General features: G+C 38.2%; 2 protein-coding genes and 1 pseudogene across 6 annotated transcripts in view; 1 reads left to right on the top strand and 2 right to left on the bottom strand.

The window, feature by feature from the left end:
- Positions 1 to 52,259, bottom strand: part of TRPM7 (transient receptor potential cation channel subfamily M member 7) — a 116,526-nt gene extending 64,267 nt beyond the window's left edge. For 2 of the 4 annotated variants that reach the window (XM_011226462.3, XM_034660987.1), the window contains exons 1-11: positions 51,974 to 52,257; positions 28,982 to 29,061; positions 21,218 to 21,256; positions 14,339 to 14,537; positions 11,392 to 11,605; positions 9,060 to 9,184; positions 8,006 to 8,177; positions 6,258 to 6,432; positions 4,906 to 5,029; positions 3,413 to 3,485; positions 1,267 to 1,367 (exon numbers count right to left, since the gene is read on the bottom strand). In XM_011226462.3, coding sequence (XP_011224764.1) covers positions 1,267 to 1,367; positions 3,413 to 3,485; positions 4,906 to 5,029; positions 6,258 to 6,432; positions 8,006 to 8,177; positions 9,060 to 9,184; positions 11,392 to 11,605; positions 14,339 to 14,537; positions 21,218 to 21,256; positions 28,982 to 29,061; positions 51,974 to 51,976 — 1,305 coding nt within the window. In that variant the 5' untranslated portion in view covers positions 51,977 to 52,257. Of the gene's footprint in view, positions 1 to 1,266; positions 1,368 to 3,412; positions 3,486 to 4,905; positions 5,030 to 6,257; positions 6,433 to 8,005; positions 8,178 to 9,059; positions 9,185 to 11,391; positions 11,606 to 14,338; positions 14,538 to 21,217; positions 21,257 to 28,981; positions 29,062 to 51,973 lie in introns of all 4 variants that reach the window. The other 2 variants (XM_034660988.1, XM_019800940.2) reach the window with 2 other exon arrangements.
- LOC100484865 lies at positions 17,231 to 17,788 on the top strand (annotated as a pseudogene).
- Positions 52,260 to 67,120: 14,861 nt separating the features above from the next.
- SPPL2A (signal peptide peptidase like 2A) lies at positions 67,121 to 119,653 on the bottom strand. 2 transcript variants are annotated; one of them, XM_034660985.1, is made up of 16 exons: positions 114,857 to 114,935; positions 104,090 to 104,205; positions 103,586 to 103,768; positions 102,821 to 102,910; positions 102,211 to 102,344; positions 96,440 to 96,591; positions 93,285 to 93,381; positions 92,749 to 92,850; positions 91,727 to 91,808; positions 91,119 to 91,193; positions 87,475 to 87,531; positions 87,228 to 87,281; positions 86,675 to 86,777; positions 84,729 to 84,806; positions 83,199 to 83,359; positions 67,121 to 69,693 (listed from the first exon to the last, which is right to left on the bottom strand). In XM_034660985.1, exons 1-16 carry the CDS (start codon positions 114,924 to 114,926, stop codon positions 69,619 to 69,621), a joined length of 1,629 nt encoding a protein of 542 aa, XP_034516876.1. In that variant the 5' UTR covers positions 114,927 to 114,935; the 3' UTR covers positions 67,121 to 69,618. The 2 variants fall into 2 exon arrangements, with proteins under 2 accessions (XP_034516876.1, XP_034516877.1); XM_034660986.1 differs by lacking the exons at positions 87,228 to 87,281; positions 114,857 to 114,935 and adding an exon at positions 119,309 to 119,653 and having other exon boundaries at positions 104,090 to 104,209.
- Positions 119,654 to 144,179: the final 24,526 nt, after the last annotated feature.

Genomic DNA, 144,179 nt, shown 5'->3' with positions numbered 1-144,179 from the left:
AGGCTTCTCTGCTGAGAGCCTGCTTCTTCCTCTCCCTCTCCCCCTGCTTGTGTTCCCTCTCTCGCTGGCTGTCTCTATCTCTGTCGAATAAATAAATAAAATCTTTAAAAAAAAAAAAAAGAATCATGAAAAAAAAAACCCCAAAAAAACAAAAAACAAAAAAGAGGATGCAAAATCAGAAATAAAACAGGAGATGTTACAACTAATAACACAGAAATACAAATGATTATAAGAGACTACTATGAACAATTATACATTACAACATCGGGACAACCGGGGGCCTTGGGTGACTCAGTTGATTAAGTGTCTGCCTTTGGCTCAGGTCATGATCCTGGGGTTCTGCGATTGAGCCCCATGTCGGGTTCCCTGCTCAGTGGGCAGTCTGCTTCTCTCTCTCCCTCTACACCTCCCCACTGTTCCTCCTCTCTCTCTCTCTCAAATAAATGCATAAAATCTTTAAAAAAAACAAAAGACAACCTACAGGCTCCCTACTCTGAGGGGAGCCTGCTTTTCCCTCTCCTTCCGCCACTCCTACTGCTTGTGCTCTCTCTTTCTCTCTCAAATAAATAAATAAAAGCTTTGAAAAAAAAGGACAACTTAGAAGAAATGCCTAAATTCCTGGGAAAATACTACCTACCAAGACTGAATCGTGATGAAATGGAAAATGTGAACAGACCAATTACTAGTAAGGTGATTGAATCAATAATCAAAAACCTACCGACAAACAGAAGAACAGGACCAGACAGCTCACTAGTGAATACTACCAAACATTCAAAGAAGAATTAATACTAAATCCTTCTTAATCTCTCCCAAAAAGGAGAGAAAATTCTTCCAAACTTATTTAATGACCCTAGCATTATCCTGATACCAAAATTAGAAAATAACAGGCCAATATCCCTGATTGGAAGGAGGAGGAAATTCTTCCAAACTTATTTAATGACCCTAGCATTATCCTGATACCAAAATTAGAAAATAACAGGCCAATATCCCTGATAAACACAGATGTATAGTTACTATTTCTAAGACTTCTTTCAGTTCTTGGATTTTTAGTGATCAATACTCTATAAAAAATAAGGTTTTACCATGAACAAAACAGAACTAATTTATTAAATCCTAAATGGATCTGGATGTTGTAGAAATGTTTAGCTAAACTAATTTTGCATTTTAGGCAGACATAAAATGTCAAGTTAGATCACAGTTCCAGCAAATACTTCGATTTTACACAGTCTAATTTAATTACATAGTGTATATAGACTATTTACATACCAGCCACTGCTGTCCATAAACAAACACATGATTTTTGGCAATGTCAACTCTATCCCAAGCCAACGTAAGGATGAGCTGGTCAAATGCAGATGCATTAGTGCCTAATTGAATAAAGAAAACAGTCGATAAGTTCAATTAATTTATCTCCATTAAAATGTGAACACTTATGAATTCTCCCCATTCCCTTTTAATTAACTTACATAGCTCGTTTCAGTCACTGTTCAGAGGCAGCCTGCCTCAGAGACATAAGGTTACCCCCAGGGTTGAGGGCTTTTATTTTCCAACTACAGAAAACACACAGCCTCATTCATTGCAAACAACTCAGAATACAGAATAAGAATAAAACAAAGATGATCTTTTTCTATCACAGAGATAGTACCATGTTAAGATTATGAAAAACATCCTTACAGGTGCTCTTCTGCATATATAAATTCATACAAATACTTTTGTCAATGCAAAAGCATATGATATTATACAAAGTATTCAGTAGCCTACTTCATGTACCTTAACATCATACCTTAGTTTCGTAGAATAGTACAAAGAGATTACCTTATATACATATTAATAATACCTTTTAAAGGTGAACTAAAGTTGATTCAAAACACACTCTAGTGGACATTCAGGTTATTTTGAATTTTTTGGTGAGTATACTTTTATGCACATGCTTGATTATTTAAATAGGATGATTCTGTAGAAGCCAAAATGCTGGGTAAAGAACATATACTTTAAAATTTTTGATATACTGCCAAAATATGTTCCAGAAAGGTGATACCATCCATCAATGGTATAAGAATACCCAGTAGGGGAGTAAAATGCTTCTGTATTAACATTTACTTTCCTTTAATTATAATATTGACCATCTTTCTACATTTTTCCCAAGAATTTGTATTATTCCGCTAACATCTTTTACATAAATTCTGACTCATTTTTCCATGAGGTATTGATCATCTTACTATTCATTTATAACAACTCTGTGGTCCCTCCAGATTCCTATTCCTTAATGTCTTCATCTATAAAATGAAGAAATAATAGGAAATCTGCCTCTTCGGGTGGTTGTGAGATTAAATGATAAACAGTATAAAACACTAAATCACAGTGGCTAGCACAAAGAAAGTATATGGCAAATATTAGGTGTTTTCTTTTTACTTTTTAAATGTACGCAATCCCATTTATTGATATTTCCCTTTATAGTTTCTGGATTTTCTATTACTTATGATGTCTTACTCCCAAGATCTAAATATATTTTATTATAGTATTTTAAAAATATCTGATCTATTAGCACTTTTTTATGGTCTAATACTTGGGAAATTCTTGTGAATGACAACAACATGGTGTCCTCTTGCTCTGCTCCTGCCACTTCACTGCAAACTTGGACTTTCAAGTATCCACCCAGATGGGACACAGCTTCAGCTTCTAACTTTTAGAAAGATTTTTCACTGTAATTCTGTTTATTGCTGGATGTCTTTGGCAAGATGAGAGGACAACACAGTTCAATGCGATGTGCGTTAACACTTTAATCCTCAAAGATACCACTAGCTTTCTTTCCAAACTTCCTTTCAGAATGAAAACATCATATTTAAGAACGTTTTAATTTCTATCAACCAAGACCTCATTACCTTTAAACACTTGCTTTCAGCCAATTATAGTGTGAAACATTCTTAATACTGTAATTAACTGGGTCTGGTGCCAAAAACCTTGCAGAAATAAATAAATAAATAAATAAATAAATAAATAAATAAATAAATTTATTTATTAAAGATTTTATTTATTTATTTGACAGAGACAGCCAGCGAGAGAAGGAACACAAGCAGGGGGAGTGGGAGAGGAAGAAGCAGGCTCCTAGCGGAGGAGCCTGATGTGGGGCTCAATCCCAGAGCACCGGGATCATGCCCTGAGCCGAAGGCAGACGCTTAACGCCTGCACCACCCAGGCACCCCCCTTGCAGAAATTTAAAAAAAAATTTTAATTTCTACAAGACAAAAACAAAAGCCCATCAACTGTCACAGAAAGCTAACACTGTGTCTTCCACAAAGAACAATTATTGAAAAATTCAGTTCCCAAACACTTAGCTAGATTAAAAAGTCCTATCTTATATAAACAGGCTATAAGTAAAATTATTACAAATAAAAAAAACTTTAAATCTTACCTTTAAGCAGTGCAGTAAGTATTGCTACATCTATATCTTGATGCTCATCTGATCCAATGTGGAAAACCGTGATCTATTTAAAGATCAATTCATAATATTATGCCTTTATATTTTCAAAGCTAAGGAATAAGGTATATAAAACAAGAAGCAATTTCAAACTACATGGGAGATAAAGTTTTTTGGGATTTCTGGTCAGAAATTACTTCATTTAAAACAAAAATCCCCACAAAATTAAAAAACCTTCTATCAGTTACCAAATAAAAATGGCAAGTATACTCAAAATATTTAGTTTCATATTATATTCATTTTTTGACCTACCTTAGGTACGTTACTAGAGTAATCAACTCATGGCCTAAGACTACAGATTACAAGTCTGAGTAAATCCTGATGTTCTTTCTACAGAGTGAACATTTAAGGTTTATATATATATGTATACATATATATATACACACACACATATATATGTATACATATATATGTATATAGGTGTGTATATATATGTGTGTGTGTGTGTATATATATATGCATGGGTTCTTGAATGAAAAATGTTTTCTTCAATCCTTTTACTGGAAATTTCTTTAAATTATTTGAAGTGAAATGCCACTTGAGAGGTTTCTATTTAATAACATTTTTCATAAAATAAAAGATCATAACCCCATACACATTTTGCAATTTTATTGTGTACAAAAAGGAAATGCATGAAAAACAGCAGATCAAATCATGTTATCGTCTACCTATCATAGTTGTTAAAAAATTTTAAGCCCATGTTTAGATACCTGCAACACTGATCTTCAATTTAATCTGAGCATTTAATCAGAGTGAAATAAATTTTTTTCCAAATATATTCTATTTTTTTTCCTTTCAGTAAGCTCTACACCCAATGTGGGGCTCGAACTTACAACCCTGAGATCAAGAGTTGCACTGCTCTACTGACTAAGCCAGGCAGGTGCCTCTTCAAATATATTTTAGAGAAGCCATAAACTACTCTTTACAGTTCTTCCTTGATTCTAGATATAATCTGTTGAGGCCTAGTTACTAAACTTTTCCTAAAACAGAAGTGCAAATATATGTCTCAATACCATATAAAAACTATAATCCTTCTCTGATATCACTCTGCTTGACCAAACAACAAATGACATCTTTACATGGTTAAAAATACTTTAAAATTTCAAATCCAAAATAAAAACAAAAGTATTCCAGGGTGCTTGAGTGGCTCATTTAGTTGGTTAAGTGTCTGACTCTTGGTTTTGGCTCAGGTCATGATCTCGCAGTTGCAGGACTGAGCCCCAGGATGGAGCCCCACGTGGGGCTCCATGCTCACTGCAGATTTTGCTACAGATTCTTTCTCTTTCTCCCTCTCCTTCTGCCCCACCCCACATACACTCTCTTTCTTCCTAAAATAAATAAAATCTTTAAAAAAAAAAAAGTATTTCACAAATTTAAAATGTGTTTTGAATGAAATAAAAAGGCTTATTCTGTATAAATCTACTTACAAGCTCCTTTCTTTTCATGCACTCCATCAGTGTTTGAAATAAATGAACTGCTTCGCTCTGGCCAAAGTTAAATGTTTTTTTGATGGTTGAAATAATATCAGGCTCTGCTGCATCAGGAAGACTGCTGGGGTGAGAGGAAACATAACTTAATTCACTGATTTCAATTTCTATTATTTGTAGACTCTAACATGAAGTTTAGGTGAATCTATGTAAGACCTTTAGAGATAATGTGTTAATATTAAACACTTGACCCTGAGTGAGATATTGTCCTTTATGAGACTCCCAAAAATAAGTCATATGGGGGGGGAAATAAATGGAGTTATTTTCTCTATGAATTATTTTAAATTATTTTACAAGGCAGGGGCGCCTGGGTGGTGCAGTCGTTAAGCGTCTGCCTTCGGCTCAGGGCGTGATCCCGGCGTTCTGGGATCGAGCCCCACATCAGGCTCCCCCGCTGGGAGCCTGCTTCTTCCTCTCCCACTCCCCCTGCTTGTGTTCCCTCTCTCGCTGGCTGTCTCTCTCTGTCAAATAAATAAAATCTTAAAAAAAAAAAAAAAAAGCCTAGAGTCTAAAAAACTCTTTAAAAAAAAAAAATTTTAGAAGGCATGTATGTGTTGCAACAGCACTACTCACATTTTATAAGATACTCTATAAAGATAACTTTAAGATATTATGGTGTATTATGCAATACTTTGCCAAGGTGTCTTACACATGAGCACATTCACATTTTTCTCTTTTCCTCAATAGGTAATGTAATTATATGGCTCAAAAATATGATGATATAAAACATTATTAAACATAGAAATGAAAATTATCGTGAAAGTCTCTTTCCCACTATCTTCTATCCGCCGGGTTCCATCTCAACTGCTTTCCTTTTTCCATGTATATACTTTGGTAATTTTCCCAAATCTGGTACACAGATACCAACCTTTCTTAGCTACGAACTATTCTGTTATGTAGATATACCATAATTTATTTAGCCCTCTTGATACACATTCTATTTGGTCCAATCTTTTGTAACACTGTAATGAATAACTTTATGTTTTTATGTATTTTACATGTATAAAAAAGTACATCTGTATAAACAATTCCTAGAAATGGAACTAATAGGTCCAAAGAAATATGCCTCTGTATGTTTGACAGATCTTGCAAAATTGTCCTCTATGTAGACTGTTATACTTTAATTCATTCTAATAACATATCACACAAGCTATTTCCTCAAACCATAACAAGATTATTATATTAAACTTAAAAATTTTCATGTTCATAAAATACTGAAATGAATCTAATACTCTAAAAACCACAAGCCTCTTTACAAAGTTACTGAAATCTTTTTGTAATCACACACTTACCCTCCCTCTTCCGTTTGCTTATGAATATATGCTAGTAGATCTGCAGCTCTGCCTGTTCCTTCACAAACGACGACTGGAACAGGAGGACTTTCTTGAAGATATTCTAAAACCGTGAGGATAACATTTGGCCCGCCCTCAAATATAAGTGCCACCACAGGGACGCCTTGTCCAATTCCTTAAAAAAGTGAAAGATTATAAGATATTAGGCAAAATACAGTAATTTAATCTTATTTTTTACTTAATCAAAGCACAAAATAAAAATAAAAAGCCAAAATATAATTTCTTATAAGACTGCTGACTTCATTTCAAGCATTCAACATGATACCAATCTAGCCTATCTAGCCTGAGTGAATTAAATACTGAATGAAATACTTTTTCATTAACTTAAAGTGTGTTCTAAACGACAAAGTTAGAAAATACATGATTAGGAATGCACTAGAATTTATTCACTGACAAGTAAAAATTATTTTTATACTTCATTAACTGAACTCTTGACAAGAAATTTATAACACCAATTCTTTTTTTAGTTTGTTTTTTCAAGATTTTTTTTAAGTAATCCCTTCACTCAAGGTGGGGTCTAACCCCCAAGATCAAGAGTTACATGCTCCACCAAATAAGCCAGCCAGGCACCCTCAGTTTGTTTTTCAATACTGTATAAGTTGAACTTCTAATGTATATTTGTTTTTATTCACTTTTAAAATGTATATTCTGATTTCAAATGCACCGAGACATTAATATAGACGTTAATGACAGGGCGCCTGGGTGGCTCAGTTGGTTAAGTGTCTGCCTTCAGCTCAGGTCATGATCCCAGGGTCCTGGGATCGAATCCCACATCGGTCTCCCTGCTCAGCAGGGAGCCTGCTTCTCCCTCTCCTGCTCTCCCTGCTTATGCTCTCTCTGTGTCAAATAAATAAATAAAATCTTCCAAAAAAACAAAAACAAAAACAAAAAAAAAGAAGAAGTTAATGACAGAGCCAGGATTACATCAATGGAACTGATCAATAAAATCCAGGACCTCTACAAGAGTAATAGAAAAGATTTAGTGAAGAACACCAATTTTTGTTTTTATAATTACCTGCAATGCAGTGAGAGAATCCAAAATACAAGTTAACTGTAGGATTCTAAAATGCTCCTGAATTTCAGGAAAGGATATGACTCCGTCATATCTGAATGCACTGTTCTATAATTTTGTATTTCTATTTCACTTTGTCACAGAGCCCACCTTCTTGGCGTCCTCGGATAATAAAATTTCTTCTTTTTGAAAGAAAAATCTACATGTTGAATCATAAAGTATGACCATGTTTGGAAAGGAAGACAAGTGTCAAGAATACTAACTTTTAAGACTTATCTACGAAAGAGTGATACCTATTCATATTATAAACTTTAAATAAGATGATTTTTACATTGCAATAAGGTATTCTTCCTCTTCAATCCTGAATTTCAAGTCATGTATTAGAATATATCACACATTAAGAATATTTCTGAATTCCTTGGGCTGCAATAGGATTACAATAGCAACAGAGCCTCCAACGAACCTCTGTGGCTTTGGCATCAATATCTGAGTACCCTATTTGGCCTCAGACTTCTTTTCCTAAGTCTACTTTGCCCAAAGTCAGTCATTTTTGTTCTTTCCTATGTTGTCTTACTACAAAAGGAAATGAGCACTTTAAAGAACCTTTTTAGAATGTTGCTGGCCATTAATATACCTAGAATAATTTCAACAATAACAAATTTATAAATTCCCTTACTAGCATGAATTCTTTGCTGATTAATAGTTTTTTCAAGTTCTCTTCTCAATCTCACTTCTGCCCCATACTTTCCAACAGTGCCATCATCCACCAATATGAAATGGGAATGTAGATTATTCAGAACATTCAATTTGCTCAGAGGGTTCAACAAGGTTTGATAAGGAGCAACCACCTAAACAACAGCAAACATAAGAGTTAGTGGGTAGGATTAAATATAATATAAAAAAATTAACTTTGAAATAATCTGTAAAGGCAAATAGGAGGTAAAATTCTATTTACAATATAGTAACAAATAGAAAATGTCAAAAAATATGTCAAAAAGCACAAGCTTTTAAGCCAGCTAATGATTAATCAATAATGGGTCAGACCATACAATTGTATTTCAAATCTTATTGCAGAATATGTATTATTTTATTATCACATGCAAAGGAAACAAAATAAACGAGTATATAGTATGTAGAAACTGTCAGATTATTAGTAAATACAGTGCAATACACAAAAGACACTGAATAAGAACAATTTAATATCAATTATATTTTTCTATTTTTCTAGCACACAATCTTTAAAATTGATATAAGAAATTTAATCACACTTGAAAGCGATCATTATGATTCAGTAATTCCTTTGCAGTACTCTTAATATTTATAACTAATTCACATGTCCTTAACCTACTCAAATAAAACACTAACATTTGATTACTACTCTTAGTGACAGTAAAATTAATTCTTAATATCACGTAGTCATTAAAAATTTAATTACAAAGACTGGCATGATTTAGAAAAATTGTGAAATAATTATAGAGAAAGGCCGAAACCAAAACGTACTAATACTATAATGACAAGTACTTATATCTATGAATGCATTTTTGGAAGGATCATAAGAAAACTTCAGGTAAAAAGGAAAAAAAAGAAAGAAAACCTCAGGAAAATACTTTTTAAACATAACTTTGAAAAGTATGGTATGATCATGAATAGTTTAAGGTGACTCGTGCTATTCTTGCTCTAATTTTGTTTATACAAGTTCAAATATAAGAAATTTTTTAAATCATTCTTACATCTCTCCCAACAAGATCATTTCTGTTTTCAATCACTCCCCAGGGTGCTATTCCAATAGTGCAAATCTTTCGAGATGATCTGGAAGCGTGTTCTTTGAGGGCATCACCAACATGTTTTGCCACACCTGTTCATATAAAATTTAATTTACTTTATGTGAAAGTAGTTATTACTTTCAGAATAATCCTGTACTCAATCTATAACATTATAATTGTTGATATTTTTCTTTACACAAAGAAGATAAAAAGCAACAAGGTCCAAAAGACAAACTTACAAAAGAAAACACAAGGACCAAAAACAACAAAACAAAAAAACCCCACAATGTCAAATCACTACAACTGCCTGAAACACACGTAAAAGTAACTTTTACCATGTTGTTAGGCCTAGTCCTCTCTTAGATTCCTCATGTAAGTAACTGTAGTTTTTTGTTATTGCTCTACACATCATCTAAAAAAAAATGAAGAGTATGGCTCAGGACCATAAGCAAAACACACACACACAACAAGCAACTACAAAAGTTGTCCAACTGAATCAAAAATTAGGAGAAAAGTAGAAAAGACAATTCAAAAGAGCATATGACTCCTCATTACCACTTATGGGTTGAACTGTATCCTTCCCAAAATTCATATGTTGAAATCCTAATCACAGAACCTCAGAGTGTGACTGTATTTGGAGATGGGTCCTTTAAAGAGGTTATACATTTAAAAATGAGGCCACTAGGGTGGGACCTAATCAATCTGCCTGGTGTCCTTTTAAGAAGATGAAATTCTGGACACAAAAAGAGACACCAGGAATACAGATGCATGGCAAAGAGGACACATGAGAAGGTAGCTATCTACAAGCCATGGAGAGAGGCCTCAGAAGGAACCAAACCTGCTAACATCTTGATCTTGGACCTCCAAAACTGTGAGAAAATAAATTAATTTTGTTTAAGCCACCCAGTCTGTGCTATGTTGTTATGGCAGCCCTAGAAAACCACCATAACACTCAATTTGGTTTTTATAATGCATGAGATCTCATTCCTCACCTGGATTATGGAAATAGCATCTTCAATGGTCTTCCAATTGTTGCCTTGCCTGTTCACAGTCTACTTTCAAAACATCATCCAAGTGATCTTTGCTCTTGTCAACTCTCTGCTTAAAATCTTCCCTTCTTACTCAGAGTAAACGTGAAAGTGCTTTTAACAGCCTATGTAGCTTTATATAATGATGTGCCTATTGCCCCTGCTATTCACCACCCTACCCCACCCCACCCCATCCCCTACCACAACCTCATAACTTCTCGACCTCACCACCTAGCACTCCTTGTTCACCGTACTTAGCTACACTGGACCCTTCTTAACATTCTTCGAATACACTAGCAATTTTTTCTAAGTGCTCTGCCTCACATTATCCTTATGGTGCTCCCTCATTTCCTTCAATCTCTACTCAAATGTCACCTTATTAATGAAGCCCCCCCTACCATCCCTCGCCATCCTTTCTCTGTATTTCATGTGTCCCCATAGCACTTATCTAACATGATAACATATGTTATCCACTAGAACATATTCCTCCACTAGAATATAAGTTCCATGAAGGTAAACATTTTCTTTGTTTTGTGGAATGACATATCTTCAGCAGCCAGAAGAATGCCTGACATACAATGAGATTCAAAAACCAGTTGTTCATAATGAATTAGATGTCTGCAAGCTAATTTAAGTAATAATTATATTTTACTTTGGATATTAAAGTTAATCTGCTTTTATCTAACCTGTATATGTCATAGAGAAGATTTGGAATGAAAAATTATAGTATGTTAAAAACTAATTTTGAAAGCTACTTCTTACCACTGCCTAGGCAATGGATTGCCATTCTTATATCAATTTGCCAGAAGTCAGAAAGTGACAGGAATAACATGTGGTTCTATAGTAGGGATCAACAACCTTTTCTGGTGAAGGTCAAATAGTAAATATTTTAGGGTCTGCAAGGTAAACAGTCTCTTTAACAACATTCACTTCTACTGTTGCAGCACAAATATAACTATATATAATACAAAAATAAATGAGTGTGGCTGTGTCCAGTAAACCTTCATTTACAAAAACAAGGAATGGGTTGTATCTGGTGCATGGGACCACAGTTTGTCAACACCTGCTCTAAAGTGTATTATTTTTTTAAGAGTAAATGAAAACCAAATACTTTCAGTTACCATTTATACTTAGGAACATATAGTTTATATAGATTATTTAACAGAAAAACTGAATATACTGATATTTGATGTTATCATTTCAAATATTTAATTGATACTGTGAAACATTTACAAACACACTAAATAAAACTGGTATAATCATCACATTACCTGTGTTTACTCCTCCAGTTAAAATCCAGGCTCCGGTTGTAACTGCAGCTTTAATAAGACCCTTTCCAAGCAGCTGCTTGATTCGTGGGTGAAGTTCAAATTTCTGCATGCCCCCATGCACAGAGATAACAAGTTTGGGTAATTCCATTTGCCATTCTTTAAGCAGAAGTTGCAGAATGACTTCAGGTTTGGTGTCATATGATAGTCTCACATACTAAAAGAGATTTTTAAAGGATAAAATAACTGAATATGTCATAATGCAACATTATACATTAGAAAAATGTGATTTAGATCAGATTATTATAAAATAGATTTATTAGGTTACTTTTAATATACTTAACACCCCTAGGAATAAGCAATAATAAACGATTTTAAAGTTGGAAAGTCATTCTGTAAGAGCCACAGAAGCAGTGGTACTCTAATTTGTAACCTTTAAAATATAAATATGTTCTTCTTCCTATTTATATAAACTCAATTACCATTCATCCAATTTACATATTTATCCACAGTTATTTACTGACTTGTTTAACTATGAATATGCAGTAGTGGGAACTGCTAAAGGCTAGCTATGGTGATGAGAAAAGGAAAAAAGAAGAATGGGGTGCCTGGGTAGCTCAATCAGTTAAGGTCTGCCTTAGGCTCAGGTCATGATCCTGGAGTCCCAGGACTGAGCCCCAAGTTGATCTCCCTGTTCAGTGGGGAGTCTGCTTGTACCTCTCCCTCTGCCCCTTCCCGCTTATGTTTTTTCTCTCTCTCACTCGTTCTCTCTCCCAGATAAATAAATCAAGAAAGAAAGAAAGAAAGAAAGAAAGAAAGAAAGAAAGAAAGAAAAGAAAAGAAAAGAAAGAGGAATGAAAAAAATGGAAGCTTCTACAACTCTTGCTATTAGGAAAGACAAATATTATCTGTTTGAAGTTTTGTGAATGATCTGGTCTATTTATAATAGAATTCTGATTATAGAGTAAAATAACAAAGATTTTTTACTCAATATTTCAAGGTGTTCAGATGGATTTACAAGTTTAATTTTTTAAAAATTCTATAGAAAATAAGCTATGGGGCGCCTGGGTGGCACAGCGGTTAAGCGTCTGCCTTCGGCTCAGGGCGTGATCCAGGCGTTATGGGATCGAGACCCACATCAGGCTCCTCCGCTATGAACCTGCTTCTTCCTCTCCCACTCCCCCTGCTTGTGTTCCCTCTCTCACTGGCTGTCTCTATCTCTGTCAAATAAATAAATAAGGTCTTTAAAAAAAAAAAGAAAAGAAAATAAGCTAGCCCATCTGTGAAATAACTTCCTCTGGTTTACCAGATTAAAAATTTATCTTTATCTTAAGTGACATCACAAAACTTACGTGTTATGACTACTCTAATTAATTTTCTTTGTCTGATGTACCTAGATGATTTAGCTCACAAGAAATCTGAAATATTCATATATTAGAAGAAAAACATTTTTATAATCGTTTCTAACAAAGGTTCTTTGCAAAACAATATACTGTCCACTGCTTTACAACCAGAGATCAAATACCAATGAAAAATATTCTAGAATATCAGAACCCAAAACACCAGAATTCTACAAAACTGAGAAGACCCCAGAGTCCCTTAGGAATGTTTGTAGTGAGGCGCGCCTGGGTAGCTCAGTCAATTAAACATCTGCCTTAGGCTCACTTTGTGATCTCAGGATCCTGGGATCCAGCCCTGTGTCAGGCTCCCCGCTCACTGAGCGAGGAATCTGCTTCTTCCCCTGACCCCACTCCCCCACTAGTGCTCGCTCTCTTTCTCACTCCAATACATTAAATTTAAAAAAAGAATGTTTGTAATGAGATTTGTTCTATACTAAGTCTTCCTACATTAGTTTTGTCTAACTCATTATTATATTTGGCATAAAGTCATGTTTGGAAAACAGCTTAAAGTTAAAAAAAGATTATATAAGGAATAAATGAGGAGTTCCACTTCGGACAATGGTAGACTAGACTGTTTTGAACTAACTCTGCCCCTAGGAATAGAAAAACTAGAAAATAAATAACATGTATGAAGGCATCAGAGAGCTAAGACAATGAAAAACTGTGGGATCAGGATCCAAAAGAAAAGGAAAACTTGGAGCGATGTGCCCACCTTTACCACTGCTTTTCCCATCAAGGCAGGGAGGCAGGCAGGACAAAGAACAACGTAAAGGGTAAAATGTTGACAAATATAAATGAAAAATCATGTTTGGGGGGTTTAAAATTAGGCCAACAAAAGCGCATTAAGTCATGAAAGAATTAAATGCAGTTACAAGTATTCTAACAGTTCTTGCACTTCCAAAAAGTTGTGAAAGGACTAATTTATAATAAGTTTAAATGTGTTTTGTAGTGTTTATTATAAGATGAATCTACAGGAAAAACAATCTATAAAAAACATGCTGTTAAGGAAGGAAATAATAAAAAATACTTAATCCAAAGCAAACAAGAAAGAAAAGGGAACAAAGAAAAAGTAAGACAGTAAAATAAGCTTAAAAATTATGTGTTGCTGATAAAGAAACCTCTTAGGGGCGCCTGGGTGGCTCAGTAGGTTAAGCATCTGCATTTGGCTCAGGTCATGATCCCAGGACCCCTGAGACTGAGACCCATGTTGGGCTACCTGCTCAGCAGGGAGTCTGCTTCTGCTTCTCCCTCTCCCCCTCCCCTGCTCGTGCTCTCTCTCTCACTCTCCCACAAATAAATAAAATCTTACAAAAACAAAAAAGAAAATGACAAGATTAAAGACATTTCATAATGATAAAACGTTCAATTCACCAACCAACATGTAACACTTCTATATGTATATGCACCTATACAAAGAACTTTAAAATACATAAATGACTGAGACTAATTTTCTGATCTACTGGTATATAAATCTTCTGACAATAAATGTATTATATATTATTTAGATAACAAGATAAATGAAGTTAAAAAAAATCAAGTATGTGACATACCTTAGCTCTGTAGGAATGAGAACCCCCTTGAAAATTTATGACTCCATAAGCATCCGTTGGGCTCTGTTCTGTATGCTTTTCCACAGACCACTCTTCTAATGTCTGATTAAAATGGTCACCCAATTTCACATCTGAGTATTTCATGGCAAGACTTGCAGTAAAACAAGCATGTTGCTTGACCAAGCGACCACAAAAACACCTAAAGGAAAGAAATGAAATTTTAAAAAGACTTTTCAAAAAATTAGTCAATGAAAAACTGAATTAAAATGAAGCAATGAAAAGTATAAAAATTATTTAACTTTTTAATTTTATAATACCAATAAATTAATACTTGTAATATAGTATAAGTACATTTTTTTGACAATATATTCCTCTAAATTTAGTGTTGGGTTATCTACAAAATGTAGTATAGTCATATAACAGAATAGCATTCAGCATGAGAATATCTAATATTAGAATATTAAACACAGTATGACCTCAAAATTATCGTGCTTCACGAAAGAATCCAATGCCAAACAGTACATATTTTTATGATTTCGTGTATACAAAATTCAAGAAAATGCAAACTAATCTATACAGTCATGACAATGGTGGCTCAGGGTCAAGCACAGAAAGAGCAATTGTATTCTACCTAGGAGCACTACAGGACACTACTATGTAGGAAGCAGGTACCCAGTGGAGCCAGGCAGTCTCACTAATTTAATAAAAAAATCATAGGGGCGCCTGGGTTGGTTAAGTTGGTTGCGCAACTGACTCCTGATTTCGGGTCGGGTCATGATCTTGGGGTCCTGGCATTGATCCCCGGTGTCAGCTCCGTGCTCAGCAGGGAGTCTGCTTGTAGATTCTCTCCCTCACCCTGCTCATGTGAGTGCATGCTCTCTAAAATAAATAAATAATTTTTTTAAAAAAATCACATCACAGGTTGTAGAAGCCAAAGGAGCTAGAGTCTGTAGAGCAAAAAACAAAAAGAGGAAGGAGCTACATGAGAGAGTTCCCGATATATGCAGAAGGATATTCTTAAACATGAGTAAGAACAAACTACCCAAGGCAAACCTAAGAACTACTAGACACAGTTACTAGACCAAATAATTCCTGAAGTTCATAAAGGGCAGGGAACAGTTTGTGTTGCTACCAGCCAGAGTAAGAGATCTCAATACAAAAGACCTCTAAAAGGGTGCTCAGAATAGCAATGCCTAATCAGAAGGGCTAAATTAGACCTAGACCATGATGTGCCATGATGAACTGTAAAAGCAAGACTTGAAAGGATCAAATTAATCCAAAGTAACTTAATTGCATGCTAAAACAAGCCCAAAATTCCCTAAAAGAATGATAAAATCCAGCACCCTAAAACATAACCTCTCTCTCTCAAATAAATAAATATAATCTTATAAAAGAAATAGAATCCATCCAAAATGAAACACTGAGAAAAAGACTGGAGGAAAACAAAAGGAATAAACATTAGCAACCTGTGGAACAGTATCAAAGTAGCTCAACACACACACAATTCAAGTCCCAGAAATAAGGTAATGGGAATCAAAATTTGAAAACATAGGGCAGGGACACCAGGGTGGCTCAGTCAGTTAAGCATCTGCCTTCAGTTCAGGTCAAGCTCCCAGGGCCCTGGGATCAAGTTCCGTATCAGGTTCCTTGCTCAGTGGAGAGCCGGCTTCTCCTCTGCCTCTGCCTACCTCTCCCCCTACTTGTGGGGGCTCTCTCTCTCCAACAAGTAAATAAAATCTTTATAATTAAAAAAAAGGAAGAAAACAGGGCAAAAATCTGAAAACTATTTGAGCAATGGATCTGAACAGTTCAACAAGAACTGAGCAAAACAAGCTTAAAGAAATCACTCTAGGGCACTGCTAAAAGCCAATGATAGGGAAAATCTTCAAAGCAGCGTTATCACATTATGTGTAGAAGAATAAAGGTAAGAATGACAGTGGACACCTTGTAAAAAATCATGCAATCCAACAGTCACTGGCACATCATCTTAGTGTCTGTTTTTTTTTTTAAGTTTTATTTATTTAAGTAATCTCTATATCCAACATGGGGCTTGAACTCACAACCCCAAGATTAAGAGTTACAAGCTCTTCCAACTGAGCCAGTCAGGCACCCCAATATTTTGGTATAGCATCTTTAAAGTACTAAAGGGGGGGGGAACCCTATCAAATTAGAATCCTATAAGACTCAAACAAAACTACCAGCCAACCAAAGTGATTAAACAGACACTGAGCACTCAACAATAGAATAAAAACTCTTTTTGAGTGCACAGAAATATTTGCCAAGATTAAACATATTCTAGGCCATAAAATAAGTCTCAATAAACTAGCATAAGGATGGAAATCAAAGTATGTTCTCAGGCCACAGTGAACTAAACTAGAAACCAATAAAAGAAAATATGGGGGAGGAGGGGTTGGTTCCTGGGTGGTTCAGTTGGTTAAGCATCTGACTCTTGATTTCGGCTCAGGTCACGATCTCACCGGTCCTGAGATCAAGCCCCGCGTGGGGCTCTGAGCAGGGTGTGAAACTGACTTAAGATTCTCTCTTTCTCCCTCTGCCCCTCCTGCCCCCCCCAACACACGTGTGTGCACTCTCTCTCTCTAAAAGAAAGGAAAAGAAAAGAAAATACTGGGAAATTCTTCAAGCATTTGGAAATTAAATGACACATATTTTTATTAACTCATGGATCAAAGAAAGTCACATAAGAACTTAGAAAATATGTGGAACAAAATGAAAATAAAAATAAACATAATATAAAAACATATGGGATGCAACTACACAGTGTTTAGTATAAAAGCATATTCACATAAATACAATATAAAAATATATAGCATAAAAATCTGTAGTATATAGTTTAAATTAGAAAAGAAGATCTGCTACGTGAGGCAGGTGAAGATGGCGGCGGCCCAGGCATGGGTCCTGGGAGTCCAATGCCTAAAAAGGGCAGCCCGAACCATGGTGCCCTTGGGTACAGTGACAGCTTAGCACATTACCAAGGACACGTTCCTGGAGTCCTATCCCAAGAGCCCAGAAGAATGGGCCACCACCGCCAAGAAATATAGCATGTGGGTAGAAGACTAACAACTGTACCGGGATGATGGCACGTGGTACGACGACTACCTGAAGCTCTCTACTGCTCAGGGCAGAGAGGGATCCATGGTATAACTGGGACCACCCAGACCTGAGGTTGAACTGGGGGTACCAATGCCCTGGGACCTTGACATGTATATCAGGAACTGTGTGGATACATCCCCCATGCCCGTTTCCGAGAATCTCATGTGTAAGTACCTCTTTGGCTTTGTGGCCTTCATGCTGTTCAAGTTTTTGGTTGGGAAGACTTACCCAACCTACCAATCTGTGGGGCTAAAGCAGAATCCTTATAATAATCTGTACCTGGAACAAGGCAGAGATCCCACCGAAGAGCCTGAACCAGTGGTTCATTATGAGATCTGAGGTGGATTCACCAGCTTTGTGCCCCTTAAGTGACTCCCTCATTTCTACAGATTTAACCTTAATGAAATCCCTAATAAAACTTAGTGCCGTCGGGGCGCCTGGGTGGCACAGCGGTTAAGCGTCTGCCTTCACGCTCAGGGCGTGATCCCAGCATTCTGGGATGGAGCCCCACATCAGGCTCCTCTGCTGTGAGCCTGCTTTCCTCTCCCACTACCCCTGCTTGTGTTCCCTCTCTTGCTGGCTGTCTCTATCTCTATCGAATAAATAAATAAAATCTTAAAAAAAAAAAAAGAAACACATATCTTTAAAAAAAAAACAAAAAACAAAAAACAAAAAACAAAAAACAAAAAACTTAGTGCCGTCATGGAAAAAACAACAAAATTTACAAGCAACAGTAATCTTAACTTCCACCTTAAAAACTTTTTAAAAAGGCCAAATTAAACCTGAAGTGAGCAGATGGAAAGAAATAATAAAAAGCACACAATAAAACATAAAAAGAAAAGAAAAACAATGTAGAAAAATCAATGAAACTAAAAGCTTGGTCACTGAAAAGACCAACAAAATTCAATATCTATTCACTATAAACATTTTCGGCAAACTAGGAAAAGAGGGAACTTCCTCAACACAGATATCATCATACTTACTTACTGTTGGCTACGAGCACTACTCACTACATTCTGAGTCATGTGAGTCTTTCTAGCTTATCACCAAACCTAGGGGTCATCTTGGGGACACTTGACAAAAGCAGACAAAATATATGAGATAACTGTTTTTAAGCACTGAACAAAAAGAATTATGGGACTTCCATCCTTGAAATGAAGGAAAATATATGAAGTGAAGCCCATAACTGTACCAACTACACTGGGGTAATTTCTTAACCATTCTGCATTGAGATAATGTTCCGGTAGAAAATGGCAGTGTCAATGAGCTGAGCAAGGAGGCAGCAAACAGAATTCCAGACTGCTGAAACAGCTGAAATTTGTAGCAGAGTACCAGAGGAGAGCTATAGAGAGAGGGAAACAAGACACCTGTGTGAGGATTCACCAGGGTTCTTGGCCACACACTGAGCCGTATCTGTGTCAGTCAAGACTTTGACACCTACCAGAAATCAGCTGCTGCGAGTCTGAGACCTGAATCATAAAGGGCTGGGAGACACTGCAGTCTTAGTTCAGAGTGAAAAGACATCACTAGGTATCCTGGGCATTCAGTGGAGACCCTAAAAAGGTTATACCTTAGGAGTACAGTCCACATTCTAAGACTAAATTCAAAATAAAAATAGAGCTACCCTAACAAAGAATGAAATCAAGCCCTATGGAACAAAAGAATCTGTCAATAATTTCGTCACCTGTCAGAACAAAATTTAAACCCTTTAAAAGAAGGTGAAATAGTCCAGAACTCCTAAAGTGGATCATGCAAACTCGCAACATTCAATAAAAAATTACTAGACATATGAAAAAGCAAAAAAAGTGACTCATAATCAAGAAAAATAGATAAATTTAATAATAGAAACAGACCCTAAATGACACAGATGTTGGAATTAGTAAACAAAAATTTTAATGCAGATATAAGTATGTTCAAGGACTTATAGAAATAGATGGTGATAACAATGATACAGATAAGGCATCTTAGCAGTGACCTGGAAACTATAATAAAGGATCAAATGAAAATTTTAGAACTAAATAATACAATGCATGAAAAGTTCACTGGATGGGCAAAACAGCATACTGGCAATTGCAAAAATAAGGATTAATGGGGAAAAAATAAAATGTATTACAAAGCTACAGTAATCAAAGAAAAAAATAAAGATTAGTAAACCTTAAGAAATATCAATACAAATGTTCTACTTTAATCAATGGAATAAAATTTTAATTAAAAAAAAAAAACAGGGCTGGGGCGCCTAGGTGGTAGCACAAACAGTAAGCATCCAGCTCTTGGTTTCAGCTCAGGTCATGATCCCAAGGTCCTAGGATCCAGACCCGTGTTGGGCTCCCTGCTCAGCAGTGAGTCTGCTTGTCCTTCTCCCTCTGCTCCCCCTACCCCCTATTCGAGGTTGTCCAGTCAGTCTCTCTCTCTCTGTGTCTCTCAAATAAATAACATCTTTTAAAAAATCATGCAATCTAACAAATGTATAACCGGAGTTTCAGAGGGAAGAAAGAGAGAGAATGGGGCAGAAAAATATTTTAAGAAACAATGTCTAAAACTTCCCAATTTGGTGAAAAATATGAACTTGCAGATATTTATGCACAGTATATACAAAGAGAACCATTCTTATGCACATTGTACACCTGCTGCTGAAAACCAAGGATAGAGGAAGAAAGTCTTTGAAGCAGTCTGAGGGAAAAAAGATCATTACACACAGAACAACTACACTAGTGACAACTGACTTCTCAAAAAACAAGAGCCAGAAGACAATATAATGGAATCTTCAAAGTGCCGGAATGAGAAAACTATCAACTCAGAATTCTGTATCTAGGGAAAATATCCTTCAAAAATGAGAGTAAAATAAACATGAAAAATGAAAACATATTTTCAGATAAACCAATCTGAGAAAATTCATCTCTATCGTATCTGCAGTATACCAAACACTAAAGGAAGATCTTCAGTTTGAATGGAAAAATACCACCTGGAACTCTGCATCTAAAGGAAGGAATGAATAGGACTGGAAATGGTAAAACAACTCAGTATATCTAAAACGAACCCATTCTGTGCACTTTTCTTCCTAGCCTACCTACCAGAGACCTTCTAGTCTTACTCTTATATCCCCCTTCATTAGATCTTAATCAACAACATCACCATATACTTAGTTACCTAGGCAAGAAGCTTAGGATTCACCAAATCCTACTGAACTTATTAATCCCTTCAAATATATCTACTTCTCTTCACCATCACAGCCACTATCTTAATTCAGGCTCTCATTTTTTCCAGAATTATTCCAAAACTTTCCAAGCTATTTTTTTCTCCCAATCTAATCTCCTCAAAATGCCAACTGCTTTTACCAAAGAAGAAAAACTAAGCATTTTACCCCCTACATATCCTTTTAACATGAAATCAAAACTATGTGACATAGTACACAAACAGCTTAAATGATCTAGTCCCTACTTATTTCTCCAGATCAAATCTCTCCCATATCGATATTACATTTTACATTCTGCAGTTTCCTGACAGAACCATAATCTCTTTAACTGTTAGGCCTTCCCACATCCTGTTTCTCTGCCTAAATCCCTTTTGCTCAATCTTTACCTAATTCACATTCAACTGTAGAAATCTGGTCAAGTAGCTTCACTGGATTTTCTAGTAGCCTCGCCCAATCCTTCACCTCCCAACTCTGAGTAAACTAACCCTCAAACGTAATAACCTGTGAGCTATGCTTCTAACAGATTAGTTTTATTTTTCAAAATTTGTGCAATAGAGTTTTATTATTAAACTTACCTGACAAGTTGCTGACAAATTTGACATCCTGGAAGGCATCTATAAAACAAGGTAAATTTATTACTTAACATTAAAAAAAAATTTTAATTTAAACCACATAAAATTCATAAAATAGTACAAAACAAAGGAAAACAATATGCTTAGTCTAATTGTTCAGTAGATATTATAGGTCATTTATACCTTGATTTATACACTCAAATAACTATTTTTTTAACTCACATAGTTTCCACATTTTTTATTGAAGTTGACATACAATGTTACATTAGTTTCAGGTACACAATATAGTGTGTAATAATTTTATACATTACTCATTATTCACCAAGATAAGAGTAGTCACCACCTGCCACCATATATTACTATAGTATTATTAACTATATTCCTGAATATAGTATTACTAACTATATTCCTGAATAACTATATTCGTTGAGTGTCTGCCTTCGGCTCGGGTCATAATCCCAGGGTTCTGGGATCAAGCCCCGCATCGGGCTCCCTGCTCGGCGGGAAACCTGCTTCTTCCTCTCCCACTCCCTGTGCTGGTGTTCCCTCTCTCACTGTGTCTCTCTCTGTCCAATGGATAAATAAAATCTTAAAAAAAAAAAACAAAAAACTATACTCCTTATGCTGTACTTTTATCTCCAGTAACATTTATAACTGGAAGTTTGTACCTCTTACTTCCCCCCCTTCATCTATTTTACCCATTCCCTCATCCACCTAATATTTAAAATAGTTTCCATTTTTTTAAGTACAACTAGTTGTGACAAAATCCAGAAACCAAAGAGAAAAGTGACAGATTTAACTACACAAAAATACAACATTTCTACATGGTAAAAAATATGCCACTCATAAAGTCTAAAAACAAACAGGAAAAAATAATTGCAGTCAACAGTTTAGTTTCCCTAATATACATAGTTTCATCAAAACTACATAAAAAAGGAAAACATACAGATAGTTCACAAGTAAAAACACACATATGAAAAGGCATTTTATCAGAAAAAAACTTTTTAATCCTTTAAGACAGTATCTTGAGGAGAATAGAGATATGTAGTCTTATATGCTGGTGGGAGTATAAACTGATATAATCTCAATGGAAGGCAACTTGGTAATACTCATCCCAATGAAAAAAGGTAGACTCCCTCTCAAACTCCAATTCCAATACTAAAACTATAGGCAAAAAAATACTTGTAGCGCATGTATAAAGCAATTAATGTACAAAGTTATTCATTCACTACAGCATTTTTTTTTCCTAATAACAAAAAGAAAAACAGAAAAGCTAAAATGTTCATCAGTAAGGAACTACTAAGGGGGGCCTGGGTGGCTCAGTCGGTTAAGTGTCTATCTTTGGCTCCGGTCATGGTACCAGGGCCCGCCCTGGGATCAAGCCCCAAGCCACAAGCCCCAAGCCCTGTGTCAGACTACCTGCTCAGTGGGGAGCCTGCTTCTCCCTCTGCTGCTCCCCCTGTTTGTGCTCTGTCTCCCTCTCTTTCAAATAATTTTTTTTAAAAAATAAGGAAATACTAAAACAAATTATGATCCAGATATATAATTAAAAAGGATGCAACAACTAAAACCGTAGTTATTGCCAAGATAATAAACACTATGGGTTAAACAGTATGTACTTAAAAGAAGAGAGAGAGGAGTAAATACACATCTGCTAGGACATGCAAAGACTGTATCTAGCTATTTCTGGAAGGTATTCCAAGGAATAGGTAACACTGGTTTTCTTTAGGAAGGGGGATTTATAGTTAAGGCACAGTGGCAGAAAGGAGACTTTCACTTATAAATTATGATATCTTGTAAATCCATGTATTAACCTATTCATAAAAAACTAATTTTCAAGTTCAACTAGCATAAGGGCACCTGGCTGGCTCAGTTGGAAGAGCGTGCAACAGTTGATCTCAGCATTGTGAGTTCAAACCCCATGCTGGATGTAAAGATTACTTAAAAATAATATCTTACAGAAAAATTTTTTAACTAGCATAGAAAGAAATGACGAGCTATCAGTGTTTGAAAATTATGTCTCGTGGATGGCTATAGCCAAAGATACTTAGTAACAGAATGAGATTTCTTTAACGCCTAAAGTTAAATTTCTACTGCAAAATGAAATTAACAAAAGTAAAGGAAATAATTCAATAACACAATCTATTTTTTTAATAAAGCAAAACCAAAATTTTCTCCCAATGAAAGAACAGTGTCTTACTTTAGAACTGGCACACTGAACTAAGGAGATCTAAATTCTAATCCCACCTTTATGAATTATTAGCCATGTGACCTGGGAAATGTTGCTTCAGCTCTCTGGTTAAGAAATGTAATGTTATTGGGACCAAGCCCCATTTCGGACTCTGCACTCAGCGGGGAGCCTCCTTGAGGATTCTCTCCCCTCTACCTCTCACTCCATGTGTGGGCACTCTCTAATAAATAAATCAATCTTTTTTTTTAAGATTTTATTTATTTGAGAGAGAGAGAAAGAGCGAGAACACATGCAAAAAAAGAGGGAGCAGCAGAGGCAGACAGAGAAGCAGGCTCTCTACTGAGTAGGGAGTCCAATGCAGGGTTCAATCCCAGGACGCTGGGATCTTGACCTGAGCCGAAGGCAGATGTTTAACCGACTGAGCCACCCACATACCCCAATAAATAAATCTTAAAAAAAAAAAAAAAAGTAATGTTACATTGTAACAAAACATCTTTAATGATTAATAAGAAATTCAAAAATTCACAGAATAATGACTGGAAGAGATATTAAGGTTTATCTGTTTTAATTATCTAAATGACATTTACCAAATTTACCAAAAAATGAAGGAATGTTAAAAAACATAAAAAATATTTTCTCAATAATCAAGTAAATGCAAATTTAAGACATATACTATTTCCTACTTATCACTTTTCCTTGCAGATGAAGAAAAATGTTACTCTAGTCAATATTCAGTATAGCAGGCATTCTTGCCACTACTGGTAATAACATATATTGCTTTAATTCTTTTGGAAAGCTTTTTGGCATTACATACACTAAGAGGGGAAAAATAACATTTTGTAAAAGAGCACATACAATATTTTACACACAGGCTGAATGTAACAACCTTTTAAAACAAAACCTATTGAGAAAATACTAAAATTAAATGCTCCAAAATGTTATTAATAATGACTGCCTTGGGGCACCTGGGTGGCTCGGTCAGGTCGGTTAAGGATCTGACTCTTGATTTCACCTCAGGTCACGATCTCAGGGTCAGGGCATAGAGCCCCGCGTTGGGCTCCGTGCTGGGTGGGGAGCCTGCTTAAGATTCTCACTCTTAATCATAGGAAACAAACAGAGGGTTGCTGGAGGAGTGGGGGTGGGGGATGTGGCAACTGGGTGATGGACATTAAGGAAGGCATGTGATATAATGAGTACTGGGTATTATATAAGACTGAGGAATCACTGAACTCTACCTCTGACATTAATAATACACTATATGTTAACTGAATTTAAATAAAAAAGAAAAAGAAAAAAATAAATAAAATAATCTTTAAAAAGAAATGAAGAACTGATACAAAATGGACAGGCCTTAAAAACACTGTACTGAGTAAAAGAAACCAGACACAAAAGGCCACATATTTATGAGTCCATGTATATGAAATGTCCAGAACAGGCAAATCCATAAAGACAGAAAGTAGATTTGTGGTTGTCAGGGACTGGGGGGAGAGAAGAATGAGAATGACTGCTAACAGGTACTGAGTTCCCTTTAGGAATGATAAAAATGTTCTGGAATTAGATAGTGGTGATGTTTGCACAACCTCTTGAATATACTAAAAACCAACAAAATGTACATTTCAAATGGTCAATTTTATGCTATATGAATTATATCTCCATTTTTAAAAAGAAAAAAGATTCTCTCCCTCTGCCCCTCCCCTTTCTCACTCCCCCTTCTAAAATAAATATATCAGTTTATAAAAAATTACTAATTTTGCTATTTTTTGTATAGTTGACATAATGTTATATTTGTTCCAGATGTACAACATAGTGATCAACAATGCTGTATATCCTGAAATGCATACCACAATAAGTAGTGTTACCATTTGTCACCATACAACATTATTACAATATTATTGACTATATTCCCTCTGCTATACTTTTCATCTCTGTGACTTACTCATTTTATTCACCTACTTCATACATCTCCCTAGCCCCTCCCTCATACCTACACCCGTCTTTTCTGGCAACTACCACTTTGTTCTCTGTATCTATGAGTCTGTTTTTGCTTGTTTGTTCTGTTTTTTAGAGTCCACATATGAGTAAAATGATATGGTACTTGTCTTTCTCTGACTTACTTTGCTTTGCATAATAACCTCTAGGTCCATCCATGTTGTTGCAAATACCAAGATTTCATTCTTTTTTATGACTAATATTCTATTGTGTGTGTGTGTATGTATGTATGTATGTACACACACACACACACGCTGTACTTTATCTATTGCTGAACACTTAACATTGCTTACATATCTTGGCTATTGTAAATAATCCTGCAATAAATATAGGAATGCATATATCATGGTGTCTGGGTGGTGCAGTCAGTTAAGCATCTGACTCTTGGTTTCAGCTCAGGTCGTGATCTCAGGGGTGTTGAGATCGAACCCCAGGGCTCCATGCTCAGCACGAAGTCCGCTTGAGACTCTCTCTCCCTCCCTTTGCCCCCCCCCCGCTCTCTCTCTCTCTAAAATAAATAAATCTTAAAAAAAAAAAAAAAAAGGAATGCATGTATCTTTTCCAATTAGTGTTTTTGAATTCTTTGGGTAGATACTCAATACTGAATTCCTGGATCATATGGTATTTCTATTTTTTAATTTTTTTGCGGAAACACCATACTGTTTTCCAGGGTCACTGCACCAACTTACATTCCCACTAATAGTGCAGGAGGGTTCCCTTTTCTCCACACCATTGCCACCACTTGTTATTTCTTGTCTTTTTGACGTTAGCCGTTCTGACTGGTATGAGATGATGATACTTCACTGAAGTTCTGCTTTGCATTTCCCTGATGATTAGTGAGGTTGAGCATCTTTACTTGTATCTGTTGGCCATCTGTAGGTCTTCTCTGCAAAAAAGCCTATTTGGGTCTTCTGCCCAGTTTTTCTGGGTGGTGAGCTATATAAATCCTTCATACATTTTGGATATTAATCTCTTACCAGATATACCATTTGCAAATATCTTCTCAACTCAGTAAGTTGCCCTTTTGTTTTATTAATAGTTTCCTTTGTCGTGGAAAAGCTTTTTATTTTGGTATAATCCTAATAGTTTATTTTTGCTTTTGTTTCCCTTGCCTGAGGAGGCATATCCATAAAAATGTTGCTAAGGCCAATGTCCAAGAGATTGCTGTCTGTTTTTTTCTAGAAGTTTAATGATTTCAGGTCTCACACCTAAGTCTTTAATCCATTTTGAGGTGTTGGGCTTTTTGTGGGGTTTTTTTGCGTGTATTTTTGTATATGGTGTAAGAAAGCAGTCCAATTTCATTCTTTTCCATGTAGCTGTCCATTTTTCCCAACAACAGTCTTTTCCCCCACTGCATATTCTTGCTATCTCTGTCACATATTAATTGACCATGTAAGTCTGGGTTTATTTCTGGGCTTTCTATACCTTTCTATTAATCTGTGTCTACTCTGTGCCAGTATCATACTATATTGATTACTACAGCTTCATAGTGTACCTTGAAATCTGGCATTGTCAAGAAATGGGTGGAAGACAAGAACAGACATTTCTCCAAAGAAAACACACAAATGGCCAAGAGACACATGAAAAAATGCTCAATATCACTCAGCATCAGAGAAATACAAATCGAAACCACAATGAGATACCACCTTATACCAGTCAGAACGGCTAACATTAACAAGTCAGGAAACAACAAATGTTGGCAAGGATGAGGAGAAAGAGGAACCCTCTTACACTGTACACTGTTGGTGGGAATGCAAGATGGTACAGCCGCTCTGGAGAACAGTATGGAGGTTCCTCAAAAAGTTGAAAATAGAGCTACCCTATGATTCAGCAATTGCACTACTAGGGATTTACCCCAAAGATACAAATGTAGTGACCCAAAGGGACACCTGCACCCCAGTGTTTACAGCAGCAATGTCCACAATAGCCAAACTATGGAAAGAGCCCAGATGTCCATCAAAAGATGAATGGATAAAGAAGATGTGGTTTGTTTGTTTGTTTATTTATTTATTTAGAATGGACTACTACTACTCAGCCATCAAAAACTGAAATCTTGCCATTTGCAACAACGTGGATAGAACTAGAGCATACTACACTAAGCGAAATGAGTCAATCAGAGAAAGACAATCATATGATCTCACTCATATGTGGAATTTAAGAAACAAAACAGAGAATCATAGGGGAAGAGAAGAAAAACAAAACCAAGATGAAATCAGAGAGGGAGACAAACCATAAGAGACCTTTAATCATAGGAAACAAACTGAGGGTTGCTGGAGGGGAGAAGGGTGGGGGATGGGGTAACTGTGTGATGGACATTAAGGAGGGCATGTGATATACTGGGTATTATATAAGACTGATGGATCACTGATCTCTACTTTTGAAACCAATAGATTATATGTTAATTAACTGAATTTAAATTTTTAAAAAACTGAAAAAAAAAAAAGAAATACTGGATTGTGATAACCTCCAGCTTTATTCCTCTTTCTCAAGACTCGTTTGGCTATACAGGGTCTTTTGTGGTTTCATTCAAATTTAAGGATTATTTGTTCTAGTTCTGAATTTGGCTATGTTTTTGTGAGAGTCATATATCAAATGGAAGTAAAAGTTGCAGATAAGTTAACTGGAAAGAGAACAAGGTTTGACAGGAAATGAGAAAGGTAAGAAGATTCAAAAATTTTGTAAATGCCTTTCTCAACTAATTTTTCCTAAGTACCTATGAAAAGAGGTTCTCTGTATTCTAGGAAATAACTTTTTTGATTTGCCCTTTTAAGCTTTTATCTATTTTTAGGCCCCAGGGGAAAAAAATTATGAAAAGGGTTACTTCAATAAATACCTCAAGAGGTATTTTTCTTGAATTTTAACTAGTGGCTTTTAAATTTTTCTATTATCAAAGCCATGTGAAAGATCAAAAAGTCAATTAGAGATGTCTACAATCTCTGATGATAGGTTTTCTAGCAGATGCTGAGCTGTATCTATATTTTGACAAACAAATACAAGAAATACTAGATTTGTATTGGTTTCTTTAGCATGAAGCATAGTGTTGGATACTCAATAGATGTTCAATAAATAAACACACATTTTTAAGTTCTCATTATCAGTGAATCAGTTAAAAGAGCCTTAACTGCTTTATCTTTGTAATATACTAGTATGATCTGGGGGAGTTTAGGGATGGGCGAATACTCTAAAAAAGAGGTTTTATGCTGTAAACATCATTAAGAACTCTAGAATACTGATATTGTGCTAATGATATCTCCTCTCAATCTTTTTTTTTTTTTGAAAGATTTTACTTTTTTATTTGAGAGAGAGCAGGCAAGTAGGGAGAGGGAAAAGCAGGCTCCCCATTGAGCTAGGAGCCCGACACGGGTCTCGATCCCAGGACCCTGGAATCATGACCTGAGCTGAAGGCAGATGCCAACCAACTGAGCCACCCAGGTACCCTCTCCTCTCAATCTTAAATGAATAATTAACAGTAAGCACTAAAGTTAACAGTAACTATAAATACTTCAATAATTTTGGTTTTTAATAAGCAAACAGCAATATAATTTACATCTAAATTCCTAGAACCCAAAAAACAAAGGTATGCTTACCTGTGAGGGTCTTTGGAACTTGGTATAATATATACACACTCCCTCTTGGTCAAAGTGCTTTCTATCCAGGATTTCTGGGACTGAAACAAAAAGTTATATAAAAGATGGTTTATAAATTAACCCACAGATAGTACAATGAAATAATTTAACGGTAAGTACATAAAAAGAAAGAGTTCTATACTATTTAACTTTTTTCCAATTCACTAAATATTTACCAAGAGTATAAAGACTTACTAAAGATAACACACTTAAAATATAACAATCATTCTATTCAAGTCCACTGTGATTAAGATTACTAAATCAATAAGCTGTGAAGATACTCTTGCTTCACATAATGAGAGGAGGAAAATCAAGTTTGAGATTTCCAATATGGGACAAAACATCGAGAGGGGCTGGTATGATCCTGGGAAGTGGATCATTTAAAAACCAATTGAAAGTGATTGTCAGATTTAACTAAAAAAATAAAACCTAGCTATATTTAATTTCTAAGTTAAATACATAAAACATAAGGGCATGGATGGTTAATGGTATAAAGACAGAAAAAGATACCAAGCAAATCCTAATCAAAACAAAAATAATGCCAGGAAAAATAGACACTAAACATCAATAGGGATAGGGTAGGTTATTACATGATTACAAGTGACTGATTTACCAGATTGTGGTAACAATCTTAAATATGTATAACCAAATAGTCTCAAAATACATAATGCAAAAAATTAATAGAATAAGACAAATCTAGGGTCACAGTGGAAGATTAATACATTTCCCTCAATTACTGTAAATCTTAAATAATTTTTAAAATTTAAAAGTTGTTTTTAAATTAATTTTTTATACCACTATTTAAGTTTCTGCGTAGATCCTTAGACTCTTAGACTCTGGATCCTCATTCTGCTACTGGTGACTGATTAAAAAGGAAGAGGCATTATGTACTGGGACAGATGAAACTCTTATAAATTATAAGAGAGTAGATTAAAAACTGTAGAATCCATCCTCTATATAATTTAGAAGCATCATCAGGACAGTCCAAAAAGGAAGAGCCTATGTTCTAAAAGGAAACCTCTGAGAAAAGAGACATTCTAGACAATATTATGATTGATGAAGTTTTTAGGTTCCTCTCAAATCCTTCAGGTACCCTAATAATAAACCTTAGTCTATTCCCTCAATGCTAATTCTGGTAAATTCTGCCGAAATTCTCTCTTCGTTTCAAAATGTCCATTTCCTTAAAAGAAGGAGGAGGGGGAGGAGGAGGAAGAAGTAGTAGTTGTTATTCATTTCCTAGGTCAATGGTTCTTTTTTTTTTTTTTTAAGATTTTATTTATTTGTCAGAGAGAGAGAGAGTGAGAGAGCACGCACAAGCAAGGGGAGGGGCAGGCAAAGAGAGAAGCAAACTCCCTGCCGAGCAAGGAGCCTGATATGGGACTCTATCCCAGAACCCTGAGATCATGACCTGAGACGAAGGCAACCGCTTAACGACTGAGCCACCTAAATGGTTGCTTAAATAGACTCACTTAGGTGGGAACAAATTACATCACGATCCCCTAGTTATAAAAATCACAGGATGACCTCTAGAACATAGTGCGCGGAATCAGCAAAATATCCTACATTCTAAAGTTCACTCAGCATAATCCCTCCACCATCTTATTCTAACTAAAATCTGGTATTCCTTTGAAAAATCTGCTTTCCCTAGCCCAAAAGGGGGGTGGGGGGACGGGGGCAGGAATCTCTCTAGTTTCACTATACCAGAAATTCATGTTTGCTTCTAGAATACACCTGGCAAACCCAAACCTGATTCAACTTAATTGCCCAACTACTCCATAACTGCTTACTTACTGTTAATGTAACTAGACAAAACAGAACAATGCTCTCTAGTTTCACTTTAAAACCCTAACCACAAACCTCAAATGCTCCTTAATGATGCCCAACAATCACACGATATATCCCTAGTCCATGATTTCACACTACTTCCTTCTCTCCTCAAACCTCCAAACCCCTTCCCCATTCTCTCTCTCCACAGATGACCTCACTTCCCATTTAACTGAGCAAATTTAAGCAACAAGAAGAAAACTTATACAAGCTTCTTTTTTTAAATGTTTTTTTATTATATTATGTTAGTCACCATACAGTACATCCCCAGTTTCTGATGTAAGGTTCAATGATTCATTAGTTGCGTATAACACCCAGTGCACCATGCAATACGAGCCCTTCTTACTACCCATCACCAGTCTATCCCATGCCCCCACCCCCCTCCCCTCTGAAGCCCTCAGTTTGCAAGCTTCTATCATATATATCCACCAATAAGTATCTATACCCACATATTCTGCCTTCTTTCCTGTGACTATATGTACTTCTTTTTAAGTCCAACCAGTCCTCTTGTGCCATCAATCTCATACACCTCACTAAAGGACATTCATTCTCCACCAATTCCTTCTTAATTTTTTCTGTTCTTTATTAACTCATTCCCATGAACATGCAACATGCTATTATTCTCATTTTAAAAAACAAAACACAACAAACCTTTGCTTGACTCCACCTTCCCCTCAAGCTAACACTCAGTGTTTCTGCCTCCACCTACAATACAGATCACTGAAAAAAGTTTTTCCCTTTTCTTCTCCTGCCACACTTTCTAAAACTCACTCCAGTCAGGCTTTCAAGCCAACCACCCTCTTTGAATTAAGTTTCAACAAGGTATGCCTAGGTGGTTCAGTCGGTTAAGCATCTGCCTTCAGCTCAGGTCATGATCTCAGGGTCCTGGGTCTGAGTCCCACATTCGGCTCCCTGCTCAGTGGCGACCCTGCTTCTCTGTCTCCCCCTGCTTGTGCGCGTGCGCTCTCTCTCTCTCTCTCTCTCTCAAATAAGTAAATAAAACCTTTAAAAAAAAGAAAAGCTTCAATGAGATCACCAATGACTTTCTCTAAATCAAAAGATCACTTTTCAGGACTCATCTTCATTGATGTATCCAGCAGCATTTAACAAAGTTGCCACTCTCACCTTTTTTAAACATCTTCATCAGTTTGGTCTTCTCATCACTGGTCACTCCTTTTATCTCCCTTGCTGATTCCTCCCCTCTTCTCCCCAGTCTTTTTTTGTTTTGCTTTCTTTAAAGATTTTATTTATTTATTTGACAGAGCACATGAGGATAGCAGGGGGAGCACAGAGGGAAAGGGAGAAGCAGGCTCCCCACTAAGCAGGGTGCCCAATGAGGAGCTCAATCACAGAACCCCACGATCATGACCTGAGCCAAAGGCAGACACTTAACCAACTGAGCCACCCAGGCACCCCTCTTCTCCCCAATCTTTGGACTTCTTTTTTCCAATTATATTCATTCAGAATTTGGACTTTTTTCCCCCAATTATATTCACTCTTTCAGTGCTCACACCCAGTTTATCACAATACATTGGATGACTCCCAAATTTAGATTTCCACGCTAGATCTCTCCCTAAACTCCATGCTCATATATACAGCTTCATTTTGACGTGCAACAGGCATCTTAAACTTAAAGATGGCCTGAACTGAACTCACCTTTCATCCACTCATTTCTTATACGGTCTTCCCCATCTCAGTAAATGCCAACTCTATTCTTCCAGTTCTGTTTTTTTTTTAAAGCAAAAATCTTAGTGACATTCTTGATTTCCTCTTTATCTACTTCATATATAGTCCCATCAGCAAAACTTGTCAGCTTGCCTTCAAAACACATCCAGAATCCAGCTGCTTCTCACACCTCCAGGGCTACTATTCTAGTCCAAGCCATCATCACCTCTTGCCTGGCTTACCAGAATCGACTCATGTCACCCTTGCCACCTTATAGTCTATTCGTCAAAAGAGATAAAGTAATATTTTTTCTTTGAATGAATATAAGAGTTTATTCGGTACGTATTTGGGTATACAACAATTTGGAACACAGATTTTTAACAATTATTAATGCACAAAATCTTTCATGTCATGCAACTCTATGCCAAGATTCCAACTTTCTTCCATGCAACAGATATGAAGATCTAAATGGGAACCTAGTTAAGTCTTAAACATAAAGTAATATTTTAAAAAATATCTGGGGTGCCTGGGTGGTGCAGTTGGTTAAGCACCCAACTCTTGGTTTTAGCTCAGGTCCTGATCTCAGGGTTGTGAGATGGAGCCCCACGTCACACTCTGCGCTAAGAATCACTTTCGGGCGCCTGGGTGCCTCGGTTGGTTAAGCGACTGCCTTCGGCTCAGGTCATGATCCTGGAGTCCTAGGATCTCCTGGAGTCCTAGGATCGAGTCCCACAATGGGCTCCCTGTTCAGCGGGGAGTCTGCTTCTCCCTCTGACCCTCCCCCCCATGTAAAAAAAAAAAATCTTAAAAAAAAAAAAAAAAAAAAGACCTCACTTTCTCCCTCTTCCTCTGCCCCTCCCCCACTCTCTCTCTAAAATAAATAAAATCTTTAAAAATATGTCCTTATGTCCCTTCTCTACTCAAGACTCTCCAATGCCTTCACATTTTACTCAAGAGTTTTTATAAAAGCCAAAGTCCTTACAATAACCTTTAACGTCCTAGTGCTCTGCATCTCTGCATTCTGCCTCATCACTTCGATTCTATCACCTCCTTCAAGTCTTTGAGCAAATATCACCTTCTTAGTGAAGCTTACACTATTTAAAAATGCAATTTCCACCACAACCCCTCACTTCCTTATGAAACTACAGAGTAATAGAACCACCATCCCCAGGATCACATTTAGAGCACTGTCCTGAGAACCAAAAGATCTGGCCATGTCAGTTAAACTGCTAGTATATTACTATCCTAGACCCTTATCCTACTCCACAACCATATACTGATGCTAAGACAGAGCACCTGTAACTGAAAAGACAAGGCATTTCATATGACTTCTGTTTATAACTTGAAAAAAATATATAATTTGGTAGTGCTGCCCTGAGATGCGACGATGTGAGGCTGAACTTCTACTAAGACCAACTAAACCTACTGCTTGAAACTCATGAAATTTTCATTATGCTATTATTAAAAAATACAGGATTCAGGAGTAGTACTGAAATTATACTGTGCTTTGTTATTTAAAGGTTGCCATCTCAAATTAGAAATGGTTTGTAAAAACAAGGCATGTTAGTGATTGTACTTACTGCTATATGCTTACTACTTGTTCACTTATTAATGTAATTCAGATACAGATAATATAGGAAAAGTATGGTCATTAAAAAGTTAAACTTACATATCACCCAGCAATTCCACTCCAAAGTATCTTCCCAAGAAAAGTGAAAACATGTTCACACAGATTGTATCTGAATGTTCATAGAAGAAATATTCGTAACAGCCAACAAAATCAAACAGGCACATAATGGTATACCACTTATAACAAAAGGGGGACAAGCTAAGGATAACACGCAACATTGCTACACCTCAAAAACATTAAGTAAAAAAAGTCAGGCACATAAGATTACATAACTGCATTTACACGAAATTTCTAGAAAAGTCAAAAACCACAGAAACAATAAATTTAGTGAATGGCTGAGGCTGAAAGTAAAAACAGTGATAAACTGCAAACAAATAAATACAAGAGAACTTTGTGAAAGGACAGAAGTGTTCTAAAACTGTATTGTGGTGGTTACAAAACTACATAAATGTACTAAAAACCATCAAGGGACGCCTGCGTGGCTCAGTTGTTTAAGTGTCAGGGCATGATCCCAGGGTTCTTGGATCCAGCCCCCCCACCTCCATGGGCTCCCTGCTCAGAGGGAACTCTGCTTCTCCCTCTCCCTCTGCTCCTCTCCCCCACCCTTCCCTGCCACCCTGCTCATGCTCTCTCTCAACTAAATAAATAAAATATTTAAAAAAAACAAAACGCCATCAAACTTGTATGCTTACCAAGGGCAAATTTTAGAATATGTGCATTACACCACAAAAAAAGCTGCTTAAAAGGCGGGGGGGGGGGGTTGTTAAAAAACATGTAAAACAGAACAAAGAGGTCAAATGTATGTTTAATTAGAGTTCCAGATGGAGAAAAGGGAAAGAATGGGCAAAGGGAATGTTTAAAGAGGTGATAAGAATTTCCCAGAATTGATGACAAACACCAATCTGCAGATTCTGAGAACCCAACATGAAGATAAAGAAAAAAACCTTAAAATACAGTTAATTTAGAATAAGTCAGAGGTAGAATATTCCAGAAGTGATCTTCTATTACAGTTACAAGTTCATAAAACGCCTTGAGGCAAATGTTTTCAAAGGCAAATTCCCTGAAGATAGTGGTTGTTTTACTGCGTTCTGTTTTGAGTAATTTCTACACCCAACATGGGGACCCAACTTACCATCCCCAGATCAAGAGTCACAATCACATGCTTTTCTGACTGAGCGGAAGCCAGGCACCCCAGATAATGGTTGTTTATCATTTGCTTTGTATAACAAATGAAGATCAAAGGAGTACAAACGAGGGGGGGGGGTCTTCCTAGGCTCAAACAGAGATAAAGACTCCACCCACCCAAAGAAGACTCCCATAATACCACAGGCTACACTTGGCATGGTCTCTTAAAAAACAGACTGAGATCAGACTGCCAACAAGGCAGCATCAACTATTCCGCATTGGTGGGAGTCCCTAGATGAACCATGCAGCGGACAGCTTAAGTGCAAGATGGTAAGATACACAATGAGTAGGTACAGGATCTGCCTTTGCCTCATAAACCTCATCTCTTTGTAACAACCTCATAGATTCCAAGGTCCCCCACAAGGGAAATGCCCAGTTTCAGGAGTCACTGCACAAAGGGAAACCTAAGACTCCCCTATTACTATAGTTTCCCAATCCACATATAATTTACCCAGATGTCACATAAAAGATGCTGCCTAAAAACACAGTTGACATTGCATCTTTTGTAAACCCTTTGCCCAAAGTACAAATAACAAGAGATAACTTTAAGTAGTAGATAAAGTGTGTTTGTCGGGCACTGTTCTAAATGTTTTATATGCATTAACTCATCCTATCCTCACAGTAATCCTACGAATTGCGTACTATTAGTATCCCCACATTATAGATGCAGAGACTAGTTAGACATAGACGTTAGGGAATTGTCCAAAGTCACACAGCTAATAGTTTGCCTTGACTCCAAAGCTTCTACTGACTTTTTAAGAGAAATTTAAGGCAAGTATTTCAAGACCACTTGATGATATGCTTTAAATAAGCCACTGAGTAGAAATACATTAATAACTTTAAAAAGGCAATTCCTATGTGATCATTCTACATATAATTTTCTGAACATGGAAAAAACAAAACAAAAGCAGAAGGGTTAACATACTTCTAAAAGGTATTGTTTTTTGTTTTTGTTTTTCAAAGTCCCAACATAAGCATTCTTCCTCACTTCTCTGCAGCCATGTAGTTAAGAGTTGAGGCTTTTGAGTCAGAGTGTCAGGTTCAAATCCCTGCTCTGCTGTTTACGTTCTTTGTGACCCCAGGCAAGTTACAAAATTCTCTGATCTTCAGATCCCTTATCTGTTCTTCCTTTCTTTACCTCTTCTCACTGGGCTGGCAGTCAGCTGCATAGCCAAGTTCCACTTTCAGCTTCAGGTCCAGCTGGCTTAAGGGAGCTCCAAGTTATGTCTCATTTTCTTTCTGGGACCAGTGGGTAGTGAAGGCATGTCCTCCTCATGGTGTCTTTCAGTTCTGTCTCTCCCTAAAAGGTACTGTTAATTACTAACTACTGCTAACTAGTATTAGCTTTTCCCCTATTCTGCTCCTTAGCTGCAGCCGCCTGAAGCAACTCTAGCTATAGTTGTTCAAACAGGGCTGGGGTATGGATGGAGGTATTAGATCAACAGATTTCAAAATGACTGCTCTACAGCAATGAACTAATAGCCCAGTTAAGTCTAAATGCTGGTTTGCAAAATTCTGGATATGTACTCATTGAAATACTCCTAAAAATGAATCACAAGTATATATACCTTTCACAGCTTATGCCTTTTTACTAAAAGTAAATAAAAATATTTTCACAGACATTTAATTTAGGAGTTAGTTATACACAGAAAAAATGAATCCCAAGTAGCATTTAACATAAAAATAATCAGAGCTCTTGTTAGGAAGATTCATCTGAAAGGGAGACAAGTAAAAGTAAACCAGAGCTACCAGTATTTGGGGGATGGGGCAATAGGCTCCCAGACTAGTAAAGGAACGGATACAAGAGATAATTTACAAATCCTTTAGTTCAGCATGATGTCTTTGAAAAAAAAACCAAACAGAATGATTACTAATATAGTCCTCGTTTCTTATCCTTTCTTCAAATTTACCTCTATCATTATTTTTCAACAACATGCACAATTTACCTGATCCCAAATGAACACCTCTCCCGTTAAAGTGATGCTTCCTTCAATTTCCTACTAGAGAAGTATGGCTATACTCTAAATAGGGGATCAGCAAATAGTGATGGTAAACGTTTTAGGTTTTTTTACCCTCTCTGTCACATATTCTTTATTTTGTTTTTTAACTCTTAAAAAAATGTAAGAATCATTCTTAACTCAAAGTCATAAAAAATAGGCCTTGGCCACATTTGGCCCACATGGCATGGTATAGAACCCATGCTCTGAATCCCACAAAAGCATGAATCTTTCATGCTCCTACTCAGTCAATTCAACCCAACAAGCATGTGCCAAGCCCTCTGATTTTTCTACATGGTTTCTTCAACACTAATGTACCTCTACCCACTTCTACCATCCCAGAAGATCCTTGTAGTAAGAGTTGCTTTTCCATGATGGGAGAAAAAAGGGTAGGGCTAAAGAATTTTAGATGTTCATTAACAAAGCTATTTTTCCTGCAGGAATTTCAATAGAAAAAGCATGTAGGGGTGCCTGGGTGGCTCAGTCAGTTAAGGGTTCTACTCTTGATTCTGGCTCAGGTCTGATCTCAGGGTCATGAGACTGAGCCCTGCATCAGGCTCTGCACTGTCCCTCCCCCTCGCCCGCAAAAGCATTTAAGTAAATTTTATATATATATATGTATATATATACATATATATATATAACCATAAAACCTAAACACCAGTGAGCAAAAAGTCTAGTACTCTGAGTACATATACCTAGCTTTTTTCCAGAAACAATGATCTTTTCCAAATACCATCGACCTAAGATACTTCAGGTATTCATTTTTTGAGTATTTTGGTAAAATAGATACTCAAAACAGGAATGCTGTTGGGATTTCAGACCTAGTACAAATCTTGCTCACAAATTAGTTTCATTTTACCATTCTTGTTCTAAACAAACAGCCAGTACTACCCCTTCACAACCTCGAATCTTCCATAGTAGTTTTTTTTTTTTAAAGATTTTATTTATTTATTTGACAGAGATAGAGACAGCCAGCGAGAGAGGGAACACAAGCAGGGGGAGGGGGAGAGGAAGAAGCAGGCTCATAGCAGAGGAGCCTGATGTGGGGCTCGAACCCATAACGCCGGGATCACGCCCTGAGCCGAAGGCAGACGCTCAACCGCTGTGCCACCCAGGCGCCCCTCCATAGTAGTTTCTAATTGGCAAATCCATCCAAAACTTTAGTGAAACGGTGTGCTAAGTCACTTAAATTGTATCACTCTTGATGCTCACAAATTTTTACCAAATTTTGTGCCTGCATTAGCATGTTTCAAGACTATCTCTTACAGCTTACTCTACCTTATTCACCAATTTTGTTTACTTCAAGGGCTTACTGCCTTTCATTTTGTTTGTGTAGCCGTCAAACGTAAATATATTCCTCCCACACACAGCATTCTTGTTGTTCATGGCCGTCATTTATTACATTAGGGACTGGCTTCACACACCTGATAGTCACATACCCCAGGTGAGAGTTATAAATCCTTTCCAATGATAGGTTTCTGCACTTTTTTTAAATTCTGAGTTTCTGCTCTGCCATCAGATACCCAGTGAAATGTGCCCTGGATTCTAAACACATATATAAATTCCTAATTTTATACTTCTCCTTCTTTTGCTCAGCTGCATTACTGAATTTTACCAATAGGTGGCACCCTATAAACATAAACCTGAAAATACCTAACCTTAAATGTTTAGGTAAAGTAAAAACTAACTACAAACAGAATGTTAGCACAAGAAAGAAACTTTTTAAAAAAGATTTCATTTATTTAGAGACAGGGAGGGAGAGAGAGAGAGAGAGAGAGAGAGAGCGCGTGCAAACGAGTGGGGGGGGCAGATGGGGAGAGAGAGAGAATCTTAAGCAGGCTCCACACCCAACACAGAGCCCAACAAAGGGCCAATCTCAAGACCCTGAAATCATGACCTGAGCTGAAATCAAGAGTCCGACGCTTAACAGAATGAGCCACCCAGGCACCCCAGCCCTAGAAAGAAACTCGAAAGATTACTTTGTGATCTTCAGTGGTTAAAGAACAGAAATTCTGGAGTCAGAGTAACCTGACTTAGAACTCTAGCTTAGTTATTTACTATCCATGCAACCTTAAGCAAGTTTCTGACCTTTTGACCTAATAACAATACCTACCTTACAATGTTGCTCTAAAGATAAAACAGAATGATCCATGCAAGGTGTTTCAGCATAATGCATGACACACTGTGAAATCTCAACAATTTTTTTAGTGTTTCAAAATTCCCTAAGTTATAAACTCTTCCTGTCTTTCAGCAATAAGGGGCACACACATTATAAATAAACCTTCTAATATTTTACTCTCTCCATAAGTTAGTACCAGCATATCCTTCCTGCCTAGATGTTAATGGCAAAATTTGGGGGGAAAAATTAAAGGCTGCTTTTAAAATTCTACTTCAAGGTAAGTGGAAATCAGTCTACTTTGACGACAAAATACTCTATGATTCTACATATTAATATTAGAAAGGAGCTACCAGCTATGTTAGTTCTAGTAGACTATGTTAGTTCTAGTAAACTCTTACAGATAACAACCATAAACTCCGGACAAAATAAAAACAAAAAAACAACTAATTAACAGTACTAAAGACCAAAAGCAGGCTGAAATTGATTGGAGTCTACATTTAAAACTGAAGAATAGCACTGAATGAGTTTCCCATTTTTTAAGGCTTTTTGACTGATGATAAGCCCCGCTCCAGACTAGCTAAAACTCCAACAGAAATCCCACAGTCTTACTGGCTTAAAAAAACAGAATACCAAGTCCAACAATAGCAGCGGAAAAGAAATGGGAAAAGTCCTTCAAAGGAAAAAGTCACATAAAGGGTATCCTAAATACTGCACATCAACTATGCTCAAATCTCTAGCAGACCTATAACGTATATGCATATGGGGCAGACTCCAAGCAGCCCAGTTAAGAATAAAATAACTGAACAGACACTTTTGCTACCCACAAAGAGATAGCATATGGAATTTGAGTACAGTCAAGTAAATCAACTATCTTAGTCTGCTCTGACTGCCATAACAAATACCATAAGTTAGGTGGCTTAAACAACCAAAATTCATTTTTCATAGTTATAGAAACTATAATCCAAGATCAATGTGTCAACAGGGTCAGTGCCTGGGTAAAAGCTCTCTCCTTGGGTTGCAGAGAGTTGTCTTCTGTGTCTTCCCATGGTGGAGAGAGCAAGCTCCTGGTGTTTCTTCTTCCAAGGGCCCCTACCCCCACGACCTCATCTAACCCTAATTACTCACTCCCAAAGACCCCATCTTCAAGTGCCATCACATTGAGGGTTAGGGCTTCAAAAAATAATTCAGGGGGAACATAAACACTGAGTTCCTAACAACTACTTTAAGAATCAAGAACACTATAACAGATCCCAGAGTCTATAAGGTAACATTCATAGTGTCTATGACATAATTTAAATTTACTAGACTTAAGAAGAAACAGGAAAGGGGTGCCTGGGTGGCTCAGATGGTTAAGCATCTGCCTTTGGCTCAGGTCATGATCCCAGAGTCCCAGGATCAAGCCCCACACTGGGCTTCCTCCTCAGTGGAGAGCCTGCTTCTCCCTCTACCCCGCACCCCGCTAGTGCTCTCTCTCAAATGAATAAATCTTTAAAAAAAAAAAAAAGGAAAATGTGACCCATACTCAAAAGGAAAAAAAAAAAAACCCAAAAAGGAGTTTGCATAGTAATAAAATGTATATACTTAAAAAATTAAATGATGGGGCACCTGGGCGGTGCAGCTGGGTAAGTGTCTAACTCTTGGTTTCAGCTCAGGTTGTGATCTCAGGGTTGTGAGACTGAGCCCCTCGTTGGGCTCCATGCTCAGTGTGGAGTCTGCTTGAGACTCTTGCTCCCTCTCCCCCCCCCGCAAATAAATAAAATCTTTTAAAAAGTTAAATGACACTACAAACCTAGAAATTTCAAGTTATGTGAAAAATTTGTAGAGAGGTCAATATGCCTGCCAACAATGGCACAGCCAGTAACAAAGAAAAACTAAGGCTAGCCCAAAGCAAAATGTTGATATAGGCTGGCACTCTGACTTCCTCTATCAGAGCCCAACTCATTTGACCTTCTGGCACTCTTACAGGCCCTTAGTTTTGTTCTTTCTCTTAATTGGCTGCCAAATACTTAACTAACTAATAATTAGGAATTGTTGATAATTATGTGAACCCTCTAAGTGGGTCTTAAAGACATTACTGAAAAGCCTCAGTGGAAATAAGAAATATTTGGTCAAATTTTATATATTAAAAAATTAAACTGAATCAAATTCATACATAACTATATCTGCAAAGAGAGTCCTACATCCAACCTTATTTTCTGTTTTCTTTTCCTGGTAACCTCATGGAGATCGCTACCTAGGTTGTTTAACAGCCCAATATTGCCATAGATTTGTGGGATAGAAAATGTTTGATAGGGGCGCCTGGGTGGCACAGCGGTTAAGCGTCTGCCTTCGGCTCAGGGTGTGATCCCGGCGTTATGGGATCGAGCCCCACATCAGGCTCTTCCTCTATGAGCCTGCTTCTTCCTTTCCCACTCCCCCTGCTTGTGTCCCCTCTCTCGCTGGCTGTCTCTATCTCTGTCGAATAAAGAAATTTAAAAAAAAAAATCTTTAAAAATATATCAAATTCATTGTTGAATGGTACAGTTTTACTCATTCAGCCTGATGGNAAAATGTTTGATAAAGAAAAGTATGAGCAGTTGCCATCATGTCATACCTTGGAGTCTAAGATATTAAGTAAATGCAGTCGACAAACAGAACAATGGCATAAATCACTTTGAAATAGAAACTTGCCTTTAAGGAAACTTGATGTATGATGGAGAAAGCAATACAAATCAGGAGAAAATATGAACTATTTACTCTATGTACATGAACTACCACACTAAATCCAAAAATGAATACTAGATGGATTAAAGTCAAAATGTGTAAAGCAAAACTTTAAAAATTCTACAAAAAATGGGGCACCTGGGTGGCTCAATCGGTTAAGCATGTGCCTTTGGTTCAGGTCATGATCTCAGGGTTCTGGGATAGAGCCCTACGTCAGGTTCCCTGCTCAGTGCGAAGTCTGCTTCTCCCTCTCCCTCTGCCCCTCCCTCCCACTCGTGCTCTCTCTCTCTCTCTCAAAAAAATACATAAACTCTTTTAAAAAATAAAATATAAAATACAATTTCTACCAAAAACAAAACAAAACAAAAAAACCAGAACAACTTTATGACCTCAGGAAAAGAAAAGGCATACGCTCTAAAGAAATCAATGATGGAACGCCTGCTGGCTCAGTTGGGGTTGTGAGTTAAGCCCCACAATGGGTGTGGAAATTACTAAAAATAACTTAAAAAAAAAACCAAGAAAATACTGATAAATTATTACACTAAATTAAAAACCAATGTACATCAACAATCTAAAAATAAGTAAATAGCCTACCATTAACCAAGTGAAAAATTAAAAAGCTACAGGCTGGAGAAGACATTTGCAGCTCATAAACCACCCCCCCTCAAAAAAAGGATTCAGGATACCTAAAGAACTTCTACAAGTAAATAAATAAGAAAAAGATAATCCAATAGAAAACTGAGCAAAGATTATAAATAGGCAATTCACCAGAGAGGAGGGAACCACTGCCAAAAACCCATAACCTGAAATACTCAGTATTAGAGGTCAGTGACATGCAAATTAAAACAATGAGGAATTATTTCATATTCATGAGTCTAGCAAAATAAAAGAACCCAATCAACGAAGTGTGGCAAAGATAGTGAAAGAACTGGGGACTCTCATATACCTTATAGGGAATATAAACCACACAACTACTTTAGTCAACACTTTGGCAATTATCTGTAAAACTGAAGATGCACCTATCCTATGATTTATAATTCTTCTAGATATATGCATCTTAGAAAAATTCTCACACTTCTACATAAGATGATACATAGAAGAATACTGCATCATTATATGTAAAAAACTGGAAGCAATCAAACTGCCCAATAACAGTAAAATGGGCAACAGTATATTCATATAATGGAATAATACAGCAGTTAGAAGAGGCTAACTAGAAAGCTGCTATGAGCATGCATGGTGAGGCTACCTGGCAGAGAAGCAGAAATGTTAACTTTGAATGGAAATAAAGACAAAGAAAAATAAATAAAAATAATATAAAAGGGGTAAACTAGACCTTATATGTATTAAGATGAAAAAATCTCCAAAACCTTTTTTTGATTTAAAAAAACAATTAAGTCCATTAAAAGTCCATATATACAAAACTTACAAATACCAAAAACTTGCAAAACCAAATACATGTGTTATATGGTCTTTCTATACAGACGTGTGTGTGTGTGTGTGTGTGTGTGTGTGTGTGTATTTGTGACAGCACTACAAAAGCATGCAAAGGAACAATGGGATGATAGTTATATCTGCAGAAATGGAAAGTGGAATGGGATTTTGATAGAGTACATGGGAGATTTCAATTTTATCGGTAATATTTTATTTCTCAACCTGCGTGGTAGGAACATGGATGCCCATTATATTATGATCACACTTTCCTCTATCTGAATTCCATAACAAAAAACAATTACTAAAGAATTCAAATTATATACATTTATTTTAAAATGTTATATACCTGCAGTCAAATAGTACAATTTACATTCTTCACTTTTATTCCTGGCTCCTTGTTACCTAATAAAATATTTTTCCCAAAGCAACAGAATCTGTTGAATTAAACGGATCCATCACATTAATCTAATTCAATGACGACTGATATGTTTTCAGATGATGCCACAAAAGCTAATCTGAAAAAGAGAAATCTAAAGAAAATATTAGGACATTCTCTATTATAAAACTGCAGCCTTCATATTATGAATAAACCATATCAAGCTATTCTCTATCCCTGAGTAGTATGATACTTTGTTGGTAACGTTCATATTAGGTTTCTGGAGTTTTTATTCAAGAGTTCTACCTGTCACAGAAATCTATTTAGTTTAATTAATAACCTTTCCAACTACTAATGATCCCCTCTGACTAGTAATTCTCTGTACTCTGTCAAAATACAATGTATATAACTGAATTGTGAATAATCTATCCTAAGGTTATTACAAAGAAATTCGGTAATAAAGGAAATTCTAAGTTTTATAGCATTTGAAGAAAAAATACGGTAAAATAAATTTTTTTTAAGGTAACACATTTAAATGACCTTAACTTTTTACTTAACATAACACCGGCCATCTTAGATCTCACAAATATACATGCCTCTGAATATTAAAGGTCCTTCTTCAAGTGCCTAATTTGATGAGTCAATACCTACTCTACCACTTACTGGCCTTATGACCTTTGGTGAGCGATTTTGCCTCTCTGTTCCTTACATAAATAATGGAGAAAAAAACAGTGCTTACTTCATAGAATTTTGAGTGTAATAATATGCAATGATATATGTAAAGCATTTAGAACAATGACCACAGCTAAATGCTAATACATGTTAGCTAATATTGTGAATATCTGTCTAAAGCCTATTACACACTTTTCTTAATCAAGAGTAACTTCTGGGTATAAGGTATTGCATATTATACCCTTGAAGACAAGGAAGACCAATGGTTCAAATACTAACGGGTGATTTATAGCCCTATCTTTCCCGTCTAAGTTAATGTTTCCTCAGTCTTATAGTTAATAGTCTGCTTCTCAGATAACTTTCCATCTATTCATTCCCAATGTACTACCAAATTGTCAGAGGAAAATAGGTAACTAAACGTACTAAATTTCACTCTGTACATTATTTTTCAAACAGTGAACTCTGGGCTCAAGGTTGCTATATTCCCAATAATGGCATGACTCAAAAGTTTTTTTCTTTCCATGAGGAGCTATGTTTCCACAAGTTGTGGTTTCCAGCTGCCTGGTAGCTAAATAGTTGAGGTGTTTAGTTATTAACATGTTTTCATGATGCAAGGAGGGACAAACAGTGTTTCATAAATTTCAATACTAGTACTGCTCCTGAGATCAAGTAGAAGAAAGATTATCATCTGTTTTTTATAGACAGAGAGGATAACAGCAGAGCTCAAAAAATAGAGGGGCACCTGGGTAGCTCAGTCCATGATCCCAGGGTCCTGGGATCGAGTCCTGCATCAGGCTTAGTAGGGAGTCTGCTTGTCTCTCGGCCTCTGCCCTCCCCTCTGCTTGTGCGCCCTCTCTCTTTCTCCCCCAAAATAAGTAAATAAAATCTTTCTTTTTTTTTTTTTTTAAAAGTGCGATTTGGCAAAGATGCTTATATGAAGAGCCAGGTCTACCAATTTCAAAAATATTGCTTACCTACATACACCAAAACTTCTTCAACAATGTTCTAAAATCTTTAAATGGTCAAGAAACGAAACACACATTCCCCCAAAAGATCCAGAGTAATTTTCTAAATCTAAGATGAACTGAACCAAAGGATCAACAAAATGACTGAAAGTACTAGCTTAACTCAAATTTGAACCAATCATTTTTTATAAAGATAAACCAGAAGAGGTCCAATTTTCCAAATCAAACATTTCATTCATATTCAAACTAATCTAATAACTGCAAAACTCCTTCTAAAAGTGACATATATCGGAGCGCCTGGGTAGCTCAGATGGTTAAGCGCCTGCCTTCGGCTCAGGTCATGATCCCAGGGTGCTGGGATCAAGCCCCACATCAGGCTCCCTGCTTGGTGGGGAGCCTGCTTCGCCCTCTCCTTCTACTGCTCCTCCTGCTTATGCTCTCCTGCTCTGTCAAATAAACAAATAAATAAATAATAAAAGTGACATATATCTAAGCTATTTTATATCAACTCATACAAGTAACTCAATTAAAATCCCCACAGATAGCCAAATAATGCTCACTCCAAACTAATCTCAACTATTCTGAATATGGGTACCTCTAGGTACCAAACTTAAAACAGGCACTTAATGGCCTGGATGGCTCAGTCATTTAAGCGTGTGACTCTTGATTTTGGCTCTGGTCATGATCTCACAGTTGTGGTATCCAGCCCCACGTAGGCCTCCGCACTCAGCAGAGAGTCTGCTTAAAATTCTCTCCCTTTCCCTCTGCTCCTGCCCCCAACTCCCACGCTCATGCTCTTGCTCTCTCATAAATAAATCTTTAAAAAAAAAAAACAAAAAACCCCAGGCACTTAAGGAGCAGTCACTTAAAAAAAAAAAAAGGCTATAAAATTTAATCATATGCTGAAAGGTTCCTCCAAAAAATAAGGGGAGGGGCACCTGGGTGCCTCAGTCAGTTAAATATCCGACTCTTGACTTCTGCTCAGGTCATGATCTCAGGATCATGAGATCAAGCCCCACATGGGCTCTGCACAGGGTGGGGAGCCTGCTTGAGAGTCTCTCCCTCTCACCCTACCCCTCCCCTACTCTCTCTAAACAAAACAAAATAAAACCAAAAAACGAAAAATAAGGGGAAAGAGAAATCTAGATTGAAATAACAGATCAATGGCAATAATCATCAATGGCTACTACTAAAACTATTATGTAAATGTCTGACCAAGAACTTTACAGCTGAAAGATCAGGCAGCTAACAACAGCAGACCCACTGGTCAATCTTAACATAGAAAGAGAAGGAAGAGAATGAAGAGAAGGAAGGAAGGAAGAAAAGAAAGAAAGAAAGAAAGAAAGAAAGAAAGAAAGAAAGAAAGAAAGAAAGAAAGAAAGAGAAAGAAAGAAAGAAAAAGAAAGAAAGAAAAGAAAAAAGAAGAAAAACAAGAAAGGAAGAAAAGAAAAAAAAAGAAAAACAACCAGAAAGCATGTGCTTCTTAATGTGATGCAATACAAGATACGTAGCACGACCTGTGAAGTACTCTTGCCAAAATATCATACTACAATCTGATCAAGTCTTCAGATTAAACACAGGAAATAGAGGAGAAACAAGTTACATCACACTATATGGATACATCCAACAAAATCCAAATTGCGGGAAATTCTACAGGGCAAATGATCTGGATTTTTCTCATTAAATAAATGGTAAATGACAAAACAAAAAAAAGGGGGGATTACTAGAGACTGAAAGACTTGTTTATCAACCAGATGCTGTACAGAATTCTCTGGATGCTGATTTAAATAAACCAAATGAAGAAAAACATGAAACAATCAGGGAAATATGCTGAATATTTAGTAACAGTAAAGAATTACTAGTTTTTTAGGTGTGCTAATAGTAATGTGGATGTGTTAAGAATCCTAGCTTTTTAGAGATATACACAATGAAGTATTTATAGATGAAACATGTCTGAGGTTTGCTTTTAAGTTATCCATTTGAGGGGCGCCTGGGTGGCAGAGCGGTTAAGCGTCTGCCTTCGGCTCAGGGCGTGATCCCGGCGTTCTGGGATCGAGCCCCACATCAGGCTCCTCTGCTGTGAGCCTGCTTCTTCCTCTCCCACTCCCCCTGCTTGTGTTCCCTCTCTCGCTGGCTGTCTCTCTCTGTCAAATAAATAAATAAAATCTTTAAAAAAAAAAAAAAAAAAGTTATCCATTTGAGGGGGAATGGAAGGAGTAACAGAAGACACAAAATACACATTTCAAACTGTCAAAACTGGTCATGGATGTATGGTGATTCATTTTCCTATTCTATTTCTTTACGTATGAAATCTCCCATATTAGAATGTTAAAGAGAATATCAGAGCACTAGACCAAAAATATCTGATTGGTGGAACTCTCAAACTTTTACAACTGCTTGCGCCTCAATAGACTTTCATTTAAAAATCAAAACCAGGGGCACCTGGGTAGCTCAGCTGGTTAAGCGACTACCTTCAGCTCCAATCATGATACCAGGGTCCTGGGATTGAGGATAGAGCCCTGTGTCCTCCATCAGGCTCCCTGCTCACTGGGAAGCCTGCTTTTCCCTCTCCCTCTGCTGCTCCCCCCTGCTTGTGCTCTCCTGCTCTCTCTGTCAAATAAATAAAATCTTTAAAATAATAAAATAAAAATAAAAACCAAAATGTACATTTTAAGTATTGCCTTTAAGAATTACATTGCATATTTTAAGTAATGACTTCAACTATAACATGCTTTCATTTTATGTCTGGTTCTTATTACTGACATTTGCCAACACACACACACTTTACTCCACAAAAGTATCCAAGTTCTGAATATTCTAAATCCTAAAAATCTCAATCTGTTCCTCCTTCTACTACTTCTTTGTTTCAAGCCCTTGACACTTGGTCAGAGTCTTGCTAAAGCCTCCTCCTTATGGGTCTCTCTTTTCAATTTAAACACACACCATTCACCCTCCATATTGTTTTCTTAAGTGGATCCTCAACATCTCCAGTATGAAATCCAAACTTCTTTGTATGATATATACTGCCCTCAGAAATATGGTCCTTGGGGCGCCTGGGTGGCTCAGTAAGTTGAGCTTCCAACTCTTGGTTTCGGCTCAGGTCATGATCTTGCGGTCCTGAGATCAAGCCCTGAATCAGGCTCTGTGCTCAGTGGGGGCATTTGTTTGAGATTCTCTCCCTCTGCCCCCTAGTCCTGCTCATGCATGCTCTCTCTCTCTCAACTAAATCTTAAAAAAAACCAAAAGAACCTGGTCTTTGTCTCTATAACACTCCCGCCAGTACTCCATATCATCCCATACTCCATTCATTCCTAACTGCATAAAGTACATGTACAGTAGTTCCCAGAATAAACTAAGGATGCTCTTCTCTTCTAAAGCTCAGTTCCCTTGGACTAAAACCACCAACTCAATGCCCCTTCTATTTCCAGGTTAATTCCAATTCCTACTGACTCTGTAAGACTCACTTCTAATATCAGCTCTTGTGCAAACGCACCAGACTTTCCTTTCTCTCCTTGATTACCCCATATTTTCAAAGTAATCTATGTAATAGTATCACACCATCCTTCTGGCTTTTGCCTATCTGTACTGCCTTTCAAAACTATTAAGTACCACAGTGTTTGCAATACAGTAGACACTAAATGTTTGTTTTGTGATGTATTCATCTTCCATTTACAACTAAATCTTTTATAAATAACTAGAATGCAAGTTACTTGAAAGCGGAAAACTTGTCTAACACATATTTGCCACTCCGGTGCCTATCACAGTGCTTAGAATACATTAAACACTGGGACGCCTGGGTGGCTCAGTTGGCTAATCATCTGCCTTCGAAGCAGGTCATGATCCCAGGGTCCTGGGATCAAGTGCCACATAGGGCTCCTTGTTCAGCGGGGAGTCTTCTTCTCCCTGTCTGCTGCTCCCCCTGCTTGTGCACTCTCTGACAGATAAATAAAATCTTAAAAAAAAAAAAAGAATATATTAAACACTAAGTAAGCAATTACCAATAAAACAGGTATTTCTGTAGCCATGGTAGACAATTTTGTACAAAATTTGATTTCACTCCAGGTTTTAAACTTGTGTTTTGGTATCTTGTTTGTTTTGTATTGGGGTTTTTTTTTGGTTTTGATTTTTTTTGGTTGGTTGACTGATTAAAGGTTTTTTTTTTTAATGCAGAAAAATTTTGTATGCCTTCTTTTAGTGTCAAAGAAAAAACTGATTAGCAGAAGCAAATACTTTATTTTTTTTGAAGGTTTAGATTTGAGGGAAAGAGAAAAAGCAGCGAGCTGCGCATGCAGGAGGTGGGGGAGGGACAGAGAAAGAGGGAGACAAGCAGACTCCCCGCTGAGTGGGGAGCCTAACATGGGGCTCAATCCCAGGATCCTGAGCCAAAACCAAGAGTCAGATGCTTAACCAACTGAGCCAGCCAGGTGCCCCCCAGAAGCAAATACTTTAAATAACAGTTTACAATAAGAACTATACAGTGTAGATACAACATACTTTGGTGAACTTTTAGGTCACAGTGTTGACCTAAAATTTGAGGATGCTCAACGAATTATCATTATTGGACAACCTCAGTTTTCAGTTATAAGTTTTCACTATAATTTAATTGGAAATTGTAAAGCAAAAAAAAAAAATCACACAACAGCAGTCAGGACTCAAGCAATGTAAAAAATAAAATCAGACCCTCAATTTCAAATTTTGCAGTGAGAATTTTTCCCTGTATAATCAACAGGATTGTTAGCATGTACAATCAATCAACACTGAGTTCATATTATGTGCCACAGACAGTGCACAACTTATGTATACAAACATATTTGGCGGGGCGGGGGGGGCATCTACTATAAAAAAAAACGACATAAATGGAAAGACAGTAGAAACAGGAGAAATTCAGACTGCATCTTAATTTATGAAGGTTGGGTTTCAAAGCACTCATGCAGCAAGACTTAATTAAGAGGCTGAATTTAAGAAGAGCATCTGAGGTAAGACTAAGAAATTACAGACTTTCACTAGAAAGGCATTAGAAACAAAGTTGTCTGGTTTGAAGATGATAAATCAACTTGATTTCCATTTTCTAAGGTATCTAAAAATGTTTTCCAAAATAGTGAAATGGTGTGTTCAGATTTATGCTATTTACCCTCAAAAAACAGAAAACAAAACACAAAACTATACACATAACTGAAGAGTCAGTATTAACGGTTTGCTTTTTCCATTAAAAAGACACTACGGTTCAACTTTTCCCCCCAAAATAGATTCTCTTAAAATCGATTTAAGTAATAAATTTAAAATCTGGTGTCGGTAACCCTTCTTTTAAAATTAAGGGAAAAAGTAAAATGACGCTTTTATTGACTTTATCATAGAAGGTGGAAAATAGTGTAAGGTGCACTACTTATTCATAGTATAACTATATTCGTGGTTTCACTTTTGTATGGCACCTGAAATAACTTCTGGAGAAAAGTAAACCTGCCAAGACTCCAGCAGAGGGAGAGATGTTTGCATGAAACCTATCAAGTTCAAGTACTGACCAGAAAAACACTTCGCTCTTCAACTCCACGATCCAAATTCCTTTCTTTGTAAGAAATCTTCAAATTTTATTCCTAGCCTTAACAACAACAAAAAGCTCCATCAAAGGCTGTAATGAACCGAATCCCTCTGGCCACTCCACACTTGTAGGTTTCAAACCCTTCTCTAGGGCAACGGACGAAGAAGTTCGACATAAATCCAGGTAACACATCGCCTCGGTACCTACAGCAGCGCCCCAGTAAAAATCCTTAATTCTTGCTGAAGAAAACTGGAAACCAGATCTACCATCAATATCGTCAAATCCCTCTTCTTTGGCTCCAAAAGGAAAACGTACCTGTGGAGTATCCACTGCGCAAGCAACAAGGCACAGCTCCAATCCCGTGTCCTCTACCCCTTTTTTGTTCCCTCCCAGCCCTCCTTCCCTTTCCAAGCAGAACTTGAGCAGAGCATTTGGCTCCCTTATCTGCCAGCAACTGGCGCCAGGAGGAACGCGCTCCCGGGAGATGCGGAGCTTGGAGGCTGAGCGCTGCGTCTGGCGCGCTGCGGCCGCTCGGCTCTTGCAGGTACTCCCTGACTCGCGCCTCTGCCGCCTCGAGGGGCCCTCGTTGGAGCCAGGTCCCTGCTCTGGGGATTCCCGCGGCGGGCTGTCGTGCCAGATCTGCTACCTGCTTCCTGCCCCTCACCCTCGAACGAACTGCACTCCCGTCCCGCCGGGGCAAGTCCGGAAGCCTCAAGGCAATTCTGGGCTCCGTCGCCCCAGGAAGCACGGGTCCGCACGCACACTTGCCAGTCAGGTCCTCCCCCTTCCCTGCCAGCAACCCCCCAGGGCCGTTCCCCCGCCGGGGCCTGCGTGGGTCCAGTACCATTCTCCTCACGGGGCGGACTCCGGAAGGGCAGCAACTCCACCTCCTCCTCCTCCGCGGCCTGTAGCCATCTATCGGGAAGCGTCTCCGAAGGCGGCAGCAGAGGCCGCCGGACAAGGACAGCCCAGGGAAACCTTCTCAGAACTAACTCAGCTCCGGCGCTAGCAGCAGAAGCTGAGTCTTTCATAATTGTGCGACCAACTCCTCCGGGTGACTGGCCACAGGGACGCGCCCGCGCCCGCCTCCGCCGGCGACGGGGCTGGAGACAGACCACGTGAGGGGCGCGTCGTGTGCGTCGCCGCCCGCGGGCTGGGTCACGTGAAGGGCGCGCGCTCCCTCCCTTCCAGGCCGCCTCCCTTCGCGCCGCGCGCACGCGCCGGGCACGGGCGCCTCACGTAGCGCTCCGGGTGTCCGGTCAAGGGTCGGATGTTCTCCCAGGGTCTTTATTGGATACCTGAGCGGGCCTCGCACCAGCGTGTGTCTCCCCTCCCGGAATGGAACTCGGGGAAGCAATGGTGGAGAGTTAAGGTTCCGGGTCTCTGGGATCCGCCTGAAGTTGCGGCGTGGGCTTATCTACGCTAGCTGGGTCTGGCCTCCGCCTGCTGCGCTAACTGGGCCTGGCCCCTGCCTACGCTCTCCTGCGGCGTTTTCCGGCCCCTTCTCTGTGCCTTAGACGTTGGTTTTACTCTCCTCGTCCAAAATGCCACATCATCTTCTCACCCCAAATCACGTTCTTCCTCCAACTTCTCTGTTTCTGCCAGAGAGAAATTCTCCCGGATTTAACTGTGGGCTCCGTCCTTTCCCTCCAGCGATGTCTCCAAAGACAACACATACACCACCCACCTTAACCAAAGACTGCGGGTTGTTCCCGAGTCTAATACGTGCCTCTCTGCTTTTTCTTTTCCTTTGCTAAGCCCAGGTTTGACTCTTAGCGTTCGTTTACTAACTTGTTTTTCGCATACAACCTTTCTGCTCCCAAGGAAAAAGTTTGTCCGTCTGATCCTCTATTACCTGACTGAATTGCACCCCTTTTTTAAAAACAGCTTTATTGAGGAATAATTGATGTACAATAACCTGCACAAATTTAAATGTACAATTGGACGAGGGTTGACATATGTATACGCTCATGAAATCACCATGATCAAGACAGTGAAGATGTTCGTCACCCCCCACGTTTCTTCCCTCCCTTTGTTATCCCTCCATCCTATTCCTACCCATCCCCGTCCCTTAGCAATCACTGATCTGCTTTCTGTCACTATAGATTAGTTTCCATATTTCAGGGGTTTATATAATGGAATCATACAATATGTACTTTTTTGGGTGAGGTCTGGCTTCTTTCCCTCAACATAACTATAACTTAAACGTTATGACCCACAGTTCACTGAAGTAGGATCTTCTCTCCAACAAAACTAATCTGCGCATTGTTTTACCTAACAAGCTTTGGCCATGCTTATGAACAATCTTCAAGTATTCTGTATTCCTTCCCCATCTGGCAGGTCTAGCAGGACCAAGGTTTAAAAAAATGTTTTATTATATGTGTCATACCTTTCCTACTAGATCATCAGCCCCTTGGGGCAGGGATTTTGTCTAATTTATGCATGCCTTCAATAAATGTTTATTTTCTAGATCTCAGCTGGGCCTACACACTTCTTGCCTTAAGGGAGTTTATAATCTAGAAGGTGGAGACAAACCGGAAAATCAAAATACAATGAGATAAGAGTGCTTTGCTTTCCTCGGGCTTTGTGACTCTGGCCTTTTTTGTACCCACAAGTGCTTCACTCCCTTCTTGAATGATGTAGAAATGTAATAATACTCCATGGCACTTATCTTCCAAACTTTTGCTAAATGGGAGCATTTAGTTTATTTTTTTTTTTGAAGATTTATTTATTTATTTGAGAGAGAGAGAGAGCGCGCAGGAGCAGGGAGGGGCAGAGAGAGAGAGAGAGACTCTTAAGCAGGCTCCATGCCCAGCCTGGATGCAGGCCTCAATCTCAAGACCCTGAGATCATGATCTGAGCTGAAATCCAGAGTCAGACGCTTAACTGACTGAGCCACCTAGGTGCCCCTTGGAGCATTTAGTTTAGAGTTAGAAATGAGGAATATAATTATTTTTTAATTGAAATAATGAAAATTTTTCTTTAATTCACAGTTTATCAGAAGCCCTGAAGTTCATACATGCTGACTTTCAGTGAATTTATTCATGAAAAACCAAGTCTGGGGAATGAATTTATTCATGAAAAAAAAAGTACTGAGTTCCTAAGACTATATCAGAAACAGCCCTCTTTAATGTTCAGTGATAAACAAGATGGATAAATTCAGTGTTTCAGAAAATGTTCATTAAATGCTCTGTCTCACTTCTTTCCCATAGGGTCTCTGTTTCCATTTTGGTCAATGACATCTCTGTTTCCCACTCTCACTGGATCACATACTCATTCTCCTCCCTATCCTTGCCCAATTATTTGCAACAGTTCAACAAACATTTACTGCTACATTTTGTTTAAAGCACTAAATGAAGTGTTAAACGTGATTTTTTAAAAAATGAAAAAGCATGACACCACACCAACTCTTGTTTTTTCTTTGTGTATTGAGAATTTTTTACTTTAAAATAATTGTAGAATTATTGGAGGTTGCAAAAAAATACACAAAGTACAAATATGCATTCCCAATATCTCTTCTTCCACCTCCCAACATCTCATATAACCACAGCACAATGTCAAAACCAAGAAAATGACACTGGCACAATCCACAGAGTTTACTCAGATTTCACTGGTTATATATGCACTCATTTGTGTATGTGTTTGTGTGTAGCTCTATACAACTTTGTCACATGTGTAGCCCGGAGTGACTACACAAACAATCAAGATACTCAACTGTACTATTTTCATGAGATCCCTCAGTCACCCCTTTATAGCCACGCCCCTCCCATCCCACTCCTAACCTGACACCCAGCAGTCTATAATTCTAGCTCCATAATTATGTTATTCACAATTGTTACATAAATGGAATCATGCAATATATATCCCCCTGTGGCTACCCTCACTAAGCATAATTCCCTGGAGATTCATCCAAGTTGTTGCTTGCACCAGCAATTTATTCTTCTTCATTGCTGAACACCACCCCATGATATGGGTGTACCACTGTTACAGGATTTCTTTTCCTTCAGTGCCTGGAGTTCTTGGTCGCTTCGAAAAATGAAGGGGTAGACCAGACAGAGTAGTGGGCAGCAAAGCAAGGTTTATTGAGCGATAGTAAAGTTTATTAAATGATAGAGTACAAAGCTCCCAAAGAGGGAGGGGACCCCAGAGGGTTGTCACCGGAGGTTTTAAGTCTAGGGGTTTTTATAAGCTCGTTGGAGGGCCGTTTTAATCTGACTAATCCTCCCCGTGCCTGTCATCCAATCCATTTGGATTGGTTTTTGTCATCTACCCATCTCATGGGAAAGGGGGGAGGGCTCCTAACAAGGTGGAGTAAAATCCTCTTAAGGGTGGTTTCCTCTTAGGGCAGTGCCCCCCTTGTCCCTGTCTGCCTTTCTTCCAACAATCTTTCATCACCACAGTTTGTCCATTCATCATTTGAAGGACATCTGGGGAGGTCTGGACCACTACAAAGTTGCTGTGAACATTTGTGTACAAGTTCCTCCATGAACACAACTCTTCATTTCTCTGAGATAAATGCAATTGCTAAGCCCTTCATAAGTCCATTTTCAGTTTTTAAAGGAACGGGTTATATTTTGAAGATAGAGCCAAAGGATCACCTGATGTGGGCTTGAGAGAAAAGAGAGGAGTCAGGGGTGGTTTGAAATGAACTAATGCACGTAGAACAGTGCTAGAACATAGTAAGGGCTCAGTAAATGTCAGCTACACAAATGACCGCAAACAGCACAAAGTACGCAGAAATGAGAAAATCCATGAGGCACTATAAGCTACTACATTGCCTTAGAAGGCAGTAGGAGTCACTCTCAGGACACTTAGTGCATAGAAACCCCTTTGATTATTTGCATGAAACTTGAAAAAGAAGCATTCCACTTCCTCTTAGGATGTAGAAAGCCACAAGAGAATGTCACTCCCATTCTAACAAGAAAAAGCCAGACAATCTGCAAAACTATAATTTTAAAAACTCATCAGAGAACTGAGGTCATGGCAGGCAACCGAGAGAACTGTATTCCAAAGAGTGGCAGGCGTCTCTCAGGAAAGACAGGAGAAATGTTTTTGCCTTGGGAGAGCGTGTGTGGGCTGGAGGGAGTTTGCCACCCCTCCCCCCCCCTCGGTTGCCCCCAGCTCTTTCCCTGGAGGAAGACTGGAGGCAGTCCACTCTCCGATTTTCAGCTCTTAGGCTAGTGCATGCATTCTCAACATCAAAGGGGTGGTATCAGTTACTTCAGGAAAGTGAAAATTGATTTTTGGGGGGTGGGGGATGTGAAAAATACTACTCTTTTTATATATAAAGCACAGATATACATACAGTACATAAATAAGCATTACAATTTCATAAAGGGGGGAACAATTAAGAAAACTATGTCTAAAAAGACCGCATAGTGGAGTGATAATGAAAAAAGGGGTGAGAAACCCTGATCTAGTGAAACAGAGATAGATACAAGCCGAACTCATAATGAAGATAAGTGTAATAATTGCTGTGTTAGCCAACCTCCAATAGGTCCCTTACTGTTTCTCACTTCCTGGTATTCCCACCCTTGTGTAATCTCCCACATTGAAGGGCTGACCTGTGTCATCGGTGGGATATCGTGAAAATGACAATGTGTCAGACTTCTAAGGCTTTGTCATAAAAGACGTTTTGGCCCCCACCTTGCTCGTTTAGAATACTCACTCTGGGGAAGTCAGGTGCCAAGCCTTGAGAACACTCAGACTACCCTGTGAAGATGTACAAGTGGGAAGGAGATGCGACCTCCTGCCAACAGCCAGCGCCAACTTGCCAGCCATATGCGTAAGCCATCTTGAAAGTGTGTCCTTCGACCCCAGACGTCAGATGACTGCAGCCCCAACTGACATCGTGTAAACTCATGAAAAACTCTGAGACAGAGTCACTGCTAATCTACTCCCAAGTACCTGACTCTTGGGAACTATGAGAAATGATGTGTTTATTGTTCTTTCAGGTCATTAATTTGAGGGTAATCTGTTGTGCAGCGGTATATAACTGATTAAAATGTGGTACAAATAAGGCACTATGCAGTGGTAGAATCTAACCGCCAGTTGGGGAATATTTAAAAAGCTTGGGGGCACTAGACTATGAATTGAGCATTGTGGGAAGAGTTGGAAGGGTATATGTAGAAGTTTAGTAAGGCGTTCTAGATCAAGAAAATACTCAAAGGCAGAGAGGTATAACCATGTCATATCAATCCTTTTAAAATGATAAGATGCTGGGATTCCAGTAATAAAGCTGAACAGTCTCTTCCTTAGAATTACTTGAGTAAGAATGATCCTTAGCTCTCTTCTATACTTTAAACCCTTCAGTGGCTCTTAATGCTCTCGTAAGGGTCCGAGCACTTTACTATCTAATCTCATCTTACTTTTCCAGTTTTATCTCTAGTTACTTCTAGCCTACTTCCTGTCCTCTTCAAATGTCCATTATCAGGCCCCAACTTGTAAATTCCTTCTTTTGAGAATTCTTTTATTTCCTCCACATAGCACACCCAATCTGCTTTAGGCGCTTCCCCCATATGCTCCCATTGTATGCTGTATATTCCCTATCACAGGATTTCTCTCACTGTACCCTAATTAGCAGCTTATTGCCAATCCCCTTACCTCCTGCCACTAAACATTCAAGAATCCTAACTGTACCCATCTTACTCACCAGTATCCTAGCTCCATGACGCATATGCAGGAATCATCCAATAATATTTGTTGAAGGAAAAATCCAAACTCTCTGATAGGCTGGATTCTAAAGATGTAACTCTGACCTTGGATTGAGGCATGCAGAGTTTTGTTAGGTTAAGACAAAGTGCTGTTCCTACATAGTAAAGGGTTACAGGAAGTGGAGCAGAACATGGAAGTCTGTGTTCTCATAGTATAATGTTTAATTAATCAGTCATCCACTTACTCATCCTATTTGTTGAACATCTCCTGTGGAGCACACAGTGTGAGCTAGGTCACTTCCTTACACGGCTCAGGCCTTGTGCTACTCTTTGTACTTCTTTCTTTAAATGTTTTGTTCTAGAACTGATTGTCTACACTGAACTTAGTTTCTAAGTGTCCAATTCCCTAGTGCACATGGTATGTAGAAACAACTATGAGCTATCCTCTAAGAAGGTGGAATTAAGAAAGATGAAAAGAAGATGGAAGTAAGAGAAATATGAAATAAAATTATTCTTATGAAATCAATTTCTTAAACATCAATTCCCTTAATACTATCTGTATCCCTTGGAAGTCTTCATTTATCACCATGGGCATGTATCTATATCTCAGTGTGAGGACCACTAATTCTGATTACCCCTATGTTTAGTTTTAGGTGCCAATTTGACGTGGACATGGAGACTGAACATTATTTCGTGGGGTGTTTGTGAGAGTTTTCCTGCATGAGGTTGGCATTTGAATTGGGATACTGAGTAAAGCAGATTGCTCTTCCCAGTGTGGATGGGGCTACCTCCAATCTATTGAGGACCCAAATAGAACAAAAAGGCAGAGGAAGGGGGAATTTGTTCTCTGCCTGACGGATGAGCTGGGATATCAGTTATTCTCCTGTTCTTGCCTGCAAACACACCATCAGCCCTCTGGTTCTCAGAACTATACCACTGGCTTTCCTGTCCTGCAGACAGCAAATAGTGGGATTTCTCAAACTCCGTACTTACATGAGCCAATCATACATACATATATCAGTTATGGGGAATCATTCTCTACAGAATCCTAATAGTACTTTTCTTACATCTTAATGCTTCAATCTACTGATACATACACAATTTTGTTATAGAGAATTACAATTGTGTGGTCAACAAAAGATTTTCACGCAAAGAATTTTTTTATCCTGATAAAATTGTATGAGAAATGAATAATTGAAATTTGAAGTTAAGACACAATACCATTTACATTAGCACCCCAAAAATGAAACACTTAGGTGCAAATCTAACAAAATATATACAAGATTCATTTGAGGAAGACCACAAAACTCTGAGGAAAGAAATCAAAGAAGCTCTAAATAAATGGAGAGATGTTCCATCTATGTGGATAAGAAGACTCAATATTATCTAGCTATCAGTTCTTCTCAACTTGATCTATAAATTCAACACAATTTCAATTAAATATCTGAGCAAGTGATTTTGTGGATACCAACAAGCTGATTCTACAGTTTTTATGGAGAGGCAAAATACTGATAATCACCAAAACAGTATTAAAGGAGAAGAACACAGTTGAGGGCTGACATAATACTACTCCACTTCAAGACTTACTACGAAGCTACAGTAATAAAGACAATTTCTTCTTTGTTTTTGCAATTTAAATTTGTTAATAAATATATATATATATATATATATATATATATGATACTTGGTGTTGCATTTACCGTTAGAAACTTTGAGAAGCACATTTCACTGATTTAAACTCAAACAGCTGCAATAGGGATATTTGCAAAACAACCATTTTAAAATATTAGATTTTCTGAGGTCTTAGGGTATTTAATAATAAAGAGGCTTAATTTTAACCTAGAAAAAATATTTTTAGAATATTCTGAGTTTATTGTAAGTGGTATTATATCTGAAGTGACCAGGGGTGCCTGGGTGGCTCAATCGGTTAAGCATCTGATTCTTGATTTCAGCTCAGGTCATGATCTAAGGGTAGTGGGATAGAGCCCTGCCTTGGGTTCCCTGCTAGCAGGGAGCCTGCTTCTCTCCCTCTCCCTCTGCCCCTCCCCCTTAAAAATGAAATATTTTGATAAGATAAAAATATTTTAAATATTTAAAATAAATATTTTAAAATAAAATCTTTTTAAAAATGAGGTGACTATAAGTAATACAATTTATGAATGATTACTATCTGTGACACTAGTCAGGTTTTATGACTTTCCACAATTCTTTAATACATGTTTCACAAACCTTGACATCCACACAAATATAGAGTTTTACATTCGGATGAATAAAGCAGATTTACAGTAAACAATTTGAAAGCATCAGAGTCCTACATTAATAGCTGGTTGGCGTTTGTTGAATGGTTTCTATTTGCCTGGTGTTGTTCTACTCACTTAACATGTATTAAGTCCTCTCAACTCCATCAGCTAAATACTATTACCATCCTTCTTGTACAGAGGAGGAAACTGAGGCACGGGGCAGAGCCAGGGTTACAACCAAGACAGTCTAATTCCAGAGTCTAATTCCTTTAACCCTTATGCTATATTACCCCTTGTGACACTAAAAACAAAAACAAAAAACTGAGAAATTGGTCACTAAGAATAGGGAACAACAGATTACATATGATTTAGTCTTTCACAAAATCTTGTCCTCAGACTATTTAATCAGCTAATTCAGGATCTTTGTTTTCTTTACTAGGCCCAAATAGCTGGCTTATACGATTGTTTCCACATTAATCATGCTTTGACTTCTCCCTGAATGAATTTGCTACCAATATAAGTCCCCGGGGAACTGAGAAAGAGACACTGTTATCTCATAGCTGAAGAGGAACAACTTAGAACACTGGCAACATGAAAATAATTAAAATCGATTAAAGCATCAAAATAACGAAAAAGAAAGTCAATATATGAAATGCTTATTTTATGTAAAATGTTCCTGTCACCTAAGTTAGACACTTATAAATGTTTGGAAAATCTTTTGTTTATATAAGCAAAGAGTGATTAAACCAGTTCCAACAAATTTTGCTGTACTTTGGAGAGAGGATTAATGGATTTTCTTCCTGAGGCATTCTTTCAAAAGAATTAACCTGGTTTGCAAGGGGAAAGCTTATAAAATGGCAAACAAAAATACCTGGAATATTTCAAATATTAATCTCTAAACCTACTAGCTTAGTACAGTGCCTGGCATATCATTGGTATTCAATAAATAGTTGTTGAATTATTGAGAGGATGAAAATTGAGCTTCTTCAACTTAATTACATGCAAATATGCCAATTACTTATGTAATACACCAATAATAAACATTTTTATAACTTTTCTTTGGCCCTAGTTTATTTTTAAAGGAAAAAAAAATCTCTTCCTAAAGTTTTAAAATACTGCCCCAGGTGACTGTATTTGGATAGAAGCTAGAACCAATTACTAGTAGTCATAGAGAGAAATTCCCCTTTGACTTGAGCAAAGCCTTTGTGTTGATGAATGTTATTGCTGGGACTACATGAACTTCCCGGAAGTGTGTGTGAGTCTATAATGAATGGATGACTTTGGCTGGACAGTTTAGAGGGGTCTGAGACTAAATGTGTCCAACTGTGATGAACAGTGATAATTTCCTAAAACTAATTTTGATGTTGTAGCTATCCTTAAGTCATTTGCTTCAACTACGTCCTGAGAAACAAACAAACTTGTGAAGTCTATGTAAAAAACTAATCTCTGAATTTGAGTCTCAGGCAGAGACTTAATCATATAAAACTGAGGGATGAGTAATCAGGTTGTACTCGTTAGTGATTTTGGATTTTAGGGATCATGAGACTGAGCTGTAGATTTTAATTCTCACAGTCCATTTTTTAAATGATTAATTGGTGGTTCTAATTGTGAATTGTTATTAATTTGTGTAGACATATCAATGCTTTCGAGCAAACCCAAGTAGTAAGATATATAAAAAGATGTCTGTTTAAACTTGATTATCTAGTTTGAAACAGCTGTTTGCTTTGATAATCTTGTTTGCTAAAAAAGGTTTTCTTTACATAGGATATTGGTAAAAAATTGAAAACAAGTCGGGGCGCCTGGGTGACTCATTCGTTGAAGTGTCCAGCTCTTGATTTTAGCTCGGGTCACAATCTCAGGGGCCTGAGATTGAGCCCCATGTTGGGTTCTGTGCTGAGCATGGAGCTGGCTTGGAATTCTCTCTCTCCCTTTCCTTCTGCCCCTCCTCACCACCACGCTGTCACCACCTGGGGCTTGCAAATAAACAAACAAATATTTTTTAAAAATTGAAAACAAAAAAGGATCTGATTATCTGATACTGGATATCTTTATTTCTGTTATATAACAACATTGGTAACACCTATCTCCTAACTTAATAGCAATTTATTAAGATTTTAACATTATAATGTTATCTAAGGAAGGTCCTACAATGAAAATTGAATGGCATTAGAATGGAATTACTGTAAGTATATATGTCTGTTTATGTGTGTGAGTATGTGTATGTGTATATATCTGCCTCACTATTCTTAGGAGATTTTCATCTTGTTTCATGAAAATCTCAGAGGGATAATATACAGGTCGCTAACTTAATACACTTCAAGATCATACAAGCCAATTACAGTATACATAACACCTTAAGTAAAACTAAAACATGCAAAAGCATAAAATAACCAAGAAACCAGCTATTAATTTGATTAACCAACCCTGTCCTTTGAAAAGGATTTAAATACAATATAGATGCCTAATATCAAGTGATTTCAAATGTATAGCTGAAGAGTAAAAATATAAGGAGAGGGATTCTTGGGTGGCTTAATTGGTTAAGTGTCTGCTTTCGGCTCAGATCATGATTCCAGGGTCCTGGGATCGAGTCCCGAACCAGGCTCCTTGTTCAGTGGGGATCCTGCTTCCCCTTCTGCCTGTCACTCCCCCTGCTTGCATTCTCTCTCTCTGACAAATAAATAAATAAAATCTTCTTTAAAAAATGTAAGAAGAGATGCACGTGAAACTGAACACACACCTAATTTTGCTCCCTTGCAAACAACAGTTCTCAAACGAAAAATAAAAAATTTTAATAATTTTTTGCAGGTGGGGGGGATTTCATGCATACACAAGAGTAGAAACAAACACCCATCACCCAGCTTCAATGATTATCAAGATTTTACTGCATTTATCTGTTTTTTCCTTTTTATTTTCTTAGCTGAAGCTGATTCAATTTAAGCAAATCATAGACATATCATTTTGCTCTTTATTTCAATATACATGTTTAAAAAAGTGGACATCACGCCATTATCATATCTAAAAAAATAAATAGTAATTATTTGGTATTGTCTTTTATCTGGTTCATAACTAAGTTTTCCTAGCTGGTTCACCAATGTCTTAGCAGTTGGTTTGTTGAATCAGGATCCAAACAAGGTCTACACAAGGGATTTGCGTGTCATGTCACAGATGTTTCTTTTAATTTAGAGCAGCCCTTCCTTCCTCACTTTTCCCCCTATGCTGTTGATTTATTACAAGAACCAATTCAGTTGTCCTTTACAATGTTGCATATCCTCTATTTGTTAAGTTTGCTCCCTTGAGAGTTCTTTAACTTTCTTCACCCTCCATATTGCCCGTAGGTAGAAGTTCATGCGCTAGATTTGGTTAGATTCCAGGTTATTTTTTTCTGCAATAACACTTCGTGGTGCTTTGTGCTTCATACTGCATCATGTTGAAAGGCCTGCAATGTCTGGCTGTCCCACCTTTGGTAATGTTAAGATTTATCAATGATTTTGGGTGCTGACAGTTTAAACGTTCCTTTTACCTAATGTTTTCATACACTGATGATCATTGGCTAAACCAGTTCTTTCACTTGGGATGAAAATAACATGGCTATTTTCTAATCCATGAAAAGCCAACAGATCTCCCCTACTTCATGTGGGTGGGCATGTGTCCCTCCCTGACTGGCAGAAAAGTGGAGTTTTGATCGTTGGAGAGAGTAAAACAGGGGGTCTCTGGCCTGGAGGATCCAGCCACAATTGAGGGCATGCATAGGTAACACACTGAAAATGGTTATTTGAATGAATGTTTTCATAGAGAACGCTAAGACTGTCAACACATTCTCCACCCACATGACTCCAGGCGATTGGAAGAGATTTTTTTTAAGGAATCTGATCATCCCACAAGAAAGCACTTAAAGATACTAACATCAGGCTTTCCCAGGAGCAGAGCCTGACCGTCCTACAATATACCTTTCATTTAAGCCCCACTACAGGTGCCTGGGTGGCTCAGTTGGTTAAGCATCTGCTTTTGGCTCAGGTCATGATCCCGGGGTCCTGGAATCGAGTCCTGCATTGGGCTCCCTGCTCACTTGCTCTCTCTCTCTCAAAAATAAAAAATAAAACTAAAAAAGTTTAAGACCCACTTATGTGCTCAGAGTATACAACTGGGTTTTTAGTTTCACACTCTTAAACATGAGCAGAAAACTAAAAATTTCCTTTCCTCTGAAGAAAGCTTCTAAGATATAACACACAAGAATGGAATTGGAAGAAAGCAGTGGCTATACAAAGTTTAGTTTCAAAAACAAGCAAAAAAAAAAAAAAAGCCCTGTCATTAATATTTTCAGAGTTAAGAGAATATATGGCATCAATGAAACAGCAATAGGATGCTATAAAAAATAAAGTGTCAGAGAACAAAAAAGAGCTCCCGGAAATTAAAAACATGTTACCAGAAATAAGAAATCTAATAAAAGTTTAGAAGATGATGTTAAGGGTATCTTTCTAGATTAACAGGGCAAAAAAACAAGAAGTGGAATATCTGAAAGACAAATAGAGTATTAGTACAGGAGATGCAACATCAAAATTTCAGGGCTTCCTGAAAGAAAGAACGGAGAAAATCAAGGGGAGGTAATAATGAGTGAATTAATTTTAAAATATTTTTCCAAAATTGAAGGATAAAAGTTACTAGACTGAAAGGACTCATTGAGTGATCAGTATAATGGATGAAAATAGACCCATATTGGGAATAAGCTATCAAGAAAAATACACACACAATGTATGTTCTAAGTATACATTGAATATACTTACACTAAAAAGTGGCCATTAGTTATCTAAAATTCAAATTTAAATGGCATCCTGTATTTTATCTGGGAAACCTACATTGACCTTGTCATTACCGATAACGGCAATTCCTCATAATTTCAATTTCTAACAGTCCACTCAAGTTCACCACTGCTCATCTATCCAACTTCTGATATTCTAAATCCAACAATCACTCAACAATATAGGGACCTAAAGTGCATTTATCCCCCCACACCTTTTCACTATCATTCTATCACCCCCTCAAATTTTCGTGTACTTCCTTTTCCAGCTTTAATAGTTAATAAGTTATAGTCACTGCTTCACATACATCCTCAATTCCCTTGTTCCTCTTTAAATTTCTTGACCTTGCTTGGCTAAATCACAGCCCTGATTCAATTCAGTATTGTACCTGTGTAAACTGAATGTGGCTGGACAAACACACACACACACACACACACACACACAGAATAGTCATTTTATATTTTAAGATAACAAACCTCATGGAAGGCCCTTGATGCAACTATTATACTATATTTCCTTAGACCAGTAGTTCTCAAAGTGTGGTCCCCAGGCCAGCAGTACCAATGTCACCCGGGAACCCATTAGAAATGGAAATTTTTAGCTGGATTCAACCCCAGACTTGAATTAGAAAATCTGGGACTGGAGCCCAGCAATCTGGTTCAACAAGGCTTGGAGTGAGTCTGATATACTGGGTCTCACATTTTAGCACAAGAAAGGTGAGCTATAAAGCTTGTTAAAAGGGCAGTACAATGGCAGCAGGGATTTTAGTAATTTGTGAGAACATCGGCAAAGCTGCAAATACCAGGAATGTTCAAAATACCAGCAATGTTCATTGTAACAGGTAACATTTCTTGGTTTAAAAAAAACTCCATGCATACATTAATTCAATAAATACTTATGAAGGGGTATTATATATCGGTATAAATTTCCCATAAATGACCCTTATGGAATCTAGGTTGTATGGATAAATGTGTCAGACTTCAGTAACTACACAATTTCCTAAAGATTATTACCATTTATACTTTATGCGAACACAATCTAGTATACTTTAAGTTCATTTTCAATTATTTTTCACCATTAAAAATAAAACAAATTCAAATTTTATTTTAAAATATAATTTATTGAATACCATAGTGAATTTAATACATTAAAAATTGTTTTTCTTATCAGTATTGGCACATAATGAAGTTTCAAAGCACTGCTAAATTAACACTTCAAAAAATCTTAAATTTTAAATCATGTTCCATAAAAAAAATAAAGCCTAGTAGGTTATAAAACTATTAATTTATACCAACTCACATATCAAAGTGTTAAAAAAAAAAATTCCACACTCAAACCATCTTCTAAGAAGTAAAAATTCAATCATGTATTTTTAAAAAGGTTCTCATTTGAACAAAACACAACAGGTATAAAACAGGCAAAAACTTTACACTGATTTGTCCTACTGGGAAAATCTGCAGGCTAACCAGATAAACTTTAGATATTAAAAAAATCCATATTCCAAAGGAATACATATTTACAATATTTTTATGCCTAATCAAAGAAACATATGATGACATTAAATATTCTACTTTTTTTTCTCTTAGTTGCCTCAATTGCCAATAATTTGGGACTGTTCTAAAAATTTAGTTTAGAAATAGTTTTCCCACCAATGAACATTTTCATAGATGAAAAGTTGTCCTTAAATATGGCAAGATTAAACAAGGAAATTTACATATATGGTGTTCACTATAATATGGCCTGTATATTACTCTATCAGTCATTTTGTTTACTCTGAAATTTCAGTAACCCAAACCATGAGTACTACACAATTTCTTTCCGATTCCAAAAGGTTGAGTAATTTAATTCAGGTCACTGGAATTTACAGAGCATCTTTCTTCCAGGGAGCAAAAAGTGATTTATAGTCAGTATTTTGATTTTATTTACATTATCCTTCCCAACCCCCTTTAGAATTGTCCTCTGAGGTAAAGAGAACACTGAAAATAAAAATTTTAAACTGCAGAATTGGTTATTTGGCATTATTCAACTTTTTTCCTTATTAATGGGAAAACATAAACCCTTTCAAACTAGTGCATTCCACTGGTCTGAAATGCAGCTCCTGTGTTTTTGAAATCTCATTGGCTGAGATCATCAGGTTGAAATTCTAGAAACCAAGCTTAAATAAAATTAGTTCAAATATTTTTTAGTGAAATATAGAAATAATATTTGCTTATGCATATGGCAGAAATTGAAAGAGCAAAGGAAAACTGGAAAACTCATTTGTATTTACTATAAATGTACCATTTCACCAAAACCTCTATGGACATGAAACTAAAATCTATAAATGCCAACAGTGGATGGGTTAAAATTCTCTTTCTTCAAAAGTAAATCACAGATTCTACTAAGGTATTGCTAATCTAAAAATCTACAAGCTAGAAGAAAATATACCGTATTAGAATATCAAGGTCTTTTTCACCACAAACCTCATATTTATCTTTGCTGACCTAAACTGAAGTAGAAATCACCTACATTACAATTTGAGATATTTAGTTCTTTGTTTGATAGCTACAAAATGTTCATAGAGACTTTCTAGAAAGTAATAAATTACTATTTTTTTTTTTGCAATAAGAAATAATACTATATATCTCACTGTTTAAAGACATGTTTAGGAAAAAAACAACTCTCTTCCCCTTCAAGTTTTAGGTGGTGGGAGGATGAGAGGGGAAGAAATGACACAGCCTTTTAAAGCCAAACTTTCATCTCCCTCACCTTTTGTTCACTTTGATTTCCAAAATAAAGTATTTCTGCACTTTACTGTAATTTCTCAAGTATTTTCAACTATGTTGCTAGCAGGGTTCTTTGAATACAAATAAAGTTGACACTGAGAATGGAGAAACTTGTGGAATTTCACTTTTTGTTTCTTATTTTCATTTAATCAATCTCAATAGCAAACTAGAACAAAATTTTACCTCTGATAACTTATGGTTGGATGAAGTAGAATTTGTATCAAAGAACTAAGATTTCAGATTTCTAGATGTAAAATTTTCTTTAATGTTCTTCATAAAATGTGGCTGAGGCTTTTAAATATCATAAAGTTGGGATGAATACAGATAATTTTACTAAAAAAGCTGTATTTTGGCAAACATTTTATTGATATTATAAATGAAAATATAGTTGGAGCTTTAAAACTCTGTTCTATCAGAGTCTGCCAAATAAATTAGATTGTTTGGAAAAAATTCAAACTTGATATTATGGAGGCAATATTAACTCTTACTTGACAGAGACTTACCTGTCATTTTGACATAAACCAAAGGACCTGTAAGTTTACTAAGTGGAAAGAGGGGATGACTGTCAGGGAGCTTCTCTGTCTACAATTTATTTAGCAAAAGTTAATTAAACAAAAGCATCTAATTCCCTCAAATGTTAAATTGACTACAAACATCAAAGATCTGATCCATTTTAAAAGGCATTAGCTTTATCTTCTAATCAGTTGAAATGGCCTTAGAATGAAAGATCACAGACTTTTTCCCAATCTTGTGCATTACTTACAGAGAAATGCAAAATTCTGCTGTTGTTGCAATCACTCATCATTTGGGAATTTCTTAAAACAAAAGACAGTAAAAAGATACTTCAAACTCTGACTCCCAGGATAATGTTCAAGGCCACACTGAGATTCAGCAAAGAATGAGAAAGATATTTTTCAAGTTGGAAGGTACTAGCGTGATTAATTGGTCTAACTTACTCATTTTGTAGATACAAAAATTGAGATACAAGGGTTTTGAGCTAAGATAATTTACTCAAATTCTTGTATTGTCAGTAAATTGAGATGAACCCAGTCTCCTGTCTCTTTGTATATTAAGCCATCCTTCATCAAAATATTAAAAGATTAACATTGGTTTCCTCTGGGGAAAGGAGGGGGGTTAGGAAAAAAAAGGCGGTGGTTGAGGGGATAAGAAGAGACTGTTAGGGATGCTGTACCTATACAATGAGCCACATGTGTTAATACAGAAGTTGATTTAAAAAATACTTTTTAAAAAATTTCAAGTTAACATCAACAGAACCAAACTTCAGAGATAAGAAATACTACGGTGAAACTGAATGTTAGTGCAGAAATTTAAGCTACCTCTTCAAGAAAAACAGACCACTGAAAACTGTGGATTTCAGTTTCTGTGTCCTTTTAATGACTAGTTCTATATATTATGTTTCTTTATATCTGAAAAATATTTTAATATAATACATATGCAGACTAAAGTAATTTAGATTTTCAAGTTTAAAAAAGATTGGGACTTTTAAAAAAACTTATGCTATAAAAATATGTATTTATATATATTCCCAAATTATACTTTTCTAACCTCTGCAGTGAAAAGGTCCAAAATTTCATCGTTGAACTGCCTTCTAACATGGTCTTAAGCAGTTATTTCTACAGAGCACAAAATTTGCATAATTCTTGATAGTAAAATCTGTTCAGAAACTCATTTTGACAGAAATACTTTTATCTATTAGTAGGAGTTGAAAGAAATATTTCAGTAAGAAAGTACAGGGGTGGGTCAAGACAGTTCTTTAGAAAAATATACTGTATGTAATAGATCTTCAAAATTACACAGACCATATGCTTTTATTTAATGTGAAGGCACAACTTTAACATAGTTAAAAGCAAATGTGTTTCAATTTGATGTAATTGTCAATACCAGCTCTTAAAAATATATATTTGCAAGCATATCATCGAAGATTCGTTAAGATTGTCAATTCAAAAGTCAATTTAAAAAGTCAAATTCTATTTGTAGAAAATCAACTGACACATTATTGCAGATCTACGTAATATTATTGTTGGACAATCTGTTCACCAGCAGTCACAGGGTTTTCTTCATTTGTTGCATAGTCCAGATGGTCCATCACCTAGGCATAAATAAAAAAACGTCAGGAAATGCAAAATTTTAACTTGCCCTCAATATTCACTAATTGGCCAAAGGATTCCCACTTTTTAAAAAAGACAGGGAGGGGGCGCATGGGTGGCTGAGCTCAGGTCATGATCCCAGGGTCCTGGGATCGAGCCCCACGTCTGGCTCCCTGCTCAGGGGGGAGTCCGCTTCTCCCTCTCCAGCTCTTCCCATTCATGCTCTCACACATACATACATATATACATGGATACATAACCTTAAAAAGACAGCAAGTACTCCATGGATCTGAGCACTCCTTTTAGAGCAATGCACTGGTTCAACATCCATGTTCCCAAGGATATGGTCAGGGTGACATGAAAAGCCTAATCATTTGACCCAGGGCCAATCTGATACACACTTTCTCTGAATCTTCCACTATTTCCATTTCTCACTGCCCTTCGTGGCAGTGGAAACTCTACCACAAGAGGAAGACATTCCTGAAGTTTATTCCAGGATGCAATTCTAGGTAGTGTTCACTTCTAAAGGTGAAAAAACTAAAAATGACGCCACAGTCACTGTGAGAATACTTGCTAGTTTGGGGAGAGTGGAACCTGGTTGACACCTTGAACTGACTGTAAGATAATTTAAGAATGATACATGAAATTTTGGAAATATTGTATAACAAACATTTCTATCAAAACCAAATAAATTGAAGGTACTTAAAGGTCAAATGATTCTCTGAAAATAAAATCAAGAATACATTTGCTATGAACTATTCTAGAGGAATTACTAGTTAAACTTTTCTCAAATGGTTGTCTCTGTTTCAGCTCTGCTCATCCCATAGTCCTATACAAATTTTTTCATATTTGGGAATGAAGGAAGAAGAAACTGCTTACATGTTTTCACTGTGTTCTTTACATAAAATTACTTAGAAATACAAAAAAAGTACCTAATGTCTTTGTGAAGATTGTCAAAGATTTTTAGATTAGTGATTTTCAGTACTGTGGTCCACATTTTCCCTTCTTTATCAAGAATTAGAAGAAAGACCAGCAAGATAAATGTTCCTATTTTTGTAAAGTGATTCTAAAGGCTTTAGTGTTTTTTGGAAAAGAAAGCAGACAGCGGGATCATTCCCAAATGGGGTCTTCAACCTTGCCAGACAAGAATACCACATGGGCTGTGGCTTTCAGCTGACAACTGTCTCAAGAAACAGAGACAGCTTATAAAGCCCAAACCTGCCAGTACTCTATGAGTCATCTCAAGTCCCCCAAAATCAGTTTTGAGGTCCTGTATTTGCCAAAGACATCCCCTAGATTAAGACAGTTACAAGTTCATAGCTACTTCAAGGGGGGAACAAAAGTTCAATTGAGACAGGTAACATATCTATCAAACACTTCACCACATGAAACATATGATGACACTGTTGAAGAGTTGATTTTCGCCATTTATTTTTATTTTATTTTTTTAAAGATTTTTAATTTATTTATATAACAGAGAAAGAGACAGACAACGAGAGAGGGAACACAAGCAGGGGGAGTGGGAGAGGAAGAAGCAGGCTCCCAGCAGAGCAGGGAGCCCAATGGGGGGCTTGATCCCAGACTCCTGGGATCACGCCCTGAGCCGAAGGCAGACGCTTAACGACTGAGCCACCCAGGCGCCCCTGATTTTCACCATTTAAACGAGGGAGAGCAAGGAGAAGCATGTAAGATATAGTTAGGTCCCTTTTCTTCTAACAATTTGGAAGTTCTGGGGGCGAGAGGTAGGAGCTGTGGGGAGAGAGAACAGAGGCAGCCTCAGCAGAATGGATGGTGGGGAAAGCCTCTTCCTTCCCCAAGACCTGCTTTCCCTGGGACTGTACCCTACTGAATTCATAGCCTGTACTCCCTAAGTTATCACATGCTTCTTCTTTCCTAATCCTCAGGTACCTCATTGGCACTATAATCTAATCCCTAACTATATATATAGATGTATTCGTTAAAAAAAAAAAAACAAAAAAAAACTTCCAAAATCAACTTACTAAGAAGTAAAGATCTATACTCGGTATTTACTTTTCTTTACTGATTTTCAATAAAAGCAATAGAGAAACATGAAGCGCAACCTTGAAATAAGTTTTTAAAAACATAACAAAAATTATTATAGATAATAAAATTAACTGGCAAAATTGGTATAGTTTTTCATAATATTTGTAAATAAGCAAGCTCAGTTTGGAAAGATGTCCTCTGATCTTGGGTCGGCTTGCCTGGCATTTCCTGATAGTTCTGCTTATTTATAATTGAACCAATCTCCAGAAACACTCTACTAAAACTCTCATTAAAGGGGAGTAACTGGAGAGTTGCTGATACTAAAGCAGCGTTGTTCTAAGTATCTCTCTATTCTGACTTGTCAGTTACAGCTTGTGACTTCTAAAAATAATTAGAAGCACTAGTGACATTTAACAGAGACAAACCCACTGTTTACTGGATATCAACAAACTGAACACTTACTTCCTATCCAGAGTAAAATAGCCCACTGGAGGTTGTTGCATAAATCTAACTCTACTGATTTAGTATTAGAAACAAACAAACAAAAATCCCCTAAAATGATGATGTCTCTTAGCTGTTCTTTATGCCAAAGTAATTAGGCCACTGCTTGATTTTTCTCTCTAGAGAAGAAACACCTTTATTTACTCTACCGTGATCACAACTTAAGACTTTGGGTAGAATCAAATGGAACGGAATACTATAGTTCTTGAGGCATTCAAGAAAAAAAGCTGATAGCAAGTAATAGTGTAAATAGTTTTGAGTTATAGAATATTCAATTAAGATTTCCAAATTAGTATTATTTTAGTGAAATCCTGCATAAATGTTACTTCTTTTGATCAGAGAAATTCACAGAAAGGGCTGAAAGGCTCTAAATAAAATATTAAAGTTCTTCAACAAAGTCTCTAAGTTTCAGCAACGAATGGGGTATAATTTCCCCTTTGAAAAAAGCATAAAATGGCTGTCAGTCATAACCATGACATTTAAAAAGTCTCTAGTGCAAAGGTCTTTTTTTTACCTCCACTATTCTTTTTTCTTTCTTTCTTTTTTTTTTTTTAAGAATTTATTTATTTATTTGTCAGGGAAAGAGAGAGAGGCAGGCATAGGGGAAGCAGACTCCCTGCTGAGCAAGGAGCCCGACGTGGGACTTGATCCTCGGACCCTGGGATCATGATCTGAGCTGAAGGCAGACGCTTAACCGACCACCCAGGCATCCCTACCACCACTATTCTTGCACTTACTCTAATACCAGGCATTGGAATGAACCAAAGGATTAGCAGCATAAACAAGTGTGCCATCACCTTAGATTCTGGCTTTGTTTTATATTACCTGTTTTATATTTGATTATATCAAATAGTAGCAAAAACTTTTGGCACTTGCAAAAAAAAATGATAATATATAAAGGTTGTAAAGACACAAGTATAGTTTAATGGTTTACAAGTATAGTTTAATGGTTTAAAAGTGCCTCACTTTTACAAACCTTATAATAATTTTGGTAATTCTATGAGGGCTGCTAAAACACAAGCTTAAACACATACACACAAAAGTGACTAAAGGTCAGCGGACTAAGGACTGAACATTACAGCTGTTTTGCATGAAAAATTCCCATAACATTAACTGAGAATTTATAGTACATAAAACACTGTTATCAGCACAGCACTGTAGGTTCTTAATACCTAGAAGATAATAACTTACTGAGGGAGGCATACATAAATGTCTACACTACAAGGCAGATGTTAATAAGTATTTAAAGTACGAAGTCCACAAAAAAATATGGGGAAAGGTGAACCTAATTTCAACTGGAGAACTGTTGGATATCCGCTTGGAGAAGGATTTTTGAGTTGGGAATAATTAAGGCACACTCTGGAAACAGTCTGGCAATGCTATGAACATAATGGAGGCAGGGGAGAGGAGGGAAAAGGTTATGACACCGTTAGCCTGAGAGATGAACCGGGAACTGCCTGAGGGCTGGCTTCAGGAGCTAACCCTCAGGCCGACCTTACACTGGGTTGATACCTAGTCTCCCTGTTTTACCACACTTGTTGAGGTTCCAAGTTATACTTTCAGAGCCTCAGCCTAGTCTTACCTGATCTCATCCACCTGCCCTATCAAGTCCTGGGGTAACCCGCCACAATGAATTATAGAGTCTCCTACCCGCCTGGAGATCCCACCTCATTTTATGGATGAGGAGACAGAGTCTTAACAGACCAAGTGACCTGCCAGAACGGATTCCAAAGCCTGTAATGTACTGTCTCCCACAAATGGCAACATTCAAGCTAAATTAACTTTTTTACTTTATTTATTTATTTATTTTTTTAAAGATTTTATTTATTTATTTGACAGAGAGAGAGACAGATGCGAGAGAGGGAACACAAGCAGGGGGAGTGGGAGAGGAAAAAGCAGGATCACAGCAGAGGAGCCTGATGTGGGGCTCGATCCCATAACGCCAGGATCACGCCCTGAGCCGAAGGCAGACGCTTAACCGCTGTGCCACCCAGGCGCCCCAACTTTTTTACTTTAAAGGTTGGACAAAAGCAATGAGATTTCCTTTTTCACAGTAACAGGGGAATAATTTTGTGAAGGCATTACATTCTGTAACTTTCGAAAATGCTAGTTTTCTAAAAAATAGATTCTCTCCTGGCAGCAGTTTGTAATATTCCGCAACTAGCTTGCCTAAAATTTCAGCATGGTCTATTCTTCATATTTTAAAATCTAGTGTACAGTGGGAAAATAGCTGCATTTAACAGATTTTTTTCCCCTCTGAAGCTGCAGATGGCTATCAAATCTTTTTGCAAATAAGTTAAAAGAACCAGATTTAACAAAGACCTGAAGTTTTAATATTCAAACTGGGAAAATGGAAATCTAGTTAATGAACTGAAAAATAACAACCAAGCCAACAAACCAAAACAAAAACCCCAGTTCCTATAAATAATAATAGCAAATGCAGTGTTTATGCTGTGCCAGGCACTATTCTAGGCAATTTGCATATTTTACAACAACCCTCTGAAGTAGGATGATTACTACTCCTTTTTACATTGAAGGAAACTGAGGCACCAAGAAGCTAAGTAACTTGCCTAAGGTCATATGACTAATAATTAAGAAAACCAGCATTCAAACTTAGGCAGTCTGGAACCAGACTCCACGCTTTTTATTACTATGTGTTATTTTATATTCTGAATGTCTTTACCTAATAAAATTATGAGACCACACTACAAAAGTGAGAAGTATATAATCAAAGTTGTCTTAACTATTCAGATATTTTAAAATGGACTTTCCTACCACCAGTTGCCTTATTTAGCTTCTGTGTCATGTTGATAAGGCCCTGGAGTCTGCCCTGCTGGGGCTATTTACTACTGCTTTGTGCCCAGCTGCAATGATCTTCCCCTTTATAGGTAGAGGGCATGAGCAGGAGGAGGGGCAGGGGGGAAAGAGGTGGGGTGGGGGGAGGGGAGAGAGACAATATGAATCTGAAGCAGAATCTGTGCTAAGCATGGAACCCGATGTGGGGCTTGATCTCACAATGCAAGACCATGACATTAGCAGAAACCAGGAGTCAGATGCTCAACTGACTGAGCCCCTCAGGCGCCCCTCAAGATGATGATTTTTAAGAATGAAACCTGGATGGTCCAGGGCAGCATTTGTTCATAGGGAATATAAATGTATCCCTTAGTTGAATTCCTTCCTTAGCTCTCATCCTCGTTCTCCTCAATAAACATCATAAAGAGAAAGGAGGAAAGGTACTACAATAAACCAGACAGAAAATGAGCTTTGGATATTTGCAAAGAAACACAACATTATTACATTTACACCTACAACATCTTTAAATATTTTTATAGTGTGAGTTGGCATAAAAAGATCTCTACACAAACTGTTCAAAGTAGCTGCCCCTAAAAGGAGGTGGGGACATGAGGAATAGTTAGAAAAAAAAGACCTTCTGTGTTTACTTTAGACACTTTTGTATTACTTGTTTAAAGAGTGTAGACATGCATTACTTTGTAACTAAAACATAAAAAGGAAGATAAAGTAAAAACAGGGTTAGGGCATACGTAAAAATTTTAGTTCATTAACTTCCACTAATAATGTTAACCTATGAGACATTAAAATAAAACAAAGATAATCAGAAGTACTTTAATGCAGAGTAGGAGTTAAGATGGCGGAGGAGTAGGGGACCCCTTTTTCAGCCGGTCCCCTGAGTTGAGTTGGATAGGTACCAGACCAGCCTGAACATCCACGGAATCAGCCTGAGACGCAGGAAGATACATCTGGATCTCTACAAATGAACATCTCCAGCGATGAGTATTGAGGTACGAAGTGGGGAGCCGTGAATCCGCGCGCAGATATCGGAAGATAAACAGAAGGGGGAGGGAGCTGCCTCGTTGGGGTGCCGGAAGCGGTAACCACCTGCACGGGGGAGCGGGCGGACTCGCGGACGGCACCCGCGAGAGAGCAGACTGAGACCAGACTGAGACTGTGAGCTGGGGAACGTGCCACCAGACTTCTCACGGAGCTCCGGGGCCCTCAATGGATCCAGACTGAGACCGGGAGCTCCGGGAGCGTGCGGGGGCGGCTGGAGGTGTTAGAAACACAAAGAACAGAGACGCACCGGCCCTGGAAGTGAGGGCTGGGACGCTGGGTGTGGGGCACACATCCTGGGACGCTGCAGGGTTGAGCAGCACCAACAGAAACAGAGTTAAAGTGGCCAGAACATCGAGAACGGTCCGCGATCCCTCTGTTCTGAGACGGAGGCTGAGATTCGGCCACTGCTGCTCTGACTCTCAGAAGAGGCACAGCAAACCGCCAGGGAAAGCCGCCAGAGAACAAAAGCCTGGAAATACCGGCTCACAATGTGCCCATCCCCATCCCCCCTCCCAGGGGACACAGAGACTCTACCCAAACAGGGTTGCCTGAGTATCGGTGCGGCAGGCCCCTCCCCCAGAAGGCAGGCTGAAAAATCAAGAAGCCCACATCCCTAAGATCCCTATAAAACAAGGGCGCACAGGGTTGCAGATTGGATAAAAAGACATGACCCATCCATTTGCTGTCTACAAGAGACTCATTTTGAACCTAAAGATACATTCAGACTCAAAGTAAAGGGATGGAATACCATCTTTCATGCCAATGGACCTCAAAAGAAAGCTGGGGTAGCAATTCTCATATCAGACAGATTGGATTTTAAACTAAAGACTACAGTTAGAGACACAGAAGGGCACTATATTATTCTTAAAGGATGTATCCAACAAGTGGATATGACAATTATAAGTATATATGCCCCCAACAGGGGAGCAGCAAGATACACAAGCCAACTCTTAACCAGAATAAAGAGACATATAGATAAAAATACGTTAATAGTAGGGGACCTCAACACTCCACTATCAGCAATAGACAGAGCACCGGAGCAGAAAACAAACACAGAAACAAGAGCTTTGAATGCCATAGTCGACGAGTTGGACCTCATAGATTTATATAGAACACTACACCCCAGAACCAAATACCCATGGAACATTCTCAAGAAAAGACCATGTTCTGGGTCACAAAACAGGTCTCAACTGATACCAAAAGACTGAAATTATTCCCTGCATATTCTCAGACCACAATGCTTTGAAATTGGAACTCAACCACAAGGAAAAATTTGGAAGAAACTCAAACACTTGGAGACTAAGAACCANACACTTGGAGGCTAAGAACCATCCTGCTCAAGAATGACTCGATAAACCAGGAAATCAAAAAACAAATTAAACAATTTATGGAGACCAACGAGAATGAATACACAACGGTCCAAAACCTATGGGATACTGCAAAGGCAGTCCTAAGGGGGAAATACATAGCCATCCAAGCCTCACTCAAAAGAATAGAAAAATCTAAAATGCAGTTTCTATATTCTCACCTCAAGAAACTGGAACAGCAACAGAGGGACAGGCCTAACCCACACACGAGAAAGCAGTTGATCAAGATTAGAGCAGAAATCAATGAATTAGAAACCGGGAGTACAGTAGAGCAGATCAACAGGACTAGAAGCTGGTTCTTTGAGAGAATCCATAAAATTGATAGACCACTGGCAAAACTTGTCCAAAAACAAAGAGAAAGGACTGAGATTATTAAAATTATGACTGAAAAGGGAGAGGTCACGACCAGCACCATTGAAATTGCAAGGATTATTAGAAACTTTTATCAACAGCTATATGCCAAAAAACTAAACAATCTGGAAGAGATGGAGGCCTTCCTGGAAACCTATAAACTACCAAGACTGAAACAGGAAGAAATAGATTTCTTAAATAGGCCAATTAACTATGAAGAAATTGAGTCAGTGATAAACAACCTTCCAAATAATAAAACTCCAGGCCCAGACGGTTTTCCTGGGGAATTCTACCAAACATTCAAAGAAGAAATAATACCTATTCTCCTAAAGCTATTTCAAAAAATAGAAACAGAAGGAAAGCTACCAAACTCATTCTATGAGGCTAATATTACCTTGATCCCCAAACCAGGCAAAGACCCCCTCAAAAAGGAGAATTACAGACCGATTTCTCTAATGAATATGGATGCCAAAATCCTCAACAAGATCCTTGCTAATAGAATCCAACAGTACATTAAAAGGATTATCCATCATGACCAAGTGGGATTCATACCTGGGATGCAAGCATGGTTCAACACTCGCAAATCAATCAATGTGATACATCATATCAACAAGAAAAGACTCAAGAACCATATGATCCTCTCAATTGATGCAGAAAAAGCATTTGACAAAATACAGCATCCTTTCCTGATTAAAACCCTTCAGAGTGTAGGAATAGAGGGTACATTTCTCAATCTCATAAAAGCCATCTATGAAAAGCCTACTGCAAGCATTATTCTCAATGGGGAAAAGCTGGAAGCCTTTCCCTTAAGATCAGGAACACGACAAGGATGCCCACTCTCGCCACTATTATTCAACATAGTACTAGAAGTCCTTGCAACAGCAATCAGAAGACAAAAAGGGATCAAAGGTATCCAAATCGGCAAAGAAGAAGTCAAACTGTCTCTCTTTGCAGATGACATGATACTCTATATGGAAAACCCAAAGGAATCCACTCCCAAACTATTAGAAGTTATAGAACAATTCAGTAAGGTGGCAGGATACAAAATCAATGCCCAGAAATCAGTTGCATTTCTATACACGAATAACGAGACTGAAGAAAGAGAAATTAGGGAATCCATCCCATTTACAATAACACCAAAAACCATACGTTACCTTGGAATTAACTTAACCAGAGACGTAAAGGACCTATATGCTAGAAACTATAGATCACTTTTGAAAGATATTGAGGAAGACATAAAAAGATGGAAAAATATTCCATGCTCATGGATTGGAAGAATTAACATAGTTAAAATGTCCATACTACCCAGAGCAATCTACACTTTCAATGCTATCCCGATCAAAATACCGAGGACATTTTTCAAAGAACTGGAACAAATAGTCCTTAAATTTGTATGGAANTACCCTATGACCCAGCCATTGCACTACTGGGTGTTTACCCCAAAGATACAGACGTAGTAAAGAGAAGGGCCATATGCACCCCAATGTTCATAGCTGCATTGTCCACAATAGCCAAATCATGGAAGGAGCCGAGATGCCCTTCAACAGATGACTGGATTAAGAAGCTGTGGTCCATATATACAATGGAATATTACTCAGCTATCAGAAAGAACGAATTCTCAACATTTGCTGCAACATGGACGGCACTGGAGGAGATAATGCTAAGTGAAATAAGTCAAACAGAGAAAGACAATTATCATATGATTTCTCTCCATCTATGGAACATAAGAACTAGGAAGATCGGTAGGGGAAGAAAGGGATAAAGAAAGGGGGGGTAATCAGAAGGGGGAACGAAGCATGAAAGACTATGGACTCTGAGAAACAAACTGAGGTCTTCAGAGGGGAGGGGGGAGGGGGAATGAGATAGACTGGTGATGGGTAGTAAGGAGGGCACGTACTGCATGGTGCACTGGGTGTTATACGCAGCTAATGAATCATCAGACTTTACATCGGAAACCGGGGATGTACTGTATGGTGACTAACATAATAATAAAAAAAAAATGTACTTTAATGAACATCTTTTCACGTCAATTTTGCCCAAATTTTTAATCACTTTCTGGACAATCCCCTGAAGAGAAATTACTGGGTCAAAGGAAATGGTAAAATACAGTACAGTACATGTGCATGAGAATACTGTGCAGCCATTATATTGATTTTTTACAAGAAATTTAAAAATGAAATAACACAAACATGCAGTGAAAAAGCAAAACAGAGAACTCTTTAGAGTATGGTATCATGTACCCACCTATCCATTTATCCAGGAAGGCACAGAAGGGGAACTCATTTAAATTTTAAGAGTGGCTACCTCTAGGTGGTGGGATTATAGATGCACTTAATTTTCTTGTATTTTTCTACATTTTCAGTATCTGCTGTAGTAAGCATTTTTTTTGGGGGGTGGGGGGAGACACACACACACACACACACACACACACACACACACAATATGTGCATGCAGTGGGGGAGGGGAAGAGCGAGAGGAAAAAATCACAAGCAGACTCTGCACCCAGCATGGAGAGATCACGACCCGAGCAGAAATCAACAGTCCCATGCCTAACCAACTGAGCTACCCAGGTGCCCCGATAAGCACACATTTTTAAAATAAAATGCTGGGGTGCCTGGGTGGCTCAGTTGGCTAAGCCTCTTGACTCTTGATTTCTGCTCAGGTCTTGATCTCAGAGTCCTGAGTTCAAGCCCTATGTTAGACTCTGCACTGGTTGTGGCCCTACTAAAAAAATAAAAAATAAATAAAATGCTTTAAAAGCTGTATTAAAGGAGAAGGAAGATTTTATAAGTAAAAATGCTGGTGATGACAATAACAAGAAACATACTTAATTCTGTAAGACAGTATGTGTGCTGACAGGCCCAAATTTAAACTCTAACCTGAAAAATAATTTAATACTGACCCCAAACAAGATTTCTCCATGTTGCTCATCTTCCCTGTCCTGATTTACTTCATAATTGGTGAATCAGATAAGTGTGTCTAATTGTAGAAACCTCTTGCTCACAGTTTTGTCCTGAGTTTTCTCTTCTCCCTCTATGTTCTCACTCACTGAGTTTGCTAATGATGCTTCCAAATTTCTGTCTCTAGCTAGGTCTGTTTCCTGGACATAAGGAGACATTTATTCAACTGCCTGTTTCTCTCTCTTTCTGTTGGTCCTATAAGTACTTTGAAATGTCCAACATCAAATTCATCATCTTCTTTAAACTTGTGAATGGTATCATTACCTGCCCACCCAGTTACCTAAGGCAAACCCTGGACTCCACTTCCTTCTCTCCCTATACTGACACTATCACCAAGTTCCATTAATTATGCCTCTAAATTTCTCTTGACTTTGTTCTCTTCTCTCGATCTCACTACCTTATTAATTCTGGCTACTATTACTTCTCATTGTAATAGGTGCTTTAAGTTTTGCTCCCTTCTTTTGTCCATTTTATAGATTTCTTAAAAACCTTAAATGGTCTCTGATGCTCTCAGGACAGAGTTCAAAGACCTCATCAATGGTCTTTGGCTTCCAAGACCCTATAGACTCTTATCCTTGCTTCCTTCTCCACTTTTCATTTCCTGCTGTTACTCAACATTATAGTCATCCTAAAATTCATTCAGGTCCTAGAACATGCCATGCTCTCTTCCCTCTGAGCCTTTCAAGACATGGTTCCCTCCATATGGAACACATGGCTCAGTCTTAAAGTTTCAACATAAATTTAACATTCTTGAAGAAGCTTTCCCTAAGGGGTGCCTGCATGGCTCAGTCGGTTAAGTGTCTGCTTTGGCTCAGGTCATGATCCCAGGGTACTGGAATCAAGCCCCACATGGGGCTCCCTGCTCAATGTGGAGTCTCCTTCTGCCCCACTCCCCACTTATTATCTCTCTCTCTCTCTCAAATAAATAAATAACTTAAAAAAAAAAAAACAAAACCCAAAACCTTCCCTAAATCACCTTTGACTGTCACAAAACGACAAGCACTGGGTATCCTATTGCTAGCTTTCATGGTACTCTACCATAACTAATAAATACATTTATCACACTTTGTTAGTGATTACTGCATCCTCCACTAGACTCTACTTTCAAGAGGCCGTGAGAGTAAGCCCGTTACTAACTTGTTCACCTTGTATCAACAGCACCTAAAATAGCACCTCGCTCATAGAACTGCCCAATTAACATTTGCTAAACGAAGAAATATAAGACTATTTTAAGAAAATGATTATGAAGAGCACTTTTTGGGATGTGACTTTCAAAGGGTATTGTGGGACATACTTTAATTTTTAAAATTCTATAAAAATAAAAAACTACGTGGGTGTCCTCTTCGTGTAAAAGTTACAAGCTATCTTACTAGTTAAGGGCCTTGTGGCCATAATTCTTTGTGCATAAATATAAGTTGAGACAATGGCATTGTGAGGTAGACACGGCAGGTATTACATTTCAACCAAATTTCAAAGGAATTACAAGATTTACCTGAAAGAATTCCAGACCGGCGCTTCTTCCAAATATAGTAGTCTAACTTAATATGTTAATCATCTTGTTAAGTAAAGGTGATGCTACAGACCAACCACAAGAGGGATACGAACTTTGAACTGTTTATCTACTAACAGAATTGCAGGCATCCACCCAAAGTACTTCTACTTTTGTTCATGTGACTACTAACATGCATGTATGAGGGCAGATGGAGGAGGGTAGTTTGTTGTAATAGGGCAAAGCAGAACTAATTGCCTCATGAAGGGATCGATGCCACGGCCCTGACCTTTAATAGGGCTAGAGTTTCCCAACCCTCTTTAATTTCAATGGAAATAAACCTTATTGAAATACCAAGAACATTTAAGAAAAGAAGAAAGGGGTTTAACTTCAATGAAGAATAAACTCAAACATAATGGATTCTGATATCATGCCATTTTCTCAAAATCGTGCCATAGATTCTATTATCATGCCATTTTCTCTGTTCCAGGGAAGTCAGTCTTGATCCATTTAAATCGGAAATGGGTACCCTATTTAATTTAGGTAGACCAATTTAGGTGCTGAAGAGAGTATACTTTTCATCTGTAAAACCTCAGGACTCTCACTATAAAGAGCTAACGTCAGTCTCAAAAACTCAGTACTTAACATAGTATTATTTCTCATGAAGTCTACTTTTGTGTGGATTTGAAAACTCATGTTGAGGTGCTGTTCTGGTTTTCCCTGATGCCCTCCCACTGCTTCTTGGTAGCTTTAGCTTGAGCCACCAGGGTTTTGGCATCAGACTGCTGTAGGGATGAGAACAGCTGTGCGGCAGGTGAACAGTAAGGTGGTAACGGTGGGGAAAAAACCTGGGACATCCTGACAGATCTAAGAAACTCTGGGGCACATAAAAGCTTTGATATATATAGGCAGTTCCCAGCCAAAGTCAGTCACTGAATTACTTCATAAAATAACTTGGTAACTGAGACAGAAGAAACACATACCTGATAGCCGCTACCCTTCCAGAACTTTTTCATTTCCTTACGTCTCCAAGCAACAATTGAAGCAGTGACAAGTGTGCAAGGAACTAAATAGAGGAGGGCAGGCTGTCCCTTTTTCATCAGCACCAGAACAACAAATGTGAGTATCATGCCAACAGCATAGGCTGTAAGAAGAACACCAATTATGAGGCATTTCTACATGCTACCAAAAGTGGATTTTGACCCCCTTACTGAAGTGGTGGTTTTCAAACGTTTCTGAGGACATTTTTGCCCTGTGACTTTTTTCCTGATTTTGTTAGTTTCCTAGATAGCCATTTGGAGAGACATACCTCATTGCTTTTGAAAGCTTGAAAACTATTGAGTATTTCAATTATAATTACTCTAATCATTAGTCATTGACAAAGAAGGAAGTCTCTACTTTCTGTCACTGGTAAGGATGTTGAGCTGTTGCACATTTTAGATAACTGAAGTCTGTACCTGTAGGTACTAAAATAACACCTGCTTTGGAAAATCTTCCGAATTTTGATTATATACTTCCTGGGCTTCTTCAACAAGAGCACACCAAACATCACCTATGTTTCCTTAATGACTCAGCGTCTCGCCATGAACACAGGATTTCAGAATATTGGAGCTAGCAGAGCCTTTAGAGACAGCTCAGTTTACCTCCTGATTTTATAGACAAAGCAATGGAGGACCAGGGAAGTTAAGTGAACTGCCCAATGGACAGAGGCCCTGTTACCTGCCTTTGCACTGAGTGTTCTTGTATTCTATCACACTGAGTGGTGCTGGCCTTTAATACATTCATGCCCTCAGATAATACCATTCAGCCTTGAACTGCTTTTCTTATTTCTTTATGTTTTTTGTTTTTTTTTTTTATCATCTTTTCACTCACTTAGTTGTTCTTTGTTGCTGTCAGGTACCTATTCCTAGTAATACCCTTCTCTACTGCTGGCGTATACTTTTAATTTACTGCATTTAACTCCACTGTGGAATTGAAAACCTTGCCAGAACAGTATCTAAATGGCTCTGGAGCAGGCCACCTACCTAAGAATAAAGAACTTTGGTGTATGGACTTTGAAATATCTGTTTGATATGTTTAGAGGTAAAGTATTCTTTGGCTTGCTTCCTGTTCTTGTCTGTTTTCAATAAGAGAAACAGAGGGATAAATGACAATTACTTCTGCTGTCCCAGGTGAGATGTTATTATGCCATAAATTCATTTCTATAAATACATTGTCATTCATATAGTATTTTAAGAAAATCTAATATTATACAATTTATTGACTACTTCTGTGCCAGATGCTTTATTAGTAAGCACTTAAGATATAAAATCTAATGATTTTCTTTCACATAATTTTTTAAACCTCAAAAATCTTATGATATAGGTAGTAAAGTATTATTCCTTTCTGATGGAAAACTTGTCTTACTAATTAATGATGAAGAATTAGAATCCAGGACTCCATATTTTCAGACCTCGACCTTTTCCTCCAGACAATACAATTCAACATAATAGAAAGACAACACAAAAATTTACCAATTGTGGAGGAAACATAGTATATAGAAGAAGAACCAGTCTGAACATCAAATCTTCTACAGTATGCAACCAACAGGCCTAAAAAACAAACAAACAAACAAACCACCAAACGCATTATTTTCTTAAAATAATAACAGCCACACAAATTCAACTATTAACTATGGCAACAGTACATGCTGCATTGTATTTAACATTCCTTTTTGCATCATGAGAACATTAAGGTACCTCAAATTCTGGACAAAATTTTTTATGATTTTTTTTTAACTTAAAGCCATTTTTAAACATTTTCCCAAACCATTAAACAGTCTTTAAAAGCATTCTTTTTTATTAGCTGCTTAATATTCCATGACACAGAAAATTTTTTATATTTCTGTGGTTATAATGTCTCCTCTTTCATTTATGATTTTATTGATTTGGGTTCTCTCTTTTTTTCTTGGTTAGTCTAGTAGAAGGTTTGTCATTTTTGTTTATCCTTTTAAAAAACCAACTCTGGGGCACCTGGATGGCCCAGTCAGTTAAGTGTCTGCCTTCGGCTCAGGTCATGATCCCGGAGTCCCCGGATCAAGCCTCGTGACAGGCTCCCTGCTCGGCAGGGAGTCTCTTTCTCCCTCTCTCTCTGCTCTTCCCCCCTCCCCCGGCTCATGTTCTCTCTCTCACTCACTCTCTCTAATAAATAAATTTAAAAAAATCTAAAAATAAAATAAAAAACCAACTCCTAGTTTTATTCATCTTTTCTACTGTTTTCCTGTTCTCTATTTCTGCTGCATTCTATTATTTCCCTCTTTCTGCTGACTTTGGGCTTAGTCTGTTCTTTTTCCAGTTCCTCACATATAAAGTTAGCATGCTTATCTGCCTTTCTATTTTCTGTATGTATGTGGTTATCACTATAAACGTCCCTCTTAGAACTGCTTGTGTTGCATCCCATAAGTTTTGGGATGTTGTTTCTCTCTTCAGTTTTTTCACAGTATTTTTAAATTTCTATTTTAATTTTTTCTTTTGATGCATTGGTTGTTCAAAACTATTTTGTTTAATTTCTATGTACTTGTGAATTTTCCAGTTTTCCTCCTGTTATTGATTTCTAGTTTCATACCACTGCGGTCAGAAAATATACTCGGTATATAATTTAGATCTTCTTAAATTTGCTAAGATTTGCTCTGTGGTCGAACTCGTGATCTATCTTAGAAAATGAACTAATAGAGTTGCTACACTGGACTTTGCTATGTCAACTCACAAGGCAGAGGTGTTGGCTTCTCTGTCTCTACTTGGCCTTACTATGTAAATGAAAGGGCTTTTGCAGAAGAGCCCATACTTTTTACCCCTTCGCAGGCATTTAGTACAGACAGACTGTAAGGACAAACTCTCAACTGATTAAGAAAGACTAGTAATTACTTCTAAGCTACATTATTCCTGGGCTGGGGATTAAGTTTATTCTATAGGTAGCCCAGTGAGAATAATGCAACTGTCAGAGAAGATACACCATATGCTGTATTTTTGTATTATTATGCCCTGCAAGCTGGTGTTCTATTATGTTTCTTCTCTTGATCGTGACCTTGCCTGGTATTCCTAAACCACTTTCCTAACACATAACTATTATTTTAAAATGGAAGTCATAGAAACTGCAATACATTTGGTATTATTAAATTTAACTTTTTAAAGAGTTTTGTTATATACTTTCTTCTTTCTTGGGGAAGTAGGTCAAACTGATCCTAGGTGCTTCCTCTAAGACATTTTTTGAGCCATGGGAGATATACTTTGGTTGTTACCATTTGGGGTTTATCTTCTACCCCTCGAAATGCTTTTTTTTTTGTTTTAGTCACTGACCCCAGCTCTAGCAATAGCCATAAATACTTAACACAGAACAGGTGACTTTAAAAAGATACTAAACATTTGGCAATTTTAAACCATCAGTATATTTTTTTACTGAATTGTTACAAACAATTGCTTACCTGGTACAATAATGTCTCCAAAACCCAGTATTGAAACTGGCATGAGGCACACACTCATTACTGAGAAATAGGCCAGCTTTGGTACCCTGATGACTACTGGTAACTGTAATTACGAAAAAAAAAAAAAAAACAACAAAAAAGGCACTAATAAACCTCTGAGGAATCTTTACTCATATCTCTTAGAAAGGAAAGGATTGATATTAGAGTAATTGTTTTAACACTTTTAAATAGACATTTTAGAAGATCTTGAAATTAAAGAACATAAGCTACACACATATATACTCTGAATGCATAGAAAGCTTGAAAGAAATAGATCCACAGTTTCGGAAAAATGAAACCCAACACACATGAGGGTTAACAGGATTAATCCAGTATCCCCACATCTAACTTTTTTTTTTTTTTTTTTTTTCCTTTTTACCAAAAATAGGACTCAGGCCTTGAAACAGATTTTTTTTTTTTTTTAAATCTGGATTTTTTTTTCCCCCAAAGAAGAGTCTTGTCTCAGAGGGTATGATTTAAAGTCCAATGAACATATCTGAAATACAATCCTTACTTTCTCATGGGGAGCTGAGGGTTGAGCAGTGGCTTCCACCAAGTTTCCATCATTCTAGGATGAAACCCAAGTCAATAGGTATTTAATAATTTAGATAACTAATAAAAGGGCTATATTTTGTGAGAAATAAAGTTTTACAATACCTTAACATGCACTACATGACCAATGAATTACACGGAAGGCAAAATTATTAACTGGACACACATATATACACTGGCAGCCATTTCTATTTAATTGCCATCCCTACCTTTTCATTATTTCCAAAAGGTCCAGCTGCAAGTTCAACCATGATACTCTCGCCATTCTAAAATTGAGGAAGAAGATGAAAGAAATTGCCCAATCATTTAAAGAGAACAATCTACCAGTATTTAAGAATGATTTGATCCCCTGGCTAATGGCCTATAGTAAACTGGAGCCATCTAAAACAAAATTCACCAAGCACATTGCTCCATTTCATTAGAGCTCAACAATGATCACAAACTAGCAGATAAACCACACACATATTATTCAAGTGAAGCTCTGGGCACTGATCTGTACTGACAACTAATAGCTAGCATTTTTAATAGACTATAAATTTTAAGTGCTTGTAGTTACATTATGTGATGTACTATGTGTCCTTAGTCATTTTTAGCAATAACAATGAACAGAGACATAAGAAATACTAAAATCTTTTGTATTTAGATTTGTAAAAAATATTGGTAACTTTATTTGAATAAAAATACATTTGACCTTCTAGCTACTCACCATAATAACAATGAAGCCAAACTTGACCCAGCCCTAAAGAACATGAGAAGCTCCCAAGCCTGTCTCCTGTCCAGTTTCAGCCCCGCCAGCTTTTTATGTCCCAATCAAAATATTAACCTTAGCTGAATTTCATCCACTGTGTCTGGCTAAGGTCTTTTTATGTGGGCTGTGGGAGGAGCCCCTTAACAGTTCCTTCCTGACAGCCATGTCTGTTGTGAAGGGGGAAACATTTTGAGGCAGCAAATGAAGACTGCATGATCGCCCATCTATGCTTTACACTATGATGAATTTATCATCAAAAAGGTAGTGGGAAGATAAATGCTGAATTTAAGAATTTGATCAAGTAACTATAATATTTCCCATATGGGTGGGGAGCATAGGAAAAATCACTTTAGTATTTTTAAGAGGACTTCACTGATATCTGAGCTGAGTAGAAAGAAGGATATAATCTCTAGCTACAGAAATCTTTCCCTCATGTTACATTTTGGGTTACAGAAGGGTTAAGTCACAGGAGTTTAGGAACACAGACTAATATTAAATACAATTCCTTACAGCAAACTCCCATAATGTGATTTAATTTCCAGACAGAGTTCATTTTGGTTCATTTTCTAATTGTTATTTAAAACACTTAAGTGAAGGCTATCACTGACATCCTCTCCTACATTCAAAGATACCTGAGTAACTACTATTTGCAATATACTATACCAAGTTACAGGGGGGGATGGAACAAAAATGAAGACGGGTTTTTGTTTTTGGGTTTTTTTTGTTTTTGGTTTTTTTTTTTACAGAGAGAGAGAGAGACAGAGAAAGAAAGAGATAGAGAGTGGGGGGGGCAGGGAGCAGAGAGAGAGGGAGAGAGAATCCTAAGCAGGCTCCACACCCAGTGTAGAGCCCGACACTGGGCTCAATCTCATGACCCTCAGATCATGACCCAAGAGAGAAATCAAGAGTTGGAAGCTTAACTGACTGAACCACCCCGGCGCCCCTGACAGGTTCTTATTGCCTGTACTCCTATGGCCACCTCCTCTGCTTACTCATTAAAACTCTGCTAACACCAGAGTTGAAAGACATGTTTAAAATGTCCAATGTTTAATCCTTAAAATTTCCAGTAAAAAAACCCCCCAAATCAGATATTACATATCTGATTTTCATTTTGAGTTACTTACTAAAGTAAGGTCTATAGCCTTAATAAAAACAAACAAATCAGACTGAGAAGAAGGTGTTAAAGTAAATCTACACTAGTGAACTCCAAAGAGCACTTCTAATCTTTTCGACCAGATTGGATTATTAGAAATCACATTCCTGGTCACTGGGAACAAATCTGGAAAAAAAGATGAAAAATTCTCTAGGCAGAGAATAAAGAAAGAGGCTGTTAAAAGACATCTTTAAAATTTTGAAACTTTTATGCGTAAGGAATGTAAATAGTTTGCAAGCAGACACAGTTAACATTTATAAAGTGATACTAGTGTTAAAAATGAATGGAGGATACTAGTGTTAAAAATGAATGGAGGCCTGGGTACCTCAGTCAGTTAACCATCTGACTCGATTTTGGCTCAGGTCATGATCTCGAGCACTGGGCATGGAGCCTGCTTAAGATTCTTGCTCTCCCTCTCCCTCTGTCCCTCCCCCGACCTCTCTCCCTCTACAAAACAAACAACAAACAAACAAAAAAAACTGAATGGAAAAATATTTTTAAAGGGTTTAGTTACAGTTCGTATCTACAGCCCCTGTGTACTAGTTATGACTATCTGCTGACTTAAGAGAAGGGTTTTGTACAGAGAATGCTTTATGTTCATTATGAGACCCCTCTGGAGTGACTTACAGAAACATTTTTTTGAACCAAATAAATTGACATAAACTGGGATGGCTTTAGATAGAAAGCTTTCATTAATTGACATTTTTTGTTATAATCCATAATACTAATTCTACGCTTTAAAAAAGGTTACTTTTGCTCAATAAAGTCAATGACTCAAATGGCTCATCATTAAGGCACAGAAAGATGCTAGTAAAATGGTCTGGTTAGCTGTAATTTGGGGCAGTTAACTACATTAACTATCTACTTGCATTTTAGCTCCCCAATGGGGCACATCTTTGTGCCACATGTTTATGCCATTATAACAAATATTAAAAGTGCAGTTTTACAGTGATTTCATACTTGGTAGGGGCTAAAGAAAGAGATAAACAACGAATGGGAAAAAATGCAGTGATTATATTATCAAATACTGAATCAAAATAAGACCCAACATAAAATGGAGAAAGCAGGAGAATTGAGCAATAAAATACTCATGAGATAGAAATAGGGACCAGTAGAAAAACTGGGCAAATCATTTAGGACTACCACACTCACCCAACACCTCTCCCTTATTCTGGGAACAGCATCACCATTTCATGGAAGAGCTAGTGGTGGGGGTGGGGATAGATGAATGAGGAGCTGTCAGCTGCTATGAGTCTAACGTCATAGAAAAAGCCAGTCTGGGACTACGAACAAAACGGAAAGAAGTAGAAAGGGAGAGTATGTGCCCCCGCGTCTAGTTTCCTCTGAGGCCAGCTCCACCTTGGCCTCTATACATAGGTTGGATAGAAGGGACCTTTGTGATATAGAAAGGTTAGATTGCATTCTGTCAGTTCCATGCAGAAGAATTCTACTGATGGAAGAGGGAGCCTGGAATGCTAGCAATACTCCCTCACACAATGGATTAGGAACCGGAAGCACAAAGTGCTGAGTGACTTGTCAGGATAACAAAGTTACAGAGCTACACTTCAGGTCTTCAGACTAACAGTGTGGAGCTCCTTCCTAGTCTCAAACTAGGGGTACAGAAATGAAAGTAGCAATGATGCATTTTCATTCTTTTTGCTGTTTATGTTGTTTACAGCAAACATTTATTGTTTTATAATAAGAAAAGTTACTTTAAAATGCATACGAAGAAAATTTATAGATATTCTCATGATCAGCCAGGAGACACTTTTCATTTAGCAGAATGACTTAAAGGTTTAAAAAATCCTCTATTAAAAAGCTAACTTCAATGGCAATTTTCAAAAGAGAATTAGTACCCACTTAATGGTAAACATCTGCAAAATCAGTTATCTAAGAGCAGGTTTAAGATTCTCCTTTTAGCATGTTTCTCACAGATTTCAAAAACATCATACCTTTGTGATGAATGGTGTTATGAAAACAAAAAACACATCATAGAGGAGGAGAAGGCCTAGAAGTATCACACATGACTGTTGAAAAAAGAAAAAATTTAAAGGTCAAACTTCCATGTAAATTAAGAGATTATATTGTTTCGCAAGTACAAATAAACATGTGAAATTACATTTAAACACTATTTTTTTAAAGGCATTTAGCCATTATTACTATTTCTAGTTTTATTCTACAAATCACATTAAAAATTTTATCTTCTTTAACCCATTCTTTAAAAAAAATCACTAAATCAATGTTCTTTGTTGATATTTTGTCTGTAAGGATTTTATGTATTTGGCATATTAAGTAAATGATTAAAAATATTTTAGCTAGCAAATCAGTGGTTGGCTACGGCTGGTGATTAGGAGGACTGACTGCTAAAGGGCAGGACAGAGCTTTTGAAGAGATGAGAAATCTGTAATTGATTGGGATGGTGGCTACAAAGTTATTCATGTGTAAAACTTCAATGAATCATATACTTATGATGGGTGCATTTTGCTACATGTAAATATACTCAAATAAAGTTGTTTTAAAAAGAAAAAATTATTTTAGCTAGCAAAGCAGTATACTTTACCTTAAAGTTGGGTAACTTCAGTGTTTTAATTAAATTCAGACAGAAAGCAATCCCCAAGACATCTTGTAAAATCCAAGCCCACCTAAAATCAAAAGAAGTTACTCTATTGGTTTATGCAGTTATTCTTAGATGGGATTTTCAAAAGAAACTGATCACTAACATAGTATCTTCAATTGTTAAGATTTGACCATATGATTATTAAGCAGCAAGTGTAATGACAAAACACTTCTCATATACTCCATATTAATTTGCTGTCCTAGTAGAATAATGAACATGTCTACTACGGAAAAGTTGAAAGGCTACCTCAGAACGTTAATCGGATATAGTACGTACTTATCTTTACTCTTTGAACTTATACATGTTTCTTTTAGAAAGGTAGCTCATAACAAAGGATATTGGTGTTAACATATATCCAGATAGTTGGAATCTAAAGGAAATGAGAACTATGTAACATAATCTACCAGGAACTGAAATGCATAATTATCAACTGAAGCTGCCTAAACTTGTATAAACTTTGCTTCCAAATTTTAGGCTACAAGTGGTTTTGGGCTTTAATAATTTTATTAATAAACCATTAAAAAGGTAAACATTTTTTTCTGCAAATAGACAGATACTTGTATATTTCCTTATATTCCCTTTCTTACATGAAAGGTAGCATATTCTTTATAGTCTTTTTTCACTTAAAATACGTTCTGGAAATCACTGCATATCAATTCACAGAGAACTTCTTTATTGTTTACAGCCGCATTGTACTTCACTGCGTGGATCTATCATTAAGTATTTTTTGGAAGCCTATTTCAGCTTAGATGTTTAAATCATAATACTTATTTTCTTGTCTATATGACCTTGAATCCATCAGCACAAGATCTGCTTATTTAAGTACTTATTTAGCTTATTTCAAGACTATGGTGTTCTGGGATAAAAGCAAAAAGAAATCCATAATAATCATAATGCATAATTACCAAGCAAGATATAAAATCATGCATCCTTAATCTAAAAGCAAATACACTGAGTGCTCATACCTATCTTCATTTCTAAATACGGCCCAAACAACAGCTACTGCTATGCATAGTCCAGAGAGAAAAAGAAGTCTCACTTCAATGCTTTTGCCACGAAACATAATCCTAAAAAAATAGATTGAAACAGGTTTACTCTGTAGATGAAATACAATGTTCACTTAAACATGAGAAATGACAAATGTTAACCACAGTCACAAGAAAGCTACTAAAATATCAATTTAAAAGTCCTAATTTAAGTACAAAAAATGATACCTCAAAAAATATTTACCAGTTTTAGATAAACAGAACTGTCCATGATGAACATGTTCTAACATCTCTACTGCCCAGTACAGTAGCCACTAGCTACATGTGGTTATTTACCATTTGAAATGTAGCTAATGAGACTGAGGAACTGAATTTTTAAATTTATTTAATATATTTAAATTTTAATAGCCACATGTATATTGGCTTGCACAGGTTTAAAATACCACTACTATTTTTCCCTGTATTGTTTTAAATTACAAATACCAACATTATAGAATTCCTTGCGAGATACATACGTGCATCGTCCATATGGTATCTTACGAATGAGTGCAGCAAGACAGTTGTACAGACTCATTGCTGACGCTATGCAGAAAATTGCTATCATAACATAAACTAGAAAAAAACAAGACACTAAATTATATGAGAACAGAAGGAAATATGATTAGAAAATAGTTATACAAGCAATATTAATCTAGCTTTCTTACTGCATTGTTATACTTTCAATGCAGTGACTGTATTATAATTTGAATTGGTTACTAAGCTGAAAATATTTAGACCTTCAGTTTTATTGAAAAGTGGGTATTTTCTGTGTTGTTTTAGTGCCATTACACATTGGTAGAATTGTTCAAGGGCTGAAGGTGGCTCTAGATTTTCTAACATTTAATGATTCAAACTAACATGTCTGTTAAAGAGGTCTACGGGGGCGCCTGGGTGGCTCAGTCATTAAGCGTCTACCTTCGGCTCAGGGCGTGATCCCAGAGTCCTGGGATTGAGCCCCACATCAGGCTCCTCCGCTGGGAGCCTGCTTCTTCCTCCCCGCCCCCCCCGCCCCCGCTTGTGTTCCCTCTCTTGCTGGCTGTCTTTCTGTCAAATTAAAAAAAAAAAAAAAAAGAGGTCTATGAAGTGAGTTGTAGACACTTGTAAGTAATTAAAATGTAAGGAATGGACACATTAAGGAAACAGGAGAAATGTTTTTAAAAATGCAGCTTAGGGATGAGAACTGACATCTATCTTAGACATTAACCATGTTATTTACATTTTCCTATGGTGGAAATTATCTTTAATTATTTGACTGGCAGTAAAACCAAATTCATTTAAACAAACCACTCTGTTATGATATGAAACTAAGGTAGTTAAAATTCACAAATATTTTTCTATATTAGCTATACTTTTTTGAAAATTATTTAAAATTATATCTGAGCTCCTTATTCTTAAAAAGGGGGAGAAATTATTGTACTCTAAAATAAAATATTCATTTTCTTAACTTTCTCAAAATTTCACAATGGAAATGCAAATTTTACCTGAATTTTTCAAATTCCACTAAATTTCAGAAAATTATAACTGTTCCATAAGGTGAGAAAGAGAGAGTAATCCAGAGACAGTAAATCAGGGATAGCCACTTTCTTTCTTCTTCTTTTTAAAATCAATACAGCTTTTTTACATCTTTAAAATGTCACAGGAAAGTCTGAAGAATGATCCAGCATTTTGCTATTTCTGTAGCTGGACAACTTAGATCTTATTCATGAGTCTGCAGAATTGTTCGTTTTTCAGAAACACAGATACCATCCAAAAAAAAAATTTTTTTTTTTTTAAAGATTTTATTTATTTATTCGACAGAGATAGAGACAGCCAGCGAGAGAGGGAGCACAAGCAGGGAGTGGGAGAGGAAGAAGCAGGCTCATAGCAGAGGAGCCTGATGTGGGGCCTCGATCCCAGAACGCCGGGATCACGCCCTGAGCCGAAGGCAGACGCTTAACCGCTGTGCCACCCAGGCGCCCCCCAAAAAATTTTTTGATATCCTTGTTTTTAACTGTTGGCCACCTTCTAATTGGTGAACTTGGACAAATTACTTTTTTAGTCCCTTGTTATTATTTGTTATTACTAGCTACATATGGTAATGTGAGCAGTAAAAGAAAGACAGTCAAAGACTGCCAAGTTATGTTTGGTAAGTCATCCACCAAAGGTCGCCAACCCAAGTTTTAAAACTTAGGTAGAAAGCATGTTCTTGAGACCCTAACGGAGTTTTAGGTATTTCATTCAATGTCATAGTATACTAGGAAAATGATTAGGCATGAGAAAGCACCTGATTAATATAACCATCTTCAGTTACTTACTTAAGTTACTTCATGACTTAATAAAATGGTAAGGGGAACCTTAGCAATTTGATATATTTCATATATTAAAAATGGCAGCAACTTTAGCCATTATGAACCATGTGGAGGTACATTAAATCTTGCAATATCACATAAGATTTTGTAAGGGTCATAATTAACTCCCATGTCCCAGGATAACCATGAAGTTTAACGATGTTCCTCCTACATAAAAAAATACTTTTATAAGCACGCTCAACTTTTCAAATACCGGTAAGTTTAAGAAAATTTTTCAACAAAAATGAAAACATGCTTTAGGGTAGGATAGAGGAATCTCTTTTTTCTATCAAAGACCACTAATTAACTGACTGAGGGTCAGACACAAACAACTGAAGGCTAAGTATTAAATCAGAAAAATTAGCTGCACAATGACAATGTAATACAAATAACTATCCTAGTATCTACTCTCCCAGCAACAGATTGAAATATGAGTGACATTCAAATAATTCTTTTTTCTAATTGGAAATATATATCATAGGTCTAGTTTTTAATGCTGCCACAGGACAGGAGAAATTGGACAATAAGCTGAAACTAACCTGAGTGCATCAGTTTTCTAGTCCAGAAAATCATGCTAATGTTCTCCAAATAAGCATTGTAGCCTGTGGTGGTTTCTACAAAGGGTTTTTGCTAATTCTTACCAGGGACACTTCCCTCTTCCTTGGTCCCCTTCTGTTTGTGCTGTGCATTGACCAGAGATGGCAAATTTCCATTCTTTCAGACCACTAACAGGACTGGAAAGGGGATGGGCAAGCCCTTACAGTTCCTACCTCTACCTTCTTAAAGGAAAAGTACCCATTATTACTTAGACCACAGGCAAGTACTTGTCTTTAGATGTAGTACGATCTCGACTGTTTACACAAGTAAAACAAAATTTGAGCAATACATCTTGATTTGCACACTGACAAAAGAACAAAGCACACTTTGGGGGTAAGCAGAGGCAATAAATTAGTAATTTGAATAATCTTCTATTTTGTGGAACTAAATATAGTCACCAAGAAGTCCTTAGTCTGCTGCTTAGATACGGGGCTCTCCAGCTTCGTCTGCAGAGATGGAGACGTAGGGGCCACAGCAATTCTTTCAAGTCATCCATCAAGAAGTGTTCTTATCTCAAAGATAGAATATTTTTAATCTGAATATTTTTTATCCCAGAGTGATGGGGATCTAACAATTCTGACAGTTTAGAAAGTTAACATCACTTTTAAATTATTTGCTAAAGCTTTCTGGGTATATATTTTAAATCTAGTGAAGTAAATAAAAAACTTGCAGGCCAAAAGTAGCAAATATAAAATATGACTTCTTACCCAACCATTTGTAGAAGAAATAAAGTAAGACCATCATAACACAGCACACGACCACAAATATTACAACCGTTAGAGGACTAAAAGTTAAATATTCTTCCTTCTTTCTTCTCATTTCTCTGTCTTCAGTGTTTGTCACTGCCTTCATGCTCTCCCTGTATAAACATACACAGGAACTTCAGCAAATCTCTGCCAAGTACAGTTATTTTTAAAATCTATCTCTAATACCAACTTAAATTTGTTTCTGGCTACAAAGTAATATACTTTAAAAAACAGCACGCCAAACAGAAAATAACCTAGAAAGTAAAAGGTCCCTATAATTCTACCCTCCAGAGATGACCTGTTATTAACCACTAACTTTTGAAACGGCATTTTTTTCTGGAAGTGAAATTGTTGAAATAGATGATATTTATCATATAAATAAATTAATGTCTGTATGTTTCTATAATCTAATTTGAAAACTATATTGATGTAATAAATTTCAGATGATAACCAGTTTCTTTTAACACACTTATTACCAACTTACAGAGAGCTAAGTACTTCTAAAATTAGCTTCTCTTAAATGTAAACACAAAATTCTTTCATTCAACTAAGTACTTACTGTGCCTGTTCTGTGCTCATCAGTGTATTATGAAGGATTCAAAGGAAGTTCGAGACATAGCTTTGTCCTACCTTGAGTTAGGATAGCAAAATACTGTTTTTAATTCTCTCAACAACCCTTGCTAATCACACAGTTAATAAAAGGCAGAGATAAAAGTTGAAGAGGAAAGAGTCAGTAGTGTCCTTTGTTGAGCAGTCTCTGTTCTGTCATCTTACGGTCTCCTCCCAGCTACATGGAACCTACTACATACTCTTCCACCTCCAGTCCCTTCAACTCTGATCTACTAAACTCTCATTCCCTTGGAACACACCGTGACCTTTCTCATCAGGTCTGGGCTTAGTACAAACTTTAGGTTAAAAAAGTTTATTTCTGTCAAATTGTACGTTTGCCAGACTGCTTATTTACCAACACACTACTTTCTTATTAGAAAATTGTTAATTGGGATGGTCACTATATTAAGCACCTGTGACTCTGGGGAGGCTGCCTGGGAAAAGAGCACAGAGAGGGTTTGGGGACAGTCACACTAGCACATTCCAGCAACTGCAGGGCTGGGTGACAGAATATTAGATAGAAGTGTCAATGAAACTAATATCTGAGTGGAAAAAGGCCCCAACTTTTGGTATCTGTCATTGTGAACAGATACATTTAAAGCTATTTTTATTATACTGAAAAATTTATATATTCACACATGTCGTAATGAAAGATTTATATATTATTATTTAGTATACCAGTTCTCCAGGTAGAATGCTTTAAAGGAAAATATAAGGGTACCTGGGGAGGCTCAGCTGGTTATATATCTGCCTTTGGCTCAGGTCATGATCCCAGGGTCCTGGGATTGAGCCCAGGTCAGGGTCCCTGCTCTCAGCCTGTTTCTCCCTCTCCCTCTGCTGCTCCCCCTGCTTCTCCCTCTCTCTCTGCTGCTTCCCCTGCTTGTGCTCCCTTGTGCTCTCACATTTAAATAAATACAAACTTTTAAAAAATAAATAAAGGAAAAGATAAATCTGGCAAAGGAAAAAGCACAGGCAATTTTTGGAAAGGAAATGTACTAGATTTCTATCACATAAAGTACTATAATTCATCTTTTAAAAACATTATACTCCTAATCAGCTCAAGAACCACATAAAATGGAAAGCTAAGCTTTCTTTAATGCTATCTTGAGTTTATGAAGCTTGAGGACCAATGATTTCATTATAATAAGACTTTAACTCTCTACTAAAAAGTTCTCCATGGAACCAAGACACCTTTCCCTTTTGCATAAGGTATATCTTTTATTTGACAGGGTAATTCTGAGTTATGAGTTCTGGTTCTGCCAAATTTTCCCTTTCCTAAGCCTATTCTCTTTTCCTTCCTCTTTTTAAAATATTTTATTTATTTATTAGAGAGAGAGAGAGAGAGAGATCTCAGACTCCTGAGATCATGACCTGAGCCGAATCCAAGAGTTGGATGTTCGACCGACTGAACTACCCAGTTGCCCCTCTCTTTCCACTTCTCTTTTAATTTAACTCTCTCTACTTGCTAAATGATAGTATTTATCTTTGTTGTTTAAAATTAAGATCTAGGGGCGCCTGGGTGGCACAGCGGTTAAGCGTCTGCCTTTGGCTCAGGGCGTGATCCTGGCGTTATGGGATCGAGCCCCACATCAGGCTCTTCCGCTATGAGCCTGCTTCTTCCTCTCCCACTCCCCTTGCTTGTGTTCCTTCTCTCCCTGGCTGTCTCTATCTCTGTCGAATAAATAAATAAAATCTTTAAAAAAATAAAAATAAAATTAAGATCTAATTGACATATAACATTAGTTTCAGGTACACAACATAGTGATTCAGGATTTGTATATATAACAAAACGGTCACAATCAGTAAACATCCATCACCACAGTTAAACACTATTTTTTTCCTTATGATGAGAACTGTTAAGATCTACTCTCTTAGAAAGAAGGGCCATATGCACCCCAATGTTCATAGCAGCATTGTCCACAATAGCTAAATCGTGGAAGGAGCTGAGATGCCCTTCAACAGATGACTGGATTAAGAAGATGTGGTCCATATATACAATGGAATATTACTCAGCTATCAAAAAAGAACGATTTCTCAACATTTGCTGCAACATGGACGGCACTGGAGGAGATAATGCTAAGTGAAATAAGTCAAGCAGAGAAAGACAATTTTCATATGGTTTCACTCATCTATGGAACATAAGTAGGAAGATCGGTAGGGGAAGAAAGGGATAAAGAAAGGGGGGGTAATCAGAAGGGGGAATGAAGCATGAGAGACTATGGACTCTGAGAAACAAACTGAGGGCTTCAGAGGGGAGGGGGGTGGGGGAATGGGATAGGCAGGTGATGGGTAGTAAGGAGGGCATGTATTGCATGGTGCACTGGGTGTTACATGCAAGTAATGAAGCATCAAACTTTACATCGGAATCTGGGGATGTACTGTATGGTGATTAACACAATATAATAAAATAAAATTAAAAAAAAATGAAGTAGCAGAAAGAGAAATTAAGAAAACAATTCCATTTACAATTATACCAAAAATAATAAATATACCTGGGAATATACTTAACCAAAAAGGTCAAAGACCTATACTCTGAAAACTATAAAATAACACTGATAAAAGAAATTGAGGACAACACAAACAACTGGAAAGGTATTCCGTGCTCATGGACTGGAAGAACAAATATTGTTAAATAGCAACTTTGGTAGAGATGTGGAAAAAAGGAACGCTTGTGCACTACTGGTGGACATGCAAATTGTTGCAACCACTGTGGAAAATAATATGGAGGTTCCTTAAAAAATTAAAAAATAGAGGGGTGCTTGGGTGGCTCAGTTGGTTAAGCATCTGCCTTTAGCTCAAGTCATGATCTCAGTGTCCTGGGATCGACACAGGGCCCTTACCCCACCACCCTAACCTGGCAAGTGCTCGCTCTTTCCCTCTCTCTTGCACTCACTCTCGAATAAATAAATAAATAAAATCTTTTTAAAAAATTAAAAATAGAATTACATATGATCCAGAAATTCCAGTACTGGGTATTTACCCAAAGAAAATGAAAACAGTTATTTGAAAAGTGTCTATTACAGCATTATTCACACTAGCCAAGATACGGAAGCAATCAACCCCAGTTTCCATCCATAGATGAATAGATAAAAAAGAAGTGGTGTTTATACACACACACACACACACACACACACAATTGGATAGGATATTACTTAGCCCTAAAAATGAATGAGATATTGCCATTTGCAACAATATGGATGGACCTAGAGAGTATAATGTTAAAAAGTCAGAGTAAGACAGATACCATATAATTTCACTCATACATAAAATTTAAAGAAACAAATGAAGTTAAAAAACAAACAAACAAAAAGAAAGTAGAACAAAAAAACAGGCTTGTAAATACAGAAAGCAAACTGGCGGTTGCCAAAGGGGAGGAAGGTGCAGGGATGGGCAAAATAAAGGGGATTAAGAGTACATTTATCTTGATGACCAGTAAGTAATGCATTGAATTGTATTATACACTTAAAACCAATATAACACTATGTGTTAACAATACTGAAATAAAAATAAAAATAAAAAAATTCCATAATCTTGCAGGTAAAGAACTCCTTCTCTCCCAACCTGGCTATGAAGGCAACAAATTCTCCGTTTTTGTCCATCATCGTGTTTTATGAATAAAAAAGCTTGTAGGGGCGCCTGGGTGGCACAGTGGTTAAGCGTCTGCCTTTGGCTCGGGGCGTGATCCTGGCGTTCTGGGATCGAGCCCCATGTCAGGCTCCTCTGCTATAAGCCTGCTTCTTCCTCTCCCACTCCCCCTGCTTGTGTTCCCTCTCTCGCTGGCTGTCTCTATCTCTGTCAAATTAAAAAAAAAAAAAAAAAAAAAAAAAGCTTGTATGTACTCCTCTCCCATTTCCAATTTTCTTGAGGAGGAGCTTGCCCTGACATGTGTACAAAGCTTGCCTTGCTAACTCAAAGTGTGGTCTGTAGGCCAGCAAAATCGCTTGGGAGCTTCTTTAAAACATGGAATCTTAGCCCCCATCCCAAGTCTACTAAATCTAAATTTTCATTTTAATGAGATCTCTCTCAAGACAGTTTGTAGGCACATTACAGTTTGAAAAGCACTACTCTAGAGAAGTAACAATTTACATAAATAATTTACAATATATATAGAAGTACAGTGAGAATCTATATTAAATGGGAAAACATTTTCAATGAATCAGTAGCTTTGGGGAAATTATTTACAAAGTTTCACCAAATAATTAGAAAATGATCTTGGAATCTTACATGCTAGGCTTTACAAAGATTAATAATGAAAACAATGCTTACTCACATGAAAATATGTGACGGATATATATGTTGGAACATGTTTCCCAAATATGGAAAATATTTAAAGCTCAATACTCTAAAAACCTACGCTTGTTAAACCCTAAGATTTTTCTCTTAAGTCAAATTTTAGTATTTTAAGGAATTACAAGTAAGCTTAACTTCATTTAGTTGCAAATAAGCCCTTTTTAACGAAACCTACAGATCGATTCATAAGATGAATATATTGTCCTTAATGCATCAAATATGTTCTGAGCACATTTTAAAATTCAGAGTTACAAATATGAACTGATCCTTTCAAACACTTTTGCCTGCTTTCATCCAGAGCCAAAGGTGCGTAACTGTAAGAAGACCTGCTTTAGGTTGTTACTAAACAGGGAAATCTAAATTTTATGTAGATTTGGAATTCCTATATTTAAATTAAAATATGAACATGCTTCATAGCCTCAGAATCCCTAAAGCATTAAACAGGATGAGGTCACACTGTAATGACTGCTCTCAGGAGGAGCTGACACCCCCTGTCCCACCTTCTCTTGCTTATTTTCTTCCAATCCAAATAAATAGGCCCATAAAGACACCAAGTATCTTCATCTTTTCTGGGAGAGATAATTAAACAATTTTAAAAAGTCTTTGATGTAATTTCAATGCTAGCCTACCAGTAGGAGAGTTAGAGGAAGCTGTAACTCCCTTCCCAGTGGAAAGTTAAATGACCTACAGGAGGATAAACCTGCAATCCGATCTTAACAGCACTATATTCTGAGGTCAGGTAAATTTTAAATGTTGTTACATGATTAAACTGAGTATCAAACAATAGTTTTTAGCCATTTATCACAAAAACACTGAAGTTTAATTAAACTTACAGTTCTATTAGTCCACTCCAGTATCCTCCTAAGGCCACAGTGAACACAGCAATTACAAAAATAACCACCATAGTATAGTCAAAGTTAGGCCACGATGGAGAATACATTTTCACAGTAATGTTATCCCCAAGAGTCTGAAAGACAAAATAACAAAAAAACAGAATTAGTTGTCTTTCTCTTCCAGTGTATGGCAGCAACATTCCAATTTCACTCTGCAACGGATACTATGGAGTCAAGAACACTAGAATCATGTTTGACGACATGATGTATTCTCTTGTCAGAATTATGAGGCTATGCTTTGGTTTATTAAATCTTGAAAGTTCAGTGTTTCACACAGTCACATCCTGTTCAGGGATTTAAGGGTAAGATAAACGATATAACACAGAGACTGTTAGAGAAGTCAAAACAAACAAATATCCTTTCTAAAGTCAGGGCTTGGAAACACCTTGTGCTCACTGAGAGGTGAACTCTTCTCAAACAAAGACCTGATAGGCCTTTATACCTTCTTGTTAGCAAATGAAGCATATATAATTTAAATTAAATATCAGTGGTTAAAAGTAAAGAATTATACTATGTATAAACTTTGTACAGTATGTAATTACTAACTTACCTGCTTCATATCTATAAAGTCTTTGCGGCTTATAAATGCAATCAGTATTTTCACATCGTGAAATTCAGATTTGTTCCCTGAGGGAGGAAACTAAAAGAAAAAAAAATATTATGAAAACTCATGAGCTACTAATATATTTACAGAATAAAATATAAATTATTCCTTTAAATGTAAGTATTATATCTTTTTAAAAATTATAAAACAAAGTTTCCTATGTTCTTTCTTGATATTATAGTAAGTTCGCAATCTGGAATCCTTTTAGCATGAACTTAAACTGACTTACATACAGGTATATCATACATATATGTGTGTGTGTGTGTGTGTGTGCATATTACACTGAAGTTTAATTAAATTTACACACACACACTTGTTTCTAACAAAGTCTTGTCCACTGTAGGAACAGAAAAGAAATTACAAAGTTTTCCAATTAAATGCCTATCACAGCCAGAATGTTTATTTTATTTATTTTAAAATTATTATTATTATTATTATTATTATTATTTTTAAGTAGGCTCCATGCCGAGCATGGAGCCCAATGCACGGCTTGAACTCACCACCCCGAGATCAAGACCTGAGCTTAGATCAAGAGTCAGATGCTTAACTGACTGAGCCACCCAGGCACTCCCAGAATGTTAATTTTAAAAGAACCCTACCATCAGATTATTCAAAACTCAGCCCCTAAATACACACCAAAAAGATAGTTCAATACTTGCGAAACTTGATATGTATTATAAGCTCAAAAGTTATTAAAGTTTTAAAACTTACAAGGACACTGTTATTGGCAACCAACAATGCTTCAGCACCTCCTGTTTGTGCAATTCTGGCTTTTTCAAGAATATGGCAGGTTCCCCACTGTACTACAACTGCTTTGCTCTTTATTCCATCAGGTGGGATATCAGAGAGGTTGCATAGTGGTGTGGCAGTCAGATTCATCAAACTGATGGAAGTCTGGAAAGAAGAAATGTCTTTAACATAATAAACATCATATTTCACAAAAATGCATTCAGTGACAAGAGTACCAATATTGGTTTAATACCAGGTTCTTTTAAATTAGAAATATTTTATGACAACCAGGCTTTCAGGAAAGTATTTTAAAATTCCCTAACTTGTTTTTCCCACAGAGATAAAAATACTTAAGCCAAAACAATAAAATAGTTTATTGATCATCATATATTACAACTAGTTCACACGCTAAAACACAATAATCACTCATTCTCACCTTTCAATAATATTATGATTACAAATAAATAGTAACTGTGATTTACTTACCGCATTTTCTAGGGTATTCGGAAGAGCTGTCCAATGAGGGTTATATAGCATGCAGTAGTCCTTAGATGGTAAAGGTCTGCCATTTCCAAATGCATGCAGGATTCCTTCCTGAGCAGCTGTCTAGGACACGAACAATAATTTTCACACTGGTAATAATTTGGTTTGCCAATAACTAAGGATTTTAATAATGCTATTTATATATAGGTTTGACCACACTTCCTTAAGAGGGAAAGTCTTCCAATGAATTTATTTCTTCTTGTTCGAGGAAATACTGAAATTATACACATTCACCTAGAACACATTCTTTTAAGGAAAACAAGTCACTTTCTTACAGGGACACAATTATGGCCTTTGTTATAAGAGCTATATCCCACAGAGGATTGTTGCTATGCGATAACTTCAATACTCCCTTCACACCCTGAAACTTTCCCTCCTAATCTCTTATGAGTTATTACTTTATTGTTTATGTAGCATAAGAGAAAATGCACTTGAAATCCCTCAATTTGTCTTGCATGTCCACTCTCACCATTGTTATTTAAAATAGTACTGGAAGTCCTAGCCTCAGTAATCAGGCAACAAAGATGAAATAAAAGGCATCCATATTGGCAAGGAAGAAGTCAAACTTTCACTATTTGCAGATGACATAATAATCTATGTAGAAAACCTAAAAGACCCCATCAAAAATTGCTAGAACTGATACATGAATTCAGTAAAGTCACAGGATACAAAATTAATGTACAGAAATCTGTTGCGCTTTTTAAGATTTTATTTATTTATTGAGAGAGAGCACAAGCAAGGGGAGCAGCAAGCAGACAGAGAGGGAGGAGAGGGAGAAGGAGGCTCCCCGCAGAGCAAGGAGTCTGATGCAGGACTCGATCCCAGGACCCTGGGATCATAACCTGAGTTGAAGGCAGATGCCTAACCAACTGAGCCACCCAGGAGCCCTATCTATTGTCTTTCTACACACCAATAATGAAGCAGCAGAAAGAGAAATCAAGGAATCAATCCCATTCAGAATTGCACCAAAACCCGTAAGATACCTAGGAATAAACCTAACCAAAGAAGTAAAACATCTGCATGCTGAAAACTATAGAACACTTATGTAAGAAATTGAAGAGGACACAAAGATATGGAAAAACATTCCATGCTTGTGGGTTGGAAGAACAAATATTGTTAAAATGTCTATACTACCCAAAGCAATCTACACATTCAATGCAATCCCTATCAAAATACCACCAGCATTTTTCACAGAGCTAGAACAAACAATCCTAAAATTTGTAATGGAACCACAAAAGATCCTGAATAGTCAAAGCAATCTTGAAAAAGGAAAGCAAAGCTGAATGCATCACAATTCTGGACTTCAAGCTCTATTACAAAGCTACAGTCATCAATACAGTACGGTACTGGCACAAAAACAGACACACAGATCAATGGAATAAAACAGAAAACCCAGAAATGTACCTACAACTATATGGTCAACTAATCTTCAACAAAGCATGGAAGAGGGGCACCTGGGTGGCTCAGTGGGTTAAGCGTCTGCCTTCAGGTCAGGTCATGCTCTCAGGGTCTTGGAATCGAGCCCCACATAGCATAGGGCTTCCTGCTCAGCGGGGAGTCTGCTTCTCCCTCTTCCTCTGCCCCTCCCCCTACTTGTGCTCTCTCTCGCAAATATTTAAATAAAAATCTTTTTAAAAAAACCAAAAAACAAAGCAGGAAAGAATATCCAATGGAATAAAGACACTGTCTTCAACAAACGGTGTTGGGAAAACTGGACAGCAACATGCAGAAGAACGAAACTGGACACTTTCTTATACCATACACAAAAATAAATTAAAAATGGATGAAAGACCTAAATGTGAGACAGGAAACCCATCAAAATCCTAGAGGAGAACACAGGCAGCAATCTCTTTGACACTGGCCATAGCAACTTCTTACTAGATACATCTCCAGAGGCAAGGGAAACAAAAGCAAAAATGAACTATTAGGGCTTCATCAAGGGGTGCCTGGCAGGTCAGTCGGTAGAGCATGCAACTTTTGATCTCACAGTTGTGAGTTTGAGCCCCACTTTGGATGTAGAGGTTAGTTAAAAATAAAATCCTAAAAAAAAAAAAGGACTTCATCAAGATAAAAAGTTTCGGCGCAGCAAAGGAAAAACAAAACTAAAAGGCATCCTACTGAATGGGAGAAGATATTTGCAAATGACATATCTAATAAAGGGTCAGTATCTAAAACCTATGAAGACTCAACACTCAAATAACAAATAATCCAATTAGGAAATGGGGAGAAGACATGAATAGACATTTTTCCAAAGAAGACATGCAGATGGCTAATAGACACGTGAAAAGATGCTCACATCTCTCATCATCAGGGAAATGCAAATCAAAACTACAATGAGATACCATCTCTACCAGTCAGAATGGCTAAAATAAAAAACATGGGAAACAAAAGATGTTGGCAAGAATGTGGAGAAAGGGGAACCCTCTTCCACTGCCGGTAGGAATGCAAACTGGTGCAGCTACTCTGGAAAACAGTATGGAAGTTCCTCAAAAAGTTAAAAACAGGGGTGCCTGGGTGGCGCAGTCGTTAAGCGTCTGCCTCTGGCTCAGGGCGTGATCCTGGCGTTATGGGATTGAGCCCCACATCAGGCTCCTCCGCTGGGAGCCTGCTTCTTCCTCTCCCACTCCCCTTGCCTGTGTTCCCCTCTCGCTGGCTGTCTCTCTGTCAAGTAAATAAATAAAATCTTAAAAAAAAAAAAAAAAAACAGTTACCCTACGACCCAGCACTGCACTACTAGGTATTTACCTAAAGGACACAAAAATACTGATTCAAAGGGGCACATGCACCCCGATGTCTAGAGCAGCATTATCAACAACAGCCAAATTATACAAAGAGCCCTGACTATCAACTGCCGAATGGATAAAGATGTGGTATATATACAATGGACTATTAGTCATCAAAAAGAATGAAATCTTGCCATTTCAATGGTGTGGATGGAGCTAGACTGTATTATGCTAAGCAAAATAAGCTAATCAGAAAAAGACAAATATGGTTTCACTCATATGTAAAAATGTAAGAAACAAAACAAATGAAGTAAAAAAAAAGAAAAAGAAAAACAACAAAAAAAAACCCTCTTAAATACACAGAACAAACTGGTGGCTGCCAAGGGTAGGGTAATGAGTGAAATAAAGGGGAGTAAGAGTACATTTATTTATTTATTTATTTAAAGATTTTATTTATTTATTTGACAGAGAGACAGCCAGTAAGAGAGGGAACACAAGCAGGCGGAGTGGGAGAGGAAGAAGCAGGCTCCCAGCGGAGGAGCCTGATGTGCGGCTCGATCCCAGAACGCTGGGATCACGCCCTGAGCCGAAGGCAGACGCTTAACGACTGCGCTACCCAGGCGCCCCAAGAGTACATTTATTTTGATGAGCACTGAGCAATGTATAGAAATGTTGAATAATTATATTATATACCTGAAACTAATATAACATTGCATGTTAATGACACTTCAATTAAAAAAAAGAAATGCACAAAGAAAAATGTATAAGTATATTCACAATATCATTTGTTACAGAAAAAAAAGTCAACAACTTTCATTAATCACTAAGTCAACTTTCACTAATAAGGAGCACATTACATTATGAAATGAATAGTACATGGCTAGTAAAAAGAAAAATCTAGATCCACGTGTAGAAACAGATGTCCACAGTGAGAAAAGCAAGTTCTACAGAGATATTTATAGTGTAACCCTACTTTTTGTTTTAAGTAAGCTCTATGCCTAATGTGGGGCCTGAACTCACCACCCAAAGACCAAGAGTCACATGCTCCACTGACTCATTCAGGCTCACCAATGTAACCCAATTTTTATTTAAAAAAAAAAAAAAAAGTGACCGTCCCCAAGTTCCCTATATGTATCTGTACATTTATGTGAGCTAGAAGATGTGGAGACACACCAGGCCGTTTTAAAAAAAGAGAGAGAGAAAAACAAAGGCAAAGGTGACAGTGTGAAAAGTTTGGAGAAACTAAAAACGAAAAACACTCAAACAAAACAGAAGGGCATATAGTCCCTCTCCTCTTATCCTGGATCTCAGTTACACTCTTACTTAGGAGTTTCTTTCATATCTTTCCAGACACTATCCATATATATTTAATATACATGAATATATATGTATATATAAATACATGGATACATATCTCAAATGTGTATAGTTTTACACATGAGGTCAAACCATACTGCTATGTAGCTTTTCTACACATTTCTAAATTTATATAGATTTTCCATATTGACAGATATACACTACCTTCTTTAACATAATATATAATATTCAGTGTTACTGTTATAATTACAAAAACTAAGATTTTAAAAAAATTTAAATGTTCAAGGAAGTACAAAGATACTCAAAAAGTTAAGATTTATTGCTATAAAGGGATTATAATCTTCCCTACAATTGAAGAAAATTTAGCACTGATAAAAGCAAAACTCATTGATATTGGAATTACTAAGGCAAAACATAAATTGTTAGTGGAAGATCAGTATAAAAAAGTAGAACAATATACAATTGTAGAATAGTTAGTATTCAATGTGAAACATGCCACAAATTTCATGAGCAAACTACCATACCTAAACAACTTCAGCATTTCCACTACATTTTAAAATATCTTAGTAAATTACTTATGGAGATTGTATAGCTCCAAAAATTTAGTTTATTAATAATAGATATTATGAGCTTTGGAATTAGACTTGGGATAGAATGGCAGTTTCACCATTCACTGCCCATGTTCCAAGTCATTTAACCTGTTTTAAGCTACAACATCCTCAGCTTTGACACAGAATTGTCATGAAGATTAAGTTAGGTAATGCAATTATTTGCATGTATTAAGCTCTTGTAAATGGTAACTATTATTATTAATTATTAATAAGACATCTAGCAACCTGAGAAGTCCTTGTATTATGCACAAGAAACAGGAGATGATTAATGGTTGCTTAGGGTTTGGTGGGATACAGGGATACGAGGCAATAGCTAAAGGATGTGGGTTTCCTTCTTTAGCCATGTACCCCCTGCCATACACATGCACAGCCTCCCCCATTATCAACTTCTGCACCAGAGGGGTACATTTGTTACAATAAGTGAATATAACATTGATCACTACCACCCACAGCCCATAATTTACGTTCAGCATTCGCTCTTGGTGTTGTACATACTATACATTTTGACACGTATCCACCATCACAGTGACCTGTGGAATAAGGAGTAGTTTCACTGCTGTGAACATCCTGTGTTCCACCTATCTGCTTCTTTCTGGGGTGATGTAAATGTTTTAAAATGGACTGTCTTAACGGTTGCACAGATCTGTGAATATACTAAAAGCCACTGCATTGTACACTTCAAATAGGTAAACTGCATACTATGGGAATGGTATCTCAATAAACCTGCCTTCCCCCAAAGAAACATTACACAAGAAATTAGTCTTACCAGGAAGATTAAAAACAAACCTCAAATAATCAGAAACAGAATATGATTAAAGTCAGAGTGTCTAATAAAACTTTGGTAGTTCTTACGGCGTTAGAAATGCAAATTCTTGGGCTCTATTCCAGATCTACTGAATCAGAAACCCCCAGGCAGTTTATTTTTACAAGCCCTTCTGGAGATTGTGTTACTTGTTCAAGTTTGGGAACCACAGCGACAGGAGCAGAGCTTCTCAAGCTGTATTGTGCATACAAATCACACAGCGATCATATTAAAATGCAGATTTTGATTCAGTAGGTCTGGGTGGAATGTGAGATTCTGCATTTTTAACTAGCTCCCAAGTGCTGCTGCTGCTGGTATATGGACTAGCGTTCAGTACAAGGCTCTAAGAGAACAGAGTAGTGGAAACCACATTTCTGTGGGTCAATTAGTAGGGAAGCATACAGAAAAAGGCTTGAAACTCAGTGTCCCTTCAAGCATTACAAACACCAAATTAGGTGAGGCTTGTGGTCCACCCACATGCCAGTGTTAGATCATTTGACAAAGATTCTCTGATGGAAGGGCAGGATAACTTCCTTCACATCTTCTAAGTTAGAGACATGCTGCAAAACAACTGATTTTTCCTTTGTAATCAGCTGTGGTCTGGTCTATGACTTTATGCAACCTTTAAAAATTATGTTTGCATTTTCAGTTAGTAATGAAAATATTCTCTTAGTAAAAAGCTTAGTATGAAGGGCTTAAAGGGATTTAGAGATATGCCTCTAGGTCCTTCATTTCATAGCTCTAACAGGTCCAAAATGATCAAAATGAAGTGGTCTCGGGCCAAGATTAGAATTGAGCTCTCCAGAATCTAGACCAGCAGTCTTTCAATTCTATCATTTCAAGTTCCTTTCTGCAGTTTCATCCCCAAGCAACTCTTAGTGCCCAACCAGCACCCTCCAGTTTTATACTGGTTGCATGGATCTCCACATTAGCTGTTCACTCCCTCTTCCGTGATACTGGTATGGGTCTCCTACCACCACTCAAATTCCTCTAATACCCAGTTAGTTCCTCCCGCATCATTTCTTTATACTCTTCCAAATGCCTCCAACTCTAGGTCTCTAGAGCTTCATGGGATTCCTTGTCCTAGGACGACCTCTCCTTACTGCTTTCCCCACATCTTCCCTCCACATGCCAGGTCCTACAAGTACTGATTGTGGTATCAAGCTTTCTCCAGGACCATCAAATCATCAGTTTTATACCAGTACCTTCATATTCACATCTTACTTGATCCTCACACGCAAGATAAACAAGTTGACTAGCCCATGGTATGAGGCTGTACTTCCTTTCCTGCATCAAATTTACCTCCATAAAACTTGATGGGATGTCTGTTGCTCACAAACAATTCTGAATTTAGTTTATCCAGATCACCTGACTCAATCATATTCCCTATCATCTTCTTTTCAAACCAAAAATATTGGTGTTTAAGTCTATCTTAATGTTACAGTTATCTATTCCTTTGCTCATTTTTCCCCTAAACAGCTTTCGGTATGACAGGTGTCAAATGATTACCTAAAGTCTAAGAAGGAACGACTGGAACAATGTATATTATACTCCCATCCCTGCACATATACTATCTCCCCATTTTCTCAGACCGGTCAGACCGTAAACAAAGGGACATGTACGGGCGCTTTACTTCATCAGTATACTTACAGGGAGTCAGCCTGGCACTGACCTTCATGTCCCTGTCTCTTGGGAGTACAACCATGCTGTACACTCTCATCTTCCTGGGCATTTGAATTCCAGGCCCCTGTTCCAACAGCCTCCTGATGCTGACTCACCAGCCCAATGTTAACCTAGTGAGAACTAGCCTGCTCTACTCCTATCCAATCTAATAGCACAGTGTAAGGATTCTTCTTTGACCCTAGTTCACAGGTTTGGTTTGTCTTCTACCCTTCTTTCTTCTTCAAAAGGTATCTTCTAGCTGTAGATCTCTTCCAAATTTAAGTCTTCAGATATTTCTTTTAAAAAGAACAATTCTCTAGCTAAAAATATATCTAACGTACTACTCCCCACCCTGTATACACGCCACCCTTTGCATCTGTTGGAACTCTGTATCTTGACCCATTTTCACCTGATCAAGTTGAACTCTGAACAATTCAATGTTCACCTTTTCCCATGTGTATATTTAATTCCCTTACAAAGCTTCAACAGATTCGTCAAGCATGGTTCTTCTTTCTTCCCGGAGATTATGCTCAATACTCTGTACAGCAATTTCTTACCCGTTATTATAGATTAGTGCTTCTTGAACTTTAACGTTCTTGTTAAAATGCATATTTTGATCCAGCAGCTCTTAGGTGGAGCTTATGATCATGCATTTGGAACAAGCTTCCAGGTGATGCTCTGATACTGGTCCACAGAGCACATGGTTATAGACTTCATCATGAACAGTGGTAAAACTCACAGGTCTTCTAGATATAATTGGGGTCCTCCTAGGAATTTTCTCAAGAGGTGAATCGCACTGTACCTGCAGTCTGCTGGTATAGCCAGTATTCATATTTTTGGCCAGTAGTTCCATTCACCCATGAGCTCCTTCAAAACTCTTCAGTATATGCATCACTGGGTCCCAGCTTTCCCCACCCCCTCTACAGTCTGTCAATTAAACCAGGGTCATGTTATTTGTATGTTATCCATTAGATATATATAATCCTTCAGTTTCGAGGGGCAACGTATGAGTGTGACTGTAATTCTCTCTCCAATTAACCCCCTGGCAATCTTTCTTCGTAACATCTACATATTAAATTATTTCTGTATTTTTAGACACCAAATACAAGAGTAGGGCTTAGGGGTAAATTTTGTTAATAAACAGAATTTATCTATAATGAAAACTAACAATTAAAAAAACGCTATATTCCTGGGGTGCCTGGGTGGCTCAGTAGTTAAGCATCCGCCTTCGTCTTAGAGCGTGATCCCGAGTCCTGGGATCGAGCCCCACATCAGGCTCCTCTGCTGGGAACCAGCTTCTTCCTCTCCCGCTCCCTCTACTTGTGTTCCCTCTCTCGCTGGCTCTCTCTCTGTCAAATAAATAAATAAAAATCTAAAAACAAACAAACAAACAAAACACTATATTCCTAAACCAGAAGATATAAAGTTGCAATGTAATCACTGAATGGTAAATGCAACAGGAGCAGCAGTCACCTACCCCATCACCCTTACATCCTAGCAATCTAGGAGGTATCCCTTTCTTTTTAAACATCTTTATCTTTACACAGCTACACAGTTAACAGCAATACAGTAAGAATAGGAAGGCCCCCCCCCCAAAAAAAGAATAGGAAGGGGCCTCTACAGGAAAGACAGAGTTGAGGTTGTGCGTCGTGAATGACACATTTCAAAGTTAGGCCTAAGTAACTTTCTGATCATTCATTATTATATATTTTCTATGCCTGTTTCCTCCCTAATAAGTTATATAATCAACAATCTGCATTGTTTCTACTCCTACCTCCAGGATTCGAGGTTTATGGAAATGATGCATGGAAAGTGACTAGACCCAGACCCATAAAGATTAAGTGTAATCTTTTTTTTTTTTTTTAAAGATTTTATTTATTTATTTGACAGAGAGAGACAGCCAGCGAGAGAGGGAACACAAGCAGGGGGAGTGGGAGAGGAAGAAGCAGGCCCACAGCGGAGGAGCCTGATGTGGGGCTCCGATCCCATAACGCCGGGATCACGCCCTGAGCCGAAGGCAGACACCCAACCGCTGTGCCACCCAGGCGCCCCAAGATTAAGTGTAATCTTAACTACTTAATTAGTGGCTCAGTGGGTGCTAAGGCATCAAACAGGTATTTACAGGGAATCAGAGGAGTCTGTGGGCCATGGGAAAAGGCGAGCCAGCCCCATCCTTGCACTTCGCCTGCAATGTACAGGTGAAGAGGTATTAGGGTGTGGGGAGGAGACATTCATTTATTCAGTATTCTGCAGTCTATGAGATGCTAGGAGAGACACCACAGAATGAGCCTGGTAGAGTTTCCCCTTCACGGGGCTCCTATTTTACTAGTTACCTAGATCTAACCTTCTTCTTGGTTTTCCCTAAGTAATCTTACTGCTTAGTGATACATCTCAACTGTTACAGAATTTATGATTTACACTAGAATTCACAAATTCAAATGACTGCAAGACCAGACAATATAAATGCATAAAAAGCTGATTTAAGACCATAGTGCAGAGTGATGTTTAGCAAATTCTGACCTAAAAGCAATAAAAATTTTTAACAAAATTTTAGTATCTTGGAGTAAGGATCTATACCTTAAGACTTTATGGTCTAGAGTTTTGTAAACAGACCCAATTCCAGCTGATTTAGCCAAAAAGTTATCAAATATATAATAAACATGACTTCTATCTTTAAACTCTTTCTTATGAATAAATAAATTCTCAAATTTATCCAATTAGTCTTCTGATGTATTCTTGATTCATAAGAAAACATACTGCACAACTTAGTGGAAAAATACCAAGGAAAGTCTAGGAACCCTGGGTTCTAGCCCTCTTTTTCATGCCTTTCTGTATGATCTAGGACAAGTCATAATCTTCCCGAAACTCCTCAGGATTATTTTGAGGAGATGTATGTTTCATTCTGGAAGGAGAAAGCACAGCCATCGATGACTGATAAAGCAGACAATGGGATGCAGAATCCTCAGAGGTAGGCCAGAGGAGAGAAGGTAAAAAAAGAAAAAAAAATCGTGAAGAATCTAAAAGTAAAGGAAGGAAATGTGACAAAACCAGCATGTCTAATATCGGGCTGCCATAACAAAATACCACAGACTGGGTGGCTTTAAAAAACAGAAATTTATTTTCTCATAGACTGGAACCTGGAAGCTCAAGATCAAGGTACCAGCATACGTATCCCTTACTGGTTTCTGGTAAGGGATCTTTCCCTAGCTTGTAGATGGCTGCCTTCTCACTGTGTCTCCACATGGTTGCGAAAGAGAACAAAGCAACAATCCCATCGTAAGGGCCCCATGCTTGTGACCTCATCTAAACCTAATTATCTCCCAAAGGCCAATTTCCAAATACGGTCACACTAGGGGTTAGGGCTTCAACAAAAGAATTTGGAAGCATACAATTTAGTCCACAGCATTTTGCCCCTGGGTCCCCAAATTCATTTCCTTCTCACACACAAAATACACTCAGTTCATCCCAACAGCCCCAAAGGCTTATTAACTCATTCCAGAATCAACTCTAAGTCCAAAGTTTCATCTAATATCATCTGTGGGTGAAACTCAAGATACAATTCATTCAGAGGCAAAATTCCTCTCCAGCTACGAACCTGTGGAACCAGGTGAGTTATGTACTTCCAAAATATAATGGTAGGACAGGCACAGGGTAGACATTTGCATTCCAAAAGGAAGGGGTGGCTGGGTGGCTTAGTTGGTTAAGTGTCCAATTCTTGATTTCTGCTCACGTCACAATCTCAGGGTCCTGAGACTGAAGATCAAGCCCCAAGTCGGGCTCTGTGCCAGGCATGGAGGCTGCTTAAGATTTTCACTCTCCCTCTTCTGTCCCCCCACTCTCTCTCTCCTAAAAAAAAGGCGGGGGGGGGGGCGAAATCAGAAGGAAGAAAGTGGTGACAGGATCCAAGCAAGTCTAAAACCTAGCAAAACAAATTCCATTAAGTCTTAAGTATCAAGAATAATCCTTTTAGGTTCAATGTCCCTCCTTCCAAGCCCAACGGAAGTCAAGCCCACTGAATCCCCCCAGCAGAGGCCGTAAGGCCTGCTGAAACTGAGGCAGTAGCCTGACGATCTCTGATTTGCCTTTGGGGTCATTTCTCCTCCTTCTTGAAGATAATCCATGTTCACAGCCACATAGCTCCGTGATCCCACCTGTCAAATCCAATAAGTCCAACAGCCTTTCTTCATTTTGCCACATCTCTGTCCCCTTTAGTTCAAAATGGCAGTATTTCTGCTCGAAAATCCTCTAAACTCTTTATCAGATGGTTTCCAGCCACACAGTGTTATTTTCAGAACAAGCTTCCTCATTTTTTGCAATATGGACAGGCTAAGAATTTTCCAAATCTTCAAATTCTAGTTTTTTCCTTAACAATTATGTCTTCAATTCTTCTCTCTCCATTTTACACTCTACTATAAGCAGTCAGGAGGAATCACACTGCTCTATCAACACTTTGCTCAGAAATCTCCTCAGCTAAATATCTAATTGCATTGCTCACAATTCTTCCTTCTACAAAACACTACATCACAGTCCAGCCAAGTTCTTTGCCATTTTATAATAAGGATTGCCCTTGCTTCAGTTTCTAATAACATGTTCCTCATTTCTGAGACTTCACCAGAATAGTCCTTAATGCCCGTATTTCTGGCATGCACCTCAAACCTTGTCTGAACTTTACCCAGTTACAAAGTTGCTACCACATGTTAGGTATTAGCTACCGCAGCACTGCACTCCTGGTACCCAAATCTGCCTTAGTCAGCTTGGGCTGCTGCAACAAAATACCAGTGGGTAGCTTAAACAGAAATTTATTTTCTCACAGTTCCAGAAACTAGAAGTCTAAGATAAAGGTACCAGCATGGTTAGTTTCTGGTTAAGAGTTTTCTTTTTGGCTTGTAGATGGACACTTTGTCACTGTGTCATCATCACATGCTGTGTGTGTGTGGTGGGGGTGGTTATTAGGAGAGAGAGAACAAGCTCTTTGGTGTCTTTTCTTACAAGGCACCAATCCATCAGAAGGGATCTATCCTCTTACCTCTCTAAACCTACTTATCTCCTAGAGGACCCCTTTCCAAACACCATCACACTGGGGGTCAGAGCTTCAATACATGAATTTGGGGAGACACAATTCAGTCTACAACACAGCAGCTCAGGATGTCCCTGATAGCTTGGAGAGCAGAACATACCTTCTTTCACCAAAAGGATGAGACAGGAGTGCAGAAGAGAAGGAATTAAAGAAGATTCTTTGAGTTAGTGTAGTATACCAAAGGAATGCAGATTTCAGCAAGAGATTTCTCTGCTGGGGATCCTGATTATGACTTCACTGTAATACGTTCAAGATGTGGCTATTTAACACGTCAAATTCTTTGAAGTAATGAAAAAAATGAACAGAACTTTTGTAAAAACAGTATGGGAAAGATTCAGTATTCTTCAGAGACCTTTGAAGCAATTTTAGAAAACAGATCCATGCTAAACTTCACTCATTTTCTTTGAAACATAACTCTGTGACTGAGTCCAAACACCACTGTGAAATAAAGGCCTAACAGTTGCGGCTAGGGATGGGGGTTTGACTGGGGAAGGAAGACTGTGAAATGGAATCATGGCAAGGCTAGGAAAGAACTAACCACCTGCCACACACTCTATTTCTAGACTTCAATGTTTAATGGGTTTAGAAATCATCAAAACAGCCAGATGTACTGTAGCTTGAGTTTAATGGGTCATGCTAATGTGAGGAGGACAAGATGAGGGTAGGCTACATGATGCTGAAGGGCTTTTCCAATCCTTAATCCTCTTCGTTTTCTACAAAGATGTGGCAGTGGTTTCTGGAGACTATGTACTTCTAGATGAGGATATTGGCCTTGTTCTTACATAACTAAAGGGAAAGCTGGTAGCAGTGCCAGCTTCAAGAGCCCAGAAAGGAGAAATGAAATGATTGAACTACCATCATTAAATGAACAGAGAGGCCACCTAGAGCTATAAGATTAAGGAAGAGGAATAAGCAAGGGCTTAAGGGAGAAAATGGTAAGAAGGAAAAAAAAATCCAAAAGACTTCAGATAGTACTGGAGGAAAGAAGTAGGTATTCAGTAAGTGAGTAGAAAGGACAGAGAGTGCTCCTGCTGAGGAAAGGTACACCAGATCCGAGTTCCTCGGAAAAGGAAAGAGATCATTTCAAGAAGGGTCAAGAAGAAAACAAACCCACTGAGAAATCAACAACAGAAAATCAATAACAGTGGTTGGCACTGAAAAAGGTCTTTACAATTCAAAAAGATCTTGCCAGTTTATTAACACTCACTGGCACAGTGCCTCACATGTAACAGATGCACACTAAATATCTGCAGAGGAAAAAAATGTTACTAAGTCCCCCCAACATCCCTGAGAAGATCCTCCCAAGAAATTAGTACAGTGAGATACAACAAAATATAAACGTGCAATACAAAAAGAATAAAATCTACACTGTGGGAAATACAGGATGGCCACAATTTAAAACAGGGACGACCTTTAGATTTGTGAAGCCCTTGAAATCACACTCTGCTCACATTTTTTAGCAAGAGGGTTCAGAGCTTTTGATTATAATTTCAATGTGAGTTATCAGCAATTGATATATAAAATTAATTACTGTGTTGGCAAAAGATCAGTGGAAATGTGATATATAGGATAGATACCTAGGTTACAGTTTCATGTATATTTACATACCACTTGAATTGTTATCCTTCAGACATATCTTACATTGTAAACTACACTTCAAAGATTCAGACAAACACCATGACTTTGTTGTTCTCTTTATACTGTACTTCCCCTCCACTCCACAAAAGCAATTTTTAGATACATTATCTCATTCATGTTCCTAATGTTGCCTAGCAAAGTTAGGAGTACACCAAAAGCACTTAAGCATTTTAGATTTTGATTTCTTAATAAATGTTAAAGACACTTTTATATTAAATATACTAACAGTAAACCTTTAAGTAGCAGAGAATGCAAAATATACTCTTTCAGAGAAGTTATATATTCTAATGGAAAGACCTAGACAAGCATCCACCCATATTAATTCCGTGTAGATAAAGCTCACAGAAGTTCTGACCTCAAACTCCCTAAGTGAAACTCCAAGAAATGAAAACTGAAACACCCAACACCAGGGTCCTGACCATTCGCTGAAGCTCCAGCTGCTTAATGTTGAATTTTTTTTTAAAAAGATTTTATTTATTTACTTGAGAGAGAGTGAGTGAGGGAGAGAGAGAGAGAAAGAGCACAAGCTGGGGAGGAGACAGAGGGAGGGAGAAGCAGACTCCCCGCTGAGCCCGGGGGGGGGGCATCCCAGGACTCCGGATCGAGACCTGAGCTGAAGGCAGACGCTTAACCAACTGAGCCACCCAGACGCCCGTTGATTACTGTTACTTAACCGATTCTCCTCCCCCATTAAACCAGGCGGAGAACTGAAAACCACAAAGATACTACACTTTGATGTGTCTTTTAAAAAATTATTTTAAATTATTACTATTACCAACCCCTCCCCCTCCCACACACACAATGAAATCGAATGAGCCCTAAGGGGAAGCAGGAACTACGGAGGAAGAAAAAAAAAACAAAAAACCACCTGTATTCGAGCAATTAAACTAAAGCGCAGTCTTTGAACTGCTAAACACCCCGGGGACACGTATAATTTTGTACTTCTTCTTCTGGAGGGTTAAAGAGATCAAGATGCTGTAAGAAAGCGCAGACGATAAAACTCAGGTCAATTTAGAATGTCCGGAACCGTGAAAAACTATAGAGAATCCTCAAGGTCAGTGTAGCAAGAGGGACTCCGCAGACAGCTTGCTCGGGGAAAGGGGGGGGGGTATTTCGAGAACTTCAAAACGGGAATGGGGGTGGGGTGGGAAGGCCGGAGGGAAAAGAGGGTGAAGGAGAGGCTGGAAGGAAATGAAGGAAACGGGAAGGGGGCAGGCCGCTAGGGCGCTGGCAAAGGAGTCGCCGGGCGAGAGCCCGGGGGTGGGGAGGAGAAGGGGCAGGGAGCCCCGGCCCCGCCCCGGGGAGGCCCGAACGCCCGGCCGTCCCCCTTACCAGCGGGAGTAGGAAGCCCCAGAGCAGGGCGGTCGCGGCCGTGTGCAGCGGCCGCTGCGGCCCCATCTGACTGCTGGGCGCCCGGCGACGCGGCGCTTCTCGGCGGGCACAGGCTCCGGGTCCCGCCCCTGCGCTGCCTAGGTGGCCGGGCCGGACCAGCGCGGACGGCGGGGCTTGGCAGGGGCCGCCGCTGCTGTTGCGGCCGCCGCTGCAGCGCCGACTTCCTCTTCCGGCTCCGCCCAGAGGACACGGAAACCCCCGCGCGGGGCACGTGGAGTCCCGGTCCGCGCGCGCCGCCAGTCGGGCTGGTCCTCGGCGCTCTCCGGTGCCGGCCTTGGCAGGCCGCCTACTGTGGGTCTGGGCGTGTCTCTTTCTCTTTCCAGCTGCCTGACCCGAACTCTCCCCAGAGTCCGGGGGCGGGGGTCGGGCGCCCAAAGCAACTTTTTCAATACCCCCTTCCTCTAGGAGTCCCCGTGCGCCTGCTCTGTACTCCAGTACCGACCCTCCATCCGGGCCCAAAATCTACGTGCTCTGAGCCTTAATTCATTTGCCCCCCGGCAGGTCCCGTTCACTTACACGTATATCCCAAATAGGTCCACCGGGTCCCAAACAGCCGCGACCTCTGTATGCAGACCACCGATGTTTCTCTCCTCCAAACTGGTCTGTTTAAGACTCCCGGCGGCCCATTATCCACAGAGCAGTCCTAGATACAAATTCATTTATCTGTGATGTCGCCTCCCACTTAATAGCAAGGGGTGTCTTTGCTTTTTGTTCACTGCGATATCCCTCATATCTACAATATCTGGCATCAAAGTAGGTCCTCAAATATTTGTTGGATGAATATTTAATTCTAAACACTGAAGGATGCTGTGCCTGCCATCCCACAGCTGAGTTTAGCAAGGGACACAGATGTGTGAGCAAACATAGTTCAGGATGAATAGTGACTCTTTCGTTTGCACAAGATGCCATGGGAGTATCAAAGGAACATACAAAAGGGGTGCCAGGAAAAATTCCAACCTAAGCTGAGTCTAGAAGGGTGAGTTAATTTTAGCCAGGCAATGGGCAGGGGAAGGGGGAGACTTCCAGGAAGAGTGAACCATTAATGTCAAAGCCAAAGGTGACATTGGAGGAACTGCAAAACTTAGGCTTGGCTGAAGTTATGAGTGGTGAAAGATGAAGTGAGAGAAGAGGGCAGAGGCAAATCACAAACAGATTAGGATGTCCTGCTTGGGACTTTAGGCTTCATCCAATTGTTGGTGGAAAACAGATTAGTAATTAGAGCAATGGCAATTTCTGGTTTAGAAAGCTCTTTGTGGTGGCAGGCAGGATGGCAGTTGGACTGAAACAGGGCAAGAGTCAGAGCCAGGAACCTATTGGACAGCTGTGTAACCTAACCCAGGCCAGGAATAGTGAGGGCCTGAACTGAGACAGTGACAGGAGAAATGGGGAGGAGGAGATGGATCTGAAAGATTTGTAGTAGAATTTGGTAACTGAGAGGACATGGGAGATGAAAGAGAGAGGGAGAGGGATGGTTGCTAGGGTCTTGTCTTGGGCCATTTGTTGAGATGATCACCACAGGAGTTGGGGTTGGGTGGGGGTGTGCAGAGAGAAGTATTTTCGCATGTTTCGCAATTCTTGTGGGACATCCAAGTCAAATGTCTGCAGGTCGATGGCTAGGTAGGTTGGTCCTAAGGTTAGTGGCACAATGAGGCCAGAGCACAGGACTCCTGCCTGTTGATCCTAGACTCTTTTTCACACTTTCTAGCTGCTGAGGGCAAGCAAGTTTCCTCTTTAGTAAAATGGCTGTGATGGACTGGATGACTTCATCTCTAAATATTCCCTCCTGCCCATAGTGGCACTTTGCCTAGTGAATCTCCAGCGTGGCTCCTGAGGCTGTCTGAAGATCTCTGGTTTTCCTGTCTATGTTCATGCCCACTTTTCCTTCTCAATTGGAGAAAATTTTGTTGTTTGCAGCCAAAGAAATTGTGTTATAGGCTAGTTCCTTGTACAGTCTCTCTTTGCCTGCTTTAGTTTTCTCAGCTGAAGAATGGGGACAGTAATATCTGTACTGCCTGCCTCACATTATTATAAAAATTATAAGATTTGTAATGTAGGTAAAATTACTCTGAAAAAATTTTTTTAAAGCAGAGGAGGAGAGGGAGAGAAGGAGAAAGAAAAGAATAATAGAAAGCTGTGTTATCGCTCTCATCCAAAGTATCAGCATTGTTTGTCATAATTCCCCTGCCAGAAGGGTGTCTCTTTGGTCGAAGTCCCTATGCAGGATGAGATGAAGGAAACTGGGAGAGTTAATGGAAGATTAAAAGATTTTCGGTAATAACTTACTACTGGAAAGGCTATTAACAGTTATTTGGAGGATATCTCTCTAACACATGAATTTCCCTGCAAGTATTAGGTATGATAAAGAGTACCAGGCTGTTTTAGTCAATGTTTTTCTTCCATAAATAAACTATATATAAAAATCCAGTTACGGGGCATCTGGGTGTCTCAGTTGGCTGGGCAGCTGCTTTCGGCTCAGGTCATGATCCCGGGGTCCTGGGATCCAGTCCCGAGTTGGGCTCCTTGCTCAGGAGGGAGCTTCCTTCTCCCTCTCCCCACCCCCGACTCATACTCTCTCTAGCTCTAAAATTAATAAATAATCCAGTTACAGGAAACAACTATTGCTACATTAAAGATCATTTTAATTTCTAAATATACTTACTTAATGGAATATTTTCCAATGATAAAAGATAGAATGTTGTAAGTTGTTGGAACCTATGTTTTCTTCTAAGTGTTTTATAGTCTGCGGTCTTATGTTTTAAGTCTTTAAAGTATTTTGAGTTGATGTTTGTGCTTATCACTTTTAATGGGAATACCGATTACCACCTCAATCTCAGTAATTATCTTGTTCGCAGATTAAAAAGCTGCTTAGCGTTTCCTGGTATTGCTTTTCTGTCAAGACTACCTGGCTTTGATTAAATGCTTTCCTCCTCTAATACCTGTTTATGAGGCCTTTCTCCTTGAGGAGAACATGTGACTTGAATGATTCCTGGTTCACAAGAGGTGACTAGGAGCAGACAGTCGAGCCAACAGCTATGGTTTCATCACTAGCTCTTCTGTTCACCTCTTCACATACATTTATTACAGTTATTGACAGAATTCCTCCCCATTGGAGTTATGTCAATCAGTCAAACAGTTGCCACTTCCTACATGAAAGGCGAATTTAAATTTAACTTGAGTCTTAGGGAGTGCAGAAGAGTATTCAGTAGTTGAAAATATTGGGAGAAAGAATTTCCTAAAGCTCACAATTGTGGAGCACCAAATGACCCAAGGCGATAGACCAAAATTCAATCTCTGGTCACTTCTCTTAGGAAATCTTTGTAAATTCGCAGGAATGGAACTTCTTCTTCCTCTTCTCCCCTTACTCCCCCTCCTCCTCCTCCTTATTTTTTTTTAAAGATTTATTTATTTGAGAGAGAGAGAGTGCAACGGGGAGGGGCAAAGGGAGAGAGAGTTTGAAGCAGACCCTGGACTGAGCACAAAACCCAATGCGGGGCAACATTTCACGACCCTGAGATCAGGGCCCTGAGATCACGACCTGAGCTGAAACCAAGAATAGGATGCTTAACCGATTGCACCACCCAAGTGCCTCCAAAAGGGAACTTCTTGAATGCAACACCATGCAAGGTTTAATAATAATGTCTTATAAACTATTATTATTTTAAAGCTCACATTTACACTTTTTTGCATACATTATCTAATTTAATTCATTTAAGGCAATTTTATGAAGTAAATTATTACTTTCATTTTGCAGATGAGCAAGTATAGAGGTCAAATTATCCATATGAAATCTCCCACAAGATATGGAGCAGGAATTTAAACCCAATCAGACAGGATTCTGGAAAGATAGTTCAGTAGGAAGCATCCAGAATCTGTAAGTTGGATTCCCCTTTGTATCATTATCGGTGCTCAATAAATGTTTGCTTAATTAAGAATGTTTGCCAAAATTAAGAAGCCTGTGTTGTCATTTTGAATATTTTTGGGTTCAACTAAATTACTTCTGAAGTGTCTTCTAAAGCTTAAACAGAGCTAGACTTTGAGGAACTGCTGGATCTAATTTTTAAAAAAATCAGTTCTTTTAGATTTAAAATTTTTAAAAAAGATTTACTTATTTATTTGAAAGAGAAAAAGGGGGCGCAGAGGGAGCGAGAGAATCTCAAGCAAACTCCCTGCTGAGTTTGGAGCCTCACACAGGGTTTGATCTCACGACCCTGAGATCATGACCTGAGCCGAAACCAAGAGTCAGATGCCTAAGTGACGGAGCCACCCAGGCACCCCCAGGTCTTTTGTTTTAATTTGCTTAGAAAAATTTGAGGGTCTCCTCATTGGTAATAAGGAGGAAGAAATTTAAGTAGCAGATTCAATATTAAGATGATTCTTTTGGGTCATAAGATTATTAAACTCAGAAATAAATACATTTTAAAGTTATGTAACTTTTTGAACAGTTTAAATTTACCAAATGAGTTCCTGGTAATAGTAGATTTTTTTCCTTCCAGGTTATATTTTACACTAAAAATGAATGAAGATAAGTTAATACGTATGTATGATAACATTATAGATAGACTACTTATGAATTCTTTGAATGAATAATTTGTTTTATAAAAATAATTCTGAAAAAAAATATATTGTAAGCCCCAGTTATATTGTTCCTGGTGTTGGAGCATAGCAAGAGGTGATATTGTCTATATAAAGCAGTGTGACTTCAAGGCAGTGGTTGATCTTAAATGTTGCTGGGAATGGCAAAGCATAGCCCATTTCCAGGCTGCTCAGGCAGAACAGATTGAAATCACATGTTACTAAAATCTCTTTCTGGCTTCAGATGAATTCACTGACATGGTTTTCTTGCTTGGGCACTACAGTATTATCTCTGGGCATGTTGAGACTGCTCTGGGCTTTTAAAACCAAGTCACTTTATTTATAGGAGCTTCCAGATTAATAAACTATCACCTACAGCAAGTAAATGCAGTCAGATCTTTTTGATGCACAAGGATGTTTGCAAGCTTCTAAGGTGCCATTCATTAAACAACAGCATAGTTTCCACATGACCTTTCTGGCTCTATTTTGCTATGAGTCTATGAACTATCAGCTAGTCAGGGGAACAGACTCAGGACTTTTGACTAACAGTATAATTCAGTAAACTCTATTGAGCCCCTATTATGTGCCAGGTGAATAAGGAAAATTTACAGTTGTCAACCAGTGTTTTGCTTTCCCCAGTTCAATGCTGACAACAATTCATAAAAATAAATTAACATCTTAAGTCAACATTTATGAACTGTCTGATGTGGCAGGAATGTTACATTCATAACAATGTGTAGGCTGACCCCCATGAATTCTTTGCTGCAAAGATAAAGTATATAATTATGTTTTCTCATTAACAAAGCCTTGACAGTATAAGCTTTCCCCTTCTTTTCCATGTTTTTCATTAACCTACACCTGGCATTCTGTGTCAGGTGTACATGCCGGAGATCACGATGATAGGGCCACGTGACATCGCCAAGCCAGTCTAGGCATTAGTGTAAAACCCAGTGAGTAACTACAGCTGGTCATTTCCAGCCACTCAGATCAGCTGACATGGGAACATCAACTTAAATGAGGCTGGTGACCCACTGTCACGAGATACGGACTTAAGGCCATGAGTTAAAACTTCAGTAATGGGAGAGAAGAGCACGGGAAATAGAGAAGAGTGAGAGAAGTATTTTACAATTTACAAAGACAAAAGAGCACTATATAGTCTTTAACTTAACTTTTTCTGGAAGTATAATACACTGACAGGAAAGTGCACATATTTTAAGTGTTCACTGTGATGAGCTTTCACAAACTCCACGTCTGTGTATCCAGAACATGATCAGAAACTAGCATTACTAGCTCCTCAAAGCCCTTCTTGTGTTTCCTTCTAGCTACTATTTGCTCCCAAGAGTAACTACATTCTGACTTCTTTCCCCCCAGCATTATTAAGATGTAACTGACGTATAATATGGTGTAAATTTAAGGTCTACAATATGATGACTTAATATACATATATATTGTGAAATGATTGCCACAATAAGGTTAGTTAACACATACATTACCTCATATAGTTCCCTTTTGTGTGTGTGTGTGTGGTGAGAACATTTCAGATTTACTCTCTGAGCAACTTTCATGCATAAAAAACAGTATTGTTAACTATGGTCACCATCCTGTACATTTGATCCCCGGAACTTAGTCATTTTATAAATGGAAGTTGGTACCCTTTGACTCATATCTCCCCATTCCCTCCATCTCCCAGCCCCTGGCAACCACCATTCTACTGTTTCTGTGAGTTCGGCTTTTTTAGATTCTGTATGTAAATGAGTTCATATAGTATTTGCCTTTCTCTGACACATTCCACTTAGCACGATGTCTTCAAGTTTCATCCATGTTCTCCATGGCAAGATTTCCTTCTTCTTGATGGTTGAAAAACATTCCGTGAATATATATGTATATATATATACACACACATATTTTCTTTATCCATTCACTTATTGACAGGTACTTAGATTGTCTCCATGTCTTGGCTATTGTGAATAGTGTTGTACTGAACAGGGGGGTGCTGAAAGCTCTTCGAGTTAGTGATTTCATTTCCTTCAGCTATATGCCCAGAAGTGGGATTGTTGTTTTCCACATGACTGCACCAATTTATACTCCCACCAAGATTGCACAAGGGTTCCATTTTCTCCACATCCTTGCCAACACTTATCTCTTGTCTTTTTTTTTAAGATGTATTTATTTATTTATTTGACACAGAGAGAGAGAGAGAAAACATAAGCAGGGGGAGCAGGAGGCAGAAGCAGAGGGAGAAGCAGGCTCCCCACTGAGCAAGGAGCCTGATGTGGGACTCGATCCTGGGACCCTGAGATCATGACCTGAGCTGAAGGCAGACGCTTAATTGACTGAGCGACCCAGGTGTCCTTCTTGTCTTTTTGGTGATAGCCATTCCAGCAGGTGTGAGGTGGTATTTCATTGTGGTTTTGATGTGCATTTCCTTGATGATTAGTGATGTTGAGCACCTTTTCATGTGTCTGTTAGAATTGCTTTCTGACTTCTATCACCACATATTTTGTCTCTTCTTAAACTTCGCATAATTCATAATCATATAATTTGTATTCTTTTGTGTCTTGCTTGTCTCTCAACATTATGTTTGTGAAATTCATCCACCTTGTTGCATATGACTGTAGATCAGTTGATTCAATTGCTTTAGAGTATTCCATTTAATGAATATACTACAGTTAATTATCCATTCTCTGCTTATGAGCATTCGGGTAATCCTCTACTTTCCATTAATTCAAAAAAGGAAGAGCATGTGTTTTAAATAATAAAAAACTTGGCCTGAATTTGTTCCTTCAGTCTCAGATCTTGTCACTTCCCTGATCTCACTGAAAGTTCCAGTCACTCCTGGCATTTGAACATTCTGAAATACCTGTTTGCCACCACCTATGCCTTAACCTGGATAATACCCGCTCCTCCTTTGGGCCTCAGTTTGGATGCCACTTCTTCCAGAGAGCAACTCCCTTCCCCTAAACTGCTAGTATAGGTTATCCTTCTGCATTGCCCATTTACTCGCACGTGTCCTCAGAAGACTATGTGCAGAGGATGTGTCTTACTCTGTATACAATTCCCAGTGTGAACAGAGGTTTGGTTGAATATTTTTATTTTTTTTTACAAATCAATAACTCATTAATCCATGATAGACATGCATCATTTTAAGACCTAGTGAACTTTTGCAGACACAGGACACGATCTGGTTATTATATAATTTCTCCTCAATTTAAATAAATACAGAAATTGAATGTGAACATTATCAAAAGGAAGATGTTTCTTTTTAATTTTAAAAATATTTTACTTATTTATTTTAGAGAGAGAGTGAGAGAGCACGAGCAGTGGGGAGAGGGAGAAGCAGACTCCCTGCTGAGCAGAGAGCCCCATGCGGGGCTCCGTCTCAGGATGCTGGGATCCTGACCTGAGATGAAGGCTGACACTTAACGGACTGAGTCACCCAGGCGCCCTGGAAAATGTTTCTTTTTAAACATCATTCTTGAAACATAACCTTCTGTGTATCTTGTTGTTTCAGTGGGATTTTTATATTTGTTGGATTTAAGAAGTGGGACCATTGTGAGGCTAGGTTCAAAACATGTCTGCAGTGTGCCCCCATCTCCCAAGTTCCTCTGGGAAGAGAGGGAAAAACAGGTGCTGAAGGATCTCAGGGGTTTTCCCTGAATCTGTCTGCCTTTGTTTGGATAACAGGCTGGTTTTTCCATCTCCTTTGGCCCAAATCTGCTCTTCAGGTTCAGAAGGGCTAACCTGAGTTGGAAGACGGATGTGGACTGGACTAAGTCGATGCTAAGAAGCACTTACTGTATTAGTTTAAAAACATACGTTCTTTGTTGGTAACCCAGATCCTCTTAATCAGAACGCCCAGCAGAGAGGATTTTCTAGGTTTCAAACTAAGTTTTGCAAACCCCAGGTGATTGTTACAAAGAGCAAAATGTGGGAAATGCTACTGGGAAATTTGAAGTGTTTTAGGATCTTGGGCTACTGCTAGTGGTGTGCTGGAGCCGACTGAATTGCATGCTGGTTGTACATCTCTCTTCCCAGCTCCATGTTTGGTAACTTCTTGCTGGTAGCTTGAAATTTGTCATAATAGGAAAATTTATACATAGTAGGTATAAATAATAGGAAAATACAAAAATTGCCAAATGCTACAAATCAGGGCATTCTTCATCCCCCAAAGAGCTGGTTGCTAGAAATTTTTGAGCGCATCACCAACTACAGTAGTGAACCAAACAGATCAAAATCCTTGCCTTCATGGAGCTCACATTCTAATTGAGAAGATAGACAAAAGAAGTAAGTGAATTATGTTGGAAGTATGTCAAAAAGGGATAAACACTAAAGGGACAAAATTGGGGAAAGAGAGAAGGAGTGTGTGTGTGGGGGGTGAGCACTGCAGTTCTTCATAAAGTGGTCAGGAAAGGTCTCGTTGAGAACATAATAGTTTTGAGCATTAATTTTAAAGAAAGGAGGGAGTAACCCATGCAGGTAGCTAAGAGAAGAATAGTCTAGGCAGAGACAATAGTAAGTGCAAAGGCCCTGAGTCAAGAATGTTGCAAGTGAGGAGGGAAAGAGTAGTAGGAGCTGAGATCCTAGAGGTAACGGGTGAATGGGGAGGGGTGGAATCCCAAATGATGAAAGGCCTAGAAGGCCACTGTGAAGAACTGAGAGAACTTGATAAGGGCTATTGCAGTTTTTACAGAGTTAAAATATAAAGGTATCAAATTTTAACTTGCCAGATTCCTTGATGAATTTATTATTATTGTGTTATTTGGTTTTTTTGTTGTTTTTTTTTAGAGAGAGAGTGTGCGTGTGTGCATGTGTGCATGCATGTCGGGGGAGGGAGAGTGGGGGAGGAACAAGGGGAGGGGAAGAGAGAGAATCCCAAACAGGCTGTGGGCTGGGCATGGGGTGCTATCTCATGACCCTGAGGTCATGACCTGAGCCAAAATCAAGAGTCAGACTCTTAACCCACTGACCCAGGTGCCCCTTCTTGCTGAATTTAAAGGTAAATTCCTAATTGCTTTCTTTACGCTGGTTTAACTTCTAGACTTGAGTTGGTAGCACTAGCCACAGGTAATTATTTGAATTTAAATTAATGAAATTTCACACTAGGGAAATGAAAATCGAAACCACAATGAGATTACCTCACATCTGTCAGAATGGCTAAAATCAAAACCATAAGAAATAGCAAGTGTTGGTGAGGATGTGGACATAAGGAATCCTTGTGTATTGTCGGTGGGAAAGTAAATTAGTGCAGCGGCTGTGGAAAATAGAATGGAGATTCCTCAAAAAATTAAAAATAGAAAAATCCTATGATCCAGGGGCCCCTGGGTGGCTCAGTCATTAAGCATCTGCCTTCGGCTCAGGTCATGATCCTGGGGTCCTAGGATGGAGCCCTGCATAGGAGTCCCTGCTCAGCGGGAAGCCTGCTTCTCCCTCTCCCACTCCCCCTGCTGGTGTTCCCTCTCTCGCGTGCGCTGTCTCTCTGTCAAATAAATAAATAAAAATCTTTAAAAAAAAAAGAAAAAAGAAATACAGAATCTCAGACCCTGTTCCAGGCCTCCTGAATCAGAACCTGCATTAAAAAAAAAAAATTCTATGATCCAAAAATTCCACTACTGGGTATTTACCCAGAGAAAATGAAAACACTAATTCAAAAAGGTATATGCATCCCTATTATTACAGCAGCATTATTTACAATAGCCAAGATATGGAAGCATCAAGAGTCCATCAAGAAGGAAGATGTGGTATATGTATGATAGAATATTACATAGCCATAAAAAAGATGAGACTGTGCCATTTGTGACAACATGGATGGACCGAGAGGATACTATGCTAAGTGAAATAAGTCAGATTGAGAAAGACAAATACCATATGATTTCACTCATATGTGGAATTTTAGAAAACCCAAATGAATAAACAAAAAGCAGAATCAGAACTGTAAATAAAGAGAACAAACTGATGGTTGCTGGAGGGGAGGGCAGTGGTGGGATGGGCAAAATGGGGGAAGGGGAGTGGGAAATACAGGTTTCCAGTTATGAAATGAATAACACATACAAATAAGAGGAATAGCATAAGGAATATAATAAAAAATATTGTAGTTATGTTATATGGTGACACATGGTAGCTACAGTTGGGGTAAGCATAGCATAATGGATAAAACTGTCAAATCACTATGTTGTACACCTGAAATTAATGTAACACTGTTTCAACCACTCAAAATTTAAAAAACCAATTAAATTTAAATAAAATTAATTTAAATTATTAAAATAAAATTAAAAATTCAGTTCTTGGGACACCTGGGTGGCTCAGTCAGTTAAGCATCTGCCTTCAACTCAGTTCATGATCCTGGGGTCCTTGGATTGAGCCCTGCATACGGCTCCCAGCTCAGTGGGCAGCCTGCTTCTCTCTCTCCCTCAGCCCCTTCTCCCCCTAACTCATGCTCTCTCTCTCTCTCTCTCTCAAATAAATAAATAAATAAATAAATAAATAAAGTCTTTAAAAAATTCATTTCTTCAGTTGTAATGGCTACATTTCAATTGTTCAATACACACATGTGGCTAATAGCTACCATGTTGGGCAACACAGATAGAGAATATTCCCAACACTGCAGAAGTTTCTATTGGACAGGGCTGCTTTAAGCAGCAAACCTTGCTGAGGTTTAGTATAGGCTGGGCTCTGGGTTCTTAGCCTTTTTGTGGATGGTGTGTGTTGGCCCTAGCAGACCTTTTGACAAGAACACCTTAGTACAGGCATTCTGGAGCCATTTGATTTCTGCTCAGATTGTAAGTTTCTATTTCAGGACCTTATTTCTGAAAGTAGCTTTACGTAAAACCTGTAATCTTCTCCAGAGACATCCTTCAGTTCATTTATATATTCATAAAAAGTGAGTGGTCACTGGCTATTACCTTGCTTGTATAACCTGTTGTTGTGAAAAGCAAGGATGGGGTTGATGCAAATTACTGGCCAAAAATGGCCCAAATTACAGCCTAGAGACCTTATTTATTTATTTATTTTGTGGTTGTTTTCAGTACTACAGATTCGCATTAAATAGTGATTAAATCTGAGATATAAATTGCTCAGAGTCAAGAAATGGAAAACAATCCCTTACTCTTTTCCGTGAGAAAGGATGCTTTGTAGGGTTAACTCAGGGTTCTTCACCCCACACTTCCTCGGTACTCCCACTCTGTATGGAGTGTGGCGCCATCAAAACTTGATCTGACCAGGGACTTCTCTCTAGCTGGTTCTGTGTGGTGGTGAGAAAGCAATCTCTGAACATTATAAAAATGGCAGTTATACTGTAGGCTTCTAAGCTGGGTTACTTGGAGCAGGATGACTCGTGAGAATTCTTCATATCTTGCGAGAGATGGGATCTTTAGGGGAGCATGTGTCCCCTAAGCTTGGGTGAGCATAGCTCCTTTGGGCTGAGGAGGCTCGGCTGGACCTGTGGTTCCTTGTGTATTTCTCTGCCTCGAGGCTGGGTCTTATGGCCAGGGGTATCCTCACAGGAAGTATTCTTTTTCCTCTCCCTCAGCCAAGCACAGTGCAGAGTTCCACACACTGGCTTTTCCGCTCCCTCCATACTTGCCCTTTGGGAAGCATCTGAAGAGTTTATTTATGTTAAAATATAAATGACTTAGTGATTACTTTTCCCAGGAGTAATTTTATGGAAACTGAGACAATCCTCTTGTTGGTATAAGTCAAAGGAATAGAGCTTTAATTGTAGAAATTCAGATACTGGCTCAGCATCTTTCTAGTGCCTCTGAGGTAACATCATGTTTATAGTTAGAGTACACCTATATACAGTTTGCCTGGGACAGTCTTGGTTTACACCCATTGCTCTTGCATGTTTACTAACAGTGTTCCCTTTTATTCTCAAAATATCTGGATGAGAAATTAAATAGTCACCTTGTTTATAGCCCTTACTTCCCCTAAAATCTGGAGAGTAGGTACAAGGCATAGTCGTCTTAAACTTACTTCCTAGAGTTAGCGTCCCCAAATAATTTCTAAGCCTTTCCTTCCCTTTTCAAATTTCATTCTCAAATTGGAAACTACTATAAGACAAATGATAGTACCAGGCATATTCTTTTTCTCAGCAGTTGGTTAAATAATGCTATTGATTTTGATCTTTGAATAAAATCCTAAAGGTGCGCCTCTTTCCCAGGCTACTCCTTATCAATTTGATAGTCCTGGTTTCAAATATGCCCCTTTATGTTTGTCTAGGAAAACATACTTCCTCTAACCCTTTATTGCATTATTTCCTCATACTGGTATTTTGATCGGATTGATTCCACTTTTTATTTCTAGCACTACAGTGATCACAGATTGTTGTCCCAAGGGCATGCGCTGAGAATGTGGTGATCTTGTAGTTGGGCTCTCCATCTGGTCTGAGATAAGAGCCTGGAGTATCTGGCATCTGTAAAGCTCATTCCCGGATAGACTGGCCTGAAGGCAAACTGGAACACCAGTCACTAGCAGTGAGCTACGCCTGCACGTATAGAAATGACGTTTTAGGAAGAGGAAAGCATGAAGCCACAGTCATAGTGTTATTTCAGAGAGGGACTGGAGCTATAAGAAGCACACCATGCAAGCACTTATATTTTTAGCTATTCTAAGGTCTCAACTGGTTGTTTTGAAAGTGTATGTGCATGCATTTGGATTTTTATATCAAGGAGTTTTTTAAAAAAGATTTTATTTATTTATATGACAGACAGACAGTGAGAGAGGGAACACAAGCAGGGGGAGGGGCTGAGGGAGAAGCAGGCTTCCCAATTAGCTGGGAGCCCAATGTGGGGGCTCGATCCCAGGACCCCAGAATTATGAACTGAGCTGAAAGCAGACGCTTAACGCTTAAAGACTGAGCCATCCAGGCGTCCCTCAAGGAGTTATTTTAACAGTTCTCTTTGCTTGTGCAGCTGTTTCCCTTAAATATATTGGTATATAACTTACAACTTACTTTTATAAAAAGCCAGGCCAAAAAAGATTTGTCCTGACATTTTGCTTAGCACCTTAGACTATAGAATTTCCAAATTCAAGCATGACCAAGGAATTTTCATAATTTTGCCCCCGTTACCCTGTGGTTCCAATTGGTTAGAAATTAACCTATTTAATGTCCTCTGGAGCAAAGGGTTAAATCCTAGCATCAAGGTTAATTTAAAACAACAGTTGGCCTCCTGTGCAAACATTCTCTTCCACTTAAGGACACACTCATTTTTTTTTTTTCCATTCCAAATGCCAGTTTACAATTCAGTGAGCTAGTTTTCTATTTATAGTGTCTTTGCCTTAAATGTTATCCCTTAAATATCAGGAGTTATTTCTAAAACATAAAAATATATCTACCTTCACACCAAAAAAAATCTACATAGACCAGGAAAATTACCTCTAGCAGTAATAGCAGTGACAATATGAAAACAATATATTAGTACAAATGAGAAGATATTAACAGTCTGCCTTTTTCCATTAACTGAAGAACTTACACAAAGAAATAGTAACTGAGTAAAAATAAAAATGAACATGTATAACTCCTGAAGGGAAGGAAAGATACATTCTAATTAGACAGAAAGATGATACTCTACTTTACTAATTAAAATCTCCCAGGGATGTTTGGGTGGCATAGTCAGTTAAGCTCCTGACTCTTGGTTTCAGCTCAGGTTGTGATCTCAGGGTGGTGAGATCAAGCCCCTTGTTGGGATCCACACTCAGCATGGAGTGTGCTTGGGATTCTCTCTCCCTCTCTCTCTGCCCTTCCTGCTCATGTTCACTCTCACTGTCTCTAAAATAAAAAAAAAAAATCTTAAAACAAAAACAAAAACAAAAAACCTCCCAGATCTATGGTTGTAGTTGGAGACACGGTGGTTGTGGACTTGTAGGTGGATTACTCAGGGAAGCTGACTTGGATGGGTCTTCAGGCCCGGTCTGGGTTCTGACACAGCTTTGCAGGCCCTGAGACTTTTGTCAGGACATCTACAGGAAGTGACAAGAAAACTAATGAACAAACAAAATCTCCATGTATTCATTTTTAGTTTTTAAAAATTTCTATCTATATATGTATACTATATAGATAAGTATATGTCTGTGTACGTGCTTGCCTGAATGTGCTGATTTATTTCTTGGGATCTTAAAGTTGAGTTAATGCCATTCTTCAGTTATTGGCATGTTACAATTATTGGTCCTTCCAAGACCCCTCTGTCCTGCCTATATATCCATCCATCCATTCATCCACCCATTCCTTTTGATTATCATAGTCTACACTTATTCCCCTCCCCCACTGGCACTTTAATATATTTTGAGTAACTTTTTATTTGAATATGTTATGCAAATTGTATATTACTTTGTGCGCTTGTATTTTTAGTTCACATCAATAGTATTGCATTCTAGCTTTTGTCATTACTGTATTTTAAAGATCTGTTCTTATTGTTCTATGTTATGTATAATCCATTGCATCTATTCACTTTCTCAGTAATGGCAACCCACGTTACCTCCAACTCCCCAGCACCATAAACAATGCTGCAGTGAACACTCTCTTCCATGTTCCCTGGTCCCCCCAAGACCAGTTTAATTGATGGAGATATCTCATTGTCTTTCTGAAATTTTGTTTAAAAAATTTCTCCCCAATGGGGAGCCAGTTTTCCCAACGTCTCCTAAACAGTTGGTTCCTTTTATAATGATTTGTGGTTCCACTTTCATTGCATCAGTTTCAATTTGGACATGGGTATGTCTCTGAGCTCTTCTCTCTGTTCAAATACTTAACTCCAGTGAGAACCACATATTCTCAGAGAAACAATAACTTGTGCAGACTCACCAGGGAACCAGCCCCTCTTCCTGGTGTCTGATCACCTGGCAGATCAAATGATAAATCAGAAATTTTCCTGGTGAGCATGGAGCCAAGTTAAATCATTTTAAGGGATATTTTAATGCGTATGTCTAATCCAACTGAAAATCTCCACCCCATAGAACAGTTGTCTGCTGAGCAGAATCTTTGTAACTACACTGCTTATTCAGCTCTTCACCTCTAGGCTCCAAACAGATCTAGTCCCTTTTTTAATATTGCATTCATTGTTCAGGCTGGCATGGTACAAGTCATCAGAACTGAGCATGTTTAGAACAAACACATTCTAGGCTTGCCTTCTGAGATTACTCCAAGTCCCCTCACCTACACTTAATTAAACAGATTAAAGGTAGTGTAGCTTTGGACACAGAGGGGTTTGAATCCTGGTTTTACTATTTCTTAGCCAGGGGAGACCCTGTATAAGGCCTACCCATCAGACTTTTTACTCTTCACTTTCCTCACCTCCACTCCCACTCCCACACTCCCATGTCTTCCTTGCTAGATTTTTTTGAGCTGGCAACATGTCCAGTCTCAGGGAATGAATTATGTTTCTAGCCATGTGCAGATGTGACACTTGGTGCCGTGATGGCCATCCTGTGACCATGAGGAAATAGCCTCAGATAAAAAAGTCACCTTATTTATGATGGCACATCAGAAAGATGGAAAGAGTTTGTGTCCTGAAGGATGTTGTAGAGCTGCTCAATCAATCCTCAAACTGCCTACGTCCAAACCTCTCATTAAATAAACAGTAAATGTTCTTGTGGTTAAACACTTGCTACCCGAATATGATCTGCAGGCCAGCACTGGCATCACTTGGTTGCTCATTAAAAATTAAGAATCCCACTCCCACCCCAAAACTACTGAATTAGAATTGTTAGTTTAACGAGATCCCGGATAATTCTTATGTGCATTAAAATTTAAGAAGCACTAGTATAAGCCACTCGTCACAAATTTTTATTTCTTGTAGCTGCATTCATCCTAATTGACACACTGGGACATTGACCAAGTTACGTAAGGCATCTAAAACCCAGTTTCCTTATCTGTAAAATAGGAGTGATAATAATAGGACTTGCCTTGTAAAAATGCTGCGGTGAGTGAGTACATACAACGTGCAGTACGGTGTCTGGTACATATTTCGCACTCAATATGAGCTACCTTTACTGGAGTCTGCGAACACCCTTAGCGTCAGTAGTAAAGTTTGAGTACAAATGCAATGCTCTGCCCTTCCTGGATGGAAACTGGGTGTTTCCAGGACATCTGCAGGGTGAGGCTTTTATTATCACTGTTGCTGCTAGGAGTATAGGACAGACTACTTCTAGCAGCTGCTTTCCTGAGAATTGACAATTGACAATTTGTACCTACAGGCAGCTGGTTTGATTTCATTTTTTAACTTCCTTAAGCTCAGTAGTAGAAGTCATTGTTTAGAAACAACTAGGTCTATTTAGCTGGACAGTAAAGATACAGGAAAGCAAGGCATATCAGGAAGGAGGGAAGGACAAAAGTGAGATTAAAGAAGAAAGACACTGTAAAAGCTTGTGTTCATGGTGGCTGTGCAGTAGGACAACTGGCTGGGACTTTGTAAACTTGCATATTGAGTCATCAGATGTTAGGCTGAGATCCTGGTAGGCTTTGTTTAGAACAATAAAATGATGTGTGTATGCCAAGCATGCACTAAAATTCAGTGTATTTAAATCTCATAAAAATATAAGGCTCTAAACCATTAATGTATTTGTGATACTCTATGATTAAAACACATTTATCACCAAAAGCATCAAGTAAATATTAAATGGCAAAAGAAAAACATAATACCCCAATGACCTCTGAACTGTGCTATCTCAGAACTCCTCCGTGAGGCCCTACTGATTACTCTAGGCTGGAGAGAAAGGTCAGCAGGATACCTGCCTCCAGACCCACTCTTATCAGGTGGTAAAAGGTAGGTGTGGGCCCAGCTGAAAGGAAAGGCTCTGGAGCTCAAAAGGGCAAAGGGGCCTCAGTGAAATGCAGGCAAAATGGACATAGTTGAACTAAATACTTGGTCTGCCAAATAGAGCACCAGGGTAGAATGAGGTTTCCCAGCATGACTGGGGGAGGCGGGGTATGGAGAAGGTAGGCGAGACTCAAGATTCCAAACAGGCAGGAAGCTGGCTTATTCTGCTTGTGGGGGTTGATCAGTGCGGAATGGCCTCTGGAGAAGGGTTTATAGCTCTGTTGCAGGACCTAGCAAAAGCAAAGTGAGGTCTGTTCCTGGAATATTAAGTTACAAACTCTAAACGCAGGACTAAGCTTCACGAAAGTACTCAGAAAGCAATACCCATTACCAGAACAGGGCACCTCTTGTGCATGAGGAAATACAACCCCTTAGTTCTTTCATGCCAGCACCGGCCAGGTCCCAGGTGAGATCTGTGTCAAGGAGGAAGTGGTGGGGAACACAGGAGCCCAGTGGTTGGCACTAACAAAAGGACCTGCTGGCGTAGGCCCTTACAGACCGGGGGTGTACCAAGATGCCTCAGTGCTTTTTATCCCAGCTTTTGGACGGGTGAATATAAGGTTTTGAGTGTTATTAAGAATCCAGACTCAATGGGTAAACACAGTAATTTCTTATTCATGTCACAGTCCCACATGAGTTGTTTGGGATCAGGTGGGTGGAAACTTACACAGTCGTTCAGGTACTCAAGCTCCAAGGATTTCCTGTCCGTGGCTCCAGCATCTTCCTGGGCCTTGGAATCCTCTAATGATTCCTCTGCATCCAACGGAAGGGATTGAAAGAGTGAGGGAGAACTTCAAGACAGGTATTTTATGGGCAAGGCTTGGACGTAAGTACATCATTTCTGCTAACTTTCCATTGGTGAGAACTAATCATGAAGCTCTTTCTAGTTGCAAGGGAGCTGATAAATGTTTTCCAGAAGTGTGCTACAGCAGAGGACACAAATAGTAATGGCGAGGTAGCCAGCCTGCCATAAGAGAAGGAGGCAGAACCTGCAGCAGGAATGAGATGTCTTATAGCAAGTAGGTTAAAATGGTTTCTCTTTTCTTTTCTTTTTTCCTTCAATTTTTAAAAATGATTTTATTTATATTTATTTGAAGGGAGAGAGACCACAAAGGGTGGGAGGAGGAGCAGAGGGAGAGGGAGAAGAAGGTTCTCCGCTGAGCAGGGAGGCCATCTCTGGGCTGCTCGATCCCAGGAACCCAAGATCATGACCTGAGCCAAAGGCAGATCCAGGTGCCCCTTATTTTATTTTTAAAAAATACTTTATTTTTGGGATGCCTGAGTAGCTCAGTTGGTTAAGCATCTGCCTTCGACTCAGGTCATGATCCCAGGGTCCTGGTTTCGAGCCCTGCATGGGGCTCCTTGCTCTGTGGGGATCCTGCTTCTCCCTCTGCCTGCTGCTCCCCCTGCTTGTGCTCTCTCGCTCTCTCTCTGACAAGTAAATACATAAAATCTTTAAAAAATGCATTTTATTTATTTTTTTTTAAGTAGGCTCTACACCCAAAGTGGGGCTTGAACTAAAAAAAACCAACCTACTGGAAGATGGTAAATGTTATAATAGAGGTGGTATGGGAGCTCAGAGGAAAATGCATCTGAATTTAGCTGGGGTGGTAGTGACCTGAGAATACAGCTAGTATTTGTTGGTTTTTTTCCTAGGTGCCAAACCCAATGAAGTTATTTTTCTCACTTTATAGATGAGGAAAGCAGAAAAAGGTTAAATAACTTTCCTAAAGTTGCATAGCTTATAAGAGATGGAACCCACGTTTGAACCTGAGCCTAGCCAATTCTGAAACCCACACTCTTCCCTCTATATGGCATGCTGCATTGACGGGAGAAGATATTGGGGCTGGATCTCAGAGTATAAATAGAAGCTGGATTGATGAACAAGGTGCAAAGACCTTTTTAGACATTGTGAACAGTGTGTGCAAAAGCTTGAATAGTAAAAGAATATGTTGCGTTGAGGAAACTGTTGTGAATTAGGACAGACTAAATTAAGTTATAACAAACAACTCCCAACTCTCAGTGGCTTCACACAACAAAAACTGACTTCTCACGGATACTTTGTTCCAGGCAGGTAGGCAGAGGGTTTTGCTCCACAGAGTCACATAGGGACCTATGAGGCCACTCAAGTCAGAGTGGAAAAAGAAGAAAATGTAGAGAATCAGGCATCAGCCTTTTTCTGCCACAGCCTGGAAGTGACATAGTTAATTCCCCTCACAGCACACTGACCAGAGCTGGTCACATGATGCTAACCAACTGCTATGGACCAGGGCAAGTATGGGAGAAAGTGTGTGGGTATTACTGTCTGCTGCAATCTTGCATTTAGGCACAAAATAAGTTTTTTAGCTTCTTCTTCTTTTTTTTTTTTTAAAGATTTTATTTATTTATTCGACAGAGATAGAGACAGCCAGTGAGAGAGGGAACAAGCAGGGGGAGTGGGAGAGGAAGAAGCAGGCTCATAGCGGAAGAGCCTGATGTGGGGCTCGATCCCAGAACGCCGGGATCACGCCCTGAGCCAAAGGCAGACGCTTAACCGCTGTGCCACCCAGGCGCCCCTTAGCTTCTTTTNAAGAAAGCAGGCTCATAGCGGAAGAGCCTGATGTGGGGCTCGATCCCAGAACGCCGGGATCACGCCCTGAGCAAAAGGCAGACGCTTAACCGCTGTGCCACCCAGGCGCCCCTTAGCTTCTTTCTTTTAAATGAAGGTAGAATGTATCAAAGTAAAAAATTCTGATCCCTGATCTAAACCTTGGTGACTGTTCTGATTTTAACTTATCTCAAGTAAATTCTCATTGGAGGATTTCTGGAGAGTATAGATCAGTTGTAGGCCAAACCAAGATTTGAATCTCTCTGAGTTTGTAGAGAGGACCAAACTTTCAGACCAAACCTTAGGTAGGTCTGGAACTGAACCACTGTGCTCCATGGAACACAGATTAGGTCTGTGGACTAGGTCAACACTTGGACCAGATAAAATGATAAATTCAGGGCATTTTATGTAATTTCAGTGAAAGTTTTTTCATAATATGCTTGTATGGTAAATCAGCTTTAAAATGAAAATAGAAATGATTTTTGATTTTCATGTGTTTATAAATCTCTCAATGGGCTGTTTAATGGTAAACAATTAGAAAAAAATGCAAGTAATTCCGTGATCAGAGTTCCTTAATAATACGGCAAAGTAGTTTATTTTGATAAACTATTCTACATTCCAAAATTTTGTGTATAACTTTTAGTGTTAGAACGGGGAAGGGCTAGGAAGAGGTTGAAGAGATTAATAAATAGACTATTTGTATTAAAATCTCCTTTTTTCTAGTCTTGTGATTAATCCCTCAGAAGTTATTATGGTGGTGTGCTTTCTTTATTCCAAGTTTGTATCAAAGTTTGTAATCTTCATCTTATTTTAAAAGCAACAAAAGGACTCCTAGGTACTCACCATTGATTAGTGCTATTGTACTCTTGTTTCACAGACAACAAAGCAGATCTCCGAAAAGTTAAGTAACCTAGCCAAGGCATCAAGCTGGAATTTAAACTGAGGCTGACTGATTTCAGGGCCCATAGTTTTTTCCAGGTTTACTTATTCAGTAGACAAAGCGAGAGCAAGCAGCACGATAATTGACAAGAGGGTGAATGAAAGTTATTCTTTACCTTCTAGTGTGTATTTAAATCTGGGCCATCAAGCAAAAACTTCAAAGAAACATTCTTTTTTTTTTTTTTTTCCTGATCTGCTCATGCAAGAAATGTTCTTGCTGCATACCCTTGGGGATTTTTTTTTTTTTTAATTCTCTGAACCACTGCAAGAGTGGGTGGGCTGGACACATTAACAACTCATAACATGAAATCAGCTTTGACAGGCCTTTCTGTGCCCTGTCATCAGCTTCCCAAGTGTCAGAGAGGTGGCTCAATCCTCACCACAAGTGTGTGTTGCCACCAACCAGAGAAAAAATAATGGACTGGGAATACACTGCCAATCATCTAAAGACAAAAGGATCTTAATTTCTTTTTAATAACATAGTTATCCCATTAGACTGTTTGTAATGAGAAGTTCAATCCAGTAACGGTGAACAGAATTTTTTTGTAAGAGACTTCATTTTTTAGAGCAGTTTTAGGTGTACAGCAAAATTGAGTGGAAAGTACAGAGCATTTCCATATACCCTCTGCCCCCACCCCCACACACACAACTTCTCTTCCATTGTCAAATCCCCCACCGGAGTGGTACATTTGTTATGAGTGGTGGACCTACACAGACAAATCGTTATCACTCAAAGAATAGATTTTTTTTAACTTGAAAAATCTAGTTGTCTGATTCCAAATGACCCAACCACACAACTGATGCATTCATTGTGAACATTCAGACTAAGTATTACCAAAGGTAGCCTTTAGTTAGAAATACATATTTCTTGAATGATATGCAGAGAGTTTCCAAAGATTTTAATAGGGTATTTCCCCCCAATGGAAATAGCCTTATACTTTTTGTGGGTTTTTTCTTTTTTCACTTTGGTTATTTCTCATTGAAGTTTAAATTCCACAGGGGCAGGAAAGGATAGATTGGCAGCATGCCCAAAAAACAAGGTCTGTGTGCAGACTGACTCTAACCCTGACTAGTTCTGAGCCATTCTCATTGTCATAAAGTAATCAGAGTGGGAGAAAGCACTCTCCTTTGTCCTCCCACACAAGTTGGAAAAGCAGAACTTTGAAATTCTGTTTGGAACCAGCAGAAAATGTGTTGGAAACAATAACATGAATAGTTAATGTTTTTTTAAATTATGTTATGTTAGTCACCATACAGTACATCATTAGTTTTTGATGTAGTGTTCTATGATTCATTGTTTGTGTTGAATAGTTAATATTTATTTATTTAATAGCATTTATACTATGTGCTAGACACTATGCTAAGCCCTTTGCATATGTTGTTTAATTGAATCCTCACAAGCATCCTATGAGATAGATATTATTATTATTATTCCCATTTTATAAATGGATAGAGGCTAAGTATCATGCAGAAGGTCACATCGCACTGGTAAATTGCAGGGCTGAGACTTAATCTCAAGTGTATTAGAGTAGGATAAACTGGTTTAACAATCCCGAAATCACAGTGATATAACACAGCAAAATTTGTTTCTTTCTGGGGCAACGTGCAGCATTAATGGTCCTCGTCAGGTGGCTCTCTTAGGCAACTCACCTGTAAGCCGTGACTCATGTACCCAGGCCCATTCCATTTTGTGGCTTGAGCATGTTGTAGCTTCAAGACCTCCCCATCAACAACCAGCCTGATGGAGTGATGGAAAGAGCATGGAAAACTGAATAGGATGTTTCATGGCTACACCTGGAAGTAGTGACATCATTTTTGCCCATATTCCATAGTTTCTCAGATCTCAGTCACATGATTCCTCCTAGATGCAAGGGAACCTGAAAAATGTGATTTAGCTCCATGTTCCAGAAGAAGAGGCAATTTGCATATTGATGAACCCAAAAAGTCTCTCCACAGCAGGTTTGTCAGGACTCTCAACTGCTAGACTCTGCTGTAACTTTACTCTCCTTCCCTAATCTTTGACCAGAGGGAAAGCATCAAGTCTGATACTATCACATGACATAAGCACATTTGGGAGTTTAAACAGCAATAAGAAGTAGTATAGTGCAGCCACTGAGTCCAGGAACTAACTCTAAACCTGATGACCTACTTATGAACTAAGAGACCTCGAGCAAGTTTCTGAATCTCTGCTTTTCTTCATCTATACATTGAGAATAATACTCCTTTCCTTTGCCTGTCTCACAGATTCCTGTGAGGGTCAAAGGAAATATTTTATGTAAAAACATTTTGTAAAAGGTAAAGTGATTAACAAATGTCAGAGGTTGTTTTTGGTGTTATTATTATTACTTCTCAAGTATCAATATGATTGGTATAGATAATAATGTTAGAGAAGAAGCAATCACTGTGAGTTGGGCTGGTCAGGGAATGATTTGTGGGAGAGGTGGAATTTGAATCTTACCTGGAAGAATGAATAATATTTTCACAGTAAGAGAAGTGGGGAGAGGGCATTCAAGGCAGGGAGTAATGGGCCATCAATCAAGTAGAAGCTGGAAGGAGCAGTGAACTTATGAAGCACTGAGAAAACTGCTTTTCCTTGAAGGCTTCTGAGGTTGAGGTGGGCAGGGCAAGTGTTCAGGCTGCTGTCACCTCTGCTTCCCTTCAGCACCTGTTGAGACATTTCTCTGTGGGCCACTCAAGTCTCTGCATGTCTTGCAAGTGAGACTGATTGAATTTTGTTCCAGACTACCTTTTCAAGGATGTTTGAATGCGTTAGTGTGTCCCTCTGGAGCAAAGGGCAGGCATGCTGACTGCCCATTATAAAAGATTCAAGGGTGGTAGCAGCCACCTCCAACCCAGCATCATGACTGCTTTCAGACCCCTCATGAAGCCCAACATTGTCAAAAAGAAGATCAAAAAGTTCATCTGGCACCATCAGACTCATATGTCAAAATTAAGCATAAATGGCAGAAACCCAGAGGCATTGACAACAGGGTACAGAAAAGATTCAAGTGCCAGATCTTGATGCCCAGTGGCCAGCATTTTCTTATTGTTGCCACAACCAATGCTGGGCATCAAGATCTGGCACTTGAATCTTTTCTGTACCCTGTTGTCAATGCCTCTGGGTTTCTGCCATTTATGCTTAATTTTGACATATGAGTCTGATGGTGCCAGATGAACTTTTTGATCTTCTTTTTGACAATGTTGGGCTTCATGAGGGGTCTGAAAGCAGTCATGATGCTGGGTTGGAGGTGGCTGCTACCACCCTTGAATCTTTTATAATGGGCAGTCAGCATGCCTGCCCTTTGCTCCAGAGGGACACACTAACGCATTCAAACATCCTTGAAAAGGTAGTCTGGAACAAAATTCAATCAGTGCCTCACTTGCAAGACATGCAGAGACTTGAGTGGCCCACAGAGAAATGTCTCAACAGGTGCTGAAGGGAAGCAGAGGTGACAGCAGCCTGAACACTTGNCATCACAATGCCGGATTTCGAGCTGTACTACAAAGCTGTGATCACAAAGACAGCATGGTACTGGCACAAAAACAGACACATCGACCAATGGAACAGAATAGAGAACCCAGAAATGGACCCTCGGCTCTTTGGGCAACTAATCTTTGATAAAGCAGGAAAAAACATCCGGTGGAAAAAAGACAGTCTCTTCAATAAATGGTGCTGGGAAAATTGGACAGCTACATGCAAAAGAATGAAACTTGACCACTCTCTCACACCATACACAAAAATAAACTCCAAATGGATGAAAGACCTCAATGTGAGACAGGAATCCATCAAAATTCTAGAGGAGAACATAGGCAACAACTTCTATGACATCGGCCAGAGCAACCTTTTTCACGACACATCTCCAAAGGCAAGAGAAATAAAAGATAAAATGAACTTATGGGACTTTAT

This window comes from Ailuropoda melanoleuca, chromosome 5 (assembly GCF_002007445.2).
Source record: "Ailuropoda melanoleuca isolate Jingjing chromosome 5, ASM200744v2, whole genome shotgun sequence".
Lineage (NCBI taxonomy): Eukaryota > Metazoa > Chordata > Mammalia > Carnivora > Ursidae > Ailuropoda > Ailuropoda melanoleuca.
This window is presented reverse-complemented; position numbering and strand designations above follow the sequence as displayed.

Coding starts and splice junctions, on each gene's coding strand:
- SPPL2A (XM_034660985.1), bottom strand. CDS start 114,926: ATGCAAATGTCTACCCTGTGCCTGTCCTACCATTATATTTTGGAAGTA. Junction 91,194..91,726: donor TGAAGTTACCCAACTTTAAG/GTAAAGTATACT, acceptor TTTTTTCAACAG/TCATGTGTGATACTTCTAGG. Junction 84,807..86,674: donor TGGAGACATTATTGTACCAG/GTAAGCAATTGT, acceptor TTTGTTTTTTAG/GCCTGTTGGTTGCATACTGT.